The 144179-nt window shown below is 37.2% G+C and overlaps 1 protein-coding gene across 1 annotated transcript; it reads right to left on the bottom strand.

Moving 5' to 3' along the window:
- Window positions 1-27745: 27745 nt before the first annotated feature.
- On the bottom strand, window positions 27746-134676 carry TAFA2 (TAFA chemokine like family member 2). The gene is made up of 4 exons (XM_065888164.1): window positions 134571-134676; window positions 29792-29944; window positions 28540-28664; window positions 27746-27808 (listed from the first exon to the last, which is right to left on the bottom strand). Exons 1-4 carry the CDS (start codon window positions 134674-134676, stop codon window positions 27746-27748), a joined length of 447 nt encoding a protein of 148 aa, XP_065744236.1.
- Between the last annotated feature and the right edge of the window lie 9503 nt (window positions 134677-144179).

Here is a 144179-nt window from a genome sequence, read left to right as displayed (position 1 = left end):
CAAATGACAATGAAAACACGATGATCCAAAACCTACGGGATGCAGCAAAAGCATTTCTAATGGGGAAGTTTATAGCTATACAAGCCTACCTCAAGAAACAAGAAAAATCTCAAATAAACAATCTAACCTTACACCTAAAGGAACTAGAGAAGGAAGAACTAACAAAACCCAAAGTTAGCAGAAGGAAAGAAATCAACAAGCTCAGAGCAGAAATAAATGAAATAGAAACAAAGAAAACAATAGCAAAGATCAATAAAACTAAAAATTGGTTCTCTGAGAAGATAAACAAAATTGAATAAACATTAGCCAGTCTCATCAAGAAAAAGAGGGAGAGGACTCAAATCAATAAAATTAGAAATGAAAAAGGAGAAGTTACAACAGACACCGCAGAAATACAAAGCATCCTAAGAGACTGCTACAAGCAACTCTATGCCAATAAAATGGACAATCTGGAAGAAATGGACAAATTCTTAGAAAGGTATAACCTTCCAAGACTGAACCAGGAAGAAACAGAAAATATGAACAGACTAATCACAAGTAGTGAAATTGAAACTGTGATTAAATATCTTCCAACAAACAAAAGTCCAGGACCAGATAGCTTCACAGGTGAATTCTATCAAACATTTAGAGAAGATCTAACACCTATCCTTCTCAAACTCTTCCAAAAAATTACACAGGAAGGAACACTCCCAAACTCATTCTACGAGGCCACCATCACCCTGACAGCAAAACCAGACAAAGATATTACAAAATAAGAAAATGACAGACCAATATCACTGATGAATATAGATGCAAAAATCCTCAACAAAATACTAGGAAACAGAATCCAACAACACATTAAAAGGATCATACACCATGACCAAGTGGGACTTATCCCAGGGATGCAAGGATTCTTCAATATATGCAAATCAATCAATGTGATACCCCATATTAACAAATTGCAGAAAAACCATATGATTATCTCAATAGATGCAGAAAAAGCTTTTGACAAAATTCAACACCCATTTATGATAAAAACTCTCCAGAAAGTGGTCATAGAGGGAAACTACCTCAACATAATAAAGGCCATATATGACAAACCCACAGCAAACATCATTCTCAATGGTGAATAACTGAAAGCATTTCATCTAAGATCAGGAAAAAGATAAAGATGTCCACTCTCGCCACTATTTTTCAACATAGTTTTCGGAAGTCCTAGCCACAGCAAACAGAGAAGGAAAAGTAATAAAAGGAATACAAATTGGAAAAGAAGAAGTAAACCTATCACTGAAGATGACATGATACTATACATAGAGAATCCTAAAGATGCCACCAAAAAACTATTAGAGCTAATCAATAAATTTGGTAAAGCTGCAGGACACAAAATTAATGCACAGAAATCTCTTGCATTCCTATACACTAATGATGAAAAATCTGAAAGAGAAATTAAGGAAACACTCCCATTTTCCATTGCAACAAAAAGAATAAAATGCCTAGGAATAAACCTACCTAGGGAGACAAAATACTTGCATGCAGAAAACTATAAGACACTGATGAAAGAAATTAAAGATGACACCAACTGATGGAGAGATATACTATGTTCTTGGATTGGAAGAATCAGTATTGTGAAAATGACTGTACTACCCAAAGCAATCTACAGATTCAGTGCAATCCCTATCAAATTACCAATGGCATTTTTTATGGAACTAGAACAAAAAATCTTAAAATTCATATGGAGACACAAAAGACCCCGAATAGCCAAAGCAGTCTTGAGGGGAAAAGACGGAGCTGGAGGAATCAGACTCCCTGACTTCAGACTATACTACAAAACTACAGTAATCAAGACAATATGGCACAAAAATAGAAATATAGATCAATGGAACAAGATAGAAAGCCCAGAGATAAACCTATGCACCTATGGTCAACTAATCTATGACAAAGGAGGCAAGGACATACAATAGTGAAAAGACAGTCTCTTCAATAAGTGGTGCTGGGAAAACTGGACAGCTACATGGAAAAGAATGAAATTAGGACACTCCTTAACACTATACACAAAAATAAACTCAAAATGGATTAGAGACCTAAATGTAAGACCAGACACTATAAAACTCTTAGAAGAAAACATACGAAGAACACTCTTTGACATAAATCACAGCAAGGTCTTTTTTGATCCACCTCCTAGAATAATGGAAATAAAAACAAAAACAAACAAATGGGACCTAATGAAACTTAAAGGCTTTTGCACAGCAAAGGAAACCATAAACAAGACGAAAAGACAACCCTCAAAATGGGAGAAAATATTTGCAAATGAATCAACAGACAAAGGATTAATCTCCAAAATATACAAACAGCTCATGCAGCTCAATATTGGAAAAACAAACAACCCAATCCAAAAATGGGCAGAAGACCTAAATAGACATTTCTCCAAAGATGACATACAGATGGCCAAGAAGCACATGAAAAGCTGCTCAACATCACTAATTATTAGAGAAATGCAAATCAAAACTACAGTGAGGTATCACCTCACACCAGTTAGAATGGGCATAATCAGAAAATCTACAAACAACAAATGCTGGAGAGGGTGTGGAGAAAAGGGAGCCCTCTTGCACTGTTGGTGGGAATGTAAATCGATTCAGCCACTATGGAGAACAGTATGGAGGTTCCTTAAAGAACTAAAAATAGAGTTACCATATGACCCAGCAATCCCACTACTGGGCATATACCCAGAGAAAACCATAATTCAAAAAGACAGGGACCCCAATATTCATTGCAGCACTCTTTACAATAGCCAGGTCATGGAAGCAACCTAAATGCCCATCGACAGATGAGTGCATAAAGAAGATGTGGTACATATATACAATGGAATATTACTCAGCCATAAGAAGGAACAAAATTGGGTCGTTTGTAGAGATGTGGATGGATCTAGAAACTGTCATACAGGATGAAGTATGTCGGAAAGAGAAAAACAAATATTGTATATTAACACGTATATGTGGAACCTAGGAAAATGGTACAGATGAACTGGTTTGCAGGGCAGAAATTGAGACACTGATGTAGAGAACAAACGTATGGACACCAAAGAGGGAAAGTGGCGGGAGGTGGTGGTGGTGGTGTGATTAATTGGGAGATTGGGATTGACAGGTATACACTGATATGTATAAAATGGATGACTAATAAGAACCTGCTGTATAAAAAAATAAATAAAATTTTAAAAAAGGAAAGAAAATAATAAGGTATGTTAGGCCATGCCAAGAGAAAAGTAAAGTCAAGAGAAAGAGGGATTTTTGAAGCAGGGATGTGCAAGTTCAGTTAGCATAGATGGGGAAGACTTGCTGCGAAAGTGAGTAAAAACCTACATAGATCAAGCTGACAGCTAGGGGGAGAGCATTTCAGGCAGAAGGAACAGCATGTGCAAATGAGCTGAGACAAGAAAAGTAAAAGGGGCAAGGTGTGGCACTGGAGTAAGCAGGGAGGAGAGTGGTAGTAGATGAGGTCAGAGATGTACATTCCTTCGTTCATCTATTTCTTTGTTTATTCAGCAAGTGTTCTTGTTGCTCCCATGTTACTAAGATAAAAGTGGGCAAACACAGATATGGTCCTTGTTCTCATGGGCGCACAAAAAGGAACCACACGGAAGTGACCAGGAACACACATGGCTTCAAATCCTCCTCCCTTCAGAAGCTTCATTCCTGGAAGTTGGAACTGGATAGAACCTAAATGGATATCTGAAAGAGACCACGATGACTTCTTTTCATAAGCCCTGGAAGCTACTGTTCTTTCTGTTTATACAGTGAAGTCTTGCAAAGTTTTAAGGGAGGAGTGGGTAGTGAGTGAGTGTGTGTGCACACACAGGGGAAGAAGCGGCTTTTCTTGGCAAATGTTTTCCACTGACTGGTGGCAAAGAATTCCTGAATACATGACTTACATTCACTTATACACCAGCTAAATTGAGACATCCCCTAGTATAGAAAACCAATCTAGAAGAGGAAGGTCACTCATCCCTCCATTGTAGAATTTAGCTTTTCTTGTCTATGAGAAAAGCTTTGAAGGGATGTCCCTTCCCCCCTACTATTCAGCTGTTCTTGAGATATTGAAGTTAAGGAGAAATGTGAGTTCGGTCATGAGAAAAAATGCCATATCTCTGTTTCTAGAGGATTCTGAAAGGCAGAGATGGAGAAGAATCTAAACTAAATTTGAAGCACAGGGAAAAGAATATCGTAGGTGTTACTCCATCCACGGCAAACTCATTTGAAATGTGTACCAGAGGAAAAGCCAAAAATTATTTGATCCATTTATGCTTTTCCTACTCAAATATTTATTCTCATAACTTAGGGGCTAGACTACTTGGGTTCATTCCAGCTCCATTGCTTATTAGCTATGTAACTTTGGGCAACTTCTTCATTTCTCAATCTCCTCATTTGTAAAGTGAAGATAATAATCAAGCCTATCTCATGGGGTGGCTGTGAAGATTAAGTGAACTAATATGTATTAAGTGCTTATAATATCACTTGATGATAGTGAGAACTTAATGTTATTTTTACTTATTCTAGTAAAAATGGAAGTAGCGTGCAATCCCTAATGTATGCAAAGTCACTTATCATGTAGTTTCTTGGTATCATGAGGAATTAAACCTTTTATCATTGGGAAATGTCCCTCCTTAGCAATAACTTTTGTCACAAATTCTTCTTTAGTACTAGTATTATTACATTGGCTTTCTTTAGGTTAGTGTTTGCATAGTGTATCTTTTCCATTTTAAAAAAATTTCAGTTTTCCTTTATTTTTATATTTCAGAGGAGCCCCTGTTAAATAGCATATATTTGTTTTGATTTTTTGATCCAGATTGACAATCCTTGGATTTGTCTTATAACTGGATCATTTAGGCCACTTGCATTTGATATAATCACTGATAAATTTGGGTTACTAACTACCAAGTACTTGCTATTTATTCCACTTGTTCTAGATTCCTTTTTCCTCTCCTTTTCTGACTTCTTTCTTTTGTACTCTCTCTAACACTGACAATAACCTCCATGTGTTTAGTAACTCCAAACTGGACTAATCTCTCTTGGTCTTCATCCTCCCCTAGATTCTGGACAAGAAGCTCTTCACTTTCTTGTTGGCTTTTCAAAGCCTCCAAGTATACTACCTTATATTTTGTTAAGCGCTTCAATCTCCTTTTGGGGGAAGGGGAGAAGAAGGCGTACTTTAACTATATTACAAAATACCCATTACTAAAAGTGAAAGTCAAGTTACGTGGGTTGTTTTAACAATGAACTTGGTGTTGATTAGTCATGCAACAAATCAGGTAACATTTGAAATTTATCTTTGGTATTTACCCACATAGTACCTCTGCATTATAATCATGTTTAGATTGAGTCTTCTCTCCAAACTTACTTTCATCTAATGCTAAAAAAGAAATTAATTAATAGTTACTTACACTTGGGGTCACTATATTTTCCAGTTTGCCTTGGATACTCCTGATTTACACCTGTTGTCCTGACTTCCTGTTGGGTCTATCCTGCAAATAAGTCCTAATATGGACAATAAATTATATTATCACCTACATAGAGTAATTACCCTTATTGTGGAAATTTGAATTTTGGTAAATAACTCCTGAATGTTGAAATCTTCAAGCTATGAATGAGTGACTCTCTTGATATAAGAATATGAGCCACTGGAATTCAGGCAAAAAAAGGAATATACCTTGAAGCATAAAATGTTTCTGAAACCCATTAAATCACAACAAGTTGCTAATAAATTTTTAAGGCTGGCATTGAAGAAGGGTTCCTAGATATAGCTCTGTACTAACTTCTTCAACTTATCCATCATAAAGATGAGACCCAGAGGTTGTAATGTGAAAAACTGACTATAGTATTATCAGTTAGTATTGTAATCCAAGATCATGAACTCTGAGAATCAATTAAAGCCATGGCATAGACTATTACCTTTGAGATAAAAGACTTGTTATAATAAGAAGGCTAAGAGGCTTATAACAAAATTTAGATCTATTTCAAAACTAATTACTAATACTCTCTTAAGTATAGGGTTCATTTACTGAATTTTTTGGTTATTTCTATTAGTTTATGATTGAAAATTCTATCATAATGGAATTTCCCCCAATTTTGCCTAAACTTGTCTATGAATTTCAACTTCCCCTAATTTAAAAAATATTTTCTTTACCATGAATAATTAAAAGTTGTCTAAGAGGTAATATGTTTGACTCATACTGAATGTTCATCTGCTCCTGGTGATGTGAAGAAAATGATGAAGTTAGGATTTTCAGAGAATCACGCAGGCAGTATTATAAGCAATGGTTAAGAGCATGTCGTTAAGAACATCAGCAAGGCATGGGCTTATCTTGAGTTAGCTATTCATCAGCTGTGTGGCCCTGTTATTTCACTACCAAAAAACCTCAGTTTTCTTCCCTACACATGGAGATAATCCCTATCTATCTCTTCACACTACTGCGGAGGTTAAATGCAATAATGCCTGCAGTGAGAATACAATAAATCCTAACAAACACTTTCAAGCAGTCCTTGAAATAAATATCTTAAAAAACAAAAGTTTAGCTACTCAAGATTATTCTCATTATTCCACTCATAAAATATGAACTCTAACTATATAATAAGGCATTAAGTGTGAACATATTTCTGGCTCTTTGATGTTATGATTGTCTTTTCCAATGTTATGCATTTCCTGTGCCACATCTGCTTTATTTTCAAAGGTTATATTACAGCAAGTATAAATTATAAAGAAGGTACATTATGTACATAAGATCTAACACAATTTTTTATTTCCTGAGACCAAAAACTTACGTATAACACATTTTGTCTGAAATGTACTGGGGTTAAAAAAAATCAATTAGGTTTTATTTGTTATTCCATAAATAGGAATTAGCGGCCTCTGCTAATCGCTGAATATCTGTAAACACCTTCAGTATCAGTTTCTACGTGGTGTTTTTGTGATTTAGTAAGAGCATTAATGTTGTATTAGCAATAGCAAAATGGGCAAGGGTAGCTCAGCCTTCAATAAAACTGTCCTTTACTGCTGCACCAACTACTCCTAGCTAACCCCACCTTAAATTGCTACAGGCAAACAACTACAAAAAATTTAAATGAAACGCCCCCCCCTCTAACAACCCAGCACGTATACCCCAACATAACATCCTCCCTCTCAAGTTAACATTTTAACCATAAAGGGATACTTTCTGTGGGTCCGTCTTTGAACTGTACCAGTGGATATAAAAATACCAGTGAAGTATATGTCAATGATTGCAATGGTCAGAAAAAAAAATTGCCTCCTTCACTTTGTAGCTTCAATAAGTCCTCAAAAGAAGTTGCTGAAAAGCCACGAAAGGAGAAACTGTTTCTGTTCCTGCAGCATAAACCTGGGAAAGGTACCTTTACAAGTGATTACTACAAAAGTTCCCACCAGGCCCATCTGTGATAGGTAACTGGTATGGCCCAGATCCTGTGGCCATTACAGGCACTGGAATCCACCTATTGCATCTCCATGGTTTAGGATGAATTTTTGTAGCTAATCCAAAAGGGAATGGATACAGACAGACCAACCTCAAGGAACCTGCGTTTACTCTTTAAAGCCCTTGTTTAAACGTGAATGGAGGTGGTAAAGGAAGTCTTGAGAAGCCTCTACAACAGTGTTTATTTAACAAGACTGACTCCTGTGGAATAATAATATTCATGTTTGAGTTAGTTATGAGAAAACTGGCCCAATTTATGAGCCTATTCTTGCTTGATTTATATATTTTACTTAACAAGTACATATAGCCCTTACACTTGGCCAAGAACTGTTTTAAGTGCTTTACAAACATTAACTCATTTAATCCAAATAAGGAACCTATGTGGTGAGTATATTGTTGCCCCAATTCCACAGATGTGCAAATTGAGGAGCACAGATGTAAAGCAACTTGCTCAAAGCCACTAGCTACTCTGAATCAGATGTGAACTCAAGTAACCTAACTCTAGAGAGTTGGTTTCTTAATCATTACACCATCCTTGAAGATGTTCTCAACAGAACACGGCAGCAGTTTCTCACTGAAGCAAAGGGGACCCGTTGTAAAAACAGACAGGCAGACAGTAGCTCCTGACAATGTATCCACTGAGAGTGGTTAAGGCAAAGCTAATAGAACTCTTGAAGCCTTCTTAGAGTCTTCAGCAATTAGTGCCGGGTTTTTTTCATGCAAAAGTCCTACTAAATTAAACATAGATCATTGCTCACTCCCCTCCCAAGGAACAAAGCTTCTTTGCTTACATATTAGGCTAAGCATCTAGGCATAGAGCTCCACAATGTTTTTATGACTATACTTCTTAGCTCTGTTGTATGTGCTGTGACTAAAGAATGAGATTATTTTCTTTGGTGTTGTAACAGTTTTCTTTTCTTATTAAAATCACATCTTTTAGGCATAGATGATTTAACATGACAACTTTTTAAACTACTTGCTTGCCTTACATATCTTCTCAGAAGATTGCCCTTTCCAAAGTAATCTTTTATCTGATAGATATAAGAGGAATGTAGCCTGAAGAGAAAGTAGCCAGAAAAAAATGTCAAGACTTCTACTGTACATAGGACAAGACAATATGTAATTAGAAGAGGCATCTCCATTCAGCAGAAATATTGTGCCTATATTTGTCTTTGGATATCTAGTTCCTGACACAATGACAGGTATTGACTATATGTTCAATAAATGATTAAGAAATTAATAATTTAGATATGATTTTGTTATACCATGTCTACTGATAGGTACTACACACAGAGTAAAAAAATCCCCCAAATTTACATAGAGAGTGCCAAACTGCACACATGAAAAACATCCTCTAGGCATATAGAAAGATATTCCTTCTTTAAAAAATGTTTTTAACTATTTTTATTTAGGTATAATTGATATATAGCATATAACATTATATTAGTTTCAGGTACACGACATAATGATTCAATATTTGTATACACTGGGAACTGATCACCACTATAAGTTTAGTTAACATCCATCACATACACAGTTACAATTTTTTTTCTTATTATGGGAACTTTTAAGATTTACTTTCTTAGCAACTTTCAAATAAGCACTACAGTATTATTAACTGTAGTCACCATGATGTACATCACATCTCCATGACTTGTTTATAACTGGAAGTTTGTACTTTTTGATCCTTTACCCATTCTGCCCACTCCCAATCCCCATCTCTGGCAACCACCAATCTGTTGTCTGTATCTGTATCTATGAGCTCGGTGGTTGGGGTTTTTTTAGATACCACATATAAGAGAGATCATATGGTATTTGTCACTCCCTGTCTAACTTATTTTACTTATCATAATGCTGTCAAGGTTCATCCATGTTGTCCCAAATGGCAAGATTTCCTTCTTTTTATGGCTGAATATTCCATTGTATGATTGTATCTGTATATGTGTTTGTATGTGTGTATATATGTATATATATATGTATATAAGTGTTTGTGTGTATCTATGTACATACACATGTATGTACATTTTCTTTATCCATTCATCCAATGATGGACAATTAGGTTGTTTCCAAATCTTGGCTATTGTCAAGGAGCTTACTGTCTATGTTTTCTTCTAGAAGTTTTATGGTTTTAGGTTTAACATTGAGGTCTTTAATCCATTCTGAGTTAATTTTTATCTATGTATGTATTCTTTTGCGTGTTGCTGTCCAATTTTCCTATCACAATTTATTGAAGGGATCATCCTTTTCCCATTGTATATTTTTGGTTCCTTTGTTGTAAATTAACTGGGTATATATGCATGAGTTTATTTTGGGGCTCTCTATTCTGTTCCAGTTATCTATGTGTCTGTTTTTATGGCCACACCGTATTGTTTTGATTACTATAATTTTGTAATACAGTTTGAAATCAGGAAGCATGATGCCTCCAGCTTTGTTCTACTTTCTCAAGATTGCTTTATTTGGTTTGGGGTCTTTTGTTTTGATTCCAGACAACCTTTAGAATTGTTTGTTCTATTTCTGTGAAAAATGCCATTAGAATTTTAATAGGGATTGCATTAAACCTATAGATTGCTTTGGGTAATATGGACATTTTAACAATATTAATTCTTCCAACACATGAGCATGGTATATCTTTCCATTTATCTGCATCTTCTTCAATTTCTTTTTATCAATATCTTAGAGTTTTCAGTGTACAGGTCTTCCACTTCTTTGGTTAACTTTATTTTAGGTATTTTATTCTTTTTGATAAAATTATAACTGATATTGTTCTCTCAACCTCTCTTAGTTCATTGATCTTTTCTATTGTCTTTTAGTCTCTTTTTCATTTATTTCTGCATCTTGTTAGTTCCTTCCTTCTACTAACTTTTGGCTTAGTTTGTTCTTTTTTACCTAGGTCCTTGAGGGGTAATGTTAGGTTTTTTGAGATTTTTCTTGTTTCTTAATGTAGATGTTAATTGCTGTGAACTTCCCTCATAGAATTGCTTTTGCTGCATCTCATAAGTTTTGGTTGGTTATATTTCCATTTCTGTTTGTCTCAACATATTTTTTAATTTCTAGTTTGATTTCTTTGACTTATCAGTTGTTCATTGGCATATTGTTTAATCTCCACATATTTGTGAATTTCTAGTTTTCTTCTTGTAGGTGATTTCTTTATTCATACCATTGCAGTCAGAAAAGGTGCTTGGTATGATTTCAATCTTTTTAAAGGTATTCAGACTTGTTTAACATATGATCTATCTTGGAGAATATTCCATGTGCACTTAAGAAGAATGTGTATTCTGCTGTTTTTGGATGGAATGTTCTATAAATGTCTGTTAAGTCCAACTGGTCTAATGGGCAGATTAAGTTCAATGTTTTCTTATAGATTTTTTATCTGGATGATCTATCTATTGATGAAAATGGGGTATTGAAGACCCCTATTTTTATTGCATTGCTGTTTATTTCTCTCTTTAGGTCTGTTAATATTGACTTTATATATTTAGGTGCTCCTATGTTGGGTACATAAATATCTACAAATATTATATCCTCTTGTTACATTGTTATATATTAGTTATATATATACTTGTTATATATTAGTATATATGATCTTCTTTGTCTCCAGTTACAGTCTTTGGCTTAAAGTCTATTTTGTCTGATATAAATATAGCTACCCCAACTCTCTTTTGGTTTCCATTTGCATGGAATTTTTTTCATCCCTTCACTTTCAGTCTGTGTGTGTCCTTACATCTGAAGTGAGTCTTGTAGTAAGCATATAGACGGGTCCTCTTTTTTTCTTTTTTTTAATCCATTCAGCCACTCTATATCTTTTGGTTGGAAAATTTAATTCATTTATATTTAATTATTGGTAGGTATGGACTTACTGTTATTTTGTTATTTTTCTCTGGCTATTTTGTAGCTCCTCTCTGTTAATTTCTTCTTCTGTTGCCCTCTTCCTTTGTAATATGATGACTTTCTTTAGTGATGTCCTCAGATCCCTTTCTCTTTGTCTGTAGGTTTTTGCTTTGCAGTTACCTTGAGGCTTACATATACCAACTTACATTTATAATTCTCTATTTTAAGTTGATAACAACTTAAGAACAAATACAGCTAAAGCTCTACATTTTTATTCTCCCACCCCACATTTTGTGTTTTTGATGTCACATTATACATCCTTTTATCTTGTGTATCCCTTAACTAATTGTTGTAGTTACAGTTATTTTTACTACTTTTATCTTTTATTCTAAGTAATAACTTTATAAGTAATTAATTCACTACCCTTTATATATATTTACCTTTTACCAGTGAGATTTATACTTTTATATGTTTCCTTGTTACTAATTAGTGCTCCTTCTTTTCACTTTCAAGAAGTCTCTTTAGCATTTTTTGAAGGCCAGTTTAATAATGAACTTCATTAGTCCTTGCTAATGAAGTTCTGATGATAACTTTGCCAAGTAGAGTGTTCTTGGATGGTAGTTTTTTTTTTTCTTTCAGCACAGCACTTGGAAATTTTCATGCCACTTCCTTTCTGCTGAGAAAACTGCAGATAATTTTGTGGGGGCTCCTTTACATAACAGGTTGTTTTTCTCTTGCTGCTTTTAAGATTCTCTCCTTGTCTTTAACTTTTGACATTTTAATTATAATGTGTATAGATTGGGTTATTTGGTTTTCATCTAATTAGGAACTCTCTGGGCTTCCTGAATGTGTCTGTTTCCTTCTCCAGGTTAGGGAGGTTTTCAGCCATTATTTTTTCAAATAAGCTTTCTTCCCCCTTTTTTTTCCTTCTAGGATCCCATAATGCCAGTGTTAGTCTGCTTGATATTGTCCCATAAGTTCCTTAAGCTATCTTGACATTTTTTTCATTCTTTTTTTTTTCTTTTTGCTGCTCTGATTGGGTGTGCCCCACTGCTCTGTTCTCAAGTTCACTGGCCCTTTTTTGCTTCCTCTAGTCTGCTGTTGAACCCCTGTAGTGTATCTTTCAGATCAGTTATTATAGGCCTTAGTCCTGTGACTTCTATTTGGTACTTTTTATATTTTCTATGTCTTTGTTGAGATTCTCTCCATGTTCATTTATTCCTCTCCCAAGTTCAGTGACCATCTTTAATACTATTACTTTGAATTCTTCACCAGATAAGTTACTTATCTCCATTCCACTAAGGTTTTTTTTTTTTTTTTTTTTTTGCGGTATGCAGGCCTCTCACTGCTGTGGCCTCTCCCGTTGCAGAGCACAGGCTCTGGACGCACAGGCTCAGTGGCCATGGCTTACAGGCCCAGCCGCTCCACGGCATGTGGGATCCTCCTGGACTGGGGCATGAACCCGTGCATCAGCAGGTGGACTCCCAACCACTGCGCCACCAGGGAAGCCCTCCACTAAGGTATTTTTTTCTGAAGTTTTATCTTGTTCTTTCATTTGGAACATATTCCTCTGATTCCTCATTTTTTTGACTCTATGTTGGTTTCTACACATCAAATGAAACAACCAACTCTCCCAGTCTTGAAGGAGTGGCCTCATTTAAGAGATAAGCCTTATCTCTCAACCCTGTCCTAGCTCTTGGTTGTCTCTCAAACCTTTGTGATTGTCCAAGCAGTCTATTTTATTTGTATTAGCTCCCAGTACTTAATGGTGTACCACTACTGGCCAGTGTCCCAAAGTGGGGTTCTTAGGAAGTACCAAGATTCAGGCTGAATGTAAGCCAGACTCTCAGGCATCAGTTTTTAAAGTATGCAAATATGTACAGTTCTGTGGACCACAAGTGTAAGCTCTGTTGGCCACCAGACCCAGGTGACCTGGAAGTGTCCCCTGGGTGGCTGTCACAAAAATTGAGAGACTGGGGCTGTGTTTTAGTCTGCTACCTGTGCAGTGCCCTGGGGGTAAAAGCTTGTCAAGAACTGTTGCTCTGATTGTTACAATCTTATGGGACCAGGAAGTGTAAGTCCCCTAGCCTCCAGTGCCAGGTGATCAAGGCATGTCCCCTGGGTGGCAGCGGCAAAATCCAGGGCACCAGACAAAACCAGGACATCAGATGCATGTAAAAGCTCTCTTCTAGGGAATATTGGCACTCTGGAGCATGGCAGAGAAGGAGTGTAAAGATGGCAGCCATAAGGGAGAAAAAGAAACAAACATGGCACCTGACAGCTGAAGCAAGGCAGAAGGAGAACATGAAGATGATGTTATCATCCTCCATCCCTGATGAATATTCCAGCAGGCACATAAATGTGTGTGTTAAATTAGATGCTTGCTCCTCAGGCAGACACTTTAATATGAGCAAATGAGCCTTTTTCACTTAACGTCTGGGTGCAATCTTCAGCCTCTGCACTGGACCTTAGAGCAGGTAAGTCCAAGTGTGCAAGCCTTTTAACAGCCATTCCTCAGTTCTCTACAGCTTTGTGGGTCTTATGGAGCTTAAGAGAGAAGCTCCAGGGTTTGAGTTCCCTCCCATTGTGAGTTGCTGTGCTGGAGGTAGGGTTTATGGTGAGACTGTGTCCCAGCCTCTCCTATTCACTTTGATATTTTTTTCTTTTTCTAATTTGCCCAATGTGTAGGGTTGCTCAGCCAGCCTTTAGAGTTGGTTCAGAAGAAATTGCTTCATATGTAACTATAGACTCAGTGTGTTCATGGGAGGAGGTGAGTTCAGGATCTTCATATTCACCATCTAAAACTGTAACCTAAACAGAGATTCAACTTCTTGAATCCCCTGCAGTTGAGTGTATTGCAGTTTTGACCAAGGATTGTCATAATATTTGTTGCCTCAGGGCTGATCATATAATTGATAGTGCAAAACCCTCCAGAATTATCTTTCCCTCTAGCATAATGACCAACAATACACCAGGTTATGTCAGCACTTCATCCTTGGTTCTGGAATGAAGAAGACTGAAAATTGGCACCACAGGCCACCTATGATGGAGATATGGCCTGAGTAAGAGATAAACCTTTGTGGTTTTAAACTACTGATGTTAAGCTTGTTTTTATATTTTTCCTGTTTAGCCTAGTCTGATTAACACAGAGTCCATCCTATTATATAATAGTCCTCTATTAATACAGAGTCCATCCTACTTTTCTTTGCCCAGGAAATTTCTCCTGAGCAAAGACTATGTCTTTTTCATTTATGTATCGCCAGAGTTTGCATAGAGCCTGACATATGGTAGATATTCAATAATATTTTAATAACTGGAAAAAACACCTAGTGAAGCTATATCATAACAGCATCAAAATAAAGTACAATACCTAAAATCTTAGGAAAGAGAGTCTACAAACAGCGTTGGAAAATTCCAGAATTCCAAGTCAAAATGTTTAACCTAAAAACGTAATCAGAAGGGGATATTATATGGGTGCCTAAAATGAATGCCTACAAGTCACTAAATTACAACTATAGATAAACTTTGTACAACTTTCTACTAAGCAAAAACAATGGAAACTGTTGGCAATTGAAAGTCCTAGGGAATGTTACTTAAGTTATTTATAATGAAACTCTAGTCTCCAGAGATTCTCATTTTAATATTGGTGGAACCGTTATAATTCTGCATGCCGATAGCTGGTTCAAGAGCTCCTTGCTTCATCAAATACGTAAGACTTTTTCCCTTGTTTTCATCTTAGTTCAAAAAGTTCTCCCCTGTGGATGGGTATAAGGGATGGATCTTGAGGGATGGTTTGTTTCCCCCATGAAAGCTGCCAATTCCTCACAGAATACTTTGTGAAAAGTACTACCAGCCTTTTATCTGGCTTCTAAGTGTAGAAATGCCTTGATTCCTATTGGTCGATCTAGTTCTTTGACCCTTGTAATTGTGTATGGAAAATTATACTCACATACAAACACACACACACACACACACACACACACACACACTGTTTTGAATATGAATATTAACAGCATTTCTTCTAAGAGTATCAACTGTGTAGTCATAATATTTGAAGAAACACATGATAGTCATGTCAATATTAGTCAAAACTTTCCGAGAAAATATTGTAGAAGATATATTCACATCATGATGATTATATGGCATCTAGAGTTTTTACACTTAGGAAACAATATATTTAATTAGAAACAGTATAAACTTTCAAATCAGACAGATCTGTGTTTGACCTTTGTCACTTAATAATTATGTAGTTTTAGGAAAGTTACTTAATCTATTTGAGCCTTTTTTTCCTCATCTGTACTAAAGAATAAGACTGACAATGTCAGTTATGGTAATTATGAGACATATTTTATCTAAATAATATAGCACAGTACCTGGCAAAAGTTGTCATTCAGCAAAAGAAAGGTATTGTTATTACCTATATAATTATTACTGCTGTTTTGTATCTTTCAACCGTTTCTGAATACTGTTGCAAATATTAAAATACTCAAGTGTATTAGTCAAGGTTCTCTAGAAATACAGAACTGATAGGATAGAGGTCAGACTTTTGTTCAATTCAGGACTTCAACTAATTGGATGAGGCCCACCCACATTATGGAGGGTAATCTGCTTTACTCAAGTCCACCAATTCAAATGTAAATCTCATCTAAGAACACCCTCCTAGAAACATCCCAAAAAATGTTTGACCAAATATCTGGGCACTGTGGCCCAGATAAGTGTACATATAAGATTAATCATCACACCATCTAATACCTTGCTCTTGACTTTCTGACTTTCTAAACACACAATTCTTATACTTTACTACCCTGTTATAAACAAGATCATCTGATGACTAAGCAAGAGTTACAACACGTCTTGAAATTCTTTCTAGTGGAACTTGAAAGAGACGCTCTCTCAATGTGACCATTCCTCTCATAAAGCCTATAAAGAGGTAGCTGACATCTGCCTTTTGAAGAGGGATCAGTCTACCTTCGTGGTTGGTTTATAGAGTTCTCACTGTGTGCTAGATAAAAAGAGAAAAAAAGGGAAACACCCTGGAGAATCAGGTATGCCTATTCCAAAGCAAAAGATATGTGAACTCATAGAAGGGTGAAGAAAAAGGAAACTGTCCATAAATTATCAGCGAGACTCAACGGGACTGACACCCCACTTAATTATGCACAAGCACAGGATGGTGTCACTAATATCTCATCCTCCTCTTAGCAAATTCGACCGAGGAGAACTCTGGAGGAGCTGAGCACACTATGTAAGCATGCATCGTGAGATGGAGTTGGTGTGCACATGTGGGAGTAAGGCCAAGAGAATCAAGTATGGAAGATACGGGAGAAGGCTCTTACGTTTATACGGCCTTTTGAAACCTTGACAAGCTGGGTAGACTTAACACTGACTGCACAGGAACTACAAGGGGCATGCTGGGTGAAATGGAGAGTTAAAAAATACCTGATCCATTCTGACAATGTCTCCATCTTTCTGTAACTTCCAGAAGGCTAAATCCTTAGTGAGAGGTTACCGTTACTGTTACCAAAAATACTTCTACCCACAGTGAGAGATTACAGTACTACTGAAAATACATTTGACCCTTGAACAATGAGGGGGTTGTGGTGCCCACCCTTGTGCAGTCGAAAATCTGCACAGACACAGTTCCACATCCACAGATTCAACCCACCACGGATCATGTGGTATTATTGAAAACAATCTACATATAAGTGGACCTATGCAGTTCAAACCCCTGTTGTTCAAGGGTCAACTGAACTTCTACCCTAGATTTTTTTAATCCACTGATATGAACACTTTTCTTTCATCTTATGATACCTTTGGTATTATATATAGTGATGAGATACAGTTTCACTGAATAGGGTCTCCTTAGACCATTACATAGGTGAAACGTGAATTTGTCTAAAAGTCACGGTTAACAGCTTTTATCATAAGCTTTATTCATAAGGGAATTCCCGTACAGCTCATATAAGGAATCTTCAAAGTCATAACGTGGAGGCAGAGTTCACATCTGTATTATATAGGCAGGGGTGCTCTCAACAAGTTGATTTCATTTCTGAAATTTAATCTCAAACAATGGTTGGCTGTCTGGCAGACATTTGCCTTCCATAATCTCACAAATCGATCACATGTTGTAACTGAAGTTGGAGGCTGAAATTTCTAATCATGATACCTGATTTAAATTCATTTGTCAGCCAAAGTGTCTGTTGAGAATATTCAATTTTATTTCAAGATAGAATAAAAGCGTCTCAGTTATGAATCCTAGAAACAGGCTGAACAAATCAACTCTCCCCACAATTACTCAAACAGCCCTTTCAAGAATAGGGTATTTTAAAGTTGCAACACAGCGATTGCATTCGATTATTTGCAAACATCCTTTGAAAATGAATTTACACTGCCTGGTATTACCTAGCCCCTCTCTCTCTCTCTCTCTCTCTCTCCCTCTCTCTCTCTCTCTCTCTCTCTCCTAGTTTTCCTTTAACAGGACTAGAAAGAGAATAGGAGATGCAAGGTAAAGGTAAAATATATTTGCCACCAGAAGAGAATAAGCAATAAATGTTAAAGGTAAAATAGCCAACAGTAAGCAGAACCTCAGCAGAACAGCCCTTTATTGACTTTGGGCTAATCCGACCATAAATCATGGGAAGCCAACATTGCAATTTTTTAGATTAATTAATTAATTAATTTTTGGCTGCATTAAGTCTTCCTGGCTGCATGTGGGCTTTCTCTAGTTGTGGCGAGCGGGGGCTAATCTTTGTTGCCGTGCGCGGGCTTCTCATTGCAGCGGCTTCTCTTTGTTGCAGAGCATGGGCCCTAGAGCGCACGAGCTTCAGTAGTTGTGGCTCGGGGTCTCTAGAGCACAGGCTCAGTAGTTGTGGCACACGGGCTTAGTTGCTCTGCGGCATGTGGGATCTTCCCAGACCAGGGCTCGAACCGCTTTCACCTGCATTGGCAGGTGGATTCCTAACCACTGTGCCACCAGGGAGGTCCAACATTGCAATGTAATAGGAGCTAAACACAATAATACTGAACCACAGCAGCTAAAGGTACATTCAACAGCTAACTAGCTCTTGTCTGTAACAAGTTCGATATTAAACATTATATAAGTGGAATTCCCTGGCTTAGTATAAAGATTTTGGCTTCTTTGCTTTAATGTGGCAATTTGAGTTTTATTATTAGATGACATTTCAACCGAATGGCTGATTTTGCTGTAAGTAATATATCTTACTTAAAGATTTTTAAAGTGTTCTATAAGCTTAAAGCATTGATAAATGGGTGCCATGTTGTAAGGTTCCAATATTCTTATTTGCAGGTGGCAATTGTAAATTATCTTCAGTTTAATTAGTTATTACTATGGTCCCATACACAGAATCCTTCTCCTTCCCCTCTCTCATATTTTATAGCTAATAGAAAAATGTAAAGTGATTTAAAAGTCTAATCCAAAAAGCACTCGTTCAGTGTTGTCTCTATGAATAGTTCATCAAGAAGAAAGTAGTCTAGTTGAGAAAGCATCTCCATGGATTTTCATTTTCTTACGGTAGTACAATGCCAGACGCAAAGGTGGAAAACAATTTAATTGAATCTTGACATCGCAGAACATAATATTTTCATTGTACTTAGTCACTATATACTAAGGAGACAAATTATTGAATAAGTTGCCTTTGAATGGCCTCAAAATCTGTTGTCCATTTGTTTTAGGAGGATTATAGGCCGTGCAATGTTAAACTGCCAATAGACTCCAGTGGCACCTGTACAAACCTCTGTCCTACCACTTCTGCACATGACAGTGATTTATTGACTTTCTCTCCAATTGACTGTGAATCCTTGCACAGCAAAGAGTCATGATTTTTTTTTTTAAATTTGAATTCCAAAGCCTACCACAATATCAGGCACAGTGCCACATAGCAGACCTACAATTGATTGGTACAGAGTGAATGAACAAATGAATGGATAGGCATCCCTTGAATGGAATTTGTTAACTCTGCTAAAGGGATTCGTATTCTTATTTTTAAACTGTTTCTAACACTCCATTCTATTCTAAATAGAGGCATATTCTGCAGTTTACAATGTGTTACCCATGACACCATCCAACCAGGAGGCAGGTATTAACATTATGACAGTAAATAATATTCAGCTAACAGATCATGAATTTCCAGTATTTCTTGCAAATATCACATCCAGAAAGAAACTTAAAGGCCACAGAATCTGTCTGTAGGTTCTATATCCTTGTTGTATCAACGGACAGTCCTGGCTCTCTGGAATTCTGTGTTCTCCCAGACTCTGGTCTCTTGGTTTTCCTGTCTCTCTGTCCACACTTCATGTTCCTTAGCAAGTACCTTTTTCTACATTACCTGCTAAAATGTCTTTGATGCTCTTCCCTTTCAACACATTCCTTCTGGGGGAGCCTTTTAAATTAATTATTCCAACACCATCTAGGGGATGACTATTCTCAGACTTCTGTCTTGATTTCTAGGGCTATATATCAAACTATCCACTTGATATTTCCACCTCATTGCGTCTTTATCAATTAATATCACCAAATTGATTACTCCAGAAATACAAGTATTTCTAGAATTTTCTTTCACTAACCCTCATATTCAATTAGTTACCAAGCCCTATTGATTCTCCTTCCCACCCCTCGACACCCTCACTGTGTATCACTTTCCTATCTTAGTCCAAGCCTGTTATCTCATACTTTCCTTAATTCCCTACAATTGACACATTGCAGCCAAACAGACTTTGTAAAGTGTAAATCAGACGCTTCTCCTCTCCTGTTTAAGGTTCTTCAATGGTTCACCATTGCTTAGAGAATAACATACAAATCTTTTAGCATGGCAGTGAAAGGCCATCGCGATTCCCCATCCAGGGGTTCCCCATCACCCCACTCCCCTCACACACATGAAGTTACCCCATAAACTGATTTCAATTCCAGGAGTAAGACATGATCTTTTATACCTCAATGCCTTTGCATAAGTTGTTTTGTGTTTGTTGTGGTGAATTGAACTAGTTAACTCTGATTTTCCGCTCATCCTTTAAGTCACAAATTGATGATTTCCAGAAATGAGGAGCTTACTATTTCCCAAGTTATCCCATCCAACATCCTCTTGAGCTGACACCAAGAGTTATTCCTTGTCTTTAATTGTATTCTTTGTAGTCACACAGAACAAGTCTAATTGTTTTTCTTTCACATGATATATCTTCAAATAATGTAAAACCTGTTACTCCCAGTGCTTCTATTCTCTGAGGTAAATATCTACAAAGCCTTTTATGTAAGCTTCTTTTTTTCGCACCCTCTGAAAGTTGGTGTCCAGAACTTTATTGGGTACCACAGTGAAGTCAACTCTGCACTTGTATTAAGCACACTTCACAACCAGCTAGCCATTATTCAGAGGTAGACTGCCCAGCAGGGAGCTGGGATTCATTCTCATCTTCGAGAGAGTTGGGAATTAGACCATAGCTGTCTCAGCACAAAACATTTGGAATTCTGAGCTTGAGGGAAAATTTACCTCACTCTCCAAAGAGCATAAAACTGGATCTGAAATCATTGTTTAAGGGATTTCAAATCCATAGAAAATGTGTGAGGAGAAGGGAAAGAGCCACAGTAGAATGTATTCAGGGAAGATTATATTTTTTAATAGAATGGCTTTTACCCACCCCAGAAAAAGTAAAAGGCATAGAATCCCTGCTAGCTAGGGATACTTGAACTTCCTGTTCTATTCTCCCAGGGCTTATGAGGTACTATTTTTCTTTGATTAGGGCTCTCCAGATAACCAAAAACAGATGAGTGTTGCCTCTCCCAGGAATACTTACCTCTGAACAAATAGCAAGCTCCTCAATATTAAACATAAATCCCTGATAGAATTTTAGCCCTCAGATTACAGACAGGATACTGTTTAGGCAGTAGCCTAAAGATGTACTTCACGGTGCTAATGAAATTTTATTATGCCCAAACTAGATTCCATTTCAATGTACAAACATTCACAATTAATTATAAGATTATAAGCAGAATATTCAGAGTAATATTCAGAGTAACACCTGAATATTATTCAGAGTAACACCTACAAATAAATAGCATAATATTCAGAGTAACACCTATAAATAAATACCTGGCTCAAGTACTGTAGAAGCATTTAAATCTTACAGGAACATCAAAGCACTCATATGTTGCCCATTTCTCATTTTAATTATAAAAATATAGGCCAAGGTTTGGAATATATTTCCTTATGATATATTTTTAAAAGTCTTTGCAATAATTTCCAATAACTTTCTAAAGAAATAACAAGGGAGACACTCCTGGATCTATTAAATTATTATTAATTAAGCAGCTCTTAAGTTTAAAATACTAGGTTTAAAATGTCACTTTTAGTAGTGCTACTTCCTGGACACCTAGCTTGGTATCCCTTCTACCCTTGGACCCAAATCTAATTGAGAAAAAAAAATTTGTTTCTGTCCACATCTCTTTTTAAAACTTAATGTCATTATAGTAATTATATAGTTCCTTAAGTGCTTTTTGCAAATGTCCATATCATTTGAGATTTAAAATCTTTTCTGATATGAATTTCAATGTCTATACTTTTCTTATTATAGTAAAAAATTTTCACCTATCTTAATAAGTATCAACTTCAAGATGTTATACCACACTTAAATTTCTATTAAGTTAAATAACCTAGATTTAATGGATATTAATGGACAACATAAAACCTGTTCTCCCCACAGTTTTCTCCAACTCACCTAATGTCAACTTCCTCATTCTATTTGCTCGTGACAAAAATTCAGGTCTGTAGTGACGTGCCTCATAATACCTTTCTAATCCGAAATATGACCACTTACCTTGCTCACTCCCCCCAGCCACACTAGCATCATTGCTGTCTCTTGAATATGGTATTCCCAGGGTAGCTTCCATGGCGGGTACTATGCTTGTTTCTCCCTTTACCTGGAAAGCGTGTCCTCTAGATAGTCACGTGGCTTATCCCCTCATCTCCTTGGAGACTTCAGTATGCAAACTCCCTTGGCTCAGCACTTTCCATTTCCCCTCCCTGCTTTACTTTTTCCCATGGCACCTACCACCATCTAACATATACTTTACTCATATATTTTAATTTTTGTCTCCCCCTGTCTGATAGGTAGAATTCTAAAGATATACCCTCAAGATTCCTGTCCCTTAGGTATTCAAATAAACACTAATCTTAGCACAGCTGTGAAGGGACAATGTCATTAAAGTTGCTAATCAGCTAACCTTAAAATAGGGTAATCATCCTGGACTATCTGGGTGGGACAAATGTAATCCTTTGAGCTTTTAAAGGCAGAAGAGTAAAGCGGAGGAGAAATGGCGGAAGGGGGACGTCGGAGAGATTCGAAGTGTGAGAAAGACTCAGTGTGCCCTGACTGGTTTGAAGATGAAGGAGGCAATGTGATGGAGAAAGCAGATATTCTGATGGAGGTGAGAGAGGCTCTCAGATGACAGCTACTGGAGGGGCAGAAACCTCATTCCTACATTTAGAAGGAACCGAATTCTGTCAATAACCTAAATGGGCTTGGAAGCAGATTCTCCCTTAAAGCCTCCAGAAAAGAAACACAGCCCTGTTGTGGAAAGATGAAGCATACCCATTGATTTCAGCCTTGTGAAACCCAGAGCAGACAGATAGCCGAGCTACGCTGTGCCTGGAAGTCTGACCTACAAATAATTAATGGATGTTGTATCACGTCCCTAAATTTGCTAAGGCAGCAATAGAAAACCAATACACCCTATTAGAATCTAGGCCTTATGAGGGCAGGGATCCTCTCTTTCTTTCCCCTGTGCTGTGCTCCAGAACCCAGAATAGCACCCAACAATAAAAGATAGTAAACACTCGTTGAATGGAAGAATGTATCCAGTATACACATTTTCCCCATGAAATCTATATTTTACAAGATCTTATGAAATTTTTACCCCAAAATATTGACTAAAAATATTTAAAATGTAAAAGATGGATTGATTTGAAAACTGTCTATTCAGGAGTTTGCATCTTTGCAAGTTAGCAGTGGCTACCGCTTCCATGGAGCCAACACGAGAAGCAGTCAAATACCGCTTCTAAAGCCGTGGTTTTCAAACTACATGTTGTAACATATTTGTGGGTTATAAAATCAATTTATGGGGTTGAGGAAGGGATGAAGAGAGGGAGGAATGAAGGAAGGAAATAAAACCAAAAAATCAGAACTTTAATTTTAGTGTGGGGTGTATGAGTGTATGTGTATGTGTGTGGGAGTGTTGTGTATATGTTGGATCACAACGTAAGATGTATTTCTTACTTAGGTACCATCAAGATAATTTGAAAACCACAGCCCTACAAGTTGTCATGCTCTGTCCTGTGGACCAGGGTGCAATTCAGGGCCTGGTCAGAGGTGAGATGAAGACAGAAGAATGGGGAATGTGTCTGTTAGAAAGGGCTGATCAAAAAAGGACCACACTGCACTAAGTCTATGTTAAATTTACAAGACAAGAAGACAGCCTGTGATTGAATCATTCACAAATTGCACCCCCTTAAGGTGAGAAAATGAACTTTTCTCCTCTTGTGTTCTTCCTTTGCCTTGGACCTGGAGTAGCACCCCTGGACACCATTCAGACCCACCAACTCAGAGTCACCGAGTCTTGGTGTAAAATCAGGCAGCATCTGGAAGGGGATGACTTGAGGCTTCAATCAACAAAGCACCCTAAGATGCTATTTCTTTTCTCCCTTAGAGGGAGAGGATGAAAAACCTAACACTTACCTCTGTTCTGAGATTAGCTAGTTATTAGTGTCATATAAATTTAGTTGGAGAGGAAGTTAGAAATGTCCTTGGCACAAGGAATCAAAGAATAACTGTTGTTTAGAGGAACTTGAAATTGAATATAGCTCAACATCCTCATTTTTTTTTGCAGATGAGGAAGCTGAACTAGAGACTTATGTTATCCCCATTATTATAACAATGTTACTCGATTTATATTTACCAGTGATTCCAATGTTTATTGTTAGTGGGCTGCATATGGATAACAAAAGAATAATGCAGTCGTCTACTATTCATTCCCCCACTCAAGGGCATACTCCTGGTGGGCAGGCACCATGCTATGTATGTCTTTGTGCTCTAGTTAGTTACTACTGTGGTTGGGGAAATTAAATAAGATAATACCTGCGATGCACTTAGCAGAGTGCCCAGCACACTTTAAGAGCTAAGTAAATGCTTTCATATTTGATTTTGTTGCTTTGATTATAATATGAGCATTCTTATTGTAGAATATTTATGCACAGGAAATTTTTTAACATTTGTTGATTTTCACTGCATTATACAACAAAATAAAATCATATTTTATGCCTTAAAATCCATTTATGTTTGAAGGGACATTAAAAAACTACAGAGTTCTTATCTGCTTAAGGCACTTTAAGTAAATGAGTAAAGATGAAAGAATTCCAATTAGTTAAAAATTACTCAGAAAATGTCTTCTTAAGCATATGAGGATTCATGATTCATAAAGATAATATTTCTAATGAAAATATAAAAATCTTATATCAAGTTAAGTTCATTTTTCCTTAGGTAAGAACCAGACATCTGAGCTGCGTGACCACAGGAGTGTGGAGTCCATACCAATGGCCAAGGGCTGTGAATCCTAAAATCAGAATGTGACTTCTTTTAGGAGATACTCCACAGAGAAAGAGTATCAAAACATTAAAAGAAATGAATCACAGTCTGTTTTTTCTGAGGATTCTAACAATGTTATCAAAGTTTTTTTTCTCAATTCTTACAATCTCTACAGCACATTTCCCCCCTTCTACTTTTCTATTATATAACCAGCATATAATTATGCGCTGTTTCACACTGGAAAGACTATTCTTTTATTAATGACTCTTTGAAAAGTTCTTTATTATTTATCTTTGAAAGTGAGTTTGAAATCAAAAGGCTTTCATGGCTTTTCCTTTTTTTCTTTTTAACTTAGGAGTTCTTTAAAGTAATACAGTAGATGGTTACAGATGTCATACGCAGTCATTAGTTTCCAGCTTTAAGGTGAGAAGTAGGGTTCGGGAAACAATGTTGCACCCTCCTTTCTCTGCAGACTAAACGTTTGGGGTTTTGGAGAGCATGTATGCAAATATTGCTGTTCTAACGAAGGCTGTCTATTCTTTGCCTTTTCCCCTTGTTAGGACAATTAGAAAATGGGTTATGGCAATAAGCTTCCTGAATCTAGTACAAAGACAGAAGGAGGATATAATTAGCATTTATGGGAAGTACAATGTACGTTCCAAATTTGTCTTAAATGAGAAATTCACCCAGCCCCTGATCTGTAGTCAATTCTGGAAAGTACCATGCATCTCTGCTGAGGCCAAGCAAGCCTCATTGATGTTTTTGGCTGACTGGTTTTTTTCTAACATTAAATTTACCAGAGCACTCCAGATTGGATACGGGCAGTTATGAAGGAGGATGTACATTACTGCAAATTTTAATCATTTCTCGAGCCATTTTGCTTGCAGTGATAATCCCATAAGACCAACATATCTTGCGTAAGGAACCCAAATGACTTTTTGCTGAGAGCAGCTCTTCAGTTACTTTTATAGCCTATTCCTGCTTAACTTCCAGACTTTCCCATTTGTGGCTAGGACCTGCCAAATCAGGGCTTCAGTGGCTTCTCGGCTCACCACAGCCATGGCTACCTTATTCAAGACCAGCAAGTGGATAATAACACCAGTGATTAAAATAATGATCAGATTTCTTTTCAATAATGTTGCTGCTGTTTATGTAGGGCAGAACCTACTTCTACCCAACACTTCCACTGTGGGCAAAGTAATGTCGTGCCAGAACTATTTCAAGAATTTATCTCATCTCCAATACTTTTTGGACTATTTCAAAGGAGATGGCAGAACACTAATAACATGATGACCTTGACAACTTTGCTTCTTTGGGGCCTCAGGGAAATTCACCTAATTGTTTTGTGAGCCAAACTGATATTCGTAATTGAACATCATTTTGCCCAGGCATTTGAAATGCCATGACGTTCCTTTAGTTGAAAATGTCCAAGTAGCTTCACTTTCACCAGCAATCTTTTTACTTGTGAAGGAAAAAGTAACAATAATTTACTTTGATTGTACTGAAGAAGCTCCTTCTCTCAAGCCCTCTTATATATAATGATTTTTCCTTTTTAAACGAGAATCATAGACTCTCAGGGTCGGAAGGAATTTTTAAGATAATTTAATACAAACACCCACTATTGCATGAATCCTCTCTACAGTATCTTCAATGAGGTCTTCCATTAACAGCTGTTCTCCAGGGCAAAGGAGATGAAGGAAAAATAGAAAGGGCAATCCACTATAAGTTATATGAATTTATAAATAAAACAAACTAGAGGATCTAGATGTGGTCTTCCCTACTCACAAGTTCTCAGTCTTTCATCTATCTTGTTTAATTACATTATGAAGAATTTGTGAAGCAGAGACTCAATTTTACATTTGAACTATTGAGAATATGGCCCAACAGGGAGTGAAGCAACACTTCTAAAACAATTTATTATGAGAATTTAGATCACATGCTTCTGACCTTTTCATTTCAATGATCCAAAAAGCTAAAAATATTTTTAAAGGTCTACTTTATATGAACAGAATTATAGGAAACTTTCATCACTATTGCTTAAGAATAAGTTAAATGATCTAATATAAACTACAGGTTAAGAGATTAGGTTCTGGAATGAAAATATACGGTTTGATCTGTAACTTCCCATTAATTAGCTATATGACCTTGGGAAGTCACTTAACATTTTAAAGCTTTGGTTTACTCAGCTGTAAAAGGAGATAATAATATTACCTCTTTCACTGGGCTATTAAGAGGATTAAATGAGCTAATTCACATGAAGCACATTGTTCAGTATATGGCATATGTTTTAAGTATCTAATAAGTGTTAGCTTCCTCATACCCACTGATGTAATAAAAACATAGAATTACGATGTAGAGAACTCACTATTTAAAAAAAAGAATTGTTTCAGAATCTTAAATCTCCAGGCATTTACATGAGTGCTATTTTAGACTAAGGATTAATAGTGTTAGGAAAAAAATTTTCATGCTATAAATAGCTTATAAGGAAATTTTACATTGCCAGAATGGTTTTAACAAATCAATATGGATTATATCATGTGCTAACTGAATAATACAATTATTCTAATTAACTGGTCATGCACTCCACAGATTCTGGAAGAGTGTCAGCCTTCAACTGATGAGTCTAGAGTCATGAAATCATTTGACAAAATATAAAGTTATTATTTATTAGAAACTTGGTTACTTCTCTGTATGTCTGAATAGTCAATGCACTAAAGATATTACTCAACATTATATATCTGATGGGATTTTAAAATAATCCTCTTGAATATGTCCACACAAGGTTTAAAAAAAAAAAACTGCTATTGTTAATCAATACCGTAAATTACAGTCTCTAGTTTTATGTTACATTTTATTAAATAAAATATCCCCCTTTTATAAAACGTTATTCTGTTCTAGCCCCCAGTCATCCAGTTCTAAACAGTAGTCAGCTTTCCCCTTAGGGCAAAAAGCAAAATAAGACAAAACTTTCATTTGCTGATTCCACAAAGAATTTAAATTCTGCCAGTCCGGAATATCCATGGAGGTAATTAGAAAATGAAAGAATAAAGCTATTTTTCACTTCTCTCCTACCCCCCAGAAATCAGTCATTGCAAGCTGAAATACCTCACTGTCTGAAGAGCATTCCTTTTATATTGACCCTGAGATTTGAAAACTCCTCTTGATAACTCATCACATGATTACAAACTTAACCATTAGAAAACTATTCATTGATCCAGATATCAGGGAGGTCAAAATAATTATCTCATAAAAATGAAAGAATATTAACTGGGAAATGTTTGTTGAGTCATATATAAATTCTCTTTTTTTCAGAATTTATTCAGATTACTATCCATCAGAAGAATGAGGGACTGGGGTCACCTTCCCAGCATTTAACACGCATCCTTGGGGCGGGGGTGTTCACGTTTTTGTCAGTATCTCATGAAGGAACAAAGAGTATTTAATTATTAGGTAATATGACAGTTGATGGCAATCTACAGAAGATGTTATTCTGGGTGAAATAAAAATGTGCTATGAAAAAATGAAGCAGGGAGAAAATGGGAGAAAAATGTACTATGGAAAACTATTACCTCTCATCCTACAACCACCACTTAAAGATGTCACTGCACATGCTCCGTGCTCTATTAATTGAGAGACTTTTTGCTTTCACAGGCTGGCTGTCCACTTACCCTAGTTGTTTTCACTTTATTCCCAGAGGAACAGCTCCATCCTTTCCGATCTGGAAGAACTTTACATTCCTCTCCCTCAAGACATGGTTGCATATGGCACCACCATTTCTGTTCCACTATTGAAGCTACAGGAGATAGAAAAATCAATGTAATATTTTCTATTTGGGCTTGTTAATTCTTTGGGTGCACATTTAAAGAGGAACAAAAGCCACATATTTTTCCCACCACTGGGCTGATTAGATTTTGAAGGATGCTTTTTTTTTTTTTTTTGGTCCAAAGGGAATAAATCTTTCTAGATATTTTGACTAAAGATATTTTTTTAATTTTTATTTTACTTTGGTAAGAATACTTAAAATTTTAAGATGGTAGACCTCATGTTAAGTGTATAATACAGTATTGTTAATGATAGGCACATTTTTAAAGGATATTTCATGCCAACATATAGGCTTCATGGACAGTAACATATTGGAAAGAAACTACGTGGATACATGCATGTGCTGATTTACATAAACATATAAGAAAGTGAGTCCATGACCAGAGTCAATATTTTAGAATCAATGTAGTATTTCCCACAAGTAGGCTAAAATCAGGAAGGCATTCAAATGAACACAATCTTTTTTTACTGTGGGCAGTAACTATTGTCACAAGGAGTGCACCATGAAAATATGAGCACTTAACACATTATTATTTATGATAACATCAATTATATAGACCCACATAAATGTTTATATCCTTTGTAATTAGGTGAATCCTCCAAGAAAGAAATTAATATTTTGATAAATCTCTATAAAAATATTTCATGTGAATTCTATCCACAGCTAAACGTTCACTCATCTGTGCAGTGTTTATTTTTTCATTGTTAAGAACCAGCCATGTGTTTAGGTACCCACACTATTTAACCATCTATTTTCATTTTTCCTTTGCCAAATAATTTATACACACACACACACATACACACACACACACACTCGCCCTCCACTGGCAAATCAATATTTCATGGCATCAAAGTAAGAGGCACATGGACTTATTGGAACCTCATTATAATGCCTTTTGCTACAAAACCGCATAAGATCTTAGACCATCTTCCAATAGATTTTAGATTTCAAAACGCTCTTCAAGTGACCTTGTACCAACCACATGGTTGATGGTGCGGTCCCCCAGGATTAACCCCAGTCATCAGCATCACAGTGGGATTCCAGTTCTAAGCAGTCCTCGTCTACCCTATCCCAAAGAGCAATGGAAGAAGCCTCACCATCCACACAAGATGGAGCAGCTCGTGTGGTACCTGCCACCTGCCCAGGGAAGCAGGAGCACTTGACTGTTTGTGACCGTTCTTCTATCTTGTTCTTATTACAACATCTGTGGAGTGCCACCACCTCGCAAGTGCCCGTTTTAACATGGTGAGCTACACAAACAAAAACAAAAGTTGAGATAACATTGAGAAAGCTTTGGATACTCCCCCCTCTTTTTAATTAGAAGCACATTAAATATAGCTCTATAAAGGATCCGCCATGCATGAAACTAGAAATACAATGATGCTGACTCCATAATGCAGATCTGATCTCTTTGTTAAATGTGGTAGGACCGTTTCTGTCAGTAAATGCTTGGTGAAGCAGGAACAATTAGTGACTAGATTAGAATGAACTGTTAGAGCAGTCTGAAATATAGAGGCAATGTGTGGTATCATCAAAAACATATTTATTTGCATATGACTTTTTTTTACACCTTTTTGTTCAACGTGTTGATCAAAGTAAGGGAACCCCCGGACAAGGTGCCCTGTACTAGGGCTGAGACAAACCTTATTCTCAAAGTAGGTGGGATGATAAAGGTTATATTCTTCATCTAGGGGTGAGTGTAAGGGCAAGGGCCAGGAAGGGAAATTCTTTTCAGAAATCAGAAGGCAGAGGGTGGGAACCCACTTCCTCAGGATTCTTCTGCTCAATTTCCCTGGAAATGAACTAATTGGGTGATTTTTGAAATTCCTGCCATTTTCCTGAACGTTCCATCCAGCCTCAGGGAAGGCTGCGGCAAGGGCTCCAGGAGCTCCCTTGCCCCCCACCTTGCACCCTGGTTCTAAGTTTACAAAGTGTTTTCCTCGTTCCTTGAAGTCCTCTTCCCTGCCTCTGACATTCCCTCCCTCCCTCCCACCTGCAGGGCTGAGATCAGAGAGTGGTGATGGTAAAGGGACCCGACAATGACATGACCCTCCTGTCTCAGGTCAAGGGAGAGAGCTCGGTGGCCTCCCCTGCCCTTGTGTTTATATTTGCAGTCTGAAGCACTTTAATTTATGTGGGGTTTTTTGGTTTTGGGGTTTTCTTGTTTTTTTTTTTTTGTTTGTTTGTCTGTTCCTGTAACTTATTCTCCAACTACTGCTTCCAACTGAAATAAGACAATTAAATGCCTGTTCAGGAGGGGAAAAAAAAAAAAAAAACATTCCTTTCCATTTTGCCTGAGGGAACAACTGCCACCGAATGACAACCACCACAGCCAGAACTTGGATGGATTTATATCTAGCCTGGAAAAAGCCAGTTCACTAAGCTGTGAGGCTCCATCACCCATTTTCTTAACCTCACAGTAAGGCTACTGAACTGTTTGGGTGATTGAAATTTTTGGACCTCACTTATCACATTAGGATAGGGTTGGAGTTTGCCTTCATTGTGTTTTCTACCCAGCATCTCTTCTTCAAAGTATTAACCCTACTGTGAAATGATCAAGCAAAATTTCCATCTGCTAAAGATAAAACCAGCTTAAAATCAAACATTTGTTGAAATGTTATGCTTTCAGAAATGTAAGAACGTGACTGATATAAAAACAGATTTAAATAGAAAAGTAGGACACAGGAAGTTGTTTAATGTTATAAAGTACACTGAGATCATTTTGTAAATGAGGTGAGTACATCATGCATTCATATCAATCTTCCCCTCAGAGATGAGGAACCACTAGGCAGTAACTCAGGTTAGATTGCTTGGATTTTTCTTCTAAGAGAGACCAAACCGCATGGATTGTCCACCTCACCCCCCATGCGAAACCGAGAAACTCAGGTGTAACATACAGCTTTGACACATAATCCTCAAAAGAATGTTAAGAAGCAGATACCATTTCCAATGCCCCAAAGATTTTTCTGTCATGGTAGATACAAATGGGGATTTCTCCATGTGTGATTCAAACACAAGGCTATCAAACAAAAGCTAAAAACTTGAAAGCCGGATTTCTGTTCCTTGTGCTCTAGAAAATATTTTCTTAGCTAAGGATGATTCAGTTTGTTTTAATTTATTGAATGCTTTATGTAATATTATACGAGTCAAAATACTGCTTTCTACCCTGAACCTCACTTAGTCACATTTTGAGTCAATACCACATATCAGGCATGGTTCTGAGTAATGGGGATGCAACAATGTGTAAGATGGACATAGACCTGCCCTCAAAGAGCTCATATTCCTGTGGAGAAAACAAATAATAATTAGGTACTAATGATTAAGTAAGACAATATTAGATTTTCTAGCTCCTTGAAAGAAATGCAGTAGGGTAATGTGATTGAGAGTAATCAAGCATGGAGGGAAGGCAGATTTTTGTGAGTCTCAGGGAAAACCTCTCTGAGGAGGTAACCTGAATAATGGCCTGAATGATGAGAAGAAAGCCTCCATGATGAAGAGCTAAGAAAGGAGGAACTTTCCAAAGAGAAGGAGCAGAAAATGACAAGGTTCTGAAATGGGGAAACGTGTGGTGTGTTCCCAGGACAGCAAGATGGCCAGTGTGGATGTACTGTGGATGAACAGCTGAGAGGCTGAGGACAATGTGTCAGAAACGTAGGAAGATGGTGTAGGGGCGGGGGCACCATGGTAAAGAGATTGGATTTTATTCTCGTTGCAAGGGAAAGCCTTTGGGTGGAAATGTTGTCATCCCATTAATGCTTTAGAAGTTTGCTCAAGCTGCTCTTTAGAGAATGGACTGAAGAAAGCAAGAGTGAAAGCGGGGAGACCAGTCGTGAAGGGGTTGCAGGAGTTCAGGAGGTGAAGGATGGGACACAGACTAGACTAAGGGTTGGGAAGAAGTACCAGATGAGGGATATTTCAGAGTAGAGTTGGTTTGACTTGCTAATGGATTGAGTATGAGCTGTGAGGGGAAGAGGAATTAAGGATTACTCCTAAGCTTGTCCTGAGGAATTAGAATTTGGTGGTTCTGGAAGATAGAGGAGGCCTGGGAAAGGGGAGTTTGGCAAAAGTTGGGTTGGGTCGAAATTACTGTAGTTCTGTTTTGTCTGTGTTAAGTCTGAGATTCTTATAAGACACAGGAGTAGAGATGTAAATCAGGCAGCAACATTTATAAAATGGAGCTTAGGGAAGAGATCTGGACTGCAGATACACACTTAAGAGTTCTAGGTTGATAGGTGATATTTAAAGCCATAGACTGGACTAAATTACCATGGAAAGGCTACCGCTACCGATAGAGAAGTAGGGAAGGAATAGTCCAGAACCTAAATCTGGAAGAGGGGAGACAGTAGAAAAAACTGATACGGAGCAGAACATGAGGTAAGAGAAAAAGGACATGAGATAAAGGCATGGAAAACCAAAGAATAAAATGTTTCAAGAAAGAGGGATTGGTCAGTTATGTCAAACGTTGCTGAAAGGTTTAATAAATGAAGCGAAATAATTGTCTCCTAAAAAAATAATATGATGCAGCAGTTAAAACAGAGCCTCCAAAACCACAGTAGCTAGGTTCAAATCTAAGCTTCTTCAAACATCACTGTAACCTTGGGCACATCATCAGATATCTCTGATTAGTATTTTTTCATATCTAAAAGAGGGGTATTAATAGCACCGTCTTCATATGGTTGATTTGGGGATTAAATGAGTTAATATGTATAAAGTATTTAGAACACTCCCTGCCTCATAGCAGGTACTCTGTGTTAGCTATTATTAGCACTTGATCTAGATAAAAATCATTTTAATGGCATGATGAAGATGAAAGCATGATTATAGTAAGTTTATTAGAGAATGAGATGCAAAACTGCAGATAATTATAAAAATTTCTTTCAAGGAGTTTTTCTGTGAAGGGAAGAAGGAGATGAAGTAATAGTTGGAATGAAGCAAAGGTTCAAGGAAAGTTTTTTAACGGATGCCATAAAAGCATGCTTGCTTGCTGGAAAAATCTGAGAAAAAGAAAATGACAATATAGGAGAGAAAGTGGATAATTAAAAAAAGAATGTCCTTAAAGGGAAATAAGGAATTGAGATTGAGGGCACCTAGGGGGTTGGCATTAGATTCACGTGGGGATGTTTAATCCTAAGAGTGAAGGTGAGATACGTGAATACAGAGTCAGGTAGGTGTGAGCGGATTAGTTGGTGAGAAGATGAAGTTTCATATCTGATTTTATCTCATTTTGCTATGAAACATGAGAGATGTTTGAGAAGAAAAACAGAATATGAAATATATATTTCAAAGAGGAAGAATAAATTTACTGGGAAAGTGTAGTAGGACTGCCCGGCAGGGAGTTGGCTGATATGCACCCAGTAAACTGTAGAGGACACAGTGGAATGAATGAAGGGGTGGGATTACAGAACAAAATGGAAATAAACGTCTGTGTGATGATAGATAATTTGGGATGCTTGGAGCTCTGATAGCAATTTAGGGAAACAGAGATGTAAGTCATGATGAGATGTGTCCTGCAAGTCTTTGAATGGAAGCCAGTTTAGAGAACAAGAGATTATTAGGGTTTCTTCAGAGAGTGATGCTAGCAGGCAGAGGACCGAGCTGAGACAGCTTCAGGAAGAGCTGGTTAGTGGCTGAGCTCTCTTTTCCACAGAACTGCAGCAGCCAGGAGCACACAGCGAGGTTCCACTAGTCTCTATCCTGAGAAAAGAGACAGGCACCATTTCAGCATCATCCACCAGGGCCATTTTATCATCTTTGTTACAAGGAAGTTTTAATCATATGTTGGAAAAGAATTGACAGGTGAAAAATTTGCACCTGGTTTTCCCTTCCCAATGCCAATGTCAAAATTCATTTCTACTTTTCCTGACAAGGAAAACTGTACTTCTCCACCCCACTAATTAAATCTAGATGTGGTGATGTGACTTGCTTTGGCCAATGAAATGAAAGCTGAACTTACGAGCAAAAGCAAAGGATATCAGTCTGTGTGGACATTTTAATAGCTAGTGTCATTCACCAGATTTCTCCCACCAGCAAGAGCAACTAATTACATTCTTGATAGTAGAGACTATATCAGCCTGAGTCCCCAAGAGATATGAAACAGAGTCCCCGCCAACCATATGGACATATGAGTGAGAAACCTTAAAGTGTTATAAGCCTCTAAAATTTGGTGGTTGTTTGCTACTGTCACAAAACTTAGCCTACCCTGACTACACAGTAGTACTTTCCATTGCTTCCTAGGTTGTGCAGTAGGATATATATTGTCAAATGTGTTAGTTGAAGGATAAGTCAGTGAAACATGATATCTCAAAAACCTGGATCATTCTAGCTTATTGAGTCAATGCAGAACGAACAGAAACAAGAAAATGTTGTTCAGATATTTATATAATTCAAAGGGTTGTAAAGAGTCATTTTACAATTGGATAATTATGTTGGCTAAGTTCAGTATGTCAGAGCTCTGGTGAAGAAAGTGTGCTTATTTCTTCTTTGAGAAGAAAGGAGGTAAAATGATGCCCATATGGTGTGATGAAGAGAAGGATAAGGTAGGAGCTGCACTGGGAAGAAGAGAGGCATGTCCTCCCCTTTCAGAGAATATGGGACTAAATGTTAAGGAATTAATAACAAAGGTGACGCAGAAGAGCAAGCCTCACAGACCCAAGGCCTTTCTGCCCTGACCTTTCTTTTCATTGCCTGTGAATAAAATGCACAGACACACGGGTTGAGTTTCCTCGTGAGAAGTAGGATTTTGTGAAAAAGCTCTATCAGACTTTGTCCTTCTTATTAAAATTGAAGTTGTAAAGCTTTCTGTGGGGGGATGAGAAGGGAATGATTAACCTTGTTAAAATAGGATAGATGATAGGTAGGTAGGTAGGTGGATGTGGGTGGATGGATGGATGGAAGGATGGATAATCCCGCACTCAAAGAGTCTTAAGGCATGGGTAGGGAGAATATTGACTGTTCAATATTTTTATATATGCCAGTATATATGGCAAGTAAAATGAGATGTCTCAAAATAGGGACGTGAATCTTCTAGCAAAATTTAGTTCACCTAAGCATGGCATACATATACACACACATAGTTTTCTTATTTGTCTGCTATATATCTTAACTTCTCATGTCAAATTCTTGTAGACAAAGGCTAATTTTTCATGTAAACTGCTAGTATGGGGCATGTGTTTAATAAATGGTAAACAAGCAATTTAAGAAGGTAAAACTAATTCCTGTGGTTTTCCTTTAAAAGGTTAATGAGACTGTAAAAAATTCAAGCAGTTACTAGAATTCTCTACACGGAGTCAGACAGAGCTCATGATAAACTAATCTAATCAAATATTAGGGCTTTCCAAATTAACAAAATAGACTTCACAGACAATTGGCGTCATACTAAAATGATGCAAGACCCCCTGGAGAAGATTTAAGTGAAAAAAGAATGAACCATTTTCTTCATGTCACAATCCCCAAGTCACAAAAGATAAAACAACAGAAAGCCCCACACCTTTCTGCTATTTTCTCCTCCCTGAATGTGATGCATTAATACAAAATGTTGCCTCCTACATTTTTGTGAAATGACACTAGAGAACACATAGGTTTTAATTCTTATGAAAACAGGATTACCAAGTCTTGCCCAGCTCTAATTGTTGCCTTCCAAGGTTATTACCTTCATATATCATTTCAACAATAGGATATCGCCCTACTGGTTCCCCAGAAACATGGCCTTAAGAGACTGCCTCTTAAGTCCTATCTTAAAGATTCCTAAATGTTTTTGCAAAGCTATTATGACTGGAATACTCTGGAATGAAGTCTTATAAGGCATTTTAGCAAAATCTTTGTTTCTAACTATTTTTTACCTTCTCCATAAGAAAAAGAATCTGAATAGCATTTGGTTTATATGTGTGCATAAATTTTTAAAAATTATATATATATACACATACCTATATAGACACATTTAATTATATATAATTATATACACATATATGTTTATATATATGTTAATATGGTCACATTTGTTTCTAACTATTTTTTACCTTCTCCATAAGAAAAAGAATCTGAATAGCATTTGGTTTATATGTGTGCATAAATTTTTTTAAATTATATATATATACACATACCTATATAGACACATTTAATTATATGTAATTATATACACATATATGTTTATATATATGTTAATATGGTCACATTTGTTTCTAACTATTTTTTACCTTCTCCATAAGAAAAAAAATCTGAATAGCATTTGGTTTATATGTGTGCATAAATTTTTTTAAATTATATATATATACACATACCTATATAGACACATTTAATTATATATAATTATATACACATATATGTTTATATATATGTTAATATGGTCACATTTTAGCCATTACCTGTGAACCAACTGTATACATAAACATGAAAAATGGGTTCACAGAATAGTATTAATGCAAATCATTTACCTTGAGTAGTGGTTGCTGGCCTTTGGTCAATAAGAGCACAAAGCTATGCATATCACATTCTAAATGTAAGAATAATCCATTCACTCTGGAAACAATTTAAGGAATAGTGGTATTTGCTAAGTAACATCCATAGACTATTCACTGTATGCTATGCATTGTTCCATTTTATCATCACAACAACCATTAAAGAGGAAACTATAATTATCCCCAATTTACAGATGAAGAAACTGAGCCAGAGAAATGGTAAGTAACTTGCCCAAAGTAAAATAGTAATAGACAAAACCGGAGGTGAGAATTCAGACAGTTTGCTTTCAGAAACCATGATCTTCAACACTATCATATGACGTCTTTTCTACAGAGCTCCACGCACATGCAGTAGACTAGAGTTCCAGGTGACGTGAAGGAAAGCAAGAAGTGTATCACTGTTCCTACATGTGATGCTTGGTAGCCTAGAAAGGACATGGGCTCTGGAACTGAAATATCTCAGTGCAAGTCTACCCTAACCTATACGATACTTGAGTAAATGCTTAAGCCCATTCACCTTTCAAAGAACTGGCTTGTTCATCTCTAAGATAGCTCCATCGAGTCCTTATAAAGACCAAATGAGATAATGTATGTGAAACTGCTTTTAAACTGTATAGCATTACTTAAATGTGATTTTAATTTTAACTATTAATGTAATTAATGAATACCAAAATGATACAACATATAAATTTAAAAGATATAGTTGTTAAAGATCTATATTCTATAAAAGTTCTAATTTAATATTTTAAAAAATCTATGTGTATATATATATATATATGTATAATTGTGTTGACATGAGATGCACGTAAAAAAAATTAATCTGACACAAGCCACAGAAGAGAGTAAATTCAGCGTCAAGTTGTGAATTTGTTCCTACTTGGTTTCCTCTCCATTAGATTTCAGTTCTTATTTGTATTCTGATTTGTCTCATTGACTCTGAAATTTTGTTTGTCTCCATACACTCCTATTTAATAGTTTTACCCAGCTTGACTAGCTCCCCAGAGTATGCATTACACCTTCTAAGCAGAAATAAAGCATCACCTACATGGACCAATAGGCATCTGAAGTGCAAGCTAGTTAGTGGATTCAGGTTGCTGTAAATCACTTTGAATGGAAAAAGTGTGCTGAAACAAAAACTTTCTGAGACAGCTAATTTCTCACTTTAATTCATTAGACTGAAAAAGTGGGGCACATTTTTAGACTTTCATGATGAAGCAATCTAATTAAAAGAAATGATCATTTAAAAAGTTCAATGAAATTTCAAAAGTTCACATAATTTATGAAGTCAGGATGATTGGGGAGGAAATAACCAAATGTCAATGACATTTTTACAGAGCTTGTTTTCTAAAACTGCTCTAGTTTCATATGGAAAAAATAAAATTATTGGGGAAAAACAGATTGCCACAAAGGATAATAATCCTAATAACAGTATGGTCTCCGTTAACAGAAGCAAACTCTCAACCAGAGGATGTACCACAGTCTATTTTTAAGAGAAAGAGGCAGAACAGAAGAAGATTCATTCTTGGGGGAATTTTAGATTCACTGCCCCTCAGCTCAATCATGAACATCTTCTATATCCACGTTTTAAATGAGAAGTGATGTTGAGGAAGGCAAACCTCAAAGAATACTGGTCTCTTTATAAACTGTCCAACAACTTCTGCTGGTAAGGTCTGCTCTGAAAAAGAGGAACTGGACCAATCAAATCCATTTCTTTAGAAATTTGAACTAAAAGTCACAGAATTGTCCCATGGAAATGGGCACTTGAGTCCAAAGGTCATTTGGCATCAGGAGTCAGGTAACCTGTGGAGAGCTTTGTGAGAGCCTCACTGTGTTGAGACATGGGGACACATAGGAGTGGGAAAAAAGCACAGGTGCAAAGGTAAGACATAAAGAAGTAGGTAGTTCCACCACCTGCCTTGGTGTCTGCCTCTCCTGAGGTCTTCCTGAACTTTTTCCTCAATTCCTGAAATATTTTATAGAATAGGTTTCAGTGAGCCCCTTTTTTTCCTGACGTAATTTGATGATGTCTCTGTTCTTTGAACCAAAAATAATATACTGACTAGGATATTTCCTTTTTTAAGATAAAGTTAAAATTAACAAAAGCTAATTATCAGTCAGAACTATTGTACAGCACAGGGAACTATATTCAATATCCTGCAATAAACCATAATGGAAAAGAATATGAAAAAGAACATATATATGTGTGTGTGTGTATATATATACACACACACACACACACACACACACATCTGAGTCACTTTGCTGTATGCCAGAAACTCACACAACACTGTAAATCAACTAGACTTCAATTTTTTAAAAAAGAAGTATTTTCTACTCCCACTTTTAAGAGCAAAAGACAAGTTTCCACCTTCAAAGTAGGATCCAGGAAATTTGCCATTCAACAGTCTCACTTCCCATATTTACCTCATAGTGAAAGTTGACATTTCAAAAGATAACCAACTCCAATTACTACGAGGGGAAAATGATCCATAATATTCTTTTAAATGTTTCTAAAGGCAAACGTTTAAAAGTAGATTTTCTGCTTAATCCCAAATTGTACCCCCAAAATGTGAAGAATCAGAACATCCCCAATTCCTAAACACTATGAGAGTCACACTGTTCTTTTATGACTAATAATATTCCTGTAATTGCTCCTAGGAAGGAGAGCAGGCAGCCCAAGAGCTTCTTCAGGGAAATGATAGAGTGAGCAGCGAGAGCAGTGAAAAGAAAGATGGAATGTTGTCCCTGAAGAGTGAAATGTTGAGTAAGTCCCTGAGTCTCTATCCTCAGCTGCAAAATGAGGAAATCAGACTAGTTTGAGAGATAATTTAAAGGTTCCTTCCATTTCTAAAGTGTTATGAGTTTATGAAATGATTAAGTTTCATTACAATGGGTACAATATATGAGACCTATCAGAAAATGAAAGTCGAAGTAAAATGTATTTTTTTAATTGCTTCAAACTGACAAATTAACCTCACTAAGTCACTGAACTTAATGAGAAACTGAGAAGAGAGTTTATGAAATTTATATTTTGGATTTATTTCTTACCTGTATGAAGCCACAAATCTTAACTACACAGTGTAATGTTCACTATAAAGTCAACCTGTATCCTCACGTTGCTTTATGTACAAAATAGTTTGATTACTGTTGATTCCATGAGAGCAATCAAATCCAAAAGGTAATATGTAACACGGTGGTTTGGGTGAGGAGACTGAAGTCAGATGGTCCAGGTTCAAGTCCCACCTTTAAAAGAGAGTATCTACCTATTCACCAAGCCTCCTTTTTCTTTCCTCCTGGGCACACAACTAGACTACATTTTCCAGTCTCCCTTGCACGTAACACATGGAAGAGGGGCAGAAATGAGTTATACTTCTTCAAGACCAGGCCTACAAAAAACCTCCCACTCTATCAGCCACTCTCTCTCTTCCCCTTTCAGATAGATGTCAGTGCCAAAGGTGATCCTGAAGAGTCACCATCAGCCTGGGCCCCTGCATGACTGTGTAGAGGAGAGATCTACCTCCTGATACTAACTGGATTCACATGCACAAGGAATAAACTTAGGCTATGTTAAACCAATAAGATTGAGTGTTATACCTGTTACAATAGCCAGTATTAATTAATATGCAATAATATTCCTAGCAATGGACCTAGGAAGGAGTTGGGTACAATCAAAGTGCTTCATGAGAAAAATTACACAGAGAATAAAAAGAGCGGTGCTGTAGTCTGAATGTTTGTGTCCTCCCAGAATTCATATGTTGAAAACCTAATACCCAAGGTGATAGTATTAAGAGGTGGGAACTTTGGGACCTTTGGAAGGTGATTAGATTTGGTGCTCTTATAAAAGAGAGCCCTGAGAGCGAATTTACCCTTTCTGCAATGTGAGGATACAACATGAAGTCTGAAACCCGGAAGGGGGCCCTCACTCTACCGTGCTGGCACCCTGATCTCAGACTTCCACCCTCCGGGACTGTGAGAAATAAATTTCTGTTGTTTATAGGCCACCCACTCTTTGGTATTTTGTTATAGCAGCCCACGTGGACGAAGACATGCAGAAGATAAAAGATGTGATTTGAAAACATTAAGCCTCAGCTCCTCATCTGTAAAATGGGAATTGCATTATCATCTACCATAAAGGGTTATAATGAGGATCAACTGAGTCAACATTCATAACGATATATGGTAAAGGGTAAATGTTAGCTATAATTATTATGGAGGCCTTAAATCCCTGAATCTATTTATATACAATGTGAATATCTAAAAGAGAATCAATTGATTTCTAGAGACTTCAAGTCTAATAAAGTCCTACTTGGCCATTTTACAAAAAAGAAATTGATGGTTAGAAAACATAATCCTAATTCAAGATCATAGATTAGTACTCAGCTCTCTTAATTTTAGTTCAATGTCACTTCCATTACCAACTCCCCACATCTCTTTGCTCACCAAATTCCTCTCATTTTGCCTCTTTTACACCTTAATTTCTCTCCCTCCTCTACGACCTCACTTCTACTGTCCTAGCCTAGGCATCCTTAGCATCTTTTCCTTGAATAATCATGAGGGTCCCTATTTGCTAGATCGTTCCCTTACACACATAAACACACACATTCTACCATAGTAGGTCTTTCTAAAATAAAGCCTAGGGTATAAAAGTATCCTTGGCTCGTTGTTTTTCATAGGATAAATTCAAAACTCTTGGGCATAGCACACGTATCCTTACATCAGGCCAACTCTGATTTCTCCAGCCTCACTTTCCTGGGCACTCCTGCTGCAACCTATGCAGAAGTTATATAAACTATTTTTATAATTTTATTATATCATTGCTCAGCACCTTTCACTCTTTCTTGAGTGCTGGTCCCACTTTTTACTCCACGGGAACACCTAACCCATCTTTAAAGTTCAGAACACTGTAACACCTACTCAATGAAGATTAATCAACCCTTCAGGTAGACTGGACTGCTCTGTCCTCTAACATTTTCTTACTTATTTTGCCACACTTGTGACAGTTTTCTATATTTACTTTTTATATCTCTCTTTCCCTCTACTAAATTGTGAGGCCCAAACTCATGATTATTCATCTCCGAATCCCCAGCTTGAGGCACAGTTTGAGATCCATAATAGAAAAATCAATATGCTTGATGAATAAATGAATACATAAATGGTTTACTACAAGAGTTCTCAAGAGAGAAAAAACAGTCAATTTAATCATTTTTTCAAGTCTAGGCTTAGATGAACTTATTAGAATTGTAAAAACATTTGACCTTGCTATTTTGTGGATATGTGTTTAATTTGCTCTGTTGGAGAAGCAAGTAGAGTTTCAAGAAGAGCCCTGGATTGGGAGGGCAGAAGCCCTAAATTCTATTTCCAGAACTACCACAAATTGACTATTTAATTTTGGGTAATTCAGTTAACTATCTCTCTAAATCACAATTTATCATCCATAAAATAAGGAAGTTGGCCATATATGATAGAACATTTAATACCATGTATTAAAGAAAAAAATGTGATGTCAGCTAAAAGCATTTCAACCAGTAGCATTTGTACATAATGGAAGAAACTTCCAACATAATCAGTGAAAACCTGTTCATCAGAGAAGCAGTGGGATATTGTACTCTGACCCTGGAGACCTTGACTTTGGTCCCAAATTGGTCAGGACAACTCTGAAAAATCACTTTACTTATTTGGACTTCAGTTTCCTCAACTACAAAATTAGAAGGATCTCTAAGTTTCTTTTCCAGTCTGAAAATATATTATAAGCCACATACAAATCTAGATAGATAGAGGTATTAAGTAATTTAATTTTAAAAAATGATTATCTATGACTATCTACTGAGAGAAGGATGAACTTCTATTTCCTGTATCTAATTTTGCAGATTCATAATCCCATACCCTTCAATATACTAAGAGGTTTTCTACATCTGAAGTATTTTTTGAAGCCAGCAAGATATCTATAAACAGAAGAAATTGGTATTATTCAAGAATGAACAAAATCTTTGCCTTCCAACCAAATCTTCTCTCACACATGGAAGGTTTGCTTTGTTCCCAGTGATTGACATAAAAAGCAAATTTAGGTTATCTTTCCTCAACACTTCAGTAATTTCAATATGGAACATCCAGGTTCTGAGTGTCACTCTAGATCAAAAGGATATAAATCCTAAGTCGAATTTTTAAGGAAAACTACATAAGCCTTTTAAACAAGTTTTTAGATGCTAGTAGCTCTTTGAGAAATTATATTCTGTACTCCCTAGTCACTGGGTAAGAATTTTACACCGACATATCAATGTAACTTTTTTGGTTGTTGATAGCTTCTGATAATGTCCTTTTTAAAAAATGTGTTTAGAATCCAGTTATGATGGGAAATTCAAATTAGAATAGAGAAGCAGCAAAGTGTAGTAGAAGGATCATTGGTCGGTGAGTCGGAAAAATCTGTGCCCTCATTTGCACTCCACTACTAACTAACCCTGAGATCTCTGCAAACTCATTCACACACATTAGAAGATTCATCTAACACTGATTAAGTTCCAGGCATTGCGCTGTCTCCTGAGAATATAAAACTGAAGGGAAAACAGTCCCTGCTTTCAAGGAGCTTAGAAGGCAGAAGAGGGGGAGAGCCATGTAAAATAAAGTGATAAAGAGGCCATGACCCACATAGCCAGAGAATGCACTAAGATAATTTAAAAAATGAATTGCAGCCAGGAAGGGGCAGGTGTGAGAAGGGAGATAGGAAATAATTTGTAAAGAAGATGATGTTTAACCTGAATTTTGCAAGATTCTTGGAAGCTTGCCAAGTCAAGTCAGCAATATTGGTCCTGCTTAGTTTCCTGGTCTAGACTAAATGATCTCTAAGCTTCCTCCAGTTTTAAATTTCTATAATTTCACTGACATCTTTAATAACAATATAGAAAGGTATTTATTTCTGTTTTGTTTACACACGTGTATACTTAACCACAGTACATATACTATCCAAAACCTTATATTGAAATATTTATAACATAAAACTTTCTAAAACAGTTATCTTGCTTCTTTAAACATTTATATCCTAAGCCTCATTTAACTTTTCAGTTTAATCTTTGCCTTGATTATAGGCATCCAGTCCTCTGGTGTGCTGGAAGTATAGCTTTAAACGGATGCAAAAAAACACACGATACAGTGTGAAATGTAGCAGTAAGTGAATACTAACCAAGTGGCATCCCAGGAATGTTATTTTGTGGAAAAGTTCCCTGGTGTCAATTCGTTCTTTTGGTAATTTGCCTTTTTTCTCCTGAAAGCGAAGTGAGCATGTACAGTAACAGGCCCTCATGGGCAGTGTAAAATGGACACCATCCAGCAAAACTAATTAATGAATCAAAGGCTCAAGCAGCCTTAGGCTGGGAGGCAGCAGAGCATCTGGTAGTTTCAAGAGGAAAGCAGACAGATGCTGGCTTTTACACAGCTGCGACTTGCTGTGTAACTTTGAGCAAGTTTCTTACACTCAAGCTGCAGTTTCCTCATCCGCAAAACAAGAATGATAAGCCTACTTCACAATGTTGCTGGGAAGATTAAATTACAAGAGGGAGGTGAAGCTCTTAGCACAGTGTCTACCACATAGACAATGTTCAGTGGTTATTAGCTATTATTATTATCACCACAATTACAAATCCAGGGCTCCTATTATCCTTGCGAGAACACTCTTCAGGATGAAAGATAGGACGATGGCAGTGGTTTTAAATGAAACTAATTTATGGATATAGTCCTCAGCAAGTTACCCTCTCATCGAAGAGTCAGTAGATAAAGTAAATAATCGCATAGCACAGCTGACCCTTGAACAACACGGGTTTGGACTGTGCAGATTCATTTACACACAGATTTTTTTTCAGTAGTAAATACCACAGTACTGCACCATCCGTGCTCGGCTGCATTTGCAGAAGCAGAATCCTGGATGCGTGGGAGCCACGTACACGGAGGGTGGACTGTAAGTTTTATGGGGATGGTTGGCTGCTCCAAGGGTGGATGTCCCTCACCACCACACTGTTTAAGGGTCAACTGTAGTTGAGGACACAAATTCTAGAGCCAGACTACTTGGATTCAAATCCCAGTTCTGCTCTTTACTAGCTACATAACCTTTGACAAGTTATTTAACGTCTCTACAGCTCAGTTTCCTCATCTGTAAAATGAAGAAAAATCATAGTATGTGCCTCATAGCACTGTCTTAAGGACTTAATTAATTAATACATAGAAAGTATTTGCAACAGATTCTGGCCACGGTACATATTCTGTAAATGTTTGCTCTTGTTGGAAATGACAATTTGCTTCACACCTCTGGTGAAGTAGGAGGAAGTGTCACTGATGGGGAGCCAGATGTGGTTGGTGGTTTGTTCTTACCTCAGTGGCATCAGCATTCTCATGAAGCCCTTCTGAGGAGAAGGACAGCTGAGAGCCCATTCTCTAGGGTCAGACACACCCGGATTGGAAAGCTGACCTATTGTGCATGACCTCGTTCAAGTGACTTCACTCCAAAGTCTCAGGGGGCTTGGTCATAAAATAGGAATCAAACTATCTACCTCAAAAAACCATTGTGAGAATGAAATGGGATACTGAACGTAAAGCGGTTACCTCTATACTTTTGTTTTTTTTTTAAAGGGCTCAACCTGAGGCTTCAGTGAATTCAAAGCCCACGCCTTAATCCTGAATTGTCTCTCTAGCCTAAGGGGCAAGAAAGCTGCTCAGAAAAACTGTCAAACTCTTCTGCCACCAAACCCTCACTCTTGAACTTTATTCATTGTATCATTTGACCCCCACCACCCCATGCTAAATTTGCTTCTCACCTGGGACTCTTAGTGAGAGTCCTCATGACGTCTTTTGAACATTTACTGACAGACACTTGCCACCATCCTTGACCTTTTAGGTCCAACCCTGTGCCCCCCCACCCACTCTGGCTGTCATTCTTATTCCCTCTGCCTCTCATGCATGACTTCAATAATTTGTTCATTTAATATGTACTAAATGCCCATGGTATGCTAAACACAGGGAGGCCAAAGTCTCTGCCTTGGTGGAGAAGCCAAACTTTCAGCAAATTATGACATAGCTGGAAGGCAGCACAGGGGACTGATTCAGGATACAGGCTATGAAATCAGATCAGCCCTGGCTCTCTTGCTTATTAGCTATGTCTTCAATGAATTATGTAATTGCTCTGAGATTCAATTTCAGCTTTTGAGAAATGTGCATACCAATGTCCACTTGTAACTAGATGACTAACCCTCCTCCACGAGTAACCACCCCCTTACTTGCTTCTGGGAATTTGCTTAAGACCAAAGAAAATAAATCATTTTACCAGTTACCCTTTGCTTACAAAGACAGAAGGAAGAGGAAACTTGCTTTAAAATAATTTTCAAACCTTTGGCTTCAAACTTGCTTTAAAATAATTTTCAACTCTTTCTGTAGATGAAAGGTCACCACCACATCTCTGCTTTTTGAAGACACAAAGCAATGAGCCCAGTTGTAGAAGGAACTGTGCTTAGCATCATATCAATAATACAAAGCTCTGCATTCACGATGGGCAAGTATCTTTGCATATGATGTTGTATTTAAGAAAACATTTTTCTTCTTAAATTATGCTTAAAAGGTAGTCAGCCTAAGAAGTACATTTTTTTCTTTGGAGGTAGTGGTATGCATGTCTGTGCATGTGTATGTGTGTGTGTGTGTGTGTGTGTGTGTGTGTGTGTGAAAGAGAGTGAATATGAGAAAAGTTAATCCAATAATTGCACATCTGAAAGCTGAAAGCAAGTAGAATGAGGAGTACTTTTACTACACACGGGTACAGAAGGAATCAGTACTTGGAGTGACAAAGTTCAAGTGACCATATAATTTATTATCCAAATCAGGACCCATTTGAGAGTAAAGGGGTTTGCTATTAATGATTATGCTGGAATAATAGGTATTAAATGGAGCTGTCTGGGTGCAAACTGGAACATATAATCACAGCCAGTGCTCACCCCGAACTGTTCTGCTAAAGCCTGCCCTTGCTAACAATGGTCTTATTCTGGGCTAACTACCCAGGCTTTTGAAAATGTGCTGCTTTGGATCATTATGTCCTATGAACTCTCATGGTGGGGATTATGGGAGACTAAAATTCTAGAGGAGACTAAAATCACTTGGTAGGAAACATGCTTTCCTACATGAGGATGGAGGTTTTTCACTCCAAAGCATCAGCCATGTTTTCTTTGAAAAGCCTGTGCTGGGCTGGAGGTTTGCCCAGGTGCAATCACGTGGTTTCCTCTCACTGTCAGAAAGCAAAGCTGCTGCATCCATGGTGTCTTTCTATCCAATCTGCTCTTTTCCTTTGTTTTGTTACTATAAATATTAATACTCAGTATGAGAACATCTCTATTAATGAAGAGAATGCAGCCCAAACGATAATGATTTTAGGCAAAACTTTACAACCAGAGGTGTAAATAATTCTGTGTTCCGGGTGTGTCTGAGGATATCTGTCCAAATAAGGACGGTCACAACATGAAAATCATTAAATGCCCATTCTGAAAACAATGTCAAACATCCCAGAACATAGTGTAGGTGATTCAGGGACAGGGTATATGGAAGAAACAGCAGAGCTCAGATTAAAATCAAAAGAGAGGGCAGGCAACCTACTGAGAGAGAGGATAAATGCCAAGAGGTATCCCTGTGTTAGGGCAGGACAAGGGTCGCAAATGGAAGAAACCAATAATGCCGGGACATGAGATCAACTTCAATCAATTTCAGTGAGAACCAGAAACCTTGATAATGTTTTTTAACAACTGGAGAGCTTAGAGGTGGGGTTAGAAAGGGAAAGAATGTGGAAAGTGGATGACAAGAAGGGGTCAGTTTCTCAGCTTGACTGAACTTGAGACAGGTTTTTTGGGGTTTTTTCTCCCCACACTATAGTCCCCTGACTTTCCTTTTCTTATAGCATTTACTGTAGCAAATTTGCAATTGAAAATTCTTCTGCCCCTTTCAGGTGTGGATCTTCTTCCAGTCTCCTGCCAGTTTTACAACCCAGGGATGTTTTTCTCAAGGACCTCAAAGAAGCCATCCCTTTGAAATACAATCATCAAGGGAGATAGAGCCTGTGTCCCAGTCTCTGTGGGAGAGTGGGAGCCTAACTCTGATTTGCACCAATTAGCAGATGGGGATGAACACAGATAATCGCACTGACCAGCCTCCCCTCAAGGTCCTCCAGTACTTGTCCTCCAACTCATCCTCCTCCCCCGCCGCCCGCAGTGTTTAAAAATCCTCCTGCCTTTTATTTCAGTGGAGTTCCATCTCTCTTCCCTTGGCAATAGTCTTGAATAAAGTTTTCCTTGCCATTTTTAACAAGGGTCCAGCACAATTTTTTTCTTTTACAGGGACTTACCGTACAGCATCTGCTTGGATACTAAAAACATCGTAAGGTCTAAACCAAATGTGCGTGACTAGGACAACTGTGATTTCAGAAGCTCCCAAGGGCCTCCTCCTACCTCACTCTCCAAAAACAATCTCTTCACCAGCTTGCAGAGGAAACAAGGTTTTCCTAACAAGGAGTAAGCCTCTCCTACAATCAGAGATAAAAGTCTGGTTGAGGTATCGCTTCAGTGTGAAGGCATTTCAGGAGTGGTGTAGTCAATCAATAGGTATAAATGGGTGCAGGAAGCGTGAGAGGAATAGAAGGACAAAGAGTGGGAATGTGCAGGAGGGGAAAGTCAGGAAAAGGAGGGGAAAGACAAATTTCACAAGATCTACAGCTTAGCCTAGAATCTGCCTCATCTACTTCCAACTGGGCTTGGATAAAAAGAAGTTGGGGGCTGAGGTATTTGTGTCGTGCAGCTACAAACACAGGCAGCCACACTGGGCTTGATTAATGAAGATGTTCAGGGTTTGTTTCCTTAAACACTTCTGACTTATAAAGTAGCTTAGATTTTAGAATATCACTGTACTTGAAATCTGACGTGGTTTTACTACTCTTCTTTCTATGGTATGAATCAAATTTGTGTGTGTGTGTGTGTGTGTGTGTGTGTGTGTGTGTGTGTACGCACACCACAGCCTCAGGCAAAGCAAAAATTACCAATCCCCTTCCATGACAGACAATGCTATGCTGGAAAAAAAAAGCCCTCAGTGTAAAAACGTTAGAAACAAGCCATAAATATATATATATCTTAAAGTCATTAATGAATCTTATAGAAAAAATAGTGTAACACAATTATATATTACTACAAAAAATTTTACGAAAAATCTCTAACCAACAAAATAATTGAGCTAAAATAATAATAACTACAATTAAAAATCAAAAAGAGCAGCAATTTTACTTTCGGCGTAGGGACAGTTGCCAATAAAAGAAGTGAAAATGGAAGTTTATGAGATTTCATGTCACTCACCAACCAATAAAGCTCACAAAACTCTTCGACATGTTTGAATTTTGTTCTTTTACCTCCTGAACTGGGGGATCTCCCTTAGGAAACAGTGGGGTTTGGGCCAGGAGGAATCGTGTGTTATATACGGTGGTATAAATGACTACTAAAAAAGTCTATATTCCCATGGAAATATTTGAGCCCAAAGGTACAAGGTTCAATTCTAGGCCTAAAAAATTAAACTTGCAAAGATTTTCCCTATCCTTTCATTATTTAATCAGGTTTCAAGCTCCTCTTAATTCAGGGACTATTTGAAGAGGTTTTAACTAAAGTTGACATCATACGTAATGCAGTATTTATGAGCTTAGGTGAAGCAAATATATTTATTTCCTGTTTGTTTAAGGTATTTAGCAAAGATCTGAAACCTGTTTCCCCTAGGAACATTTGAAAGATCTCTTTTATTTCCTGATAATGAAAAGCACAGCTGACATTTATAATTTTCTTCCAGGAGGTTCTAGAATTTAATCTTAAAGCTTGAGGAAAATATTTAATTGTGGAGAATTTATGCTAAAATACTTTACATATTTAGTTCTCAACATACTGTACATCAAAGGGTCGATAAGTTTTTTGAAAACTACTTACATAAAACACTGCTTACAGATCATTAACTACCTGACAGACGGCCCCAGGCAAGGAAGTCTGCAGTGTTTGGAGCCCACAGAAGATCAATCAGAAATATGAAAACAAAGCTATTAAGGGATATTGTAATGAATACAGAAATTAATATTCATTTTACATGGAATTGTTGAATAACGCCTCCCTATTTTGGTTAAGACAGGTTCATGTGAATAGGCTTTGATTTCATATGTCTAATCACACATGACAGAATCAAGTCTTATTTCTGGTAATAAACTGAAGAGCTTGTTACAGCTCCTCTCTTGCCCCACCAGTGTACTTGGTTATCATACTCTATTGTAAGAATTGGCTTCCTCACCTAAGACAGGGATTTCTTGAGTTTGGCACAGAGCAGGTATTCAATAAACATTTATTGAATTGAGATTAATGAACACTAAGGCTATGTCAGACCGGAAGCTAACAAAGTATTCTTCACTTCCTATCCCAGACCTGACATTACTTACTACATTAATAGAAAATTACTTCAGAAAGGGAAGTGGACAAGGGGATCTGCTTTTTAAACTAGTAAAGCAATAGGTGATTAGTATTGTAAATTATTTTACTTTCTTTTTTTATGAATTTTTATTGGAGTATAGTTGCTGTATAACATTGTGTTGGTTTCTGCTGTACTAAATTATTTCAAATTTAAATCATTTGGATTCTTAGGTCCCAAGACAAAATCATCAACAAGACCCCACTAAAAACCCAAGAATTCAGCACCCTATATTTACAATTTTAAAGCAAATTCAATGTCATTAAGAAGGAATAGAAGTATGTCCTTTCAATATTGATATAGCTGAATGTTTCATTTCAAGGCATTTACTAGTAGTTCATTTAGTCAGAGGAGATGACTCTAGTGGTGTTTTTACTTAAGTAACCTAAGACAAACTTTAGATCATGCATAAGCAGAAGATTAACTGGAAGTCAGAGACATAAAAGCAGCAAGGCCACTTTATGAAAGCAGTATACTTTTGTCATCCCAAGGTTTATTTGGGTGGTCATGCTTTCTCTTGTGAGCCAGGCCTTTTCTGGAAAAGGGAAGGAAAATAGGAGAGAAGGAAAGGTCATAATCTAATTCTTTTGAAGAGTTTGGAAATAAGTCCTCCCTAACAGAAACAAAGGAAAGTGAAGAGGGGAAAGGAAGGATGGTGAGTAGGAGACCTAGGCGACTTAGTCAGTTCCAGCTTCTATAACACCAATACAATAGGCTGGGTGGCTTAAACAGCAAACATTGATTTCTCACAGTTCTGGAAGCCAGGATTTCTCACAGTTCTGGAAGCCAGGTGCACATCATGCCTTTTTGCAGCCCATGAAGTGCCAATCATGCCTTGATTGAACTTTCTGTGATGATGTGGAGTATAATACCTCTGCACTTTGAATATATGAAGAAATTTGTATTATAAGTGTTTACTGATGCCAAAATATTGACTCTGATACAGGCAGAAAAAAAAAGAATGATTTATATATACACATGGCTCCTCTCAAAATCCTATGTAAGAAATGTTGGAAAAATAAAGTAATTATCAATAAAAATAGGAGATGTTAGAAATGTGAGAAATTAAAAATTGAGCATAAAACACAAAAAGTGCTTTAGCAAACTATATTGTTTATGAGGATTTTACTCTTAAAAGTACTTTCTAAGTTATAAGATAAATATGCCATATTATCAAAACTTGCTGTTCTAACAGTGAAATAAAAAGCATGCATAAAGGTAACTTCTATCCATAAACCTCTGTATCAGTAGCTCATACTCAATTTGTAATGATTCAGTATGTCTTTATATTACCATCTAAACCAGATCTTTTTCCTCAACTGGTATCCAAAAAAAAAAAAAAAAACCAAATATTACCTTTAAGAACAGCCCAGAATAGCATACTGAATCTGTTCTCTTACATCTATTATCTCATATAAACTTTGTAACTTCATAACAGGTAGGCATGGAAAATTCACACTTTTAGAAACAGGCTCAGAGAGGTTTAGCAACTTGCTTAAGGCCACATCATTAATACGTGATAGAGCCAGGAATGAAACTCAGCTCTTCAGTTTCCAAATTCTAGTTTTATGCAGTTGAAATGGCTTTAATCACCAAATGGCCAGATACTTGTTATAAGCCTTAAACTAACTGTGGTATATTGGAAGTTACTTTAAAAAAATTTAGGTGACTAAAGAATTAAAGTTTCATGTTTTCTCCAGAGGAAACTAATTCCCAATATGAGAATAGTTTAATCTCTATAAGATTCACATACAAAATGAGGTATTAAACTTAAAAAAAAAAATTGGGAGGAAGATCCCAGATGGAACCTGGCTGACTCTGAACTGAGGAGACAGAGTTGTGAGTCTGGGGGGAAAACAGCAGCTAGAGTTTACAAAACGGTTTACCAGAGAGGAGACACTGTACAGAGAGAGAACGCAAGCATTCAGCAAAGTACTGATCAGCACATGCTTATGAAGAAACTATTTGAGGCAGGGAAAAGAAACACCCAAAAGGATTAAAAATAACAGTAGCCAGAGATCACACAGGACTGGGAATAGTGTCTGGTTTCAACAGCCAGACTGGAAAATCTTATAATTCATGAGGCATTGAATAGAATACTCAGAAGGGCCTTGCCTCAGTAGTAGAGGATAATTAGTTTTAGAGTAAATGCTGCTCTGGTCCTGCCTTACTAATCTTAAAAAGCAAGACCCAGAGAAGATAACACTATTTCCAAGTAACTTAACAGTGTACCAAAATGAAGTTTAACAGTATTTCTAATTTTAAAAAATCCAGCAGCCAAAAAGGTAAAATTCACAAAGACTTTCAACCAGTCAAAAATTACCAGACATGCAAAGAAGCAGGAAAGCATGACCTATAATAAGGAAAATAAAATAATAAAGCAATTGAAACTGATCTATAATTGACACAGATGTTAGAATTAGCAGACAATGGGACTTCCCTGGTGGTCCAGCGGTTAAGACTTCACCTTCCAATGCAGGAGGTGCAGGTTCGATTCCTGGTTGGGGAGCTAAGATCCTACATGCAATGTTGTAACAAATTCAATAAAGACTTTAAAAATGGTCTACATCAAGAAAAAGAAATCTAAAAAAAAAAAAGAATTAGCAGACAAACATCAAATCAGTTACTGTATTTGTGTTCCACATGTTCAAGAGGTTAGAGAAAAAAATGATTGAAAATATTTAGAGAAAAGGAAAATATAAAAACAACTCAAATGGAACTCTGAATATGAATGCTACAATGTCTGAGATGAAACAATACACAGGATAGGATTAATGGTGGTTTAGACACTGCAGAAGGAAATATTAGTAAACATAAAGACATAGTAACTGCAATTATCCAAAATAAAACACAGAGAGAAACAAAAACTAAAAAAATAAAACATAAGCAGAGGGTCAGTGAGCTATGGGCCTAAAATATGTGTAATTGGATTTTCGTTTTTTAGATTGTGTATTTTTCAACTACATTTATTTTTTTTTCATCCGGTTTGAGTTTCTGAAGGAAGGGAGAGAGGTTGGGGGATAGAAAAAATATTTGAAGAACTAATGGGTAAAAATCCCCCAAATTTGATTAAAAATTAAACCCACGGATCCAAAAAGTTCACCAAAGCCTAAGTACAAGAAAGAAACATGAAGAAAACTGCATCAAGGAACATTATAATCATATTACTCTGATAAACAGAAAATCCTAAAAGCTGCCAGAGAAAAGAGACCTGTTAGGCCCAAAAGAACAAAGATGAGAGTGACAGCAGATTTCTCACTGGAAGCAATGCAAGTGAGAGGTAGTGCAATATCTTTTCGAGGTTGAAAGATAAAAACTGTAACCAATAATTTTATATCCAGCAAAAAATATCTTTTAAAACTGAAGGCAAAATAAAGACATCTTTAGACATACAAGGGCGGAAATAATTCATCACGAGCAGAGCTGCACTACAAGAAATGTTAAAGGAAGCCCTTTAGACATAAGGAAAGAGTACCAAATGGAAATATGAATATACACAAAGGAATGAAGGGTACAGGATGTAGTATTATGTGAAAAAATATATAAGATTTTTCTGATAATTTAATTATTTAAAAGACAATGTCTTCTAACAACCAATAACAGTGTAGTCTGAGGTTTCTAACAACTGTAAAGGTGAAATGTAAGCTAGCAACAGCAAAGAGGGCTGTAAGATTTTTACACTATACATGAAGCATCACAATATCACTGAAAGGTAGACTGTTTCCTTGAGTTAAAGACATGTGCTACATACTCTAAAGCATCCAGTGCAAAAACAAAATAAGTTATAGCTAGCAAGACTTTTGATACAACAGAATCATAAGATACAACAGATACAACAGAATCATAAAAATTACTCAATCCAAGAGAACTCAGGAAAAGAAAAAAGAATTTAAAAACGAATAAAGAATATATAGGACAAACAGAAAAAAATAGGCAGATGAGCGATTTAAACTTAACCAACGGGGAGGACCTTAAAGACAGCAGAGCAGTAAGACATGTAGATCACCTTCCTCCCCCAAAATATATCAAAAACACATCTACATGTGGAACAACTCCTACAGAACACCTATTGAATACTGGCAGAAGACCTCAGACTTCTCAAAAGGAAAGAAACTCCCGACGTACCTGGGTAGGGCAAAAGAAAAAAAAAAAACAGAGACAAAAGTATAGGGATGGGGAGACATATGGGAACATATGTATATGTATAGCTGATTCACTTTGTTATAAAGCAGAAACTAACACACCATTGTAAATCAATTATACCCCAATAAAGATGTTTAAATTAAAAAAAAAAAAAAAAAAGTATAGGGATGGGACCTGCACCTCTGGAGGGAGCTGTGAAGCAGGAAAAGTTTCTACACACTAGGAAGCTCCCTCCCTGGCAGAGACGGCAGTGTGAGCAGGGAGAAGCTTCAGAGCCACGGAGGAGAGCACAGCAACAGAGGTGCAGAGGGCAAAGTGGAGAGATTCCAACACAGAGTATCGGTGCCGACCAGCATTCACCAGCCTGAGAGGCTTGTCTGCTCACCCGCTGGGGCAGGTGGGGACTGGGAGCTGAGGCTCGGGCTTCGGAGGTCAGATCCAAGGGAGGGAACTGGGGTTGGCTGTGTGAACACGGCCTGAAGGGGGCTAGTGCGCCACGGCTAGCCAGGCGGGAGTCCGGGAAAAAGTCTGTACCTGCCTAAGAGGCAAGAGACCACTGTTCCGGATGTGCAAGGAGAGAGGATTCAGAGCACCGCCTAAACAAGCTCCAGAGATGGGTGTGAGCCACGGCTATCAGTGCGGACACCAGAGACGGGCATGAAATGCTAAGGCTGCTGTTGCAGCCACCAAGAAGCCTGTGTGCAAGCACAGGTTACCATCCACATCTCCCCTCCTGGGAGCCTGTGCAGCCCGCCACTGCCAGGGTCCCGTGATCCAGGGACCACTTCCCTGGGAGAACACACGATACGTCCAGGCTGTTGCAGCATCACACCGGCCTCTGCCACCACAGTCTCGCCCCACATTCCGTACCCCTCCCCCACCGGCCTGAGTGAGCCAGAGCCCCCTAATAAGCCACTCCTTTAACCCCTTCTGTCTGTGCAAAGAAGAGACGCCAGAGGGCGACCTAAATGCAGAGGTGGGGTCAAATCCAAAGCTGAACCCAGGAGCTGTGCAAACAGAAAACAAAGGGAAATTTCTCCCAGCAGCCGCAGGAGCAGTGGATTAAATCTCCACAATAAACTCAGTGTACCCTGCATCTGTGGAATACCTTAATAGACATCGAATCATCGCGAAATTTAGGCAATGGAGTTTGGAAGCAACTGTAGACTTGGGGTATGCTGTATGCAACTGACTAGTTTCTGATTTTTATGTTTACTTAGTACAGTTTTTAGCACTTGTTATCATTGGTGGATTTGCTTATTGGTTTGGTTGCTCTCTATTTTTTAATTACTTTAAAAAATTTTAAATAATACATTATTTTAATTTTAATAACTTTCTTTATATTATTTCTTCCCTTTCTCTCTTTTTTTCTCCCTTTTCTTCTGAGCTATGTGGCTGACAGGATCTTGGTGCTCCGGTCGGGTGTCAGGCCTCTGAGGTGGGAGAGCTGAGTTCAGGACAATGGACCACCAGAGACCTCCCGGCCCCACGTAATATCAACGGGCAAGAGATCTCTCAGAAATCTCTGTCTCAATGCTAAGACCCAGCACCATTCAACGACCAGCAAGCTCCAGTGCTGGACACTCCATGCCAAACAACTAGCAACACAGGAACACAACCCCACCCATTAGCAGAGAGGGTGCCTAAAACCATATTAAGTTCACAGACACCCCAAAACATACCACCGGACACAGTCCTGCCCACCAAAAAGACAAGATCCAGCCTCATACACCAGAACACAGGCACTAGTCCCCTCCACCAGGAAGCCTACACAACCCACTGAACCAACCTCACCCACTGGGGGAAGACACCAAAAACAATGGTAACTATAAGCAAAATTAGAAGACAGAGAAATACACAGAAGATGAAGGAGCAAAGTAAAAACCCACCAGACCAAACGAATGAAGAGGAAATAGGCAGACTACCTGAAAAAGAATTCAGAGTAATGATAGTAAAGATGATCCAAAATCTTGGAAACAGAATGGAGAATATACAAGAAATGTTTAACAAGGACCTAGAAGAACTAAAGAGCAAACAAAGAAAGATGAACAACACAATGAATGAAATTAAAAATTCTCTAGAAAAAATCAAGAGCAGACTAACTGAGGGAGAAGAATGGATAAGTGACCTGGAAGATAAAATATTGGAAATAATTACCACAGAGAAGAATAAAGAAAAAAGAATGAAAAGAATTGAGGCCAGTCTCAGACACCTCTGGGACAACATTACATGCACCACCATTCGAATTACAAGGGTCCCATAAGAAGAAGAGAAAAATAAAGGGACTGAGAAAATATTTGAAGAGATTATAGTTGAAAATTTCCCTCATATGGAAAAGGAAATAGTCAATCAAGTCCAGGAAGCACAAACAGTCCCATACAGGGTAAATCCAAGGAGAAAAATGCCAAGACACATATTAATCGAACTATCAAAAATTAATACCAGGAAAAAAATATTAAAAGCAGCAAGGGAAAAGCAACAAATAACATACAAGGGAATCCCCATAAGGTTAAGAGCTGATTTCTCAGCAGAAACTCTGCAAGCCAGAAGGGAGTGGCAGAACATATTTAAAGTGATGAAAGAGAAAAGCCTACAACCAAGATGACTACCCAGCAAGGATCTCATTCAGATTCCATGGAGAAATTAAAACCTTTACAGACAAGCAAAAGCTAAGAGAATTCAGCACCACCAAATCAGCTTTACAACAAATACTAAAGGAACTTCTCTAGGCAGGAAACACAAGAGAAGAAAAAGACCTAAAATAACAAACCCAAAACAATTGAGAAAATGGTAATAGGAACAAACATATTGATAATTACCTTAAATGTAAATGGATTAAACGCTCCAACCAAAAGACATAGACTGGCTGGATGGACACAGAAACAAGACCCGTATATATGCTGTCTAAAAGAGACCCACTTCAGACCTAGGGACACATACAGAAAGTGAGCGGATGGAAAAAGATATTCCATGAGAATGGAAATCAAAAGAAAGCTGGAGTAGCAGTTCACATATCAGACAAAATAGACTTTAAAATAAAGACTATTACAAGAGACAAAGAAGGATACTACATAATGATCGAGGGATCAATCCAAGAAGAAGATATAACAATTGTAAATATTTATGCACCCAACATAGGAGCACCTCAATACACAAGGCAAATGCTAACATCCATAAAAGGGGAAATTGACAATAAAATGATCAGGGTAGGGAACTTTAACACCTCACTTTCACCAATGGACAGATCCTCCAAAATGAAAATTAATAAGGAAACACAAGCTTTAAATGACATATTAAACAAGATGGACTTAATTGATATATATAGGACATTCATCCAAAAACAACAAAATATACTTTCTTCTCAAGTGCTCATGGAACATTCTCCAGGATAGATCATATCTTGTGTCACAAATCAAGCCTTGGTAAATTTAAGAAAATTGAAATCATATCAAAGATCTTTTCTGACCACAATGCAATGAGACTGGATATAAATTAAGGAGAAAAACTGTAAAAAAAAAACCAAACACGGGCTTCCCTGGTGGCGCAGTGGTTGAGAGTCTGCCTGCCGATGCAGGGGACACGGGTTCGTGCCCCGGTCTGGGAGGATCCCACGTGCCGCGGAGCGGCTGGGCCCGTGAGCCATGGCCGCTGAGCCTGCGCGTCCGGAGCCTGTCCTCCGCAACGGGAGAGGCCACGACAGTGAGAGGCCCGCGTAACGCATAAAAAAAAAAAAAAAAACCAAACACATGTAGGCTAAACAGTATGCTACTAAATAACCAAGAGAGCACAGAAGAAATCAAAGAGGAAATCAAAATATACCTAGAAGCAAATGACAATGAAAACACCAAGACCCAAAACCTATAGGATGCAGCAAAAGCAGTTCTAAGAGGGAAGTTTATACCAATACAATCCTACCTCAAGAAATGAGAAAAATCTCAAATAAACAACCAAAGCATACACCTAAAGCAATTAGAGAAAGAAGAACAAAAGAATCCCAAAGTTAGCAGAAGGAAAGAAATCATAAAGATCAGATCAGAAATAAATGAAAAAGAAATGAAGGAAACAATAGCAAAGATCAATAAAACTAAAAGCTGGTTCTTTGAGAAGATAAACAAAATTGATAAACCATTAGCCAGACTCATCAAGGAAAAAAAGGGTGAAGACTCAAATCAACAGAATTAAAAATGAAAAAGGAGAAGTAACAACTGACGCTGCAGAAATACAGAGGATCATGAGAGATTACTAGAAGCAGCTACCTGCGACTAAAATGGACAACCTCGAAGAAATGGACAAATTTTTAGAAAAGCACAACCTTCCAGGATTGAACCAGGAAGAAATAGAAAATATAAACAGACCAATCACAAGCACTGAAATTGAAACTGTGATTAAAAATCTTCCAACAAAAAAAGCCCAGGATGAGATGGCTTCACCAGCGAATTCTATCAAACATTTAGAGAAGAGCTAACACCGATCCTTCTCAAACTCTTCCAAAATATAGCAGAGGGAGGAACACTCCCAAATTCATTCTATGAGGCCACCACCACCCTTATACAAAAACCAGACAAAGATGTCACACAAAAAAGAAAACTATAGGCCAATATCAATGATGGACGTAGATGCAAAAATCCTCAACAAAATACTAGCAAACAGATTCCAATAGCACATTAAAAGGATCATACACCAGGATCAAGTGGGGTTTATCCCATGACTGCAAAGATTCTTCAATATATGCAAATCAGTCAATGCAATATACCATATTAACAAACTGAAGGAGAAAAACCATATGATAATCTCAATAGATGCAGAAAAAGCTTTTGACAAAACTCAACACCCATTTATGATAAAAACCCTCCAGAAAGTAGGCATAGAGAGAACTTACCTCAAGCAAGTAACGGCCATATATGACAAACCCACAGCCAACATCATTCTCAATGGTAAAACACTGAAACTGTTTCCACTAAGATGAGGAGCAAGACGAGGTTGCCCATCTCACTGCTATTATTCAACATAGTTTTGGAAGTTTTAGCCACAGCAATCAGAGAAAAATAAGAAATGAAAGGAATCTAAATCAGAAAAGAAGTAAAACTGTCACTGTTTGCAGACGACATGATACTATACATAGTGAATGCTAAAGATGCTATCAGAAAACTACTAGAGCTAATCAATAAATCTGGTAAAGTAGCAGGATACAAAATTAATGCACAGAAATTTCTTGCATTCCTACACACTAATGATGAAAAATCTGAAAGAGAATTTAAGGAAACACTCTCATTTACCACTGCAACAAAAAGAGAAATTAAGGAAACACTCCCATTTACCACTAAAATACTTAGGAATAAACCTACCTAAGGAGACAAAAGACCTGTATGCAGAAAACTATAAGAAACTGATGAAAGAAATTAAAGAAGACACAAACAGATGGAAAGGCATACCACATTCTTGGATTGGAAAAATCAACATTGTGAAAATGACTATACTACCCAAAGCAATCTACAGATTCAGTGCAATCCCTATCAAACTACCAATGGCATTTTTCACAGAACTAGAACAAAAAAAATTCACAATTTTGATGGAAACACAAATGACCCTGAATAGCCAAAACAATCTTGAGAAAGAAAAACAGAGCTGGAGGAATCAGGCTCCTTGGCTTCAGACTATACTACAAAGCTACCAACACCATTAATCATTAGAGAAATGTAAATCAAAACCACAATGAGGTAGTACCTCACACTGGTCAGAATTGCCAACATCGAAAAATCTACAAACAATAAATGTTGGAGAGGGTGTGGAGAAAAGGGAACCCTCTTGCACTGTTGGTGGGAATGTAAATTGATACAGCCACTATGGAGAACAGTATGGAGGCTCCTTAAAAAACTAAAAATAGGGCTTCCCTGGTGGTGCAGTGGTTGAGAGTCCGCCTGCCGATGCAGGGGGCACAGGTTCGTGCCCCGGTCTGGGAAGATCCCACATGCCACGGAGCGGCTGGGCCCGTGAACCATGGCTGCTGAGCCTGCGCGTCTGGAGCCTGTGCTCCACAACAGGAGAGGACACAACAGTGAGAGGCCTGCGTACCGCAAAAAAACAAAACAAAACAAAACAAAAAATAGAACTACCAAACGACCCAGCAATCCCACTACTGGGCATATACCCTGAGAAAACCATAATTCAAAAAGAGTCATGTACCACAGTGTTCATTGCAACACTGTTCACAATAGCCAGGTCATGGAAGCAACCTAAGTGTCCATCAACAGATGAACGGATAAAGAAGATGTGGCACATATATATAAGGGAATATTACTCAGCCATAAAAAGAAACAAAATTGAGTGATTTGTAGTGAGGTGGATGGACCTAGAGTCTGTCACACAGAGTAAAGTAAGTCAGAAAGAGAAAAACAAACACCATATGTTAACACATATATATGAAATCTAAAAAAAAAAAAAAGGTACAGATGAACCTATTTGCAGGAGAGGAATAAAGACGCAGATGTAGAGAATGGACTTGAGGACACAGGGAGGGGGAAGGGTAAGCTGGGATGAAGTGAGAGAGTGGCAGTGACATATATACACTACCAAATGTAAAATAGATAGCTAGTGGGAAGCAGCTGCATAGCACAGGGAGATCAGCTTGGTGCTTTGTGACCACCTAGTGGGATGGGATAGGGAGGGTGTTAGGGTGACAAAAGAGGGAAGGGATATGGGGATATATGTATATGTATAGCTGATTCACTTTGTTATACAGCGGAAACTAACACAACATTGTATACTCCAATAAATATGTTAAAATAAAATAAAATACACAGATTTTTTAAGGTTAAAAAAATAAATAAAAAACAAACGTAACCATATAATCAAATTAAACAAAATTATCTAAATATTCTGATTAAATGGCAGAGATAAGTAAATTAGATGAAACTTCTAGACACAACTATCTTCTGGCTACAGGAAATCATCTGTAAATATAAGGACACAAATATGTTAAAATAAAAGGATGGAAAAAGCCACACCATGCAAACACTAATCAAAACAGCTGGTGTGAGTATTAATTTCAGACAAAGTTGATTTCAGTGCAAAGAATATTAACAGGAATAAAAACGAATACAAACAGGGATAAAGAATCAGTTCATCAAGAGGATATAACAATCAAGTTATACAAAGGCCACAATGGAATTAAATTAGAAGTCAACAATAGGGAGAGATCTAGAAATTGCCCAAATATTTGGAAACAAAATAATACGCTTCTAAATAAGGCATAGATCAAAGGAGACATGAAAAGGGAAGTTAAAAGTTGTTTTTTAACTGAAATTTTTGATGAAAATGAAATATAATCTGTCAAAATTTATGGGATGCTGGGAAACTTACAGGACTAAGCAACTAAATTGTAAAGGAATAAGAATCTTAAATCAATGACCTCGGCTTCCATCTTAAGAAATTATAGAAAAAGAAGGGGAAATTAAATGCAAAGTAAGCAAAAGAGAGGAAATAATAAATATTAGAGTTAAAAACCAGTCAACTAGAAAAATAGAGAATATTAATAAAACCAGAAGCTGATTCTTTGAGACATTCAATAAAATTCATGAACCTCTAGCCTGGGTTATCAGGAACAAATGTGAGAAGAAAAATAATTACCCATAACAAGAATGAGAGGTGTGACATCACTACAAATTTTATAGATATTAAAAGGGGAAAAAAATAACTTTGGGCCAATAATTTTAATGATTTAGATGAAATGGACAAATTCCTTGAAAAACATAAGCTACCAAACCTTACTCAAGAAGAACAGTATAACCCAAATAAATAGCCCATATCTATTGAAGAAATTGAATTTTTAGTTTGCAACTTTCCCACAGTGAGAAATCTAGGCCTAGCTGGCTTCACTTGTTAATTCTATAAATGTCTTTAAGGAAGACATAATAGCATTTCTATCAAAACTTTCTGAAAATTGAAGAGGGGATATTATTTCCCCACTCATTCTCTGAGGCCCTCATTACCCTGATAACAAAACCAACAAACACATTATAAGAAAACTATAGAAAAAGGTCCCTGATGAATATAGATTTAAGAATTTTAAACAAAATTTTAGCAAAACAAATATAATAATATATAAAAATGATAACAGATTGACCACGTGGTGTTTATCTTAGGAATGCAGAGTTTGACATCTGAAAATCCATGTAATCTGCCATATTAATAAACTGAAAAAATGATTTTGATAAGTAGAGAACAAGCAACTGACTAAATCTAACATGTATTCATGATAAAAACTCTCAGCAAATTAGGAATAGAAGACAACCTGCTAAACTTGATAAAGGATATCTATGGAGAACCTACAACTATCCTACAGAATTGTGAGTGATTGATATTTTCTCCCTAAAATCAGAAGCAAGACAAAGATGTCCACTCTTACAACCTCTATTAACTGTTTAAGGGAAGTTCTGGATAGTTCAATCAGGCAAGATAAAGATATATAAAAAACATCCAGATTGGAAAGGAAGATGTAAAACTGTATTTGTTGACAACATGATCACCTATGTAGCAAACCCTACAGAATCTACAGAGAAGATACTGGAACTGAGTTTAGCAAGGTTTCAGGACACAACATTAATATACAAATATAAATCGTATTTCTGTATATGAGCAACAATTAGAAATTGAAAAAATGTGTAAATAGCATCACAAATTATGAAATGCTTTAGGAATAAAAGTGAGAAAAGATGTGTAAGATGTATACACTGAGAATTACAAAATACTGTTGAAAGAAACTAAGAAAAATCCAAGTTAATGGAGAGATATATCTTGTTCAAGAGTCAAAATATTTAACACTGTTAAGACGTCAATTCTCCCCAAATTGATCTTCAGATTTATTGCAATCTTAATGGATACCAAAAGCCTAGCAGGAGGTTTTTGTAGAATTTTATAAACAGCAACTAAAATTACTACAGAAACGAAAAGAACCTAGAATACCCAAGATAACTTTGAAAAAGAGAAACAAAGAGAACTAATAGCTCCTTATATTAAGATTTATTATTAAGCTAGAATAATCAAGACTATATGGTACTGACATAAAGATAGAAAAATAGATGAGTGGAACATAATAAAGAGTCCAGAAATAGACCCACACCTATACGGACAATGGACTTTCAACAAAAATGCAAGGGCAATTTCAAGGAGAAAAGACAACCTTTCAACAAATGGTGCTGGGAATATTGTCTAAACATGCAAAAAGAACACCTCCACAATAAAAAAATAAAACAGGCAGCACGTATGCATGTGAAAGGATGTTCAACATCAGTAGTCATTAGGAAAATTCAAACAAAACCAGAATGATACATTCTTACACACCTATCAGAATTACTAAAATTGAAAAGACTAACTAAACCAAGTGTTGGTGATGATGTGAAGGAAATGGAAGAACTAGAAGTCTCACATACACTTAGTGCAAATGTAAAAATGGAACAACAACTTTGAAAAATTGTTTGACAATTTCTTAAAGTGCTAAATATACCATATGACCTAGTCATTCTACTCCTAGTATGTTCCCAAAAGAAATAAAAGCACATGTCAACATAAAGACTTGTAAATAAATGTTTATAGCAGACACACACACACACCCCACACAGAGGCACACCCATAGAACACTTCAAGTGACTCAAATAGCCATCAACAGGTGAATGGATAAACAAATTGTGATCTAATCATGCAACAATAAGACTATTAAGTATTAAAAAGCAGTGAGCTATTCATACAAGCAACACGTGGATGCTTCTCAAAAAATTATGCTGAATGAAGGAAGCCAGACTTAAGGAATATAATTTCATTTATATAAAAGTTTAGAAAAATTCAAACTAATTTATAATGACAGAAAGCAGATTCATGGTTGCCTGGGAGTTGGAAGCTAAGGTGAGGTAGGAAAAAGCAGGAAGGCAAGATTTTAGAAAAGAAGAAAACAAGGAAGAAATTACATTATTTTCCTATTCTAAGAAAGAAATTTCTTACTCAAAAGGAAAATAAGAATCAAGAAATGAGATTTGAAAGGTATTATTAAAATTGTGGTTTGACTAGAAAACTCATGAGTGTCTGGCAGTTTTGAGCCCAGCTCTTGTCTTTGTGATGAATAGATGACAAAATTAACTTACATTTAAACTTGTCTAATTCTTTAGCTCTGAACAATGTTGTGAAGCATCTTCTTGGTCCCAGATTACGAGAAATGACAGGGAGTCTTGCTCAATCTGAAATTTACTGACTGCACAGTTTTACATAAAAGTAAATGCAGAAACACACCTAACAACTAGCAAGTAGTACAGGTAAAGCAGACATGCTTCATCATACATGTTTCAAAGAGCTGTTACAAAACTCTCAATCAGACCAGAGACAGCAGTTGTGAATTCACACGAGTAATTCTTGGTGTTTACCACCCAGATGTTAGGCCGGCTAACACGGAAGAGCTGATTCCACTGAGCAATTAACCTGTTTAGTCCAGCTAGATGTGAGCAGAGTTCACTCAGCGTCATGCACCAACAGCACCTCTAGTAGCCTCCCAAAGCAAGGCTAATGAACAGTTTGCCACAGCGACACTGCTGAGCATGCCCCACTGCACATTCCAGAGGAAAAAAATCTCCTCCTCCATCAGCTTGCTTGCCAGCCACCAGTAACAGCCGTCTGTCAAGAAAGACTTTTCCTCTTTGGAAAAAAATCAAGGAAAACTAAAATGGAAGCATTGTCTAGAGAGTTATGCACTAATGACCCAGTGAAATTAAGTCTCAAAGAGTACTGGGACACTGCCCATGAGCTGCAAAGGACAGCTGAATGGATTTATAGCTGCTGAGTCAGGAAAAATTTTATATGAATTACACGGCAAATTGGCCTAGACTCAGCCGGGTGCAAAAATCTGTTATTAAAAAAACCTACAACAACAAAAAAACCCCCAGAAAACCACAGATGGAGTACTTCATGTAAAAACTCTTAAGACCTGGCCAGATTTCCTCCATCTGACTTTAGCCTCCTGGGTATACAGGGACTTATTTTTTTTGTTTGTTTGTTTTGTTTTTTTGGGTTTTTTTGCGGTACGCGGGCCTCTCACTGATGTGGCTTTTCCCGTTGCGGAGCACAGGCTCCGGACGCGCAGGCTCGGCGGTCATGGCTCACGGGACGAGCCGCTCCGCGGCATGTGGGATCTTCCCGGACCGGGGCAGGAGCCCGTGTCCCCTGCAGCGGCAGGCGGACTCTCAACCACTGCGCCACCAGGGAAGCCCCCAGGGACTTATTTTATTCAATCAGTGCTTTAGCACTGGTGAAAGCATGTTTCTCTGAATAGGTGATCTCATCTTCCACAAAATCAAGACCCCTCCATGGCCAGAGAGACAGATAAAGCTTTATTGCCAAAGCTTCAATGACAGCTTCAGGCATGTGCTGGGCACCAGTTCCCTGGGCTTGCTGATGCAAGAGTTTGCAGCCTGTCAGTAAGACTTACTTTCTCCCATCTGAAAGTTTTGTCTTTCAATTTTTTGACTATCCACCACAATAAGAAATATATTTCATATCATGATCCAGTACACTATACACACAGAAGTGATTTTCCAAATATTTAATAACCAGTGTGTTACAGGCATCCATCTTTCAGAATAGGGCACTAACCAAACAGACTAAGGCATCAGTACACCACATTACCACCATACCAATACCAACTGGCTAAATTATCATGAAACACAAGTTTGAACCATACTTCTTACCCTTACTATGAGCAATGCATTTATATGTTTTATTCTATTCTCTTTCTTTCATTTGTTTAAATGCTGATCATGACCTATTAATTGCTTTCATGATCAACTAATGCATCATGGCCCTTGACAATGTGATTAATTTTTTTATTATGGAAAAATATACATAATGTAAAATTTACGATTTTAACCATTTTTAAGTGTAGAGTTCAGTGGTATTAAGTGCATTCACATTGTTGTATGACCATCACCACCATCCAACTCCAGAACTTTTCATCTTCCCAAACTGAAACTCTGTACCCATTAAACACTAACTCCCCTGGCAACCACCCTTCTACTTTCTGTCTCTATGAATTTGACTACTCTAGGTACCTGTGTTTCACAGTGTTTCTACAGAATAGGAATGAGCATATAATAGAACCACCATCAGATGCAAAGTTCTCTCATACTTACATGTTATATTGTTAAACGTCTTATAAAAAGATACTAAAGATCAGTGATACAGAGATCTACGAGATACATGAGATATTTAAAATGTTCTGTAGAATGTTATCTAAGATAATGGATTATATGATCTTTAAGAGGAAACACTCGGCATCAACAAATTTTGTTCTCCATTTTTCCTTCATAGGGCCAAGGGCCAACAGTTTGAACCCAGCAAGAAGCAGCATCTCCTAGAAGAGCTTTCAGCCAAGAAACAAAGGCAGATAGAAAACACAGCTTCCTTCATCCTCAGCTCCACTGGGTCTCTATATGACTTGTACCAAATTTGCACATAAGCTTTATTACCAAATGTTTGAGTTAAATACACTTTTCACTTTTAAGTTCTCAGACAGACAATAATACTTTGTGGATAGGGAACAGTATTACAGAGTCCATCTGTGAGCCTCAGAGCATGTGTTTGTTCCCCTTTTTCTTCTTGTTAAAAAAATAATAATATGTTGTTCAATGCTTGGCAGTATATTATTATTATTATTTTAACCTTTGGGAAGAAGTCACACAATAAATGTTATCAATAATTTAGACTTTGTCATTAAGGATGTTTTTCCTATCTTGGGATCAGGTTTTGATGGGTATAAGAGGGGCCTGTGTGAAAACTGAGGCAAAGGGTACAGCCCTTCCAAGAAGGCAAGGGAACCAGAGCCCTAATGGGGTAGAACCACTATCCAAGGCTCACCATAAACCTATAAGGTAAACAGTCAGAAAATATATTCATATCTCCAATTTAGAGATTAAAAAAACAAAGATACAGAGGATAAAATAATTTACCCCAGTGGTAGAATCCAGACAAAGAGATATGGTTTTGGGTTTCTAGTACAGTTCTCTTTTTCTCTGGGAAAGTATTAATCTTTCTATTCCTTCTAGTTTAAGACTGCATAAAATCAAGTAAATTATATTGCTCACAAATAAATACTATCATTTGTAATGGTAAGTAATAGATATTTTTATATAAATGATAACTGAGATGATATCATAGAGTTAATTTAAATAGCACTTAAAAAGAATGTATTTGAAGTAATAAAATTAGTGATCAGAAGATAATATAATTAGTCATAGTCACGAATAATACATTGACTATATTTCCATGTGGCCCATATAATGTTGGTCACCTTTATCTACGATGTCTCTTTTAATCTTCAATACAACCCTAAGAAATTGGTAGTACTCTCATCTGGGAACTCTGAATTCAAGTTTAAAACTTGCTGGAGAAAAAAGTTGCACCATTGGACCCTTGCTTTCAGAAGAAAAATTTGACAGCTTTATGAAATTTATATTTATTAGGAGGAAGCTGCAAGTGACAAACCTTGATTCAATAACTGAAATCAGGAAAACATGAGAGGACTTTATTTGGACATGTTGAATACTGGTAACAGCCCAATATAGAGGGAGAAATTCATCAGGCACTTAGTTGGAAATGTGGCAACTTGATTGGCCTGAGAAATGAGCTGAGAAGTAATTTGCTACAATGGTAAAATCTATGAAGTTTTAAGAGTGCAGAGGGCACAAGCGATGATAAGGACTCAGAAGGCTGAAGTTTAGAAAGGGAGAAGAATGAGCACCAAAGAGAAGGAATAGTCAGAGATACAGAGAAACAGGATAAGGCCAACTAGAGATAGAAATGGAACGTCTTTAAGAAAGAGGTTGTACGCAACTGTGTCAAATGCTTCAGGATGGCTAAGGAGGACCCTTAGGGAGAAAAGTCCTTTGCTGACCTTCAAGAGAACACTTACAAATCAGAGGGTCAGAAATAGACTCCACATGGAACAAAAGAGATAAAAGTTAATGAGATGCCATTTATCATCCTCAGTGTAAGACACTGTAAAGCCAGCAAGGATCACTGTAGTGCATGTCAGTTATGAAAACTGCTTCAAAGGAATCCACTGGGCTAGGTATTTTCAGTGTCAGAGAGCTCCATGTGTGCATTGTTCTACACTGCAAGCATTATAACTTGAAACTCCTAGCATCCTTTAAAAGCTGTTTTTGAACTTTGAAAAACAATATGTTCCATTTTTTAAGAATGGATAGCAGATATAACTATTTAATATTTTCTTCCTGTGAAATATAGACCTAATCAATAATTTTATCCCTGCAGTACAAATGCTAAGCAAGACGAACCACTTGATAAGAATCAATGATATGTTCAATGACTGGGAAGACTTACTAGGGAGCATGGCTCTGTTCTCAGGACTAAAGTCCAAAGTTCTGTTAGCTCAAAGTCTCTGACCAGGGAGACGTTACCTTGGAGTTGAAAGTCTATCATGCAACAGAGTAGAAAGTGTAAAAGAGGAATCACTGATGGCAAAGGTATAAAAATTCACTCTCAAGTAACAAAAACAATGTCTGATTTCATCTAGGGTGGATTTCATTCAGATTCTGTAACCCACTTTGCTCCCAACTTTAAGCATCAATGTTCTGTTCCCTCTACTTACACTAAATAAGAATTTTCTATGATTAAAAGCAAGAACCTACATCAGTAATTATACATCTTATGGATAACAAAATTAGCCTAAATCCCCTTAGGCATGTGTTGTATCAGTCAACCCTATACTGGCATAAATGCATGAATTGAACATAAACACAATTTTTTTTCTAAGATTTCACTCAACTTTCTAATACGTAACTATAGTTTGTTGATTTATTAAATATTTTTGTTAATTTTTAAAATCTGAAGCATAACTTCTTCCTTCATGACTAGCTAAATGAGATCTCAAGAGATTTTCTATTATAAACCACTGAAATAACAAAAATATAGTACATATTCCAGAATAATAAGAACAATAAGAATAGTTAAGATTTACATATCACTCTCTACATGCTAAGTGTAATTATATGCATATTACATATATTACCTTTTTAATACTCATAATAAGCCCACAGAAAAGTATTATTACTAAACACAATGTTATTCACTCAGCAAATTAAGGAAGAAAGGTAGGACTGAACTCAGTGCATTTGTTCAAAGTTTCCCACTCAAAATACTCAACGTCAGGTTTCCCTGGTGACGCAGTGGTTGAGAGTCCGCCTGCCAATGCAGGGGACGCGGGTTCGTGCCCCGGTCCGGGAGGATCCCATAGGCCGCGGAGCGGCTGGGCCTGTGAGCCATGGCCGCTGAGCCTGTGCGTCCGGAGCCTGTGCTCCGCAACGGGAGAGGCCACAGTAGTGAGAGGCCCGCGTACCGCAAAAAACCCCCCAAAACTCAACATCTTCAAATGACAATATGAATTCTTTGAGACCGAAAGTACTGGTCCACAGTTTCCCAACCAAGTCAAGACTAGAATATAATGGCTTTCATACTTAAATAAAAAAACTTATGAGCCATATTTCTCTTTTGTAAATTTTCAATATTTAACAGGCCATTGACACAAGTGTCCAATTCACTATTAATGTGGCTAATATATAAGATATTATGTCCATCTTCAAATACATTTGTCACTAATTATAAGCATTCACAAGCATATCTGTCAAGAACGTGCTATAAACAAAGCCATATGGTTTATGCTACCCTCTTCGCACAACTTCAAATTCAGGGAGACTTGAATTAGCTCAGCAGGCACACTCTCTTTGATCTATGCCAGGAGAGAAAGACAGGAGAAGGGTACTTCAACTAGTTCCTACTTATAAACTTATGCTAATGTTGTCCAGGAAATAGATTAGGTCAAGTCTGGAGCAGAGAATTGAGTCAGGAACTAGTTTTGTATTACAATGATCTAGGTGCCATTCATATAATATCTTTGGGTCAAGGTTGTTGAGCCAAGTTAACAAGAAACAAGCACCTACAATAAGGATGCTGTGGAATCGTTAACGCCTGAAAGTCTTTTAAAAATTAATAAATTTGAGCACCTTTGAAGCACTTTCTAGGCCCCAAGTGCTTTATGCACATTATCTCATTTAAATTTTACATTAATCCTTTGCACCTCTTATTATTCCCATTTTTCAAATGAGAAAATTGAGGTCCATAGAAATTAAGTAACTACCTAAGATCATACAGCTCATAATTGGGAGAACCAAAAACCAAATTAACAAAAATTCAAATGGTCTGTGGCAAGTTACCTATACTGTACCCATAACATTCCTATTTCTACATAAAAATGATTTGACATTGTAAACCAGACAGCAGGACAAGCCTTACTACACACATTCACATGTGACCAATTAAGCTTAAAAGCATAATTAGTAGCTAGCATGAATGCTAAGAATATTCCTTGCACAAAGTTAACAATTCTATCTTTATCTATCCATAACGGGGTACATATCTTGTATTAATGCATGATAAAGACAACATCTATTATGATCAAAATTTTATTTTAATGATTATTTACTCATTTAATTTAAAACAAATAGTGCCTGAGGAAATAAAATGGGTAGAATGAAGGCACAATTCTTTTCAGTGTACAACAACTGGCCACAATATGTAGCCGCTAAATTTTAAAAAATTATTTGTCAAAACACATTAGCAGTTCTAAGAAATGGGCAGTTGAGACCCAGAGCACATACCAGTGAGATTTCCATGCTTCACCTCATTCATGACTATGTGGAAACATCCAATTTTAATTCAGAAGCTCAAATTTCTATGAATTTTATGATTATATATTACTAAATTTAGAATAATATATTTATTATTTTAAACAAAAATAGACAAAGTACATTTTGAGTTTTTGCCAAATAAATATTTTTAAAAGATTCTTTGTTTATAACCCAAATGTTAAATATTGTTTAATATTTAATATTGTGGTGGAGATGATCATGGCAACTTCATGACTATGATAGGTAATTCCTTTGTGCAGGATAAGTTCATCAAGATGCCTTAGGCGATGCTTTATAATTTCCAGAATGAATACATACCTCCTACAGAAATAAGGAATTGTATTCACTAGAATGTGCAAATGGCAACTTATTTAATTTTACCTTTTGAAAGTACAGAGATAAGCAGAACTCATTAATATGTTTTTAATATGACTATAATCTATTCATAGACCCCAGAGCTGGGTTGGGATTGACCCTAAATTTCCGATGGTTTCATTTCAATAGAATTAACAAATTAAAATATTAAATTCTTTATTATTATGTACTCAGCAATATACAACACTAACTACAAACATACTTAAGATATAGTCTCTATAATCAAAACATATAGAGAAAAGAAGGAAAGTAACAACTATTAACATTGATTACTTTGATGTGAGGGATGGAGAGGGCAGATGATGGCTGGTTCCCCAACACTGTGTTGTATTTTTGCAAGGAAAATGTATGATTTTTATTTTTGTATTTTATCCTTTCTGTGTAAATGTATACCAACTAGAAAAAAAATGGTATGTAATTGTATGTGTGTATGTATACGTGTGTGCATTCCCTATCTCATGGGGAATAATAACCTCATGGGAAAACTAACCTTAAAGGATGATTAGAATTTAGATAAGCTGAGAAGCAAAGCAATGTGTGAAAGCATAGAGGTAGAAATGAGAGGATAGGACATGCTGTTTAGCAGGACATTAAGATGAGATGAGTGTTTTAAAAGCCTTTAAGTTTAAGCAGAACAGCTTAGGTTTCCAGGATAAAAGCAACATTGAAGGGCTATTGGTCTGGAAGGAGTAATGCAGGATGAGTTATAGGAGGGAAAGATTGGAATCAATGATCCAACGTTGTTCACAGTAGCCTCACACCCTTACACAGTGCCTGCAGCACAATAAGCAATGAGTAAATGTTTTACCGAACGAGGCATCAACGAATGAACTATGAGATCAAAACGGAAAGTGAGGCTGGTAAAGGCATTTGGAAACGGTGGTTATGGGAAATCGATGAATCACAGATGACACCCAAGTTTGGAGCTATGTGAAAGCACACAGTTTGAAGGTGCTCTGTGTGCAAGACCACACCTATGGAGAGGCGGAGAGCACAGGGTTCAGTGAGCAACCGCAAAGGTCAGGCTGCCTTGATCATATCACAGACTTAATGTTTGTTAGCTAAACTTGGGCAAGTTATTTTACCACGTGAGCCTCAGTTTTCTCATATTTAAAAAACTGATAGTGATAGTACTTCCTTATCTTTAAAATGGCATTAGAATAATACTTATGAGTTGAGATAAAAGTAGAGCACTTAGCAAACTGTCTTACATGTAGTAAGCATCAATAAATGTCAGGTGCTGTTCTTGAGGTTATTTTCTTTTCCACAGACTTACATTCATGTGGAGATTGTTCTTTCAGATGTGTGTCAGGTATACTTGACTGAGTCTCAGGGCACTTGTCATAATAAAATTAGGCTGTATATAGCTCCTTATAAAAAGAACAACACAGGAAATGATTATTGTCTAACTCGTGATACTAACAAGAGTCATGATTAGAACATGTGAACATTTTTCAATTAAAAAAAGCATTATTCCTACAACAGTTTTCAACCAACAACATTACTGGATTTTCTTCCTAGTTTTATATCTTAATTTTTTGTACTAAGGGAAATCTAAATTTTACCTAAGGTTAAGTACAGAAAAGCCTTTTGGGGTGGGGGGTGGTAAGCTTGTGAACCTACTTTACCCTATTGTCATCAACACAAAGTCCCAAGCCCTTCTCAACTTTAATAGCTACCTATGCAAGGGAAAGTTGGATGGCAATACCTATAAGCATAGGTGGCTTAAATTTGATAAGTGCCAGCATTTGCAGGTGGTAATTTCCATACAACTTCCCAATCCCACAGTGCTTTCTGCAGACATAACAGGCCACCCCTCCACATGTTAGAGTCCTCCTGGGAACTACTGGGTTGGCCAAAAGGTTCATTCGGGTTTTTCCATAACATCTTACTGAAAAACCCAAACGAAATTTTTGGCCAACCCAATACATTGCCTCTCCCATCACCTTTGCCATCTGATCAAAGACTTCTTTTTGTATAAAATATAAACACAGATTTCCTCTACCTATCCTCTCATCACTTAAAGTTTACCCCAAATATTGGTAAAAATGAACACCATAACATTTTTCCTCAAAATAAGCCCCACCCAACATTTTAAGAAATTCTGCCTCTGATTTTCAGTGTATTAAACTTAAACCTTACTTCCTAAAATAGTTCTACTCTTTCTCTAATGGGGGGAAAAAGTGTTTTAAAGGAGTCATTACTTTGAGTTCCTATTTTAAAAAACATATGTATGTAACTTAATATCATGACTCCTGTGTCTTTAAATGTAGATATTTCCACTTACACTTAAGTACATTTTAGGAGATTAAATGTAGCCTCAGATAAAGTTTAAATGATTGGGAGGGCAGTGTTGGCAACCAAGAACAGATTCGAATTATTGTTTCACAAGATATGATTCCTATTACGTTAAGGTGACTGCTGTAATAACACTTAAGTATTAATAAACTTTAAATAATATGGCAGAAATAGCTTGTTATCTAACAAGACAGCTATCCCCCCCTTGTACTCCTTTGCTTATTTCAGAGCTGTTGCTGGAAAGCAGCTGCCTGGCTAGAGACTACATTTCCCAGCTTCCCTTTTATCTTGGTGAAGCCAAGCTGTAGTCAAAGGGATCAAGGTAGAAGTGAGATTCCCCACTTCCAGTCCTGAGGCATAAGAATCTCCTATACAATCCTCAATGATCTTTTGTTCTTCTCGCATCAGCCAGTTGGAAATATTTACTTAAGGTGACCTTGTAAGCCAGGTGTTGAAGAAAGCACATTTTAGTCAGCCTGGGTTTCTGAAAGACTGGGTGAGAACTAAGACCAACCCACCACTATTCCTGACACTGTCAGGGAATAAACTTGTACTGTATTAACCTATTGAGATTTGGTGGTTTATTTTTTACAGCAGCTAGAGTAATCTTAACTAGTCCATCCAGTCCAATTACTACACAGTAAAGGGAAACTACATTAACACTATATAACTTACATATAAGTAAAAATAAAAATTTCTCTCAAAGGCAGATTTCTAAACGGTAATGTCAAGAGAGTAACAATTATTATTAATAATAATACAAAATAAAAATTTATTTTACAATTTACCTAACATTTATCAGTTGCTTATGATGTACAATTCTACATGCATTATCACAATTAATTCTGAAAACCCTACCATTAAAAACTATAAAGCATATAAACTTTTAAAACAGTTGCTTTTTGTTTAATAACGTGCTGTGGAACTCCCTTGATAAGATCATTTGGCTTCAGACTGGAGACCTTTGAGAAGAGATTTTGTAAGAGAGCCATGGGACTGAGTGGGAGGAGAGGAGGACAAGTTTCCCTAATGGGGTACCTAGAATTAGAGAGGAAGTACACTCATAATGCAACAAACCTGACCAAGTTCATGGCTGTGCCAGGGGACATGGACTCTTTGTTCCTCCGTCTGTGACCTCACTGACCTGGCCATACCAGGCTTAAACTTGTCTAAATTGGCTAAACTTGCTTATGGGACCAGGATCAGTTGTCTTCCTCATTTTCTCTTCATACCATAGCATCTTTCTGACCCTATTACTCAGATGTCTATGAGGGAACCTGTATGAAAAACCAACGTTCTTTGGAGTGCAGTAAGTCCCCTACACACAAACGTTCAAGTTGCAAACTTTCAAAGATGCCAATGTGTCCCTGTATGCCAGCTGTTGTACTGTGCTACTGTACTTTTCAAGGTACTGTACCGTAAGATTAAAAATGTTTTCTTTAAAAGAAAATTATGTATATAAAGCACAGAGAGGCTAAGTGACTGGCCCAAGATTATACTGATATTAGTTGGTAGAGAAGGGATTTAAAATACCCATCAACTGGAAGATAATCATACAGCTAGTGAATAAAGAGAACATTAAGAAATGCAAACCAATAAGAATAATGCAAACTTGTAAGTTCACTGTTCATTCAATTAGAAAGTTTATGTACAGGGCATGATGATATTCAAGGACTGTGGAGAAATAAGAATATGAAAAGGACATGAACCATGACATGAACAAATTTTTTTTTTTTTTTTTTTTTTTGCGGTATGCAGGCCTCTCACTGTTGTGGCCTCTCCCGTTGCGGAGCACAGGCTCCGGATGCGCAGGCTCAGCGGCCATGGCCCACAGGCCCAGCAGCTCTGCAGCATATGGGATCTTCCCGGACCAGGGCACGAACCCGTGTCCCCTGCATCGGCAGGCGGACTCTCAACCACTGCGCTACCAGGGAAGCCCTGAGATAGCTATTATTATGATATATATTATTATATATGCCTTTGAAAAATTATGAGCAAATAATAACTATATATTATGTACTAGATTTGAAAGGCCAAAAAGATTCTGTTGCTCTTTCCAGTAGCTCATGATCTATTTGAAGAGACTATATATAAAGACACAGTTACTGAGATGGCAATATATCAAGAAGCATATTGGGGCTTCCCTGGTGGCGCAGTGGTTGGGGGTCCGCCTGCCAATGCAGGGGACGCGGGTTCATTCCACGTGCCGCGGAGCGGCTGGGCCCGTGAGCCATGGCCGCTGGGCCTGCGCGTCCGGAGCCTGTGCTCCGCAACGGGAGAGGCCACAACAGTGAGAGGCCCGCGTACCGCCAAAAAAAAAAAAAAAAAAAGCAGCATATTGTACACTACTACAGTATATGCTACACGATGACATACTGATAAAGTGAACTAAAAGTGGGTTTATATGAAGACAAGATTTTTAAACCAGACTTTACACATAATAGGATTGGGGACCTTAGTAAGTAACTTCTGAGACTTAATTTCCTAATCTGTAAATGGGAATAAACAGATCTTCCTGTCCTACTTGCATATGACAGGGCTAAGTCGGTTGGAAAGGGAAAATAATAATTATTATGATAGTAAAAATACATATTAGGGTAATATATCCTAATTATTAGTAGGATAACATTATTAAGAGACTAAAGTGCCAAAAGATGCTCTGGAGATAGAGAATAGATGATGAAGAATTTATATTATAAGGTTTTGACTTACTGGAAATCTTAAACATACACAATCAATTCCTAGACAAGAATCTTTTCCCCCAAGAGTGAGATTTTTATATTTTCCTACCCCAAAGGTCATCTTAAAGTTAGAGCTTTAAAGATGTTTTCTGTGTTAAGTGGTGACTAGATATGCCCTAGGTCTTTAAAAACCGATGCCATAACTCTTTCCAGTTTTGATGCAGATTAGCTCAGAGCAGCCATAAACAAGCCACAATGAGTGAATTTTAGCAAAAAGCAATAACAGTGATATATAAAAATCACCAAAATAAATATCAATCAGCCACCTCAAAATGACATATTGATACAATTCTGTGGTCTGTTCAACCAACCTCTACTTTTCTCCAGGCATTTTTTCCCCCAACTGCTTCAAATTTCATTCTCAGAAACTTTATATCACAATGATGGCTCTGAGAAGCATCTGTTATTCAGTTAACCTTCACTTCTTGCTTCCATCATCCTTCAGCAACACCCAAGGCTGCCAACTCTCCAAAATAGGCTCTTCCAAGCATCCAACATCAGCCGTACCATTCTCCCTCACAATTCAGCAGCAGGATGCCTGCCATCCTCACAACAAGAATGGACTCTACATCGTCCTCCACTGGGACTTTCAGCCCATTGATGCCGATCATTTTTCTGAAGCCCCAACTTTCTCTCTATCCTGCTTACCCATCATCAAATCTTCAACTCATTCTCTCTGGTCTATACTGTCACGTCTCTTTCTTTCTTTGCCAAATAGAATAGAATATTCTCATCGGTAAAATTGGGGTGGGGTGAACTAAAATTAGTGGATTTCAAACTTTTATTAAATAGTGAGATTCTTTCTTCAAATGCTATTGTATACCAATGTACAAAACAAACTGCCCAGAATGGAGCACCATCTGATGCAGGTTGAAATAGGATTCCAGAGCCCTGTCCCCCTGGTTCATCGTCATCCTTTCTAATGATGACTCCTGAGGTATTTCCAAGTCTCAAGACTCCAAGGACATATGATAGTCCTTGAACTAAGTGATCAGTAGGTCCCTCTCTAGCTCCAATATCAAAAGATTCTATTCAACGAGGAAAGAAAGATTGATCAGCAAGGAAACTATAATATTGTTGAGTGCCAATTTTTGTTTTACTGAATTACCCCATAAGCAGTATCTCATTCAATTCTCCCCAATAATGCTATCATACTAATTTTTACAAATGAAAAGACAGAGACTCAGAGATTATAACTTGGTTAAATTTACATATTTGTTAGAGGCTAGGATGGGATTCAAACTCTTGTTTCTTCTATTATTGTACATTACCTCTAAACCAGATCACCTTTTCCTAACCTAGCCTTCATCCAGCCATCATCGCTGGTTAATTACATTCTCTGACATATTGTATAGTAAAGATGTTCAGAATATACGACCCATGGAATACGTTTGTATTTACTTATCCTAGTGAAAAGTAGAATAAGAAGGTGTAGGTTTACGTACAGTGGTAAGAAATAATAGTTTTGACCTAAAGAGAGACATAGAGATGACAACATTGATATATTTATAAATAAAACTTTCCAAACCTAAGAGTTTTAAATGTACTAGGAAAACTGTGGTTACCTGAAAATGTTACTTCAAAGAATATATTTTTAAATCCTCTTAACCCATCCAAACACCAAGTTCAGGGCATACACTGGATTTCAAGCACTTGTCAAATCTTTCCACCAGTAAAATGTAAAGATAAGCAGATTTCTTCTCAGATAATCAACTGAATTCCATGTCCTTAGAATGCCTTTGCTATCTTTGCTCTTTTTCCTCTGGCAGATATTCAGGGGTGAATTATGCAATATAGAATCCAAAATTCCACTTCATCCAGATGCCTAATTTGCCAACTACTCATTTGTCGAAAACACATGTTTACTATCTGTTACCTAATGGCTACAGCTCAGAACAGTTTCTGGTTTCCATTTCATGAATCAATATTGAGAATCTGACAAATGTCCTGGAAGGCATTTTTCAGTGTGCATTTCCATGAAATTTTATTAAATTTCATAAGTGCACCAACATCCGGGAGGTAAAAACTTTCTCCTCCAAAGTTTTAAGTTTCAAAATCACTGTACATTTTTCTTTTCAAAATCTATGGACAAACTTCTGGAATAATCATGAAACTTCATTTGTCTCCAAATTTTGTTAAAAGTGTAGCTGATCTTGAAAAGAGCCACTCTACCCTATCCAGATAATATGGGGGAAATTGTTTTTGCACAAGTCTTAATAATCACTGTTGAATTCTTAAAGAAGCTACATTTATATCAGTTTCTCCTGCCCCAATATTTGCCAACACCCCTCACTGTGTCAAGGATTCCATTATGCTGTGGATCAATGATGACATAATGATAGACAGTGCATCTAATTTATTCACTTCAGCATGACATGTTTATAAAATGATGGTGTGGGCATGAATTGTTCAAATAACTGGACACCAATAGATAATAATATTGTATTGTGTTTCAACCTTAAGTCTGTCTCGACGTACCCAAATAATGTGGGAAATATAAGTTTAGGTTAACTATAACATCTACATGCATCCCCTCACTGATTTTCACTTACCTCTAAGAAGCAGTAATAGTATTATCTCTTTCTTCCTAACTATCTGATTCTCTCACTCTACCTAATTGTGAGCTTTAGGAGCTCCCAATATCCAGAATAATGCCTGTCAGAGTAAGTAATACAAAAAGGAGGAGAAGGAGAAGGAGGAAGGAAGGGAGAGAGGGAGGGGGGTGGAGAGAAAGAGCAAAGGAAAGGAGAGGAGAGGAAAAAGATAAGCTTAATTATACTACCTTTTGTTTCAGCCCTACTGAACAAGGCACTCACTGAGTACCTGATGACTCTGAATAAATGAATGTGAAAACAAAGTGAAAGTAACTCTACTTGGGAAAGGAGATGGATTCAAATCCAAGCTCTTGTCCCTCGATGGGATATCTGAAAACACCTGACCTCTCTGGATCTCACATATAAAACAAAGGACTGGGACTAGGTGACTGGTAATTCTAGCAGTAACATTCTATGAGTTTTTATTTTATTTTATTTTTACAAAGGGATATACACACACACACATACACATACAGAGAGAGAGAAAGGAAGAAAGATTCATATCCTTTGCTTTGAAATATTATTCAATGTATGTATCTATATACTAAACTTTGGGAAGATGTCTGTACCTTCTCTAATTTGTTAGTGAGAGAGATAGTATTTTTTATTGCCTTGCACATAATAGGCATTCAAATGATTAGCTCCTCTTCTTTTCTGAAGACTACTTATAGTGTTGACACTTCATTTGATAAGGCTTACACCACACACACACACACACACACACACACACACATACACACACACACACCCCATGCAATGAAACATCTCATTGCAATCTGAACTAACTGCTGTATGTACGATAAATACATCTCTTAACTTACTTTTTCTAGCTATAGGGTAAAATGTTGATATATTCGTAATTATGATTAAGAATTTATTATCCAGGTAAATGCCTTGAAAATTCTCAATTTTTTATTAAATGGAATCTGTTTTTATGATTCTTTTTAATAGCTAATCTAGGAAGTGGTTAGGAAATGAAAAGAAAACCAAAATATACCCACAGTTAAATAAAAGTTCTCTTCCAGAACCTAAATTGGAGTTTTCAGATAGCCTCGTGAGCATTATCTTTTAATAAAGTAGATTGCAAGGAAGAAAGGGAAGAAGAAAACAAGGGAAGAAGGGAGGGAGGTAGGGAGAATGAGAGAGGAGAAGAGAGAGAGACCCTTAGAAACAATGTTGCTTCAGAGCTGTTCTAGGAAATTCTGTATGTCACTGGAATGTGACTCATACTAACATAAATTTGCAAGTAAGAACTCTAATAAGAACATATTTACCCTCCATCCTTAAAAATCCACCAGCACTTCTGCAAGAGAATGTTAATTATAACAATGTGTAACTGACTTTATGGGATTTAAATTCAGAGAAAAAAATTTTTTTAATTAACTTGTGTTCAGCCATGCCTCAAAACTTGTTTCCAAAACTTAAGAAATGAAAATTCTGAACTTAGTATTCCCAATCTTGAATGATTTTCATTTCTGTAGAGCTCTTAACTTATAGGGAATTTTCCTAGTCATTATCATCTTTGAGTTTCTAATCTACCTATAGGGTAAATTGGAATTGTTAGCCCCATTTTACAGATAATCACAGTTATATGTGATTTAATGAATTTTTTAAAAAATTTGCTAGAACTGAAAATCAAGTATAAAGCAATAAATGCAAGAAATTTAATGATAGATTTTATGGAAAATCTCTCTTCTGAATATATTTTGCAAGTGATAATTTCTCATTCATTCCAAAGGAATCATTTGCGCTAAAAGATAAACTTAATTTGGGTACTAATTCAATCTGTGGCTACTATAGGTAAAGGTGTTCATCTTATTCTTTGCTGATGATGAGAAAACATGAATTCAAAACATCGAGAAATGGTTCTTTCACTTCGCAAATCTTGTATTTTGAGCACTGCAGATCTAAAAGAAATCACCTATTTATTAGACACTTATCAATGCATGTACCCATTTGCCACGAGGCCCTGAATAGCATTAAATTGGGAGCAGTATCAAGTAGTAAAGGAAATGAATCACACTGCTTTCATCTGTGCTCCTAACTCCAATCTATTAGAATTTCAAAGCCACCTAAATATCCTAAATCAGAATAAAAATGCAACCATGAAGAGTCAAAATGCAGATAAGGTAAATTGCTAACTAAGAAACCAGTAGGGAGTGCAAGGTATTTGCTCACTGTGCATCTTCCTGGTGTTAATTGTCACTTCTCTGAAAATCTCTCCAACTCTTCAGATAGAGGAACTGTTCCATCCTGTAGATTTGCTCCAGGGTTAGTTTATATAACCACATTTTTAGCATATCGTATGATAATTTTGTTTATGCTTCCTTCTTCCCCAATAGACTATGAAACACTTAAAAGTAAGAACTAAGTCTTGACCTTTGTATTCCTAGGGCCAATGTAATGTCTAGTATGCAGTATATACTAAAGTGCATCAATATGTAGTTAAGAATGAATGATTTACATTGAGGGAAGCGCAAATATATTCTCCAAGGAGTAGAGCCTAACCAGGATCAGAAAAAGAGCCAGGAATACAGCCAAGGTTCAGATCAAAGTGTTTCACGTATTCATAATCGATCATTTTGACTATTCAGTCATTCCATGTTTGCTCTCCATACAGTTATATCTAATTCTGAGGAAATACCATGATAGTTATTATTTATTCTATAAGCTAACAGCTAGCATATGCATCAAAAAAATCTCATTTTAAAAATTGTGTAAAAGGGGGCTTCCCTGGTGGTGCAGTGGTTGAGAGTCCGCCTGCCGATGCAGGGAACACGGGTTCGTGCCCCGGTCCGGGAGGATCCCACATGCCGCGGAGCGGCTGGGCCCGTGAGCCATGGCCGCTGAGCCTGTGCGTCCGGAGCCTGTGCTCCGCGGCGGGAGAGGCCACAACAGTGAGAGGCCCGCGTACCGCAAAAAAAAAAAAAAATTGTGTAAAAGAATGTTTTAATTTTCTTTTTGTGTGCCAAAATAAGCATAATATCTGTGTACTTTTCACTCTGTTTTACCAATTTTAAAATGTTTGTAAAAAATATTGGAAAACCTGCTTCTTTGGATCAGAGCCAACCTTCCTAAACTATGTTTAACTGAAGTAATTTCAGTACAGGTACTCATTAACTTTGCTATCTAAGAGCTCAGGTTCTCCAGGTAGGTCACAAATTCAGCTTCAATCCCGGACAAATCACTCAACCTCTGAGTACTTTTGTTAGCAAGTCAGTAAAATGAGTAGTTGTACGAGATAACTTCGCAGGTTCTGTCCTGCTCGTAGCACTCTGTACTGGTATAACTCCTCTTCAGGAATCTTAGTACATACTCTGTAGTTTTAGTCCTCGAAACAAACAGCAAATAAAGACAGCCTTCCTTCCCTCTCCAAATCCATCAGGTCCTTCAGTGTTTATATCCTATCAGTGGGGATCTGGCATGAAAGTTTTTTTAAAAAGAGGTGGGGGGATCATTCCTAGAATAATACTTACAACAGAACATGAGGCAAGACTTAGGTGTGAACAAATAGGAACCATATACACAAAGCCATCATCGTGGTGAAAGATTTTAAACTGGCCTCTAAGATACCCAGCTACTCCTGTCCACACCCTTGTAGGTTCCCCTCCTTTTGAGTATGGGTGTGACCTGTGATTAGCTTCTAACCAGTAGAAGATGGCAAAAGTAATGGGATGCCACTTCATGATTATGTTATATAAGACTCTGTCTTGCTAGCCAAGTGGCTCTTGAGTCTCTCTTCCTTGCCAGCTGTGAAGAAGCAAGCTGCCAGGAAGTGACAACTCACACTACAGGGAAATGCTAGTCTCTGGGAGCTGAGGGCAGCCTCAGCCCTAGGCTGCAAGGAAATGAACTTGCCAATAACCTGAGTGAGCTTGGAAATAAATTCTTACCCAGCTGAGCCTCTGATGAGACCACAGACCCAGCCAAAACCTGGACTGCAGCCTGGTGAGATCCTGAAGCACTGAACCCAGTGTAATGTGTCTGAACTCCTGACCCACAGAAACCATGAAATAATAAACATGCGTTGTTTTAAACTGCTAAGTTGGTGGTAATTTGTAATGCATCAATAGATAACTAATACAACTGTGAAGGTAATCTTGGTCTTTTCATGCTTGCATTTTGTGTAGGGTGTTTATCAGTGCCATACACTTAGGTAGTAAAAAGCATTCCAATTCATTTTCTCCCCTCTGGCCAAACAACAGATATAGCTATTTGATTTCCCAAAAAATGTAACACTTTATGCTCTCAGAAAATTGAAATAAAGCACCTTAGAAAATGAATGCGGAACTTATTCTCAAAGTAACTGATGAGGTCTTCAGTCATTCTTTACAGTTAGGGTCCACTAATACTGATAATAACATCTTAAATTTATTCACTTATTCATCACATATTTAATGAACTTCCATTTTGTGGAAACTGTGAAAAGTACTATGGGGAATCCAGATATGAATAAGACATGGCTAGTGTGCTGAGAGAAATTACAACTTTACTACACCAAGCTTTGAGAATGTGTTGACCGTGCAAAAGAGTTTAAGTTGTTTATAATACTGTATGTCTTAAAGGATCATAGTTTCAGAACAGAGGAAAATAAATGCATTACAGCAAAGTACAATTGCTTGTATGAACCCATCTACAAAATCTTTCTTAAAAAATGTTGATTGCGGATAAATAACCATGAGTCTTACAGACATGTAATATTTCAATAACTGGATACATGGAAGAGAACATTCTATAGGAGAAAACAGTGAATAAAGGCACACGGAGGTAAGAATGAGGGGCATGTTCAGAGAACAAAGGATTTTGTCTTGAAAGTCATTATGGTTTATTGGAAAGATCAAGAGCACAGGATAGAGCATCAATTAAAAAATAACGAGGGCCTGAACCAGGCTGGGATGGAACAGAGGATCCAGCACACAAGAAAGAAGTCATGAACGTGGATCCTAGAAGAAGCAGGACAGCTGGTTGCATGAGACAGATGATAGAGATGACTTGAAAATAATTCTGATGTTCCAAGCCTACATGACAGGGAATAGAAGCATCATTAACAGAATGAGGAAAGCTAAGAGGCAGTACTGGCTTGTGAAGAAGAAACAGTTGGATGTGGTACCTGCTGTATATAAAGGACTAATGAGAAGGGAGGTTTGAGAAGTAGGTGAGGGGAAGGAGAGCAAGGAATGAGGAAACAAAGCAGTAGTTTCAGCTGAGTGTTGGGTTTACGATGAGTCAAAAAGGTGGTAGAGAAAAATGGACATCGCGATACATATGACACCTTTCCAAGGTGGCCCAGCAACAAGGCTCTTGAATAAGAACATCGAAAAAACCAGGAGGAGATTGGAGTTACTTAATGCTTTTCAGGGTATGTCTTACAACAAAAACTCAAAAGAAGAGCTCTGGTCTGAGTATTTTCAAAATATGAAAAGAAATGTTTACTAAAAGACTCCATAGAAATAATTAAAGCACAAATTTCAACTATAATGGTTATTTTGGAACATAGCAAGTCCCTTTTCTATTAGAGAAAATTAAAGGGAAAAAAACCTTCCACCTCTATTTTGAATATAGTATTAATAAGCCATGGATCTATAAAAATGGAATATATGCATAGCTGCATTGAGTGTGGAAAGACTGATGAAAGTTCAGGGAAATCTGAAGTTATTTTATATATCTTCTTTGGGCAATTTTCTGACATGCTTTCCAATTCTTAATACAACCTCCTGTGTTGAAGCAATGACGGCTAGATGCAGGATTATGACAACTTTGTTTTTAGCTATGGAAAGCAAGTTATTTCTTGACTAAGAATGTTAGGTCCAGACAAGCAAATAACACCATGCCCACTAGTCCTATAATTTGCATTTTGTTTTATAAGATTTTCTTGTTTTCCGTGGCTTCTAAGTTTGGAATATGTGTAGCACACATCTTGATGTTGTGCCACTCTTTTTCACATCTGAACACATAGCACTTAACATAGTCCTATGCAGAAAAAGTGCTTATGCTTATCAATTGATCTATAATTATATACACACACATATCTGTAAATTTGAAATTGTGTTTTAAGTGAGAAAACAGATGTAAAATAGCTGGTAAACTGCTTGCTCATCAAGTACTTAAAAGAAACATGCAACTGAGAAATAGTGAACGACAAAGAAGTTTTGAGATTAAAAACGAAAACTGGGAAACAGTAAGCTTAGGAAACAGAAGCTATATTACATAAAAATATGAAGTATTAACACCAACATAAAGCAAATAATTTATGAATATTTGAGTGGCTATGAGTCAGACAGCCCATGTGGGTCTTGACACAGTATATATTAATTTCCCAGTGGCCAGGGAATCTCACCTTAAATGCAAAATATTACCCTCAGCTTTGACTCACAGCAAGATGCATTATGCATGGTCTAGACTGTGCTCACCTCCTCATTCATTCGTAATTCCTCTCTCTCTCTCAGCTCTATTATTAACATTTTATACTTTGCTAGATTTTCTTCGGTCTTATGATATATACTTAAGGGAATGACAGAATGTCAATAAACAAACAGAGTCAATTTGTAGAGGCCATGTTTTCTTACAAATATTATGTTGTCAAAAGGAACTGTACTGACAATATGGCCCATACTGCAGAGACTAAAGATTGTTCTCCAATATCCATGCTCTCCTTCTCTTATATTAAGAGAACTTCCCAATCTTTAGCTGGGCATATAACTATTCAGAATGAACCAAGCCCAGTCCCCTGCAGTTGCAGGTAGCCTTATGATTTTGTTTTGGCCAAAGGGATGCCAGTAGAAGTATTATGTGCAACTGATAAGTTGTGCCCATAAAAGAAAGTAGCCTGTCCTCTTCTTCCCCTTTTCCACCATCATGGACCATGAAGATGAGGGGGTCACACTAGGAAGCTGAAGCACCAAAGGAGAAGAATCCTCCAACTTGATGAATTCTTGTCACAGAACTCCAATATCATTTCAGAATTTTATGAGAGAGAAATAACCTTCTATCTTGCTTAAGCAGTACTACTCTGAATCTTGTCATGTTTTTGAATTGATATCTTCATGATTCCTAAAGGCTCATGTATATTATCGAGAAAATAGGTTCTCTGCTGTTATTTGTTCTTAGAAATCATGCTTGTTTTATTTTCTTTTCAAACTTGTTGTTCCACTTTGAAAAAGGGATTATATTCAAATAATCTCAGAGCTGTAAGAAGCTTTATGTAACACATGATCTGGTATTTCCTGATGTGTATTCAATTCAAGCAGTAATCGCGTAAAATATAAAAAAAGGGCATCAAAGTCAAAAAAGTTTGGAAAACTCTTAAAATTAATTCCTCTTTTTAAGATTCACAAGGTGTATTAGCATATCAAAAATAAGAGTATTCCTGAAATAAATGAACAGGGAAAAATTTAACATTTTTCCCCAGCAATGGAATATAGAAACATTTAAACAAAATATACATTAACATACTTTATAAATACTGTTCTGTGGAACATTCTTTGGAGAATTTTGAATCACTAGATAATGTATAAGTCCCTACTACATGTTTAACAGATGGTCCTTCAGTTCTTACTTAGATACCATCCAATAACAGAAAATTCGCTACATCAAAAGATGGTCGAGGGCTTCCCTGGTGGCGCAGTGGTTGAGAGTCCGCCTGCCGATGCAGGGGACACGAGCTCGTGCCCCGGTCCGGGAAGATCCCACATACCGCGGAGCGGCTGGGCCCGTGAGCCATGGCCGCTGACCTGCGCGTCCGGAGCCTGTGCTCCGCAATGGGAGAGGCCACAACAGTGAGAGGCCCGCATACAGCAAAAAAAAAAAAAAAAAAAAAAAAAAAAAAAAAAAGATGGTCGATTTCACCCACTTCTCACTTTTGAAAATAAAGATATTAAGAAGGATATTAATTCGTTCTATTAAATGTGTCCACATCCACCTTTTTGACCTCTGTCTCATTTGCCACAATGTATATTAAGGATCATTTACCATTTTAATGATGGCATCTGAAAGTTCAATGAACTCATTTGAAACAACTCACATACTCAATCTACCTAGTAGATTGAGTTTCTTCTCTTCAGCAATGTTTGATCAATTCATTTCAGTTTCACAAGCATTCTACATGTTAGAGAGGAAGAAGTAAATTGAGTAAATCTTATTTTCACTCAATCATCTGATAACCTAGCAAATAATATTCAAAGAAAGCCAATTATCTTCAGTATGACCAATTTAATTACTTGCCATTTGACTAGAATCTTGAGAGTTGCAAAGCCAATGAATTATATAACTGAAGTGCTCATTTAGTCTTCTACATCCATTCTCCTAATCAATAATTATTGCCACGATACATAGTCATAAATCCATATGTGCATGGGCCACATTAATCTTTCATTAGTCATGATAATAAAGCACAGTCTATTAGCAATTTTAAAATAATGCTAATCAACCAAAATAATAAAATTTATGACATAACTAACTTTATATAAATGGATATGGTAATGTGTATGGTAATAGTAACTGTCTAACCATGAAATTAAAAATTGTTTTACCAACATAACCAATATTTGAGAAAAGAGTTTCTAAATGATTTGTTTTGATCAACTTTTTAAAAGAATTATTGTCTTGGCCAATTTGTTTGTGATCGAGCTGCTTTCAAGCTGATTATTTGCTACCCTTTAATAAATTGACCAAATATATAGTTCTCAGGAATTTTTTTAAGCTGCATTCAATAAGTTTAACTAATCAAATTGATTTCAGTCAAATCTCTCGGACATGACTAACTGTAGCTCTCAACATTAAATGTCAGAAGTTTAATTAAAGAGAATTAATAGTGATTCTACTGAGCTCTGAGTAATATATAAACATTTGAATAGCCATCTAATGACTCTACATGGAATACAAATATATTCTTGAATAAATTAATAATGTTCTTGTTTCTTTTCCTAATTACAATTTCAAATTAAGCTTATTCAAATGTCTTATCACATTGGTAAGATATTTGTGGGTATTAATTCTATTTAAAACTAAAAAAGTCTCAGGATACATTTGGTTCTTGAGCTGTTTGTTGGACACATGTTTTTACAAAGAGTGGGCATTTAATATGGGCTGGACTAAAGTTTAGCTTCAGCCTTGGTATTAAGCCCATATCTGCTATTAGGCCTGGTTTCAGACATGGCTTTGAGAAGGCCAAATAGTCAAACACCTACTTCAGTGTTATTTCTGGCCTCACTGAACTTGTGTATGATCAATGCTCATGTAATGAATGGCTAGATAACCCTAATTTCTAATCACAATAGTAACATAAATAAAGACAGCAAGTCGTTTGGATCCATTGTTAATATGAGAACATGTAACTTGGAGGAAACGTCCCTATGAGCTTTATATATTAAACAATTATTTCAGTCACTAATGCAAATTTATTTTTTCTAAGAGTAAAATGATGCAATAATTTATATTTAATATTGAAAGCTGCTAATTTTATGTCAAAAATAATTTAAAACATCCAAAGCTTTAAATAGGGACATGCATGTATTTAATAAATTTTAAAAAACACAAATTAGCTAGGTAATTTTAGGAAAAACATATATCTTCTTGATCCAAAACTTTTTATGAAATGTAAATAATAATAATTTATGTAAATAGTAAGGTAGAATAGTAAAGATTATAATGCTAATCTTTCCAGAATTATTTAGTTTATAAGCACTGATAACATTAAAAAATAGTTATTTCAAACCATCTTCAGCCCAAGTATAAAGAACACAAAGTACGAAAAAGAAGAACGTTTGAGAGAAAAATGTAGTACCTCAAAATATCTTGCTCCCCCACCTACTTTGGTGGACAGTAAGCATCTATTTTATATCACAAATAATGCAATAGAGTGTCTGCAGGAGGATTCTAAAAGATGAGAGTGCAGAGAAGTTACTGTTCCTGCACAATAATGTTAAACATTTAAACTTGGAGTACTTGATATTTTGATAATAAAATTTAAGAATTTTAAAATTTATAAAACTTTAGATTTATTATCAACTTCAGAATTTAATTCTATGATTGTGATATTCTGCTTTGGCCTTGGCTTCAGTGGGCCGTATATGTATTCAGTGCCCTTCTACCAAAAGTATAGGAAATTTTACATCTAACCAAATATTTTATTCAATCAATTCCAATAAATACAAATTTATTTTCCAAATTTTGCTTTTAAAAGTTTTTGAACTCCATTGTTGTTAGAACACTGTCTTGGAGACTAGCCAATTTAATTTTGAACCACTGGGTGACCCTAGATAAGTGACTTTCCTTCTTTGAATATTGGTTTCTTACAAGTCATGGATAATAACACCTACTTTGCAGTAATGAATGCATTTAATGGGATCACGTATGTAAGGACCTCAACTCAGTGCTTGGTATGTAAAGATCCTCAATGATTGGTGCTTTTCACTTTCTTCTTCCGCTTGCCTATGCCTTTAATGCTTGGAACTGCTGTCATTGTCAGTTTATGGACCACGAAGGAAATTAGAAAGAAAGAAACATAGAAATTTGGAAATGGAAGGGAACTTTTAGAACATCTACTTTATTGTTTTCAATATTTTTACTAGTAAACTCCTTTCTCAAAATAAAATTCCACATGGGACCCCAATATAAAACTGATCAACTCAGAGCTGTTCTGGTTGAAGCAGAGATGGAAGGCCGTGAATCCACCCGTGTTCCCTTCCATTTTACACTGAGCACAGTGGATCCTTGATCACCCCACTCCTAAAGAGTTTCAGGATACTGTAAAGGAATGGAAAGCAGAAAGCATGAGAACTTAGGAGTTCTACTTTCTGGAAACTGTCTTTACACCAAATTGTATGCCCTTTTGCAGGTCACTTAACCTCTTTCGTTAATCTCTTTGTTTTTTTTTAAAATTTGATAACAAGGAGTTTGAAGTATTCCATTTTAAGACTAATCTATTTCCATCTCTTTTCTTTCTCTTACCACCAAACTTCTTGAAAAGAAATTTAAGTACATTAAATAGCTTTATCAAAATTTACCAACTCTGGCAAATTGTATTTTCAAAGATGGTAGTAATGAAATCCTCCTTTGCACATGTTCTTTTGCAGTGTGGTATTACCAGTAGCCATCAAGAGTTGAAGTCTAATTCCCCTCCCCTTGAGTCTGATTTTCCTCCTTTCATCTGAGCTGGACTTAGTGTCTTGCTTGCTCCCAACACCATGTAGCAGCAGAAAGATACCGTGGGATTTCCCAAGCTAGATCAGAAAAGGCCATGGAACTTACGTCTGCTTCCCTTAGACAGTTCCTCTTAGAAACAACCCTGGCACCATGTTATGACATGCCCAAGCCAGAGGAGATGTACCTAGAGGTGTTCTGGTCAACAGTTCCAGCTGAACCCCACAGGCAAGTTATGCCAGATAAGGCACAGAAATGCGAACAAAGTCTCCAGGTGATTCCAGCTCCAGTCTTCAAGTCACTACAAGCCAATCAAGTGTTGTCAGCTGAGACCCCAAATAAGCCATCACTAATATGCCTTGTCCAAATTTCTGATTTACCGAATTCGTGACCATAACAAAATGGTCATCTATTTGCCACTAAGTTTGGGATAGCTGATATCTATTGTGCAGCAACAGATAACTAGAAATTTCATAGCTTTATTTTTAACTAAATCCAGTGTTTTCTACTCATTTTTCATCCTCTCTAACCTTGAATTAAATATTCCTCTTACCTTTATATTCATGACAGAGTACATTCTGATTCTCTCACTACCTCAATCTCTTTCAGTGGATTCATTTCCTCTAGCGAACTCTCAAAAGAAAGCATTCCCAGAGGTCCTTCCTCCAGCCCTCTTCCCTGCTGTCTTCTCTTGACTAGCTCATCCACTGCTAGGATTTAAATTATAAATTCAGTTATTCATTAATTCATGCAATAAATATTTACTGAGCACCTACAATGTGTGTCAGACACTGTTCTAGGGACTGGATATATATTACTATGCCCCAAACAGACAGCATCCTTCCTCTGACAGTGCATACATTCTAGTAAGGATATACAGAAAATAAATTAGCATATAATAATATAATATCCCAAGTAGAAATCAGTGCTATGAAGAAATATAAAGCAGGGTGAAAAGAACAGAGGGGTACTCTTTTATACAGAGTTATAATGGAAGACATTTTTAATAAGATGTATTTGATCAGAGACCTATATAAAATGCGGGATCTAGTCCTACATATATAGAGAGATCATTCCAGGAAGAGGTATGTGATCAGAGAGCTCAAAACCGACAAGAAGGCAGGAATAGCTGGAGGGAGTGACAAAGCAGGACAGTTGTAGAAGATGTAGCCAGAGATTTATTCAGGAAGCAGACGGGATCTTTTGACTATCACAGAGGCTTTGGATTTTATTGAGTAAGATGAGGTGGAAACATCATATATGTTAATGAATCTCTAGTTCTCCTTTCCTTTTGGGCCACAGAAAAATATACTTCTCAACTGGGCAAGACCTTTTGAATAGATGTGGCCAATGAAATATGAGTGGGAGGGACATGTTACCTGCCTGAGCAACCAATAAGGCTAGTGTTCCCCGTGGTTGAGCTACAATAATGTAGAGTCTCTATTAGCCTGGAACCTGAGGGACTATGGGGAACAGAGATCACCATTCCTTTCCCCAAACAGACATACAAGGTTGTACAAGTGAGAGCCTTTCCGGGGGTTTACCAATGGGATGTATTTCTACAGTATAATCTAGCTGACTTTGACTAAGAATGGAAGGTACTGCAGGGTTTGAACGGAAAAGTGACTTGATGACTTATATTTTGAAAAGTTCATATGGCTATTTTGTGGAAACTAGACTGTAGGGAAAAAGAATGAAATCAGGGAGATGAGTGAGAGTCAATAGGAATAGCCCAGGAGAGAGATGATAGTGAAACAGATTAAGGTGGTAACTGGGATGAGTATTATCCAAATTAGGATACCTTTGAGAGTAAAAGAGAATGATGGTGAAAAGTTAAACAAGCATATATAAATCCATTTAAAAGATATTAATAGGATATGCTGATGGACTCAATGTTGAAAGTGAAAGAAAGAGAGGTGTCAAGGATGATTTCAAGCTTGTATCTTAGCAGGAGAAGAATGGAGATGGGGAAGACTAAGAAATAGTAGATTTGGGGCAGGAGGTAAGGAATCAAAATATGATATTAGAAAAGTTAGGGGGGCTTCCCTGGTGGCGCAGCGGTTGAGAGTCTGCCTGCCGATGCAGGGGATATGGGTTCGTGCCTGGATCTGGGAGGATCCCACATGCCGCGGAGTGGCTGGGCCCGTGAGCCATAGCCGCTGAGCCTGCGTGTCTGGAGCCTGTGCTCCGCAACGGGAGAAGCCACAACCGTGAGAGGCCCGCGTACCGCATAAAAAAAAAAAAAAAGAAAAGAAAAGTTAGGTTTAAAATGCATATTAGATATAAAGGAGAAATGTCACTTAAGGAGTTGGGTATGTGGCTACATAAATAAGGGGAAAAGTTGGGATGGGAGATAAAAAAATTAGAAGTCATGAATATATAGATAGCATTCAAAATCATGGGAGTCTACATAGAGAAAAGAAGAGGTCCAAGGACTGAGCCAGAAAGATGAGAAGGATCCTTTGAGGAGACTGAAAAACGATGGCAAATAAAGTTAAAAGAGAACCAGGACAGAAAGGTCTCCAAGAAAAGTAAGTGAAGAAATATCTTAAGAGAAAGTATGCCCTGTGTCAGTATCTGCTGTGATGTCAAGTAAAGTGACTGCTGGGAATATACCATGCGTCTTGGCAACATGGAGATTACTGCTGACCTTGACAAGAACAATTTCAGAAGAGTGATGAGAACAAAAGCCTGACTGAGGTGGTTAAGAGAGAAAATGTAAAGACAAAAAGTACAGACAGCACATTCAGACAACTCCTTCAGGGAATTTTGCTCTAATTTGGAGTGAATAAATAAAGCAGGAAGTAAATGTGAGGTCAGGAGAAAATTTTCAAGCTATGAGATACAAGTATATTTTTAGGTTAATAAGAATGATCTAATAGAGAGGAAATGATGATGCAGGGCAGAAAAAGGAACAGCTAAAGAAGTGAAGTCCTTGCATTGTTAAGGCAGGGTTTATTTAGTGTATATGTAGAGGATTTGCCATGAACAGAGGCATGGAAAGTTCATCTTCTCTAACAGAAGAAAAGGGAGAGGATTGAGTAAGACGTGGGTTTACAGGTTTGGTTGTATGAGAATGTCAAAGTTCTCATCTGATTGTTTTTATTTTCTCAAAAAAAAAAAAAAAGAACAAAGTCAACAATTGAAAGTCATGAGGTAAGAAGATTAAGGGCACACAGAGAGAAAGAAATTGTGAAACAGTTTTGCCAGTTTATAGGTGAATTGATGAGGGCGGAGGATCTCAATCTGGGCTGCATATTGGATTCACATGGGGAAACCTGACTTGCAATCAATGCCCACAATATCCCAGAACAATTAAATCAGATTTTCAGGGACTGTGACCAAGGCACAGTTATTGTTTAAGAGCTACCAATGAAACTATTAATTGTAACAAAGTCTCAATTAATTTGATAGCCATGAATTTAAGTTAGATAAGGCAACTTGGTTCTTTCCAAACCCCTCCAGAAATGGTAATTTCTTTTTTGAGTGAGTGCAATATTTTTTTTTGAATTTTATTTTATTTTTATACAACAGGTTCTTATTAGTTATCTATTTTATACATATTAGCGTATATATGTCAATCCCAATCTCCCAATTCATCCCACCACCACCCCCGCTTTCCCACCTTGGTGTCCATACATTTGTTCTCTACATCTGTGTCTCTATTTCTGCCTTGCGCACCGGTTCATCTGTACCATTTTTCTAGATTCCACATATTTGCATTAATAAACGATATTTGTTTTTCTCTTTCTGACTTACTTCACTCTGTATGACAATCTCTAGGTCCACCCATGTCTCTACAAATGACCCAAATTCACTCCTTTTTATGGCTGAGTAATATTCCATTGTATATATGTACGACATCTTCTTTATCCATTCGGCTATCAATTGGCATTTAGGTTGCTTCCATGACCTGGCTATTGTAAATACTGCTGCAATGAACATTGGGGTGCATGTGTCTTTTTGAATTATGGTTTTCTCTGGGTATATGCCCAGTAGCGGGATTGCTGGGTCATATGGCAATTCTATTTTTAGTTTTTCAAGGAACCTCCATACTGTTCTCCATAGTGACTGTATCAATTTACATTCCCACCAACGGTGTAGGAGGGGGTTCCTTTTTATCCACACCCTCTCCAACATTTGCTGTTTGTAGATTTTCTGATGATGCCCATTCTAACTGGTGTGAGTTGACACCTCATTGTAGTTTTGATTTGCATTTCTCTAATAATTAGTAATGTTGAGCATCCTTTCATATGCCTCTTGGCCATCTGTATGTCTTCTTTGGACAAATGTCTATTTAGGTCTTCTGCCCATTTTTTGATTGGGTTATTTGTTTTTTTAATATTGAGCTACATGAGCTGTTTATATATTTTGGAGATTAATCCTTTGTCTGTTGATTCATTTGCAAATAATTTCTCCCATTCTGAGGGTTGTCTTTTCATCTTGTTTATAGTTTCCGTTGCTGTGCAAAAGCTTTTAAGTTTCATTAGGTCCCATTTGTTTATTTTTGTTTTTACTTCCATTACTCTAGGAGGTGGGTCAAAAAAGATCTTGCTGTGATTTATGTCAGAGTGTTCTTCCTATGTTTTCCTCTAAGAGTTTTATAATGTCCAGTCTTATATTTAGGTCTTTGATCCATTTTGAGTTTATTTTTGTGTATGTTGTTAGGGAGTGTTCTAGCTTCATTCTTTTCCATGTAGCTGTCCAGTTTTCCCAGCACCACTTACTGAAGAGGCTGTCTTTTCTCCATTGTATATCCTTGCCTTCTTTGTCATAGATGAATTGACCAAAGGTGTGTGGGTTTATCTCTGGGCTTTTTAGCCTATTCCATTGATCTATATTTCTGTTTTTGTGCCAGTACCATATTGGCTTGATTACTATAGCTTTGTAGTATTGTCTGAAGTCAGGAAGTCTGATTCCTCCAGCTCCAGTTTTTTCCCTCAAGATTGCTTTGGCTATTTGGGGTCTTTGGTATCTCCATACAAATTTTAAGATTTTTTGTTCTAGTTCTGTAAAAAATGCCATTGGTAATTTGATAGGGATTGCACTGAATCTGTAGATTGGTTTGGGAAGTATACTCATTTTCACAATATTGGTTCTTCCAATACAAAACACGGCATATCTCTCCAGCTGTTTGTGTCATCTTTGATTTCTTTCATTAGTGACTTATAGTTTTCTGAGTGCAGGTCTTTTGTCACCTTAGGTAGGTTTATTCCTAGGTATTTTATTCTTTTTGTTGCAATGGTGAATGGGATTGTTCCCTAATTTCTCTTTCTGATCTTTTGTCGTTAGTGTATAGGAATGCAAGAGATTTCTGTGCATTAATTTTGTAACCTACAGCTTTACCAAATTCATTGATTAGCTCTAGTAGTTTTCCGGTGGCATATTTAGGATTCTCTATGTATAGTATCCTGTCGTCTGCAAACAGTAACAGTTTTACTTCTTCTTTTCCAATTTGTATTCCTTGTATTTCTTTTTCTTCTCTGATTGCCATGGCTAGGACTTCGAAAACTATGTTGAATAATAGTGGTGAGAGTGGACATTCTCATCTTGTTCCTGATCTTAGAGGAAATGGTTTCAGTTTTTCACCATTGAGAATGATGATTGCTGTGGGTTTGTTGTATTTGGTCTTTATTATGTTGAGATAGTTTCTCTCTATGCCCACATTCTGGAGAGTTTTAATCATAAATGGGTATTGAACTTTGTCAAAAGCTTTTTCTGCATCTACTGAGATGATCATATGGATTTTATTCTTCACTTTGTTATTATGGTGTATCACATTGATTGATTTGTGTATAATGAAGAATCCTTCCATCCCCAGGATAAATCCCACTTGATCATGGTGTATGATCCTTTTAATGTGCTGTTGGATTCTGTTCGCTAGTACTTTGTTGAGGATTTTTGCATGTATATTCATCAGTGATATTGGCTGGTAATTTTTTTGGTAGTATCTCAGTCTGGTTTGGGTATCAGGTTGATGGTGGCCTCATAGAATGAGCTTGGGAGTGTTCCTTCCTCTGCAATTTTTTGGAAGAGTTTGAGAAGGATGGGTGTTAGCTCTTCTCTAAATGTTTCATAGAATTCACCTGTGAAGCCATCTGGTCCTGGACTTCTGTTTGTTGGAAGGTTTTAAATCACAGTTTCAATTTCATTACTTGTGATTGGTCTGTTCATATTTTCTATTTCTTCCTGGTTCAGTCTTGGAAGGTTATACCTTTCTAAGAATTTGTCCATTTCTTCCAGGTTGTCCACTTTATTGGCATAGAGTTGCTTGTAGTAGTCTCTTAGGATGCTTTGTATTTCTGTGGTGTCTGTTGTAACTTCTCCTTTTTCATTTCTAATTTTATAGATTTGAGTCCTCTCCCTCTTTCTTGATGAGTCTGGCTAAAGGTTTATCAATTTTGTTTACCTTCTCAAATAACCAGCTTTTAGTTTCATTGATCTTTGCTACTGATTTCTTGATCTTTGCTACTGATTTCTTTGTTTCTATTTCATTTATTTATGCTCCGATCTTTATGATTTCTTTCATTCTGCTAACTTTGGGTTTTGTTTGTTCTTCTTTCTCCAGTTTCTTTAGGTGTAAGGTTAGATTGTTTATTTGAGATGATTCTTGTTTCTTGAGGTAGGATTCTATTGCTATTAACTTCCCTCTTAGAACTACTTTTGCTGCATCACATAGGTTTTGCATCATCATATTTTCCTTGTCATTTGTCTCTAGGTATTTTTTTGATTTCTTCAGGGATCTCTTGGTTATTTAGTAACGTATTGTTTAGCCTCCATGTGTTTGTACTTTTTACAGATTTTTTCCTGTAATTGATATCTAGTTTCGTAGCATTGTGGTCAGAAAAGATTCTTGATATGATTTCAATTTTCTTAAATTTACTGAGGCTTGATTTGTGAACCAAGATGTGATCTATCCTGGAAAATGTTCTGCATGCACTTGAGAAGAAAGTGTAATCTGCTGTTTTTGGATGGAATGTCCTATAAATATCAGTTAAATCTATCTGGTCTATTGTGTCATTTAAAGCTTGTGTTTTCTTATTAATTTTCTGTCTGGATGATCTGTCCATTGGTGTAAGTGAGGTGTTAAAGTCTCCCACTATTATTGTGTTACTGTCGATTTCCTCTTTATAGCTGTTAGCATTTGCCTTATGTATTGAGGTGTTCCTATGTTGGGTGCATATATATTTATATTTCTTATACCTTCTTCTTGTATTGATTCCTTGATCATTATGTAGTGTCCTTCCTTGGCTCTTGTAACATTTTTTATTTTAAAGCCTATTTTATCTGACATGAGTATTGCTACTCCAGCTTTCTTTTGATTTCCATTTGCATGGAATATCTTTTTCCATCCCCTCACTTTCAGTCTGTATGTGTCCTAGGTCCGAAGTGGGTCTGTGTACACAGCATATCCATTGTTTTTGTACCCATTCAGCAAACCTGTGTCTTGTGGTTGGAGCATATAATGCATTTATATTTAAGGTAATTATTGATATGTATGTTCCCATTATCATTTTAATTGTTTTGGGTTTGTTTTTGTAGGTCCTTTTCTTCTCTTGTGTTTCCCACTTAGAGAAGTTCCTGTAGCATTTGTTGTAGAGCTGGTTTGGTGGTGCTGAATTCTCTGTTTGTTCTTTAATTCTTCTAGGTCTTTGTTAAACATTTCTTGCATCTTCTCGATCTTTGCCTCCATCCTTTTTCTGAGGTCCTGGATCATCTTCACTATCATTATTCTGAATTGCTTTTCTGGAATGTTGCCTATCTCCATTTCATTTAGTTGTTTTTCTGGGGTTTTATCTTGTTCCTTCATCTGGTACATAGTCCTCTGCCTTTTTGTTTTGTCTTTCTGTGAATGTGGGTTTCGTTCCACAGGCTGCAGGACTGTAGTTCTTCTTGCTTTTGCTGTCTGCTCTCTGGTGGATGAGGCTATCTAAGAGGCTCGTGCAAGCTTCCTGAGGGGAGGCACTGGTGGTGGGTAGAGCTGGGTGTTGGTCTGGTGGGCAGAGCTCAGTACAACTTTAATCTGCCTGTCTGCTGATGGGTGGGGCTCAGTTCTCTCCCTGTTGGTTTTTTGTCCTAAGGCAACCCAGCACTGGAGGCTACAGGCTCTTTGGTGGGTCTAATGGCAGACTCCAGAATGTCTCATGCCAAGGAGTACTTCCCAGAACTTCTGCTGACAGTGTCCTTGTCCCTGCGGTGAGCCACAGCCACGCCCCACCTCTGCAGGAGACCCTCCGACACTAGCAGGTAGGTCTGGTTCAGTCTCCTATGGGGTCACTGCTCCTTCCCCTTGGGTCCTGATACACACACTACTTTGTGTGTGCCCTCCAAGAGTGGAGTCTCTGTTTCTCCCAGTCTTCTGTTAAAGTTCTGCAATCAAATCCCATTAGCCTTCAATGTCTGATACTCTGGGAATTCCTCCTTCTGCTGCTGGACCCCCCAGGTTGGGAATCCTGACATGGGGCTCAGAACCTTCACTCCAGTGGATGGGCTTCTGTGGTATAATTGTTCTCAAATTTGTGAGTGACCCACCCAGTAGTTATGGGATTTGATTTTATTGTAATTGTGCCCCTCCTACCGTCTCACTGTGGTTTCTCCCTTGTCTTTGGATGTGGGGTATCTTTTTTGGTGAGTTCCAGTGTCTTTCTGTTGATGATTGTTCTGCAGTTAGTTGTATCCAGAAATGGTAAAATTTATATTCCTGATTCTTGGGACCAAGGACATCACTCTTAGTCCCTACTCATTCTTCAATGAGTCTCTACTGCCTAGCCAGTAAAGTCAAATATCTGTGGCATAGCACCCAAAAGACCTTATATAATAGACCCAAACTACCTTTTTGAATGTATTTCCATCTATAATGTTCCAGAACTCTCTTGCCCAGATAAACTGGGGTGAGTCAACACTCCAAACATTCCACAAACCTTCACAACTCCCTGTGTTTCATTATACTATTTTACTACTTCCACAGCTCCAAAATTTTAATGACTTCAAGCCTGGCTGTGCATCAGAATAATTAGGGGAGGTCTAAAATACACATGAAATAGCCCCATTGCAAGATTTGGAGTAGCGCCTAGAGATTCTCACTGTTCTCATGTGATTCTTACAGAGCCAAAATTGATCCCTAAACCAAAGATGAAAACCACTGTACCAAATGAACCCATTAAAATTCTTCTCATACTTCAAGATCCAGGGAATATCTCTTTATCATTTACTCTCCTTGCTGAAATTCATTACTCCCTTTCTCATTTACACTATGTTTATTTTTTCTATATGCCAGGCACTGATCTAAATGCTTTCATACATATTATCTCACTTAATCCTCACAAGCACCAGAGAATCAACATAGCTTAGATATAGTTCCTTCCTACTCTCATCATTTTGCTCCTGGGCCTAGCATAGACAAGTGTTCAGCTTATAGAAATCTCCTGCTTCTTCTCACTCAAGAGAAATAAGAATGTGGCAGAATGAGCAGGAAGTCAGTAAAATCAATAGCATCAGGCTGCCTGATGGTCAGACTTGCTGCTGAACGCCTTACCTGAACATCAGCTCTTATTTCTGCTATGAATAACTCCTGTGATTCACAGTGTTGAACTTAGCCTGACCCAGTGACTTTGGCTTCTGCAGAGGGAAATCTGGTGGATTGACTGCACCTTCAGGCCAGTCTGCAGCTCCATTTGCAATAGAGCACACCCTCAGGTTGTATCTCAATACAGTTGTGTAGTGACCTGGTGTACGGAGCTTGGTACATTGTTTTGCTATGAGGTCAGTACATGTTTTCCCAAGTCTCTTCTTGGGGAAAACATCAACTCATGGGGGACTATCCTAATTAGATAACTTCAAACAGTGAACAAACCCTGCAGGTAAAAATAAGTGGGGAAAAACTGCAAGAAATTTCCAGCTTTAAAATCCTACCAATAGTAGATTTTATCATTTAACTGGATTCTTATTTCTTCTGGCTTAAGTGACAGCCATTTCTCTTTATTATCACTCCCTATGCAATAAAATCAATAATACTATACAACTTACTGAAGCCACAGCAACTTTTTTTTCCATCAAATCATGTAATTTATTTCTTCCATGGTTCTGGTCACTCCAAACTTAATTCGTGGAACACAGTATTTCTTTTTTTCTATCATTTTCTGAAGTTTTCTTCCTCTGTGACTATGAGCCTCTATAATTGCTTTTGTTGTCTCAGCTGCTCTGTCTTGACTATTTTCTACACTTCTAACTAAATGCTAATTCATTTCTTCTCATTGCCTGAGAGAAATTTCAGCTCAACACCAAACTTTACTCTCTTCTGACTGTAAAATACATAAAACCTGCAAACAGGTATCAAGAAGAAAATAAACACTACCTACAACCCAAACTAAGCCACTACTAACAGTAATGTGTTTTTCCTTCCAGGCTTTGATATATCTATATATGAATAACTATATTTTAACAATTAGGATAATGTTATACATAGTTTTTACTATAATTAAATTATATATATCAGATTTTGTGCACTTTCCATGTTCTTTGGGAAAGGAGACTTAATATTTAAAAAGCAAATTATTTTTAATGACTATAATACTTTACCAGACACTACTGTGATTAATTATTTTCATACTGTTGAATGTTTAGGATACTTTCCATCTTCTACTTCTATTACAAACAATGTTATGAGCAACACTATAGCTACTTTTAAACTGTCAAAAAGAACTTTTATCCTTAAACATAGATCTCTGACATAGGTCTGAATTTTTCCTAAGATAGATTTATAGGAGTGAAATATTACTGAATGAAAGAGCACAAAAATCCTGTTCCTTCCTTCATTCAACCTAAAAGATAGGTTGTTAACACCTATTTTGTGCCAGACCCTATCCTAGGCTCTAGAAATACAGCTATGGACAAGTTGCAGCACCCATCCTTAAGAGGCCAACAGTTCAGCCAGAGATACAGTAATTGTACAATTGAACTAAGCATCTTCAGTACTGAAATAATACTAAGTACAGTAGATGTTCCCTTAACTAACTTCCATTTAAGCAACTCTGGATTATTTGATGTTCTTCATTCCTAGCCTTTGATTAGTGGATTCCCCAACACCAAGAGTAGCATACTCTTGGTTAATGGCTACTTTTCCCAGTGGAATTGTGTACTTACCAACACTCAGTTGTGCGTGTCCCCAAACATGTCTATATCCGTTGTACTTGTTACTGCACTTACATAATTCAATTAACTATTATAAAAACTGATGCTATTTGAATGTGAAAGCTTTGGTAAGATTCAAGAAAGAGGAGTAACTAAAAATGTATTTCTGAAGAGTTAGGTGTGAGTGAAAAAGTGTAAAAGATTAGAGAAAATGAGATCTGGAAAGATGTTGCACACAGATTATTCAGCAAGTGTCTCAGATTCTTGAATCCCAACCTGGAAATTGAGATGATACATTATGAATGTTGTTTATACAGGGAAGATAAGGCAAAACTCTATTCAGAGGACCAGTCTCAAAGTAAAGGCCTTAGCCCTCCATAAAAGTTGAATGAACTGATGTATCTTTTTGCCAGTTTTAATTTTTACAGTGTCCTCCTTAAGTCAGCTGTTGGACTAACTAATCACTCCTGGTCTCAATGACAATGAATAAAAGATAAATTATTCCTTAACAAAAGCAAAGCTCTTATAAAATAGTTTCAAACTGCTTTGTTGAAAGTTAGTCTAATTCTATTCCTCAAAACTAATTCGTGTCTATTTACCATAAATTAGCTACCATTTAGTATTCAGAATCTTTGCTAATTATATATATATATATATATCTCACTGTTATGCTTTTAGCAAATTAATAGTAAAATGGAACAAATATTTTTATGTTTATATGTTTATTGGGAATTTGTATTTCTTCCTTTGTGAATTTTCTGCTACCCTGTAAGAGTGTTTGTGGGGTTTTCCCTTAATGATTTGTAAAACATTCTTAAGGTATTTCAGCTATTACCTCGTTATCTGTCATAAATATTTTTTGAAGTCTGTTAGTTAACTGACCAAAGTTTTAATTCATTTCATATAGTCAAATTCATCATTCCATAACTTTCATCTCTAAACTTATCTCTATCTTGTAAATGATATAACAATCAACAGATTTGATAGGGATTACAGTCAATGTTCTATCTCAGAGCCATTTTACTTTATTTTCATTTTCTTTTATTACTATTTCTTTGAGTTTTAACAATCTAAGATTATCTGACACACCTTGTTATTCCCCTGTGTGGTTTCTTCTCCATTCTTTAACATCTCTCCTCACAAGGATAAAACTGAACATTGTTCTTTCTTCACATCATAACCCTTAACCCATTGGTGCTACCTGACAGTTACATAAATTGCAAAGCACTTTGGTATATAACCATTTAGCAGTAGTATGTAAATATGAGTCATATTCTGGTTTAGACAGGGTGAAAATATTATATGAAATCCACTAATGTTCTCTTAAATGAAACTAATTTGGAACCTTTGAACACTTCCCAATATCCATCACTTTTATTTCTGATATGCTTGTTTAGAAATTTTGTGACTGAGTCCAGGAATTCATTCCTACAGTCAATAACTACTAATCAGATACGTACTCTTAGCAGGATTCTGTGCTAATGGCTGAAAATAACACAGAAAAAACAGATGTGGTTGCTGCTTTGCTGAAACTTGCATTCTAGCAGGGAAGAGAGATGGCAAACAAATTATACCAATAAAAAGGAATTATAACTTTAATAAGTGTTATGAAGAAGTGCAGAGCGCTACAAGAGCTCGTAATTAGGGTTCTTTGAGGAAATGCTCTCAGAGATTAGCACTGAAGGACTGGAAATAATTAGCCAGTACAGTAGACACCATTGGAGTTGGCTGAGTGGCTCACAAAATTCAGAATAACTCTGTGCTACCACATCTGTTTTATGCGAGCTTGGCCCACAGCCCGAGCTGATTAAAGTAGGCACGGACATTTGATCCAAGGTGAGCTAATTCTGGGGACTAAACCTAAGAGAGGAGAATCAATGCCACTCCGGTCAGAAAAGAGTCAACACAGGAGGGAGACCCAGCACATTGCTGTGGCTGTTCTCTGCATGAGGAGGAAGGAAACTGTAGGAGAAGAAAATGAAGTTTGTATCAGAAAGGAATGGACATGAGGGGCAGAGACAAAAGGAGATCCAGGCAGCATTTAAGTTTCTTGTGCCAGTTGTCCCCAAGGCCTGGATCACTCCTGCCCTTCATACAGTTATGTGAGATGCTGCAGTGTGCTTCCAATAAATCCCTCTTTTTCCAAAGCTTGCTGAATATTAATTTCTGTAATTTTCAATCCAAAGCAAGCTAAGTCACAAAAGCATGTTAAATGGGGGGAAGTGAACTGCAGACAGAGAGACAACACACACCAAGGCTCAAAGCAGACGAAAGACGGAGACTTTGAAAGAATCCTTTAAGATGGAAAGAAAAACCATCTGAGATGAGACTAGTCAGGTAGGAAGAGCTGGAATCTTGGGGTGCCTTATGGGCCATATACAGAATTTGGGATATAGCCTATGAGAAATGTTCACACCATTCCTACTAAAGCAGAAAGGGAAGGAAACAAACAAACAAAAAAAGCAATTCATTGACTGAAAAATATGTTCCTCCCAGGCATTTAAAAAATATTTTCAGCAAACATTTTTGAGCACCTATTATATGCCAGGTGCTGCAAAAGTGTAGCAGGGGCTGGGGCAGCAGGGGGAGGGATAAGTATTTGATTTCCCAGAAAACATTATTTAAAAGGTACATTGTTTATATATATATATATATATATATATATATATGTATAACTGAATCACTTTGCTGTACATGTGAAGCTAACGCAACACCGTAATTAACTATACTTCAATTTTTTTTAATAGTTAAAAAAATAAATTAAAAAAATTTTAAAGGTACACTTTTCAATAATTTTGAATTAATGTAACATTTGTAAAGATTGTTATGAATAACCTAAGAGCAGAGATTCTCAACTGGGAAAAACCCCACCTCCCACCCTGCCACCCCCAGACACATCCAGCAATGTCTGAATACATTTTGGGCTACTAGGACTGAGGTGAGGGGCTGCTTGCACCTAATAGGTTGAGATTAGGGATGCTGCTAAAGTCCTGCAGTGCCTAGGACAGGCCCTCCACAACAAAGAATTATCCACCCCTGAGTATCAGTCGTGTCAAGGTTGAGAAACCCTGCCTTAGAGGAAGCAAGGCGATAGTAAGACTATCTATTAGACATGAAGGAGCCAGAGTAGAGATTTCATTCAGCCTTGTTCTACCAGATGTTAAAACTTGCCTAAGCCTCTGAGGCACTGAAGCAGCCATCTTTTGCATTCTAGAAACTTACTAATGGGGGACCATAGGCCAGAAAAATGTGAAGATGAATAGACAGCAACGCCATCAATCCTAAGATACCAATGAGCATATGATCCTGTAGAACAGTGAAGTGACTATCCAACTCCGTCTAGGGGATCAAGGAACACTTTTTGGGGAGAGATGTCTTAGTTGCTGCCTAAGGAGGTAAGAGAAGGATGAGAATCAGTATCAGAAGAATGAGAAGGAATTAGTCAAGCAAGTTTGGAGCAGACATAGGGTGAAAACTGTACATAGAAGAAGGCTGAAATGCAAAGATCTGGAGCTGTAAGAGTGTATGGAATGTCCATGGGGCTCAGGTCCTCAGGACATTTGAAGCAGAGAGCCCAGGAGGGTCAAGGCTAGCAGAGAGAATGCTGGAGGGGTAAGTCCTTGCTGTCCTCAGAGGGGCAGGAACTCAAACTGAAAGCAGTGCCGCAGCAATCGAGTTAACAAAGCACAGAGTTGTGACCTGGTGTATTGTGAAGCGGGAAGCAGTGGCATTTTTAGGTTAATTCTGACTTAATATGCTTCAAGTCTATTTTTATACATGTGCCTGAAGTGCCTGAGTTCTGTATTTCACTGTGCCTGGATATTTATATCAAGAGTGTGATAAATCAGTGATAATGTTATTTGGCATGTTTCGCAACCAGTCAGTTTGACTGACATAAGGAATCAACCTCGCATATTTTAAAACTTCTTAAATTTACTTTGGTTATAAGGCTGGATATATGAAACATCCACCTCCATTGTTCCTTGACAAACCTTCCTTTAATTTTATATACATGTTAATCTGCAATAGATACTCTTCAACCAGAGAAAAGATAATAAGCAGTGCAGATTCTGGGACTAGAAGCCTTACTAAAGACACTGGTTGAGAGATGACAGAACAAATAAGCCAAATGAAAAATCTCAGGTGGAGAGCAAAACAATTTGATACCAGTTGCCGGGAATTATCTGTTTCTAAGGTAACTCCCACCACAGCTTGCTGTCTTCAGTATCCATAATACTATGGAAAATTTTCAGGCTTTTTTCTTCTCTTAAAGGTCTTTTTCTCCTTGAATTATTCAAGATCTCCAGTTAAACAAAAATTTTACTATTCTCATGACCAGCTTTCTAGTAAAGGAGCAAAGGAAAACAATAATGTTTCTTTTAATTCAGTTTCTCTTCTGAGATTGTTTTACCAAGACAGTGGGAAAGTGAGGATGGTGATACACAAATACTTAAGAGACAAGGAACAGGCAGCATGAAGGAAATTTAGAATGAAAGCAAGGTCAAGGCCAGCAGTCAGAAGCCAAAAATTATAGAGGTGCCAGAAATAAAGGCTAAGCAAGGTCAACCATCAGCATGAGACAGTCAAGATCCCGGTTACAAAAAAGTTCTTATACTGGCACAAAGCCTCTTCAGTTTAATTCAGCAAAGACTGATGGAGTGCCTAACCCTCAAGGTACTATGCATGTCCATGTCTCCTGCTGGAGCAAGGGTCAGCCCTAGCGAGAGGTCAGGCCACAGTCTGCGTGTACCAGTAGGTGAGTCCCAGTATAAACGTGGTCCATAGCGCTGTATCTGCCGTGGATAGTGTACAACCATGGTAAGAACAGACTCTGGCAAAAGAGCTTCATTATATTATACCAAAAGCTCTCTCCCTTTATTCAAAATTTAAATAGTCAACATAGGACTTCTTTTCTTCCCAACAGAAAGGTATTTTGGGAAAATCTTTCTCAAGCCAGCATACTTCTTAAGGATGAGGCTAATTCAAAGAGCAAAAAGGTAGAAAGCTAAAAGACCAACTGATAATAGGGTATCCAAATTGGTCAAGGGAGGTAAATGGACAAATAGAGTCCAGATAAACCAAGCCATGTTTTCAGTTTATTACCCTCAAATTAAAGACTGGTCACTGCCTGATAAAGCTCAAGTTTTAAGAAAAGGACCGGGGCTTTTAACGGCACAGTCTTCATAGGTAAGTTTTGTTTTTGTTTTTTGCTCATGATGCAGAGGTGTATAGAAAACAATTACACTTAACACTAGATTATGAATCTCCTCAGCCACCTACAAAAGCACAGAGGGAAAAAAGATAGGAGAGAAAAAAATACCATTTAGTTTGTTCAATCAAAGAGCTTCTCCCACATTGGGGAACTTGCTCTTTATTTTGGGGGGGTGTCAAATGGTCAATATCAAGTGCAACTTAAGTGTCTATATTCTAAAGGCAGATGCTATTTTAGCACAGTGTGTTCTTGATTTTTTTTAAAAGCTGAACTCTGTTGGTCTTGAAAACGTCAGGTACAAATCCTCTGAAATGTCTGACATCTTCAATTTCCAAACAATGGATAGCATAAATGTGTATGAAGAATAAGAGGCCAAGTTAAGAACCTGAGTTTATTCAGATTAGTGAGATTTTTATAATGAGGCCATTTAAAGGATTCTCATGTCAAGGCCCAACGGACTCAGTGCAATACTTTCAATAAATTAAATTAAAACACATATGATGAGACTCAATTTTTCAAAAACCTCAAAGCATGACGAGCCCTAAATATGCGATGTTTTAATTTCATCAAAAATGAAAAATACAAAATAATAGCCACAGACTGAAACATTGGGGCAAACCTAAGAACTGTTCAACACTGAAGAAGACATTCCTTCTCTGCAAAGCCCTATGCAAGTCAGATTTAAAATTAAGCCACAGTTACGTAGGATGTCTCTCTGAGGAATTTTCACTTGATGTTGAAATACACTAGCCTCAGATTCAGCGTGTGGCAACAACTGATGTTGCTTCAGCTGGAGAGGAGATGAGTGGCCACATGCACCGAGAAGCGGAGCAGGTCAACAGAGGGAAGATGGAACCGGACATGCAGAGAAGAGTTGAGATTGATCACCACATGGAGAGAGAGACTAAGGGACGGGCTGCCTTTGTATCAGAGTATGTTCATTAGGTCTTGCAGGAGAACAGGGACAAACTTCTGAACAAACTTATCTCACTAAAAGCACGTGAGGAAGAAGAGAGCAATCATGAAAGTTTATTTCAGAAAAGTCTTCTCTGTCTGTAAATACAAGTCTGAGATCCCTGAGTCAGATAAATTATTTGTTTGCTGAATTATGCTACAGCACTCTTTTCTTAAAACAAAGTTGGGATACAGTAGTTCCCCCTTACCCACGGTTTCAGTTTCTGCGGTTTCAGTTACCCAAGGGCGATGTGGTCTGAAGATATTAAATGGAATATTCCAGACATGAACAATTCATAAGTTTTAAATTTCACACCATTCTGAGTAGCATAATGAAATCTCAGAATGTCCTGCTCAGACCCGCCTGGACGTGAATCATCCTTTGTTCAGTGTATCCCGCTTGTTAGGCACTTAGGAGTGACTGACGTTATCAGATCAGCTGTGGGGGGATTATAATGCCTGTGTTCAAGTCACGGTTGTTTTACTTAATAACGGTCCCAAAACACAAGAGTAATGATGCTAGCAATTCAGAGATGCCAAAGAGAAGCTGCAAAGTGCTTTCTTTAAATGAAAAGGTGAAAGTTCTTGACTTAATAAGAAAAAATATCGTGTGCCTAGGTTGTCAAGATCTAAGATAAGAATGAATCTTCTATTTGTGAAATTGTGAAGAAGGAAAACAAAATTCATGCTAGCTTTGCTGTCGCACCTCAAACTGCAAAAGTTAAAGCCACAGCGCATGATACGTGCTTAGTTAAGATGGAAAAGGCATTAAAGTTGTATAGTAAGATACTTTTAGAGTGAGACTAGATTCACATAATTTTCATCACAGTATATTGTTATAACTGTTCTATTTTATTATTAGTTATTAATGTTAATCTCTTACTGTACCTCATTTATAAATTGAACTTCATCATAGGCATGTATGCATAGGAAAAGACATAGTATATACAGGGTTTGGTACTACCCATGGTTTCATGGGGTCTTAGAACACATCCCCCATGGATTAGAGGGGGCTATAATCCTGTTTATGAAGCAGTGGGATTCTAGATATTGGGGAAATTGTTATTTAGGAAAATCCAGAAGAATGAGGTTGACCCAAACAACTGTAGAAAAAGCAACAGAAAAAACTCAGAACATTGTATTTCTCATTTTATTCTGCTTTGAATAGTCCAGAATTAAAGTAACCTATAATACAGAGAAGTAAGTCTTTGAAGGATCAAAAAGGTCAGAGCCCATTTTTGAAGATTAATTGAGGAAGTTGGGGGATATTAATTCTAAAGAAAGGAGGACTAATAGAAGACAGGTGCCTGAAAATATTTAAAGGATCATTACACAGAAGGAATAGTCATGCGATGCCTTGTTATCTATTTTCAGTTGGTTGCAGTTATGCAGCAGACGTTAATTACTTCTAATTTTGGAAGTAGTTGCATACATGCACACGTAAACAAGCAAACAACTGTATAAATATATAAAGAGAAAAGGAGAAAAAAGCTTTCGAATAAGTTCAAACAATTTGATATTTCAAAAAATGAAGTTTATGAACTTGTAGCAAATTGTGGCAATACATAGAAAAAGCTGAAGACCGGTCAGGAGTATCATAGAAGAGAGTCATGCACTCATTAGTGGTTACGGTATATGACCTCCAAGATTTTACAGTTCTGAAATTTTGAGTTAATTGGTTAGCTTGGGAAGAGAAAATGTTCAGTATTAATAATAATACTGGAAAAAGAATACATACTTGGCTTCGAAGAGGTGGTTCTAAAACTGTTTAATTTATATAGAGATGTAGATTATTGGGGCAGGTGGTGCTTTAAAGATGAGAGTTTTTATAAACTGGTACTTTCTCATTATTCATTTAATAATTCCTTCCCTAGAAAAGCCAAATGAGACTTCATGAGAATTCCACTTTAAGTTATTTCTACATTTCAGCCAGTAGAGAAATACTTCAGCCTTGAGCTTCAGACTGACATGGAGTGGCAGGCATCTCCTGTTTGAAAAAGACTCTTATCTACGTGGTTTTCTGAGAAATATTTCAAGGCATTCTCAGCAAGACTGAAATCTGGTCAAGTAGTGTTTCAACGTTGCAGTATTCAGAAATGAATCATATATGGAGCCATTTGTTTCTCAAAATAGAAGGAAAAGTTTGCTTTATTGTTACAGTAGTAGAAAAGAAAGCAGCGTTTTCTACGTATTTTCAACCGGCTATTATTCCTTTGAGATACGAAATTTATATTATTATATTACCGAGACCAAGGTCTTTATTATTTAGGTTAAAATGAATCATTTTTACAGAACCTAGGTTTTAAAGCTCATTACACCCAAAGATTTCCATTATGATCTAATTTGAAATGAAAGTAAACAAACAGTAATTTTATTCTGCTAAAATAAGAAGTCACTGTGCTTCAATAAAATATCACAAAACACAGTTACAGAGAACTAACAAACTGGCTAAAAAGCACAACTCGTGAACAATTATCAGCCATGTGAGAATCCATTATTAGTTCATAGAAAATCAGCTTTGTCTATGAGGGGTAACTGGCTGTTTCCTCATCCCTAGACGGTATATTGTTGCCTGCCTTAAAAACACTCCACAAAGCAACCTTATCTGGCAGTATTACAAAACTCAGAAGTCTATACACAGTGTACATGTATATCTTGATATAATACAAATAGACGATCTAAAATTCAAAGAAAGCTACTACCATGTCGAGCTCAGGACCAGCTACAGAAATGAGTGTAAGTCGAAAGGAATTAAGAACGATGAAATAGTCTCCTTGATGTGGTAGCTGTTGGTTCCTGGGAAAACAGCAGAGAATATACAGAAGTTGCATAATTAGAAGAAAGTCAGATGATAAACTGAGAAGTTTCCAAGGCAAGTAGTTCAGTTATTATTGTAAATCTCAGGTGTCTAAGACAGCTGCAGCCTAATCGTGTCCGCGATTAGGACACGATTGCTACACTGCTAGCAGTTGTAGCAGTGACGAAAATATAGGAGTTTCTTTATTGTGACACCAACCATTCAGTGAGACTTACTAAAATGTAAATATATTTAAATTTATATTATTCTTAATACTTTTTACTTAGGTTCCCTTGTTTACTCAGAGACACTATCTCTTTGGGGAAAAAAGCATATGGAGACTCCAAATATGCCCAAGAGCTTAGTCAGCCCTAGATTCTGGCTCCCAATATCCCAAGACTCAAGTTTCTCATTGCCTTATAGGGTCAGGACAACTGCCATAGAGACCTTGAAATATCTCATCATGAAACATTGTGGCTCTACGGTCAACCTTTGATTTATTAACAAGAATAGGATCTTTAGCACAGAAGTCGTCCCTGTGAGGAGTTGGTATCAGGGCTTTGAGAGAAGGCAGATTAGAAACATTAAAAACAAAAAACCCTCAACAACAAGGACCTACTGTATAGCATAGGGAACTATATTCAGTATCTTGTAATAACCCATAATGGAATAGAATCTGAAAAAGTATATATATATATACACAGACACACACACACACACACACACACATATATATGAATGAAACTGAATCACTTTGCTGTACATCTGAAACTAACACAGTATTGTAAATCAACTGTATTTCAATTTTTTAAAATCCCCTCAAGGGATGAGATAAGTTTGTATCCTCTGGGGAAGACTACCCATTTTCCAAACAGAGTATCTCAGCACTTGGAAACACAACCTTATTACTGAAGTTACCCAGTGTGTCCAGAGGCATAAGCAATCATTTGATAACTCTAAAGTCTAAAGCACTTTGCCACTAGCATTCATATAAACAATCCACAAAATAAGGTTCTATAAAATACAAAACATCCAACATACCATATGGAAAGAGTCCAGGATGTTCCTATTAATAGAATAGATAAATGGTTGCCTAATCCCATTTTATAAGATCATACATAATTCCTTCACTAATACTACAATAGAATGGTTGTGTTGAACTAACCACAGAATTCATTGTATAAAATAAGCTTTTGTTCCACTTTGCTTGATGATATTAAAAGTAGTAATAACTTACGTTTTGAAATAAATATATTTAGAGTCCAGATTAGAAGTCCAGACCCTTTTTGAAAACTGAAACTTTAGCTGAGGAACAAAAAAGTCAGTCTTGAAAAGTGGCAATTCCAGTACTGGTCAATAGTAATATCCTGGAGTATCTTCATAGGTGTTGTCATTGCATGTCTGATACACCAGATGGATAGACTTTTTCCCTCTGCTTATTAACGTAGTGTAAATGTTATTGTGGCTTGACATCTGATATCCCATAGCATATTTTTTCCAAGTTGTTAAGAAATTGGGTTCAATGTTTCTTCTATTCAAACAAATATACATCTTTACTTTCAATAGCATTCTCTAAATGGTTAGATTCAAGTTCAAAAATACTTCTGAAAGATGAGTGGGCCTCATTCTAGTACTTCTACCAAGGTAATATAGAATTTTCATTAATGACACAATTTCTTAAAGGTTTACGACTTATGTGAGAATTCTGTACTCTGATAAAATAAGATCACAACCCCAAAACAAATTCAAGTAAGAATTCTGTAAAGGATAACTTTTTAAATGTTTCCGTGATATCAAGTTTGACTTGATTAGAGTTACTGTCTTTGTTTATGTAACTTGAATATTATTTCAATTAAAATAAAAACTTGATTTGTGATTAAATGAGATTTGTAACCTAAAACAACCACCTGGTCAATGGCAGCTCTGAGAATGACAGACATATTTGATAGAGATATTTCATTTCCTCCATACAAATACAGAGTTTCAATGACTGTTAAGTTACAGTGGTCAAAGTTTTGCAATTTCAAAATCCAAGCTGTTACTCTAGGAAAACTAAAGACTCGAGTTCATCTCCCAGAGTATTTCATCAAATAAGTCATGTTGTTATCATAGCTTGCAGTCATCCCTTCCTTCTTACTTCTCACACACATTTCTCATCTTTCTCTGAGCCACCTTCTAACCACCTACACATTTCCTCCCGTTACAAGTCTTTCACTCATCCATTACATATTGGCCATCTCCTACTTTCACTGACCCTCTCAGGCTGATCCATATTTATTCAGTGTCTAGTAATTTTACTTTTTTTTCAACACTAAGGTGGACTTTACCATTTCTTCTGCTGTTTACACACACGTGCACATGCTTTGTCCTTATCTGTCTGTGAATAGGTAAGATTTTATTAAATACTTGTTGTGTTCAGACTTTCATTACATAAATGTGTTTTTCTTTTAGTTGATGAGTTCCTCAAAAGCACAATGATCTAATTCATTTTGATAGTCTCTTGGTGCCTAAGTAATACCTGGCATATAATAAATATGCAACACATATTTGTTGAATGAATGAATGATACATAAATTATTAGGGAACTAAATGTTTGGAAAGAAAAAAAACAAAAGAGAATTTGATATTATTTCTGAAAGTTAATTATCTTCAATATCTGATATGTATAAATACTTTGAAAAAACTATAATATGTAAAATGTTTAAGAGAAATATGTTAGGATATATGTATTCCTACGTCAACATGATTGACCTAAAAAGAGTAAAATTTCTTCATTTTTTAAATGAATTCATTTACAAAGTTTATTTAACATAAATTTTAGGAATATATAAATTGCAAAGAAAAAAAGTGCTTTATCTATCTTTGACCCAAATATCTCCAGGGCACGAGCATTCTCTGGGAGTATTTGCTACAGTGTTTCATAATAATGTTAGAGTAGCATATCTTTGTTAGGAAACAAGAGCAACGCTAAGGGTGATTTTACTTAAGTAACATCTATTTTGAGATAAGACATTTGCAGAGTTAGGAAATAACACATAGGCTGTACCTACTACAGAAATAACTGAATAACTTATTAAAATAACATGCTTTTTATAGATGTTTAAATAGCATGCTTAAATAGATGTTTTCTCCCTGAGTCCTCTATTAGTGGGGCTGTCACTTTTATCTATAGCTTATTTTCACTTCTCTTTATAACTCCAATGCTTCAAATTAGGAAAAAAATTGATCAGTTGATTGATTTTCTCAGCATTAACCTTCCAGTGAACTATAATAGTTATAACTTGAAAATATATTATAAAGCAGATAGATTTTTCTCTAACTGGTAACACTCAGCTTCCTCAAAATACCCTTGCAGATATACATTTTCAAAAGCATATTAATTTCATGTATGGGCAAAGAATTAAGGGACTGATTATTATATATATCATATTTCAAAAAAGCAAGAAAATGTTCCCTATATGACTCATACTTTAATTTTATTTCCCAAGAAATGTCTTTCAAAACCATCAATATTTATAAAAGTATTATCAGTAAAATTTAAAATTTTGTGTATAATAGAAACTATAATAAGTTATGGCACTTTAAAAGAAATTCCATATGCATTATCATTTTTTATGTCTTCACCAATCCAGTGTAGGAAGATGAGCACCTTTTACTCCTATTTTACAGGTAAACTAAAATTTCAGTGGTAATATATTTCACCCAAGGGCATTCAGCTCAAACCCTAAATTCTCCTGACTCCAAATTTTCTTTTTTTCACCACCCTGATAAGTAGCTTAGGCGCCATTTCAAATTAGTTTTTCAATCTGTTTATCCTATAAATGCAGTCTTCTCTCATACTCATTGTGAACTTATAAATAATTTATTTGAGGAAGTAGACATGTTCATCATGAGTGATCAGCTAAGCAGTCATTTTGTTTGGTAATTTAATATCTAGTCTTGTGTCCTGTTGATTTTATTTTATTAACATCCAAATATCATGACCAGACTTGAATTAGTAAGTAAATGACTTCCTATTATATAGACATCCAGTACTTAGGGATACACAAATGGAACTCACAGTATGAAAAAGTAGAGACTAGAGAAGATATTAAACATCTTTACCAGTGGCCTGATAACTTGTGTTATTATAAAAATTATAGAACAGTACAGTTTGGTGACTTGATAAGAAAGGTGTTCACAGGACCAAGACTAGAAGCCTGGTGTGAGTGAAAAAAAATTTAAGCACTTCAGCAGGCCATCACCTTTTTATTATGACACTGTGGAAAAAAATACAAATAAAACAAATTATAAGATATAGAAAAGAACTTTTTTCCTCAAATATTTTGTCATATGAACTCACAGATGTGTAGATTATTGATCTAGTAGGTTATACCAACTCCTCCAAGTCCTTAAGGTCCGTTATATTGATATGCTATTATGAATTTTTATAAAAATGATTAATGAGATAAAGAATAGCAAGATGAAAAAGGTATCATAGTAAAGAAAACTGATTAACTCTGGGTCATGTACTTGCAACGAGGGTAATATCATCCCCCAAGGGGGTGAAAATTGTTTCATGGGAACCGTGAAAATCATCATGGAAAAATCTTACTCTGTCTATAAATCACAGATATACATACAGCACATAAACAGATACACAGTAAACAACTATTAGCAAGTTCTACGCCAAGTTAAAAAAATTCGAGACTCCTTTGACTTCCTATAATTGTTGCTAGGTGATGAGGATCAGTCATAGGAATACATTTTAAAAATTTCCCAAAATATGTTATGGAATGCTTGTTGATAACTGCGCAGTGTCCAGTATATATGCCTGGAAATGACTAAACATTTTTCAATTAAAGAATTGTTCACAGTCAAAAGAGAACAAATGCTTCATGATTTTCATCTCTTTTTTTTTTAAGCACACAGCTATGCAATAATGATATAACTTCATTCAGTGAGTATTAAACCCACCAACACCAGAAAACTATACTCTCTCTTCTGAAATAGTAAGATTCACTCTCCTCTTAGCAGATCTGTTTTATTATCAAAAAAAAATTATTGAATGCATGAAAAGAAGCTACAGTAAAAGAATATTCCTTCCATAGCCCAAATAAATAATGAATATGAAAGCATACTAGAAATAATATGTAAGATTACTTCATTTGTTTTAACTTTAAATGCTCAGAATTTCCCTAATTCTATACCTTCAAGTACATTCTAAACTGAAAACAAAATCCAATGTCTTAAAATAGAGGAAATATAGAGAAAAGGGTTTCTTAAATGTAATTTTTTAAACTGTTTTCTAAAAGTCAATAATTAATCTTGGAACACTAGACCCACCACCATTAAAATAGGAAGAAAACACTAAGAATACCTGCTACCACCATTAATTTCTCAAACCCTTTTATAGATTCTGTTCAATGTTTTGAAATATGAAATCTTTAAAAGAAGAGACCATATCATAATTTCACTTATGTTAGATTCTGTTAGGAGCAGGTGATGTCTGAATACTTGAATCCATCTTCATAGAGCTTACAGATAAGTGGAAAAGTAAGCATAAACAAATAATTATATGAATAATTCATTCAGTACAATTGTGATGAGAGATGTAAAGGAAGCAAGGTGCTATGTGATCATATCACAGAGAAACTAACCTAGAAGGATAAGAAAAGCTTTATGGGGGAGATACTAGACATCAATGATGGCCTGCAGTTAGGTAGACAAATAAAGCAACAAAAATGTGAAAAGCACACAGAGGGAAATGTGGCATAAAAGGGCACAGGGCCTTCAAGAAACTGCAAAAGAGAATGTGTCTGGATCACACTGAGTAAGAGTGAAAGTATCTGAAGAAGAGAACAAAAGACAAATCACACAGGGATTTGTCATGTATAAGTTTTTAACTTTATCTTAAGGGTTCTAGGTAGAGGAGTAAAACTATCAAATATTTACTTTTAGAAATTCATTTCACCTGCTGTGGGGAGAACTGACTGGAGTCAGGAAATTTTGGATGAGGAGGGAATTGCAACAGTTCAAAGAAGACAAAGACCATAGTATTCTAATACAAGCAATGTGACAGCATCATTTAAAAATATATTACAAGAACTAAAAATAAAATTTATAGAGCTCCTGCTTTGTACATCCATATAATTCAAGAAAGACAGAAGTTGATCAAAGCAAAGATGAAGAATGAGCTACAACAACAGGATGTGGAGGAAAATTTTGAGACCGGGAAAGAGACACATGGAAATAAAAGAGAGCCCAAGAAGAGAAGGAAGAGGATAAGAAAATTAAAAGAAAATAGCAAAATTAGAAACATTATTAGTGTTCTGATTTAAGATGGTGGGTTAAAAAAATGCATTTCAGTAGGAGACAACAGCAACAAAATTTTAGAACTGACTTATGGGACTCAAGAAAGAGAATCTCTAGGCTGGCAGTAGAGAATCATCAAAAGAACGAGGGACTGAGAGTTTATCAGGTAGGTCTGGAAGGGACAAGGGGTTGAGGGCTATAATTAGAAGCATTGGTGAAAGCTGTCTGAGAAGCAATTAAATCTCTAGTTACTCTCTATCATTCCATGTCACTGGGCAGCCATCTTACCTGCCAACCTGGCAAAAGCTTGAAGATTTATTGTGGTGGCGGGGTCAGGTGGGGAAACAGGGGTGGTCTCGACCGGGGACCACAAGACACAGCAGAGGTTGTAGGCACTGTACTGAATGAACTACAGAATGTTGACGTGGGCATACCTCCTCACCTCAGCTGCTTTCACCTCTCAATTCTTGAGAACCTCAGACAAGAGATTCAAGGATTCCTCTCGAAGGAATCTGGATGATCCAAAAGAGAAAAGTTAAACATACTAACACCTGGAGTTCTCCAATAAAAGCCCTGCCACATCATCTTACACTGAATCTCAAATTCTACAAGCCCCACTAACAGGCTGAGAGCTTTCAGAACAGACAGTTTGGGATTATCAGCTATCTGAGGAAAGCTTCTAGCATGAAAAATAGAAACTAAAATAAAGTAGGGACAAAATCTAGGAAGAAAAAGAGACTTTGCAAGAAGAAATACTTATAAATGGGGTGGGGGGTGGCAGGAGAACACTCAGAAAACAAAAGTAGAGAGCACACAGAAATTAAAACTGTAAAAGACATAAAAATTTGCACAAATTTCTACAATAAAGGTGACAAAATCTCCCAACCCCCCTCCTCCAAACAAATAGAGCAAAAGAACAGAAAGACAATAGAAAACTATTACAAAACAAGTTCGGGAGGTCACACAGCCAAGCAATAGGAGATCCAAAATTGACAGAGGAGGAAAAAAATAAAATGGGACAAAAAGATAAGAGCATTAGTTAAATAAAAAATGAAAGTAAGGTTTTCTTTGAAAACGTTAAGCTTGAAAAGAGTCACTCAATAATTAAGAGACAAAACCTAGATATATACTGGCAGTATATTTTTTTTAATTTAAGGTTAAAGAAACTATGTTAAAGGGATTCAGATACTCCACTCCCACCATCACCCTACCACAACCAAAAAAAAAAAAAAAAGAAAAAATAAGAGAAAAATTACCTACAGCTACTAAAAGGACAAGCCTGGATGGAAACACAGACTGTCTGGAGTTCTGAAGCTGTGCTCATGCACACCATATGCTAACACGTTGATTAGGCAAAATGTAAACTACTGGTAACAACACAAAGTGTTAATCCTTTATAAAGAGCTCTCATAAAAACATAAAGAAAAATAGGGTCACCTAATAAAAACAATGGATAATATACATGAAAAGGTAATTAATAAAAATATTAATGGTCAACAAACAATAAAATTTTTATCATCTTTAATAATTTAACACTGCAAATTAAAACAGGATGAAATTGACAAAGATTAAATAGAATGATAAATCTCAAGGACTCCAAATTCATCTGGCCAAGTGTTGACAAAGGTGTGTAAATTCCCTGCTGATGGGAATATGAATAGGAATGTTTGCAACTTGACAATATATATCAAAATGCATACCTTTTAACATGCATAATATTAATAAATAAACATATGAATGTTTATTTGAATTATATGAATTCAAATGAATTCATATATGAATATATTACATTTTAATTTTGTTAGTGCTTCTTTTATACTTTCCAAATATTCTAAAATGAACACAAACTATTTTATAGTTAAAAATATCATTTTCAAAACATAATAATATTTTAAAATTTAAGTCATTTGAAGTAGTAATTCCATCACTGCAAACCTAGCCTAATAAGCAGATATGGGGAAAAGCAATTACAAATATAAATGCTCACTGCAGCATTATTTTTACTAGAGGAAAAATAAACAGCTCTAATATCCAATTATATAGTATGTTTAAATAATTTTCACAGGAAAGATGAAGAAATGCTCAAAATATAATAAGAAAGGAGAAAAATCTATGGATACAGTATATTCCTAATATTATATGAATAATATTTGAGAGTTAATAGTGACATGTGCATAGGATTTCAGGTGTTTTAAAGTTTCTACTTTATATTTTTATATATTTTCAAATTTTTTCTAACAACAGTGTAGGATACTTTATGTTCTGAAAAGCTATAAACACGATTTTAAAACAACATTAAATTTGAAAAGCATGAAAATTTACAATGAATGTGACCAAGCTTTAAAAGTTATCCAAGGTTTTCAAACATATCAATGACAAATATTAAATTGGCAAAGGAATCAATGAATAATTCAAATAATGAAAAATGAAAATAATTCAAAAATTAACTATCCATTCATTAACTCAAAAATATAAATTAAAATATGAATAAGAGACTATGTCAGGACCTTCTAAATTAACAATGATATTTATTTGTAGCCAATATTTTCAGACTGGTGAGAAGGGAAGTTTTATAAACCTCTGTGAGGGAATCAAAAGTAATTTAACAACATGTATAAATGTTCCTGTGGCAGATACTTGTCATTTTCTTCCAACATTTATCTTTCTACATTCCTCTGTATGTTGAAATGGGTTGGAAGCTTAAATACTAAATTCCTCAGACTTTCTTGCCAGCTGGCTTCTGGTTAGATTCTGCCCATGGAAGTGCAGCAACTACAAAGATGTTTGCTTAGTTCTCCCTCAAAAGAACCCACTGCAAAGAACACAGTTGACTGACGGCCTCCAGTAACCCCACCTGTGGAGTTACACAGGACACACTTTGTCTGGGCTGCTACCAGTCAGTGACTGAGCATGGCAGGAACACAACAGCCTGGCCTTTTTGCCCATTATGGGAGTCTTTGCAATGGGCAGCCTTTGCTCCAGGACCCCAAATTGGCCTGGCCAAGACTTTTTCAAAACTGTGCTGAAGTTTGGAGTTCTTCCTACTCAAGCCTCCTTCCTTCCTTCTCTTCTTTCACAGGTGTCAACCCTTCCTCCTGGTTTGAAGCCTCACCCCATCTACTCCTCCTCCCTCCCTCTTTATATTTCAAAAGTGTTTCCCCCAATAAACTTCTTGCATATTGAATTCTGTCCTACAGTCTGCTTCTTAGAGGAAGGCACTCATAAGAAAGAGAGAGGCCACTTTTTTTTTTTTTTTTTCCCTGCTTCTGGCTTCAGAAATGCTAAGGGAGATCACATGAATGCCTGTGGACTTCAGCAGCATTAGCAGAGAGTGTAGCAGCGCTAGCAGCATTCAGCCTCCTGGACTCTTGCAATAGCATGATGGAATTGGTTCCAGGCTTCCTGCTCAGTGGCGGTGGAAGTGATTCCCAAGGCAGCAGCAGTGCTTCAGCAACTTCAACAGCAAATACTACAATCAGGAGCTCTGGGTAATTCTGCTTTTCTTTTTGCTCTCCCACCTCTAGGGGCAGTAATAGCTTTCTGCAGTTAACCAATGGCTGGGTAGTAGTATCACCACTCCCTGTTACCTTCTCCAGCTCTTTCAACACTGTTGTAACCAGTTCCTTATTTTAAACCACTTAGTGTGATTTTCTTTTTCCTGAGTGAATGTTGAATGATACAAACCTAATAATTTCATTCTCTTTGACCTCAAAAGTTCTTATCTGTGTTAACTATGTAGAGAAATTTTAAAATGAACAAAATGTATTAATAAATTTAATTGATAACTAATTAATATTAAATGTAAACAAAAATTCTCACACAAATGTTTTTAGATTAGTATTAACAAACAAAAAAAGTCTCAAAGAAATCTAACAACAAAGAGTTTTCTTAAGTAATTTAGGGCACATTATTGCAATGTTTTTTCATGCCCCAATTAAAATATGTTTTTATGGATAGTTTTAGATATATAAGTAAATACATATCATTTATTGCTAATTATACTACTAAGTGGGGGGAAAAAAAGTAATGTTGAATATGTACTTATCATACAGCCCATAGAGTTTTATTCTTAAAAATATACCTGGGGGAAATTCTGCACCTGTGAACCAAAGTACATGTACAAATAATGTCCACAGCAGCATTGGCAATAACAGCCAACAACTGGAAAAACCCAAATGCCCATCAACAGTAGAAGATAAATGCATCACATTCTATTCACACCATGGACTCCTATGTCACAACATGGACGAATCTCAAGAAAAAAATGTTGAGGGAAGAAGCAAATCACACTAAAAAAAAAAATACCTAAAATAGGATCCCAATTTTACAAAATTAAAAACCAGACAAAATAATACTCTATTGTTTAGGCATAAGAAGTCAGGAAAGGGGTACCTCTGCGGGAGGAGTGGTTGTAATTAGGGCAGAGGCATAAGGAGGTTTGGGGGGCTAATATTTTATTGTCCTGGTTGATATTTGCACAGTTGCTTGCCTTATGATTGTTATTTTGAGTGCACATATGGGTTTTATGCATTATTCTGTATAAATGAGATAACTTAAAATAAAAAGAGAAAACAGCAACTTTATCTGCATCATTTAAAGCAGAATCACCAGCTCAGAGCAGCATAGTCTCTCACCTAGTCCATATCAATAAATGTATAATTAAATAAATGAATGAACATCATGCTCTCAAATATGTTTAATACATTCATAAATTAAACCAGATGAAAATATGCCCACATGGCATCTAATAATTTCTATGTGCAAGAATTATGGGTAATTTGATTTCTTTTGATATTTTTTTTTTCTTAACCAAAGTTTCTCAATGAACATGTATTACTCTGAAAATTCAATAAAATGAAAAATAAAATATACTGTTAAAAGTCCAAAGTAGAGTCAGTTTATGTTATGGCCATTTTTCTTTCTCTTAGGACATTAATCCAATTGTTCTCATAAACAAGGTCCTTGGAACACCATGCATTATAATCAGGGTTCTTAAACTTTGGTGTACATCATAGTCAACTGCAAACCAGCCCAAGAGAACCTAGTAATATCCTAGCGAAACTGGTTCAAACAATTTTAACTATAAGAAAACCAACATTCTGAATATGGCCCCAAAGGATCTGCCCCACCACCTCCCCTGCCTAATTGTGCCTACCATCCTCCTTGCTTTTTGTCCTTCAGACACAGTGATCTTGTTTTTGCTCCAAAGCATTCTATTCCTTCATGTCTCAGCACCTCTGCACAGGCTACTGATCCTATCTGGATGCCCAGCTCCCACTCCCCATTCAGATCTCAGCTCAAATGTCTCTTCCCTAGAAAAGACCTCCCAGATTTCCCTCTACCCATTTTACAGTTTACGTACTCTTATCCTGAAATCTTATCTCTAAACACTTTAATAATTTATAGCTAAATATTTATTTGTCTGATTATCAGATTAATGTTTTTCATGCCTACTTTTCTGTAAGCTCCATAGGGCATGGATCATGCCTGTGTGGGTCACTTATTAACCTCCAGAACTTGACCTAAAGCCCAACACTTGACAGGTACTCAATAAGTATTTTGTATATTTCAAAGTGAGAAAAGGAGGTCACAAAATTGTATTCTGTTTTTGAAAGGGTAACAGTGGTTATTTTGGAAGGTAGGATTATGAGTGATTTTTATTTCTCCCTCCTTTTCTTATCTATATTTTTAAAAATGTCAATAGTAAATAATTATTGTTTTAGAATTAAAACAAATTTTGTTTTAATGAAAAAATATATATATATTTTGTTTTCTGGGATGTTGGTTAGAGAAATGAATAAACTATCAAATGAACCAACAAACAAAGAGCTACCAAAACAAATTAAATGGCTGCTCTCTCGTCTAGGCTTTGGGCTGAAAATCACCTTTATTTTAAATTTGTTTTTCTTTGAAAATTTCTCATTCAATCAAAAGTTGCAATTCAGATTAGTAAACACCTAGTATAATAATGGGAATAACACTCAATATTAGCTAATCAAATGAACATTTAAAAAATTTGTTTGTGTTACGTATAACTCTCATCTGTTTATAATCTCTTTCACACTAAATACTTTTCCAACCCAAACATTCAATGACGACTCATTCTCTTTAGATTTAGTTTGGATGTGATGGGTAAAGGAAGAAAAGGCAAGAAAACATATTGGCCTTCTAAGATTAATGACTGTGTTTTTCTGTTGGGAACTTGGAGTTCTAAACTGAAATATTTCCTCTCTAATCCCCACTGTCTGAAGCTGTACCTAATGTAATTGCTTCCAAGTGGGAAATACTGCTTATACTTTCTGATTGGCTGTCACAATGCTCTGAGTTAACCACTACCCCCCCACCCCCCACCCACCCCCCACCGGCTCCCAAAATGCCCAGCTGAAGACAATTATAAGAATTCAGGACAGAATCTCTGTGGAGCTTTGTCTGTGTGTGAGGGACTTTTAGTTCCCAAAGCTCAGAAGATTTTATTAAGCAGGTGACAACATTCTCTGATTTTTACATATCTCATTTTTCAAATACAAATGCTCTAGATTTCTACAGTGTTTCTACATTATGTTCAAGAAGCAGAGTAAGACAATTCTCCAGTTGGTTGCTCTTGAGAACACAGTGCTATTGCACTGGTATTTGGAAGAGCTACTTATTCTGTTGTTTCATCTCCTATACTTACCTGTTCTGTAATGACCCAGTCTCTTACCACTCTTTTTCTTACATACTCTGCTCTATACACAGCAACCTTGCTACTCCTCATGTCTCCAGGCATGCTCCTACTTGAAAGCATTCATACTTATTTACTGCTATGCCTGCAACATCCTTCCCCCAGATATTTTCATGGCTGGCTCCATTGGAAAATTTAGGTCTTACCCAAAGGCCTTATTTAAAACTACAGTCCCTCTCAAACACTTCTTATACCTCTTTCTTTCTTTATTTTTTCCTATAAATAGCATTTATACTATAAAACTGTTTTACTTTTCCTTTTTATTATCTATCTTCCCACCTCGAGGACAAAAACTCCATAAAGAAAATTTTTGCCTCTTGTATGTACTGCTATATTCTCAGTCCTTACTGTGGGTACTCGAAAATTATTGAGTAAAGCAAATTTTCCATCAGAATTATCCAATCTAAAATATTCCTGTGAAAACTACCAATAGACTCTATGAATCTAGAAGTCCTGATTCCCAGAAAGGGAATGCTTTTACCAGGGGAAACGGTAAGAGTCCTGCTAAACATATAGCTCCAATTGCTGCATAGTCAGCCCCATAGATGAGCAAGAAAAAAAGGACTTAAATACTGATGAGTTTAATGACCCCAGTGATCACTGCTATGGGTAGCTGCTATGAACCAGGGCAGGGGAGAATATGTTAGGCTCTCAGATGATCCACTGAGGTATTTCTTGGCATCCCAATGCCCAGTTACAACTATAAATTTATAAGTACAACAACCCCAGAATTCAGAACATGATAACCCAGAGCTCAGAACCCTCAGGTACGAGGTCTGCGTAAAACATCAGGTAAGCCTTCTAGGTGAACAGGAAGGAGAGAGGAATCGAAAATGGCTAGGGAAGTGGGCAGATAATGAGTATCAATAAAGGCCTTGGTACCAACTGCGTTAGTAGCAGCCCCACTATTCCTCCTCACATAGGTTTTCCTGGAAATTATAGCCAAGCAGAATCTTTGATAAGCTTTGCCTAAACAGAGTAAATGTAAAGTAAGAAGCAAGCAGAGCTGAGGGGTATGAGAAGTTGACTGCAGTGATGTGTAGCTGTTGGTTCACTACCAAGATCCTTTCTATCAGCAGTGCACCTTTCCTCCACTTGCTGTGAATGGTAGGGGATTACAATTCACAGCCCCTCCCTTGTTCAGAAATCCACCCTTTGCTAAAGAGAAGCTACTTCCCCAGGAAGGCTATTCCCTACCATGGGTAACAGATCAATGGCCAATGACAAATGGACACAAGTGTACAAGAGGCTATTTATCTCACCTCAAGGAGCTCCACTCTGTGGAGCAATTTATGTTTCTGATCCTCCCCAAAGGACCTGACCAGGCTGTTCTCCAGCTGAGACTCTATTTGTGCTCATCTTTTGTCTCCAAGTCTATCCTGCTGTCCTTGCTCTCTGTCTCCTGAGAGCACTCTTTCTATAAATCACATAAACAAGAATTCCTGACTTGGCTCTGCTTTTAGAGAAACCTAAGACACATGGCGTATGCAAATCATCTCTGGAAGAATGCATTCTAAATATAGGCCTTAAAAACTCTCGCAAATATGATTCCAGTGAACAGTAGCTCACAAAATTTTTAAAAATCACAAAACCCTAAAATAAATAAAGTACTATGAGTGAGAGTCAACAGGAAGAAATCACAAAAATTTCATAAAATAGAAGCATCGAATTTTATATATATGTGAGATTTGATATAAAATGTATAAAAAGAAATATAAACTAAATAAATAAAGAACAAAATATATCAAAAGCCAAGACAATTTTTAAGAAAAAAAGAATTTTTAGTAGCATGTACTAGATGAAATCAAAACTCAATATATGCATTAAAGAGCAGATTAGACCCAAGAGAACACAAAAATAGTGTGGTAGAAATAAACAGATCTGAATAAATATCCCAGAATATAGCACAGAAAGACTTGAAGGTGAAAAATATAAAATAGAGGTTGAAATATATGGAGAATAGAGAGGGAAAGCTGACATATACCTAACCAGAGTTCTAGTTCAGTAACAATGGTATAGAAGCAATATTTCAAGACATAATGCCTGAAATTCTTTCAAAGTTTATGAAAGACATCAATCCACAGATTCAGGAAGTCAACTAAATCCAAAATAGTATAAATAAAAAGAATTCACTGCTAGATATTTATCATGTTACATGGAACAAGACTTCCTAGATTTGAATCCTGCTCTCAATGGTTACTAACTAAGCAACTTGGGCCAAATTATTTAACCTTTCTTTGCCACAGTTTCTGATCTATAAAATAGGATGAATAATAGTACCTACCTTATAGATTGTCATAAGGATTAAATGAGTTATTATCTACAAAGCTCTTAGAATAGAGCTGTTGGATTTTTAATATTCAACTGTATTACTTTTATCTTGAATGCTCACACGAAGTGCTCTCAATCAGACACAGATTTCTTATTAATTATCTCACAATAAAAAATAGAAATAAGCGAATAGGCCTTCCTTGCTCTAAGCCTTACACATGATGAAAGCCATGTGGACTGTGGGAGATAGAGACTCCACTCTTACAGGGCAGACACAAACTCTCATACACTCTGGCACCCAGGGCAGAAGTGGTAATTTGAAAGAAGCCTGGGTCAGATCCACCTGCTGATCTTGGAGAGTCTCTCAGAGAGGCAGGAGGCAACTGGAGCTCACCCTGGGGACATAGACACTGGTGGCAGCCAATTTGGGGGGACCTTGTTCTACCATGTGGACACAGGTGCTGGCAAGTGCAATTTTGGAATCCACCTTCTAGCTTATTAGCACCAGGACCCAGTCCCACCCACTAGCCTATCAGCTCCAGTACTGGGATGCCTCAGGCCAAGCAACTAGCCAGGCAGAGAGACAGTCCCACCCACCAGCAAGCAGGCTGCCTTACAATGCCACAGCTACCCCAGGACATGGCCCTGTCTACCAGACTGACCAGGACCCTGCATCAAACACCAGTGTGCAGGCACTAGCCCTGGGACCCCCAGGGCCCTGCAACCAGAGACCCCAGGACACAGCTTTGTCCACCAGTGGGCCGATACCATCCCCAGAACCACCACAGCCCCGCAGAACACCCACAGGCCAAACACAAGCTCTAAAATACCTTGGGACCCTCAGCCGGCTGCCCCAGGATTTGATTTCACCCACCCATGGGCCAGCAAAAGCTTTGGGACACCCTGGACCACATAGTCAGCTGAGTCAGGAACAGTCCCTGCCCACCAACAGGCTAAAAGCAGCTCCAGGACCCCCAGGTCCCTGCAGCCAGAGATCCCAGGACCCAGCTCAGCCCACCAGTGAGTTGGCACTAGCTCCAGGAGACCCTGGGCTCTGGCCCCACTCACCAGCAGGATGATAACCAGCCCTAGGAACCCCCAGACCCTGGCCACACCCACCATCAGGACCACACCAACTTGAGATACCTTGGACTCCTCAACAAGCTGCCCTGGGATTCAGTCCCATTTACAAGTGGGCCAACATCAGTTTTGGTCACCCTGGAACCTGGAGCCAGCCATGTGAGGAACCAGCCCCACCTACCAGCAGGCCAACACTAGATCCAGGAACCCTGGCCTGCAACCCCAGGACCCAGCTCTGCCCGTCAGTGAGTCAACACTAGCTCCAGAACCCCAAAGGCTTCCATAGCCAGCCTCCATACAAGGCATAGCCTGGCAACCAACCAGACCCTGGGCCAGCCACATCTACCAGACTGCCCACAGTAGTCAGCCCACCACAATAGAAGGACCCACACAGTCTAAACAGGGGGCACCACTAGAGCACGTAGCTCTGGTGATCAGAGAGGAGTGTGCTGTTGGGACGCAGAGGACATCTCCTACAAAAGGCTACTTCTCCAAGGTTGGGAAAAACAACTAAACTACCAGACACATAGATATTAAAAGTGGTAAATGAGGTGGCAGAGGAATATGTTCCAAATGGTGGAACATGTTCCAAACAAAAGAACAAGATACAACTCCAGAAGAAGAACTAAATGGAGGTAGGCAATTTATCGGATAAAGAGTTCAAGGAAATTATTATAAAGATGATCAAAGAACTCAGGAGAAGAATGGATGAATAGAATGAGAAGTTAGAAGTTTTTAAGAAAGATTTAGAAAATATAAAGAAGAATCAAACAGATATGAAGAACACAATAAGTGAAATAAAAAATAAGTTAGAAGGAATCAACAGTAGATTATATGATACAGAGGGCTGGATCAGTGAACTGGAAGGCACAGTAGTGAAAATCACTGAAGCTGAACAGAAAAGAAAAAAAAAAAGAAATGAGGACATTTAAGAGACCTCTTGGACAACACCAACCATACTAACATTCACATTATAAGCATCCTAGAAGGAGAAGAAAGAGAAAAAGGAACAGAGAACATATTTGAAGACATAATACCTGAAAACTTCACTAACCTGGGAAAAGAAACAGAAATCCAGGTCCAGGAAGCACAGAGACCCAAAGAGGATCAACCCAAAGAGGAACAAAACAAGACACACTGTAATTTAAATGGAAAAAAATAAAGAGAGAATAGGTGCTTTGGCCAAGATGGTGGAGTAGAAAGACCCTGAGCTCATCTCCTATCGTGAGCACACCAAAATTACAACTATCTGCAGAACAACAATCTATGAAAAAGACGAGAACCTACAGGAAAAGATTTTTCACAACTAAAAACCTAAAGAAGGAACCACAATGGGACAGGCAGGATAGGAAAGGTGGGCTCACAATATAATCAAGTCCCATATCCCTGGGTGGGTGAACTGCAGCCCTGGGGTCCTGCACTGAGAAGACAAGTCCCCAGAGCATTTGGCTTTGAAGGCCAGTGGGGCTTAATTTGGGGAGTGCCAGGACTGAGGGAAACAGAGACTTTACCCTTAAAGGCCCACGCAAAATCCCATATGCACTGGTACCCAGGGCAAAAGCAGTAATTTGACAGGAGCCTGGGCTAGATCTAACTGCTGGTCTTGGAGAGTCACTTGGAGAGGCGGGGGGTGGCTGTAGCTCATTCTCGGGACATAGATACTGTCAGTAGCCATATTAGGGAGCTTTCTACCACATGGACACTGCTGCTGGCAGCTGGCATCATGGGATCCTCCCTCTGGCTCAATAGTGCCAAGACCTGGTCCCACCCAACAACCTGTAGGCATCAGTGCTAGGGAGCCTCAGGCCAAACAACTAACTGGGTGAGGACACATCCCACCCATCAGTAGACAGGCTGCCTAATGACTTCCTGAACCCACGGCCACCTCTAGACACAGCCTTACCGACCAGAGGGCCAAGACACAGCTCCACCCACCAGTAGGCAGACACCAGCCCTGCCATCCAGGAAGCCTGCACCAGCCTCTAGACCAGCCTAACCCACTAGGGGGCAGACACCAGATGCAAGAAAATCACAGTCCCTCAGCCTGAAGACCTAGTCCGCCCACGGCAGGCTAGACCCTACCCTGGGACCAGTGGAGCCTGGGGCCTGGGATCTGGGCCCTGGGCCCTGGCCCTGCAACTAGCAGGCCAACACACGCTTCAGGACACCATGGACCACATACCCAACTGTGTCAGGAACCAGACCCCTGCCCACCAGTGATCTGATACCAGCTCTGGGATCCCTGGGCCCTGCAGCCAGACTCCAGGACTCAGCTCTGCCTGCCAGTAGGTGGAGCAACAGCTCCAGAGTCTTCTGGACCCTCACTCCTTCCACCAATGAGCCAACATTAGCCCCAGGGCCCCTTGGGGTTCTGCAGTCAGCTGCCTCATGACCAGGCCCCACTAGTCAGTAGCTAGCAACATCCACACAAGGCAGGGTCTGGTAATCAACTGGGCTAGGGGCCAACAAAGCCCACCAGTCAGCCTACATAGTCAGCCTGCCACAACAGAAGGACCTAGGCAGCCCTCTCAGGGGGAATTCTGAGAGCATATCGCTTGAATGACAAGAGGGGAGTGTGCTGCTAGGCACATTTTTTTTTTTTTTTTTTTTTTTTACAGAACTAGAATGAATAATTCTAAAATTTGTAGGGAAACACAAAAGGCCCTGAATAGACAAAGCAAACTTGAGTAAGAAGAACAGAACTGGAGGTGTCACACTCCCTGACTTAAAAGCTACAGCCATCAAATTAGGATGGTACTGGCATGAAAATAGAAATACATCAATGGAACAGAGAGCCCAGAAATAAAGCCATGAACTTATGGTCAATTAATCTATGACAGAGGAGGCAAGTATATACAATGGGGGAAAAAAATAGTCTCTTCAGTAAGCCGTGGGAAAACTGGACAGCTACAAGTTAAAGAATGGAATTAGAACATTTTCTCAAACCATATACAAAAATAAGCTCAAAATGGATTAAAGACTTAAATGTAAGACCTGAAATCATAAAACTCCTGGAAGAAAACATAGGCAGAACACTCTTTGACATAAATCATAGCAATATATTTTTGGATCTGTCTCTTAAAGTAATGGAAACAAAAGCAAAAATAAACAAATGGGACCTAATTAAACTTAAAAGCTTTTGCACAGCAAAGGAAGCCATCAACAAAACAAAAGACAACCTACTAAATGGGTGAAAATATTTGCAAATGATATGACAGATAAGGGATTAATATACCATATACATAAACAACTGATACAACTCAAAATCAAAAAAACATACAACTTGATTAAAAATATGGGCATAACTGAATAGGCAATTTTCCAAAGGAGACACACAGATGGCCAAGAGGCACATGAAAAGGTGCTCAGCATTGCTAATAATCAGGGATAAGCAAATCAAAACCACAATGAGATATCACCTCACACCTGTCAAAATGGCTATCATAAAAAGGATCACAAATAATAAATGTTGGCGAGGATGTGAAGAAAAGGCAACTCTTGTACACTATTGGTGGGAATGTAAATTGGTGCAGTCACTATGGAAAACAGGATGAAGTTGCCTCTAAAAACAAAAAAAAATAGATCTACTATATGATTCAACAACTCCACTCCTGGGTATATATCCAATATATCTGGAGAAAAATATAATTTGAAAAGATACATGCACCCCAATGTTCATTGCAGCACTATTTACAATAGACAAGACATAGAAGCAACCTAAATGTCCATCGACAAATGAAGGGATAAAGAAGATGTGGTACATATATACAATGGAATACTACTCAGCCATAAGAAATAATGCCATTTGCAGCAACACAGATGGACCTAGATATTATCATACTAAGTGAAGTAAGTCAGACAGAAAAAGACAAATATCATATGATATTGCTTATATGTGGAATCAAAAAAAAAAAGATACAAATGAACTTGTTTACAAAACAGAAATAGATTCACAGACATAGAAAACAAGCTTTTGGTTACCAAGTGGGAAAGAGGTGGGAGAGGGATAAATTAGGAGGTTGGGATTAACATATACACACTACTATATATAAAATAGATAACCAACAACAACCTACTGTATAGCACAGGGAATTATACTCAATATTTGTGATAACCTATAAGGGAAAAGAATCTGAGAAAAGAATCTGTATACACACACACACACACACACAGACATATATGTGTATAACTGAATCACTGTGCTGTACACTTGAAACTAACACAACATTGTAAATCAACTATACTTCAATTAAAAAAAAAATTCACACGCAAACTCTAATTCAAAATTTTCATACACTCAGTGCTCAAAGGAGTCTTATTTATAATAGCCAAGCTACGGAAGCAACCTAAATGTCCATCAAAAGATGAATGGATAAAGAAGATGCAGTACACACACACACACACACACACACACACACACACACACACACAGGAATACTACTCAGCCATAAAAAGGAATGAAAATTTGCCACTTGCAACAACATGGATGGACTTGGAGGTTATTGTGCTTAGTGAAATTAGTCAGACAAAGACAAATACTGTATGTTATTAAAATAAACAAATGAATATAACAAAACAGAAACAGTCTCACAGATATAGAGAACAAACTAGTGATTAACAGTGGGGAGAGGAAAGGAGGGAGGGGAAGCATAAGGATAGAGGATTAAGAGGTACAAACTATTATGTATAAAATAAGCTACAAGGGTATATTGTACAGCACAGGGAATATAGCCAATATTTTATAAAATCTTTAAATGGAATATCATCTATACAAATTTTGAATTACTATGTTGTATACCTGAAATTAATATAATATTGTAAATCTACTATACACCAGTAAAAAGAAATAACTTAAACAACTTTCTTAGTACTACCACTTTGGAAAAAAGCATTTCACATAATCTGGTAAGACTGAAGATATGCAATGCCCTGTGACCCAGAATTTTGCTCCTTGGAATGTGCTCTTGAGAAACCCTTGCACATGTGCACCAGGAAAGAAGTAGAATATTCATAGAAGCATAGTTCATAATGACAAGAAAATAGAACACCAACTGTTCAGGTACAAGAGAATAAATACATAAATTGTGGTGACTTCAAACAACAAAATATGGGGCAACAGTAAAAAAAAAAAAATTAGTATTAACTATAGTTACCATCAAGTATAATGAATGTCACAAATATATTGTTGGGCAAGGTAGCAAATTAAAGAAAAATACAGTATAATACTATTATGTAAATTCAATAACAACAGAATTAAGCAGCATGCCATTTGGATATGTATAAATACATGGTGAAATTATAAATAAAAGCAAGGGAATTATAATCACAAAATTTAGAATAGTGATTATCTTGGGTAAGGAGGCAAAGGAATGAAATTAGAGTGGCAGACACAATCAGGTTCAAGAGAATTAGAAATGTTACATGTCTCAACTCGGGGGTGAGCACACATGTGTTCATTTTATGAATATGTCCTAAAACATATATGTACATTACACTTATTAAATGTAAAACAGTTTAAACAAAGGGGGCATTTTGCATGGAAAATGTAAAAGGAAGAAAGAAAGGAAAAGGGGAAGGAGGGAAAGGGAGAGGCAGAGAAATCTTTCCTAAATTCTTCCTCCAAAATATTCTTGGTAGGGTGGAAATGGATCAGCGAAACAACACAAAAGTTTATCTTCTATAATGTTTTAGAACTTTGAGTTTGGCACTTTGAGTGAGTTTTCTGAGTCAAGGTATAATCTCTTATGTTCAAGAAATATATTTTTCGGCAAAAAGTAAGAAAAGATCCTAGTTTTGGAGTTAGCATAGAACATAACACAACTTAAAAATTCTTAAAAACAGCTTTAAAAATTGTATGCAATATTCACTGTGGAGCAGTCCTCATGAATGATTCTCTTAGAGACCCCATCACTTGGCTTCGGAGATGAGAAAGCATCCTTATCATGAACCCTTGCTTTGCTGGGATGACACCCATAATTACTATGAATCTCTCCCAAAGCTCTCAATTCTACTTTTATAGGCTGGGAAGGTGCACTGGGGTGACCATGTATGGATGATGTGTCTTCTCCTGTTAAGCCCAAGGCATGGGGCCTGGCCCCAGCGGTTTGCCCCTTTTTACAAGGTAAGTATTTAAGGCTGCTTTGTCCTTCAGTTTGGTTCACTGTAGCCAATTTGGAGCTAGATGTGAATAACATCTTCCTTAACGACTTCGTAATTTTATACCAGTAACCCTTATTAAAGAGAATTTAAAGTTTTATCTGTGAATCCAAGTGCTGTACTAAAGAAAAGAAGAAATGCACACACACACACACACACACACACACACACACACACACACTCTCTCTCTCTCTCTCTCTCTCTCTCTCTGTGGGGCAAAAACAGGATTGTGAAATATGAAGGACCTCTTTATAAAATTCATATTTTGAAAGATGACTCTTTTTGGTTTTAAACACGGGGGAAAAGATTTTGTCTTATAAGCATCCCTCCCTCACACCACATCTTTCCATTCCCTGGTGTACTTGTTCTGTAATTAAATGCTAATTAAATGCACATGTGTAACTATTTTCAGTGTTACAAAATTCAAGGCAGTCTTAACTTTCTCTTCAATCAAAAATAAAACAAGAAAGTAAGTTGCTAGTCTGTGGACTTTACAGAGGAAAGAGAACAGAATTGTAAAATCATATTTCACAGAAAAATCTAAATTGACTTTTCAGGTTATGAATATTTGATTATGGAAGGAACAGTCCAGAAATAGACTAAAATAAAATTAAATGGAATTTTAATTCATTTGGAAAAAGTATTCACTATACTGAGTCTTATGCTCAGAAAAGAGAACAGAAAGGGCATAATTTTGAGCTGTCAAGCTTAACACACACATATAAAACAAATATCGTCACCCTATTCTATGGCAGAATTGAGCCTTCTCAATTATCATACTGGGGCAGAATCAAAAGAGCGGCCAAAAAAAAAAAAAAAAAAGAGCGGCCAAAGATGTACTGTGGCGTAAAGAAATATGATCTACAAAAAGCACGGAAAGGAAATTTACATGTATACGTATTATTAAGATACATATCATTAAAGATGGTTTCATTATAGGATGACTGCAGTTTGAAACTCATCTTTATTACGTGTCAACTCAACATTTTAACATCATTATCTTAAAAATGGAAATGCTAAGAAGAAAACAAAGTCATGATTCCATACTCTTTGAACATTATTTGCAGAAGTGTCAGTAATCCTGGAAACATTTAAATAATCATTCATTACCTATCAAAGCCATATTAAGAATAACTCTTTCTGCATTTTTACTTAAAGAGAATTGCCATGGGCAGACCCACATTTAGTAAAATTAACTGACCAGTAAAAGCAGAACATAACAGTTTGTGTTAAAGGGAGTCCCCTTCCTCAGAGAGCTGAGGAAGAAAACAGAACAGCTTACCTTTATGATGGTTTGCACTGGACACAACTTTCCCCCACAAGGTTACAATAAATATTATTATTAGCAGTTTTCCTTTTGTTGCTTTCTGTAAGTATCTCTTACTCATCCTGCAAATAAAAAAAAATAATAATAAAAATCCTAGGTATGTGAAACCACTGCTTTTCCATTATAACTGTGCTACATTTAAAGCTTCCCATGACACCTTAACACCTAAATTTGCATTTCTTATATTAAAATGCTATTCACTGTATATAAACTATGAACAGAAAAAAAATTAAAGTTTTCCAAATAAAGTACCTTGATACAATGCAAGAGGTAAGAGAGGCCCTACCTCAGTCAATCTTATTTCACTTAACAGCCTAAATCAACTGGGAAACATTACCATTTTTCTTTCCATATAAATATACATTCAACTTATTCAAAAATCCAAGGCACAGTTGTTTGAATAATCTTTAAATAAGTGACTTATTCTACTTTAAGAAAAACAAACAAAACAAAACCTTCTTCAAAGCCAGGTCAAATGGTCAGGGTAAACAGTTTAGATAAAATGTGTGTGATGGATCCCTGCATAGAATAAAGTCACTTCAAATCTATTATTCCTAATGTGTTTTTAAAAAGTCACCTTACGGGCTTCCCTGGTGGCGCAGTGGTTGAGAGTCCGCCTGCCGATGCAGGCGACACGGGTTTGTGCCCCGGTCTGGGAAGATCCCGCATGCCGCGGAGCGGCTGGGCCCGTGAGCCATGGCCGCTGGGTCTGCGCGTCCGGAGCCTGTGCTCCGCAACGGGAGAGGCCAAAACAGTGAGAGGCCCGTGTACCGCAAAAAAAAAGAAAAAAGTCACCTTACTGTACAACACTACTACTAGAGATACACAGATGTTTTAATATTACTGGAATCTACCATGCTGTACTTTATAAGAAGCAGAAGAAAAATGGAAAAGCAAAATGAAATATATCAGGTTAACATTTTCAAGTTGAGACTACAAAACTCAGGAAAGCGAAGCAAAGTTATAATAAAATAATAGCTACCCATAATAAAAATTAGCAACTACTTTCTGTAGCACCTAATACAATATTATTTCAATTGTTTTTCAGGACGAATTGGGGATGTTGGTATGTCTAACCCCATTTGTAGATGATGAAATTTGGAAATTTGCTGAGGTCATGTTTAATGATAGAGTAAAAAGTCAAATCTCAAATAGTCTAAATCTAAAATCTTTATATTAACTACTATATTGCTAAGGGGTAAGTGGAATACATAAGATATAATACATCTGCATTTATTTATGAGGCAGATAAAATATACATCCATCACCCTGTGCCTTCTCAGGTTTGGATCCTATTTTGAACTCTAATCTTGTTTGACCTACATTCTTGCCTTCACTCTACTGCAAGTTTGTGAGGTCACTTCCTGACCTAGATTGGCTCCCCTTCCTCGAGTTCTCTAAGTTATCTTTTCCTTTCACCTTCACTTCCAAAATATTCTCTCTCCAAAAGTATGACTCAGTGGTGGCAACGATGGCTTTATAATTTTGAAGAGAAGTCATTCACACCGATAAGTGGATGAAAAAATAAATGGATATATTACTTATATTTAATATGGGTATACATGAACACTTCTTGGCCTGGGGAAGTTGTGCGTGCTGATTCAGATGTTGAGGAGACAGCGCAGTATGACTAAGAACACAGACTTACCCCCGAGTCAGATTGTTTGGATTTGAGTCCAGGCCCTCCTGGTTTTTAATTCTGTCATCTTATGCAAGTTTCTGGATCTCCTGCCTCAGTTTCTTCTTCTCTAATATGGGATATGTATGTGAAAAGCCTGGCCCAATGGCTGGCATGTATAAGGGCTCAAAAAGAATGAGACCGGAAAGTGTTCAATCATTGGGATGTTTTGTTCCTTGAGCGCATGAGAGACCTGTGGAGGGAGATGACTGGAGGGAATTTCAGTGGCCCCAATAGCTGCAAGTCCTCCACGGACCTTGGTCTTGTGACATGTCTAGATAATGTACAAAGGAATAGGTGTTTGATCTTTCAGATTAGATTGCTTGGTTTAAAATCTGGCTTCCTGCCTACTTTCTATATGACTTTGGATAAATTACTTAACTAAGAGTATTTTTATTGTATTTAAAATGAGAAGGGGAGACCTTCAAGATGGTAGAGGAGTAAGATGTGGAGATCACCTTCCTCCCCACGAATACATCAGAAATACATCTATATGTGGAACAACTCCTACAGAACACCTACTGAACGCTGGCAGAAGACCTCAGACTTCCCAAAAGGAAAGAAACTCCCCACGTACCTGGGTAGGGCAAAAGAAAAAAGAAAAAACAGAGACAAAAGAATAGGGACAGGACCTGCCCCTGTGGGAGGGAGGTGTGAAGAAGGAAAAGTTTCCACACACTAGGAAGCCCCTTCGTGGGCGGAGACTGCCGGTGGCGGAGGGCGGAAGCTTCGGAGGGGTGCAGGGGTGCAGAGGGCAAAGCGGAGAGATTCCCGCAAGAGGATTGGTGCCGACCAGCACTCACCAGCCTGACAGGCTTGTCTGCTCACCTGCTGGGATGGGTGGGGGCTGGGAGATGAGGCTCCAGCTTCAGAGGTCAGATCCCAGGGAGAGGACTGGGGTTGGCTGCGTGAACACAGGCTGAAGGGGGCTACTATGCCACAGCTAGCACTCAGGGACTCTGGGACAAAGTCTGGAACTGCCTAAGAGGCAAGAGACCATTGTTTTGGGGTGCCCAAGCGGAGGGGATTCAGAGCACTGCCTAAACGAGCTCCAGAGACGGACGTGAGCTGCGCCTATCAGTGGGGACACCAGAGACGGGCATGAGACGCTAAGGCTGCTGCTGCAGCCACCAAGAAGCCTGTGTGCGAGCACAGGTCACTATCCACACCTCCCTCCTGGGAGCCTGTGCAGCCCGCCACTGCCAGGGCCCCATGGTCCAGGGACCACTTCCCCAGGAGAACACACGGGGCACCTAAGGCTGTTGCAATGTCATGCCGGCCTCTGCCGCTGCAGGCTTGCCCCACATTCCATGCCCTCCCTCCCTCCAGCCTGAGTGAGCCAGAGCCCCCTAATCAGCTGCTACTTTAACCCCATCCTGTCTGAGCGAAGAACAGATGCCCTAAGGCGACCTACACGCAGAGGAAGGGCCAATCCAAAGCTGAACCCCAGAACCTGTGAGAACAAAGAAGAGAAAGGGAAACCTCTCCCAGCAGCCACAAGGAGCAAGAGAATAAATCTCCACAATCAATGTGATGTACCCTGCATCTCTGTAATACCTGAATAGACAATTAATCATCCCAAAATTGAGGCGGTGGCCTTTGTGTGATTTTGTCTGTAGAGCTTTGCTTTTACCATTTGTCCTATTGTTCTGTCTATCCGTTTTTTTGTTTTTTGTCTTTATTTAGTATAGTTTTTTTAGCTCTTCTTATCATTGGTGGATTGTTTTTTGGTTTGGTTGCTCTCTTCTTTCTTTTTCTTTACTTTTTAATAATTTTTATTTTTTATTTTAATAACTTTTTCTCCCTTCCTTCCTCTCTCTCTCTCTCTCTCTCTCTCTTTCTTTCTTTCTTTCTCCTTTTTCTTCTGAGCTGTGTGGTTGACAGGGTCTTGGTGAGCCCAGCTGGGTGTCAGGCATGTGCTTCTGAGGTGGCAGAGCTGAGTTCAGGACACTAGTCCACCAGAGACCACCTGGCTCAATGGAATATTAAACGGCAAAAGCTCTCCCAGAGATCTCCATCTCAACGGTAAGACCCAGCTCCGCTCAAAACCAGCAGCCAGAGTGCCGGACACCCTACACCAAACAACTAGCAAGGCAGGATCACAACCCCACCCATTAGCAGAGAGGCTGCCTAAAATCATAATAATGTCACAGACACCACAAAACACACCACTGGACATAGTCCTGCCCACCAGAAAGACAAGATCCAGCCTTATCCACCAGAACACAGGCACTAGTCCCCTCCACCAGGAAGCCTACACAACCCACTGAACAAACGTTACCCACTGGGGGCAGACACCAAAAACAACAGGAAATATGAACCTGCAGCCTGTGAAAAGGAGACCCCAAACACAGTAAGTGAGGCAAAATGACAAGACATAGAAACACACAGCAGATGAAGGAGCAAAGTAAAAACACACCACATCAAAAAATGAAGAGGAAATAGGCAGCCTACCTGAAAAAAAATTCAGAATAATGATAGTAAAGATGATCCAAAATCTTGGAAATAGAAAATACAAGAAACATTTAACAAGGACCCAGAAGAACTAAGGAGCAAACAAACAATGATGAACAACACAATGAATGAAATTTAAAATTCTCTAGAAGGAATCAATAGCAGAATAACAGAGGCAGAAGAATGGATAAGTGACCTGGAATACAAAATAGTGGAAATAACTACCTCAGACCAGAAAAAAGAAAAAAGAATGAGAAGAATTGACAACAGTCTCAGAGACCTCTGGGACAACATTAAATGCACCAACATTCGAATTATAGGGGTCCCAGAAGGAGAAGAGAAAAAGAAAGGGACTGAGAAATATTTGAAGAGATTATAGTTGAAAATTTCCCTAATATGGGAAAGGAAATAATCAAGTCTAGAAAGCTCAGAGAATCCCATAGATGATAAATCCAAGGAGAAACATGTCAAGACACATATTAATCAAACAGTCAAAAATTAAATACAAGGAAAAAATATTAAAAGCAGCAAGGGATAAACAACAAATAACATACATGGGAGTCCCCATAAGGTTAACAGTTGATCTTTCAGCAGAAACTCTGCAAGCCAGAAGGGAGTGGCAGAACATATTTAAAGAGATGAAAGGGAAAAAACTACAACCAAGATTACTCTGCCCAGCAAGGATCTCATTCAGATTCGACAAGGAAATCAAAACCTTTACAAAACAAGAAAAATCTTAGAGAATTCAGCACCACAAAACAGCTTTACAACAAATGCTAAAGGAACTTCTCTAGGCAGGAAACATAAGAGTAGGAAAAGACCGACAAAAATAAAACCCACAACAATTGAGAAAATGGTAATAGGAACATACATATTGATAATTACCTTAAATGGAAATGGACTAAATGATCCAACCAAAGACATAGACTGGCTGGATGGACACAGAAACAAGACCCATATATATGCTGTCTACAAGAGACCCACTTCAGACCTAGGGACACATGCAGACTGAAAGTTAGGGGGTGGAAAAAGATATTCCATACAAATGGAGATCACAAGAAAGCAAAGTAGCAATTCTCATATCAGACAAAATAGACTTTAAAGACTATTACAAGAGACAAAGAAGGACACTACATAATGATCAAGGGATCGATCCAAGAAGATATAACACTTGTAAATATTTATGCACTCAACATAGGAGCACCTCGATACATAAGGCAAATGCTAACAGCCATAAAAGGGAAAATCGACAGTAACACAATCATAGTAGGGGACTTTAACCAATGGACAGATCATCCAAAATGAAAATAAATAAGGAAACACAAGCTTTAAATGATACATTAAACAAGATGGACTTAATTGATATTTATAGGACATTCCATCCGAAAAAAACCAGAATACACTTTCTTCACAAGTGCTCATGTAATATTTTCCAGGATAGATCATATCTAGGGTCACAAATCAAGTCTTGGTAAATTTAAGAAAATTGAAATCATATCAAGTAACTTTTCTGACCACAACACTATGAGACTAGATATCAATTACAGGAAAACATCTGTAAAAAGTACAAACACCTGGAGGCTAAACAATACACCACTAAATAACGAAGAGATCACTGAAGAGCTCACAGAGGAAATAAAAAAATACCTAGAAACAAATGACAATGGAGAAACAATGACCCAAAACCTATGGGATGCAGCAAAAGCAGTTCTAAAAGGGAAGTTTACAGCAATACAATCCTACCACAAGACACAAGAAAAATCTCAAATAAACAACCTAACCTTACACCTAAAGCAGTTAGAGAAAGAAGAACAAAAACAAATCCCAAAGTTAGCAGAAGGAAAGAAATCATAAAGATCAGATCAGAAAGAAAAGAAATGAAGGAAATGATAGCAAAGATCAATAAAACTAAAAGCTGGTTCTTTGAGAAGATAAACAAAATTGATAAACCATTAGCCATACTTATCAAGAAAAAAAGGGAAAATACGCAAATGAATAGAAATAGAAATGAAAAAGCAGAAGTAACAACTGACACTGCAGAAATACAAAGGATCATGAGAGATTACTATAAGCACCTCTATGCCAATAAAATGGACAACCTGGAAGAAATGGACAAATTCTTAGAAAAGCACAACCTTCTGAGGCAGAACCAGGAAGAAATAGAAAATATAAACAGGCCAATCAGAAGCACTGAAATTGAAACTGTGATTAAAACTCTTCCAACAAACAAAATCCCAGGACTAGACTGCTTCACAGGCAAGTTCTATCAAACATTTAGAGAAGAGCTAACAGCTATCCTTCTCAAACTCTTCCAAAATATAGCAGAGGGAGGAACACACCCAAACTCATTTTATGATGCCACCATCACCCTGATACTAAAACCAGACAAAGATGTCACAAAGAAAACTACAGGCCAATATCACTGATGAACATAGATGCAAAAATCCTCAACAAATTACTAGCAAACAGAATCCAATAGCACATGAAAAGGATCATACACCATGATCAAGTGGGGTTTATCCCAGGAATGCAAGGATTCTCATTATACACAAATCAATCAATGTGATAAACCATATTAACAAATTGAAGGAGAAAAACCATACGATCATCTCAATGATGCAGAAAATGCTTTTGACAAAACTCAGCACCGACTTATAATAAAATCCCTCCAGAAAGTAGACATAGAGGGAACTTACCTCAACAAAATAAAGGCCATATATGACAAACCCAAAGCCAAAATCATTCTCAATGGTGAAAAACTGAAATCATTTCCTCTAAGATCAGGAATAAGACAAGGTTGTCCACTCTCACTACTATTATTCAACATAGTTTTGGAAGTTTTAGCCACAGCAATCAGAGAAGACTAAGAAGTAAAAGGATTCCAAATCGGAAAAGAAGTAAAGCTGTCACTGTTTGCAGATGACAGGACACTATACATAGAGAATCCTAAAGATGGTACCAGAAAACTGTTAGAGCTAATCAATGAATTTGGTAAAGTAGCAGGATACAAAATTAATGCACAGAAATCTCTTGCAGTCCTATCCACTAATGATGAAAAATCTGAAAGAGAAATTAAGGAAATACTCCCATTTACCATTGCAACAAAAAGAATAAAATACCTAGGAATAAACCTACCTAAGGAGACAAAAGACTTATATGCAGAAAACTATAAGACACTAATGAAAGAAATTAAAGATGATACAAACAGATGGAGAGATATACCATGTTCTTGGATTGGAAGAATCAACATTGTGAAAATGACTATACTACCCAAAGCAATCTAGAGATTCAGTGCAATCTCTATGAAACTACAAATGGCATTTTTCACAGAACTAGAACAAAAAGTTTCACAATTTGTATGGAACCATGAAAGACCCCGAATAGCCAAAGCAATCTTGAGAAAGAAAAACGGAGCTGGAGGAATCAGGCTCCCTGACTTCAGACTGTACTACAAAGCTACAATAATCAAGACAGTATGGAACTGGCACAAAAACAGAAATATAGATCAATGGAACAGGATAGAAAGCCCAGAGGTAAACCCACCCACATATGGTCACCTTCTTTTTGATAAAGGAGGCAAGAATATACAATGGAGAAAAGACAGCCTCTTCAATAAGTGGTGCTGGGAAAACCGGACAGCTACATATAAAAGAGTGAAATTAGAACACTCCCTAACACCATACTCAAAAATAAACTCAAAATGGATTTGAGTTCTAAATGTAAGGCCAGACACTATCAAACTCTTAGAGGAAAACATAGGCAGAACACCCTTTGACATAAATCACAGCAAGATCCTTTTTGACCCACCTCCTAGAGAAAGGGAAATAAAAACAAAAATAAACAAATAAACCTAATGACACTCCAAAGCTTTTGTACAACAAAGTAAAACATAAACAAGATGAAAAGACAACCTCAGAATGGGAGAAAGTACTTGCAAATGAAGCAACTGACAAGGAATTAATCTCAAAAATTTACAAGCAGCTCATGCAGCTCAATATCAAAAAATCAAAAAACCCAATCCAAAAATGGGCAGAAGACCTAAACAGACATTTCTCCAAAGAAGATATACAGATTGCCAACAAACACATGAAAGGATGCTCAACATCACTAATCATTAGAGAAATGCAAATCAAAATGACAATGAGGTATCACCTCACACCAGTCAGAATGGCCGTCAACAAAAAATCTACAAACAATAAATGCTGGAGAGGGTGTGGAGAAAAGGGAACTCTCCTGTCCTGTTGGTGGAATGTAAATTGATACAGCCACTATGGAGAACAGTATGGAGGTTCCTAAAAAATCTAAAAATAGAACTTCCATATGACCCAGCACCTGCTACTGGGCATATACCCTGAGAAAACAATAATTCAAAAAGCGTTATGTACCACAATGTTCATTGCAGCTCTATTTACAATAGCTAGGACATGGAAGCAACCTAAGTGTCCATCAACAGATGAATGGATAAAGAAGGTGTGGCACATATATACAATGGAACATTACTCAGCCATAAAAAGAAACGAAATTGAATTATTTTAGTGAGATGGATGGACCTAGAGTCTGTCATACAGAGTGAAGTCAGAAAGAGAAAAACAAATGCTGTATGCTAACACATATATATGGTATCTTAAAAAAAAAAAAGTTTCTGAAGTACCTAGGGGCAGGGCAGGAATAAAGACATAGACATAGAGATTGGACTTGAGGACACGGGGAGGGAGAAGGGTAAGATGGATGAAGTGAGAGAGTGGCATGGACATACATACACTACCAAATGTAAAATAGATAGCTACTGGGGAGCAGCTGCATAGCACAGGGAGATAAGCTTGGTGCTTTGTGACCACCTAGAGGGGTGGCATAGGGAGGGTGGGAGGGAGATGCAAGGGGGAGGAGATATGGGTATATATGTATATGTATAGCTGATTAAGTTTGTTATAAAGCAGAAACTAACACAACATTGTAAAGCAATTATACCCCAATAAAGATGTTAAAAAAAAAAGAATTTAGGAAAAATAAATTCTGCAACCAAAAAAAAAAGAGAGAGAGAATAACAACAATATCTACCTCATAGTGTTGTTTGTATGAAAACTAAATGAGATAGTTCATGAAAAGAATTTAACACTATGCATAGAAGATAATAAATGCTCAATAAGTATTAACCATTACTATGGTCATTACTTGGTTAGATCAGCATTTTCCTAATCTGTGTGTTCTGTGAGGCATCACTTTCACAGAATGTTAATACAGTATTAGTTAAAAACAAAGGGGGCAAATAGCTTTGCAAAATTCTGGGTTCAACAAACTTAACCAGATTTTTTCTTTTTTTTAACCAGAGGCATATCTGAGTGTGCGGCATTTTCCAGAAACCTTTCTTCACAGTGTAATACAGGATACTTATGTCCTCAGGAAGTGTCTTAAAGAAATAATCTGGTTTATTA

Source organism: Phocoena phocoena, chromosome 11 (genome assembly GCF_963924675.1).
Source record: "Phocoena phocoena chromosome 11, mPhoPho1.1, whole genome shotgun sequence".
In the NCBI taxonomy this organism is placed as follows: Eukaryota; Metazoa; Chordata; class Mammalia; order Artiodactyla; family Phocoenidae; genus Phocoena; species Phocoena phocoena.
This window is presented reverse-complemented; position numbering and strand designations above follow the sequence as displayed.

Coding starts and splice junctions, on each gene's coding strand:
- TAFA2 (XM_065888164.1), bottom strand. CDS start 134,676: ATGAGTAAGAGATACTTACAGAAAGCAACAAAAGGAAAACTGCTAATA. Junction 28,665..29,791: donor TGCTCCATCTTGTGTGGATG/GTGAGGCTTCTT, acceptor TATCTCCTGTAG/CTTCAATAGTGGAACAGAAA. Junction 27,809..28,539: donor ATAAAGTGAAAACAACTAGG/GTAAGTGGACAG, acceptor TTTTGCCCTAAG/GGGAAAGCTGACTACTGTTT.